General features: G+C 43.6%; 12 protein-coding genes and 1 pseudogene across 13 annotated transcripts in view; 4 read left to right on the plus strand and 9 right to left on the minus strand.

Annotated features, from left to right (window-relative positions):
• Positions 1-4,481: 4,481 nt before the first annotated feature.
• Positions 4,482-7,728, minus strand: mmachc (metabolism of cobalamin associated C). Its single transcript, XM_070961248.1, has 5 exons — positions 7,544-7,728; positions 7,108-7,305; positions 6,079-6,231; positions 5,803-5,979; positions 4,482-5,289 (listed from the first exon to the last, which is right to left on the minus strand). Exons 1-5 carry the CDS (start codon positions 7,631-7,633, stop codon positions 5,107-5,109), a joined length of 801 nt encoding a protein of 266 aa, XP_070817349.1. The 5' UTR covers positions 7,634-7,728; the 3' UTR covers positions 4,482-5,106.
• Positions 7,729-7,907: 179 nt separating this feature from the next.
• LOC139330078 (golgin subfamily A member 6-like protein 7) lies at positions 7,908-16,679 on the plus strand. The gene is made up of 12 exons (XM_070960809.1): positions 7,908-7,932; positions 8,688-8,765; positions 9,080-9,122; positions 9,320-9,465; positions 9,592-9,673; positions 11,125-11,296; positions 11,496-11,569; positions 11,703-11,779; positions 11,877-11,977; positions 12,065-12,153; positions 12,242-12,385; positions 13,640-16,679. Exons 2-12 carry the CDS (start codon positions 8,700-8,702, stop codon positions 13,801-13,803), a joined length of 1,158 nt encoding a protein of 385 aa, XP_070816910.1. The 5' UTR covers positions 7,908-7,932; positions 8,688-8,699; the 3' UTR covers positions 13,804-16,679.
• Positions 16,680-16,806: 127 nt separating this feature from the next.
• LOC139330080 (uncharacterized) lies at positions 16,807-27,462 on the minus strand. Its single transcript, XM_070960810.1, has 5 exons — positions 27,176-27,462; positions 23,391-23,612; positions 20,863-21,408; positions 19,601-19,758; positions 16,807-18,777 (listed from the first exon to the last, which is right to left on the minus strand). Exons 1-5 carry the CDS (start codon positions 27,243-27,245, stop codon positions 18,733-18,735), a joined length of 1,041 nt encoding a protein of 346 aa, XP_070816911.1. The 5' UTR covers positions 27,246-27,462; the 3' UTR covers positions 16,807-18,732.
• A 3,041-nt stretch (positions 27,463-30,503) lies between these two features.
• On the plus strand, positions 30,504-56,513 carry LOC139329806 (importin-13-like). 2 transcript variants are annotated; one of them, XM_070960320.1, is made up of 23 exons: positions 30,504-30,594; positions 31,028-31,114; positions 36,739-36,864; positions 36,946-37,302; positions 37,719-37,972; positions 41,221-41,361; positions 42,157-42,298; positions 42,869-43,035; positions 43,318-43,438; positions 43,780-43,927; positions 44,900-45,081; positions 45,368-45,394; positions 45,621-45,755; positions 47,804-47,956; positions 48,419-48,499; positions 48,610-48,747; positions 49,754-49,850; positions 51,700-51,752; positions 53,384-53,450; positions 53,620-53,678; positions 53,785-53,874; positions 54,034-54,215; positions 54,322-56,513. In XM_070960320.1, exons 2-23 carry the CDS (start codon positions 31,046-31,048, stop codon positions 54,416-54,418), a joined length of 2,886 nt encoding a protein of 961 aa, XP_070816421.1. In that variant the 5' UTR covers positions 30,504-30,594; positions 31,028-31,045; the 3' UTR covers positions 54,419-56,513. The 2 variants fall into 2 exon arrangements, with proteins under 2 accessions (XP_070816421.1, XP_070816422.1); XM_070960321.1 differs by lacking the exon at positions 30,504-30,594 and having other exon boundaries at positions 30,899-31,114.
• A 728-nt stretch (positions 56,514-57,241) lies between these two features.
• Positions 57,242-68,464, plus strand: pfas (phosphoribosylformylglycinamidine synthase). Its single transcript, XM_070961723.1, has 28 exons — positions 57,242-57,430; positions 58,517-58,639; positions 58,820-58,955; positions 60,022-60,127; positions 60,307-60,505; positions 61,583-61,688; positions 61,794-61,934; positions 62,011-62,135; positions 62,221-62,349; positions 62,444-62,581; positions 63,070-63,198; positions 63,316-63,389; positions 63,482-63,638; positions 63,724-63,785; positions 63,884-64,045; positions 64,193-64,429; positions 64,525-64,755; positions 64,842-65,022; positions 65,122-65,205; positions 65,529-65,684; positions 66,008-66,127; positions 66,199-66,344; positions 66,433-66,640; positions 66,847-66,932; positions 67,021-67,135; positions 67,220-67,369; positions 67,488-67,628; positions 67,832-68,464. Exons 2-28 carry the CDS (start codon positions 58,519-58,521, stop codon positions 68,143-68,145), a joined length of 3,954 nt encoding a protein of 1,317 aa, XP_070817824.1. The 5' UTR covers positions 57,242-57,430; positions 58,517-58,518; the 3' UTR covers positions 68,146-68,464.
• Positions 68,465-68,861: 397 nt separating this feature from the next.
• On the minus strand, positions 68,862-72,398 carry LOC139330065 (E3 ubiquitin-protein ligase RNF170). Its single transcript, XM_070960794.1, has 6 exons — positions 72,370-72,398; positions 71,609-71,708; positions 70,786-70,891; positions 69,916-69,989; positions 69,723-69,833; positions 68,862-69,435 (listed from the first exon to the last, which is right to left on the minus strand). The coding sequence occupies exons 1-6, from the start codon at positions 72,396-72,398 to the stop codon at positions 69,091-69,093; spliced, it is 765 nt and encodes a 254-aa protein (XP_070816895.1). The 3' UTR covers positions 68,862-69,090.
• A 2,209-nt stretch (positions 72,399-74,607) lies between these two features.
• Positions 74,608-88,231, plus strand: hook1 (hook microtubule-tethering protein 1). The gene is made up of 22 exons (XM_070960613.1): positions 74,608-74,814; positions 76,253-76,338; positions 77,276-77,348; positions 77,952-78,002; positions 78,917-79,049; positions 79,301-79,368; positions 79,634-79,696; positions 80,782-80,865; positions 82,200-82,363; positions 82,450-82,590; positions 83,115-83,316; positions 84,322-84,432; positions 84,529-84,616; positions 84,706-84,772; positions 84,862-85,002; positions 85,181-85,268; positions 85,548-85,579; positions 85,694-85,776; positions 85,924-86,024; positions 86,109-86,210; positions 86,310-86,378; positions 86,493-88,231. Exons 1-22 carry the CDS (start codon positions 74,770-74,772, stop codon positions 86,649-86,651), a joined length of 2,151 nt encoding a protein of 716 aa, XP_070816714.1. The 5' UTR covers positions 74,608-74,769; the 3' UTR covers positions 86,652-88,231.
• Positions 88,232-88,971: 740 nt separating this feature from the next.
• LOC139329947 (cytochrome P450 2J1-like) lies at positions 88,972-92,117 on the minus strand. Its single transcript, XM_070960614.1, has 9 exons — positions 91,924-92,117; positions 91,487-91,652; positions 91,236-91,388; positions 90,993-91,153; positions 90,646-90,819; positions 90,425-90,560; positions 90,126-90,313; positions 89,231-89,372; positions 88,972-89,147 (listed from the first exon to the last, which is right to left on the minus strand). The coding sequence occupies exons 1-9, from the start codon at positions 92,113-92,115 to the stop codon at positions 88,972-88,974; spliced, it is 1,488 nt and encodes a 495-aa protein (XP_070816715.1). The 5' UTR covers positions 92,116-92,117.
• Positions 92,118-93,810: 1,693 nt separating this feature from the next.
• LOC139329953 (cytochrome P450 2J4-like) lies at positions 93,811-97,330 on the minus strand. Its single transcript, XM_070960620.1, has 9 exons — positions 97,139-97,330; positions 96,345-96,510; positions 96,102-96,254; positions 95,855-96,015; positions 95,528-95,704; positions 95,232-95,370; positions 94,330-94,517; positions 94,077-94,218; positions 93,811-93,986 (listed from the first exon to the last, which is right to left on the minus strand). The coding sequence occupies exons 1-9, from the start codon at positions 97,328-97,330 to the stop codon at positions 93,811-93,813; spliced, it is 1,494 nt and encodes a 497-aa protein (XP_070816721.1).
• A 5,731-nt stretch (positions 97,331-103,061) lies between these two features.
• Positions 103,062-107,286, minus strand: LOC139330066 (cytochrome P450 2J1-like). Its single transcript, XM_070960796.1, has 9 exons — positions 107,261-107,286; positions 107,147-107,171; positions 106,161-106,220; positions 105,490-105,655; positions 105,249-105,401; positions 104,725-104,856; positions 103,585-103,721; positions 103,328-103,469; positions 103,062-103,237 (listed from the first exon to the last, which is right to left on the minus strand). Exons 1-9 carry the CDS (start codon positions 107,284-107,286, stop codon positions 103,062-103,064), a joined length of 1,017 nt encoding a protein of 338 aa, XP_070816897.1.
• An 8,688-nt stretch (positions 107,287-115,974) lies between these two features.
• Positions 115,975-120,152, minus strand: LOC139329952 (cytochrome P450 2J6-like). The gene is made up of 9 exons (XM_070960618.1): positions 119,961-120,152; positions 119,488-119,653; positions 119,247-119,399; positions 118,999-119,159; positions 118,681-118,857; positions 118,119-118,257; positions 116,507-116,694; positions 116,250-116,391; positions 115,975-116,159 (listed from the first exon to the last, which is right to left on the minus strand). Exons 1-9 carry the CDS (start codon positions 120,150-120,152, stop codon positions 115,984-115,986), a joined length of 1,494 nt encoding a protein of 497 aa, XP_070816719.1. The 3' UTR covers positions 115,975-115,983.
• Positions 120,153-123,331: 3,179 nt separating this feature from the next.
• LOC139330067 (uncharacterized) lies at positions 123,332-135,699 on the minus strand (annotated as a pseudogene).
• Positions 135,700-138,393: 2,694 nt separating this feature from the next.
• The window catches only part of LOC139330068 (uncharacterized), a 10,625-nt gene continuing 9,895 nt past the window's right edge, over positions 138,394-139,123 (minus strand). Inside the window, exons 16-18 of the mRNA XM_070960797.1 lie at positions 138,917-139,104; positions 138,675-138,816; positions 138,394-138,569 (exon numbers count right to left, since the gene is read on the minus strand). Of these exons, the coding sequence (XP_070816898.1) occupies positions 138,394-138,569; positions 138,675-138,816; positions 138,917-139,104 (506 nt within the window). The remainder of the gene's footprint in view (positions 138,570-138,674; positions 138,817-138,916; positions 139,105-139,123) is intronic.

The following is a 139,123-nucleotide window of genomic DNA, read 5'->3' on the forward strand; positions in this document are numbered from 1 at the left end:
AGTACAACTTTTTTTTTTTAACATGTGCACTAGTACTTAAACTTTGGTGTGTAAAGCCAGCAGAGTTCCTTTAAGTAGGAGAAATAGAAAATTACCATAAAAGCAGACTACCTGTTTAACTCTTGGAAAAAGGATTAGGTTGCAGCCATTTGTCAGCCCCAACGTCAACTTTAATGTGGGACTATGAAACTCTAATGAAATGCTGAATTCAGGAACAACTAAACCCACTCTCGCTCATTTCTCTCTTTCCTCTCAGTACGTTCAGGGGTTTTACTGCTGCAGTCTTTCTAGTTCTGGTGTGCCCAGCAGCTTATGGTGGCTAATGCTAGCTGATGGTAGCTAGCTAATTTAAGATTGCTGTATGAAGTGAGTCGTTTTTCTGACGCCACTGTTACACTTTGTTTAAACAATTATCCCACATTTGTCACCTGTTGTTTACTGTTTAGCCACTAAGCTGACTTTAACTCATTTACTTGCAGCATAATTCACGCTACGCACCCGTAGGCTATAACTGAATCATAAGATGCATCCTCCAAAACAGCCCAGCCGTGTCTACCAAGACATAAACTTCATGTCATAATGGATATGCATCTACTGTGCCTCCTGTGTCATCTTCAAACTTAAATAAACTGCAGAAAGCCGCAATAGGACTGTCCCTACTATAGATCTACGCTATGAGGCTGATGTCTTTTTTAAAGGGTTAATTGTGTCACGTTCTCAGGGGAATGAAGCTAATCTAAAAGGGTGGATTATGTAAGGGGAACCTTAGCTCGGGCTAATCCCTCTCTCCTGTCTGACTGTCACACCGTGCTTTGATGCTTGGTTCACTGTGGAGACGATGGGGAGTCAGGTGAATGTTGTTATGCTGCTGTTCCCCAGGAATAATGCTTGTGTAGGCACATAACAACATTATATTTAATTTTCACGTTTACAAGCGAGTAAGATTATATCCACATGCGAACATCCCTATGACTGGGAGGTTGCTCTCAGCGTTTTCCACTACATGAGCAACCATGACCGCCTGTCGCTGGCTAAACGTGGGAATGAGTCTTCTGTTTGAATCTGCAGCTTAACTCTTTCTGATGATGATGATGAAGAATGTTATGCAAGGGATTCAGGTGTTTAGTGTGAAAGGAGGGATCTTTAGAATAATTGACCAGTTCAGTCGCATCATGGGATAATGGGATAGTTCTCTACCTCCGACCCCCTCCCTCGTTTCAGACCCCTCTGTCTTCAGCTGACCACTCACACTCCCACCCATCTTCCTCCCCGTTGGTCTCAACAGCCAGAGCCAAGAACCGATTGGCTGCGGGGGGAATTCTGAGGCAGAAGGTTGGTTAATTATGCTAATCCAAGAAACTGATAAGGAGACGGTTTTAAAAATTTAAAACCTCTGGAAACACATGCACACTGAGGCGGTGTGGTTTAGAGAGAGACGGGCTCTGTGAGAAAATATGAGACTTATTATGTCAGAGTAAGCAGAGAGAGGAGGTTCAGGAAATAGAGAAGGAGAACAGTTATAATTAAGCCGTTTCTCATAGATCTCCATCTCTGTGTAATATCTGAGTAGTCGGTGTTTCCAGTCTCTCTTTTTCCCTCAGTTTCAATACCAAACAGTCGAGTATTAAATTATAAATTCTCTGGATGTTGGACTTTTCCTCCCCCCACTCAGCGCTCAGTTCCTCCTCTGTTGCTGGTGTGCTGCTGGCCTTTCCCCTCTCTTCTTGTTAACTGATGTCTGTGGGCGGATAACACCGCTTCACTGATCCACAACTCATGAAACACCACTCATCTTTTTTTTTTCCATTTCTCTCTCCTCTTTTTCATCTCTGCCCAATACGATCTCAGCTCGCGATAATTCTTGCTGTGCACAAACAGGCCATTACTGACTTTCTGTTTTTGGATTTTTAGAGAGCAGCACCCAGTGGACTTTTAACATCACTCCTCCTAACAGACTGATTCTAAACTCATTTTCTTTTACAATCGGCAGCCATGCGCCAGCTTTTATTGAATTTACAAGCTAGTTGCTAAACAGCTCAATGCAGTGTTTCCTAACAAAAACTCCAGCATAAATCTGAGAGTCTTAATGAATCTGTTTCATTCATTTATTTAGGGACTCCTTTGTGTGAATCAGTGTGGCTTATGTAGAGAAAACAGTTTAGATCTTGCAGTTTCTTGTCTGTAGCACTGACACTTCTGTGTCCTGCAACAAAGTGCAAAACTGCCTCTGCAGTCCTGCAAAAGCACAGAGACCACGAGAGCTCGGCAGTGCATGTCAGAGCTGCACTGTGGAGATAGTTGAGTCCTGCAGGATACTAAACCAAGGGGAAAAGCTGGAGCTGGATCAGCAGGAGCATCCCCCTCCTTGACTCCAAGCTGACTCCTCATGTCTTATTGCTTCTTTCCGGACATGCAATCCGGACATAAATGTTAACTACTCGATATCAGTGCATTGCCAGCCACAGCTGCTGAGGCATGCTATACTCACCTCAGAGGACAAAGCTTGCAGCAAACCCTGAGAACTATTAGAGGTTTGGCTTCTCATTCGTCCTCTCACTGTCAGATTTCTCCAAAGAAAATCACCCCTGCAACTTCCCAGAGGCATCAAAGGAGTGAGGAAAAGATGCAAAGGGAGAGAGCAATGAGAACTGAGCCTGTTTAGTTGTTGTCTACTTTTGTGCCAAATATATTTCCTGTGGTGAACAACCTGGAAAATGTGTCTTCAACACAGCACAGTCATCTTTTAGTTATATGATTCTGCTTCTCTTAACTCTGCTGAAAAATGCATCATAACTTTAATATAATATGAATGTAAAGGAAGGAAATTAAGAATTCATAAGGATTATTTGGATGCTATTGTTATGGATATTTAGGCATCCTAAGAAGCTTGTGGTGGGACTGAGAGTTAACTGACTTCAGGGCATACACACTGAGAGAGAGATAGAGACAAAAAGCAAGAGAGAGGTGGGATAGAACACCAGAGGAGGGGGATAGGGGCGAGATCGAGTATCTGAGGAAGTATAATTAACTCCATGGTCTGCATCTCTGCAGGCCTGCGGCATACTGCTCCGAAATGCTGATTCAGTACACAGATACAGTAGGGAGAGTAGCATGGGAGGGAGAAAGGGGTGAGGAGAGGGATGCAGTAAAAGGGAGAGAGAGAGAGAGAGAGAGAGAGAGAGAGAGAGAGAGAGAGAGAGAGAGAGAGAGAGAGAGAGAGAGAGAGAATGGGTATCACAGGAGAAAATGTTAAATGAAGCGATAGATAGCTCAGTGAGACAAAAGTCACAAAAGATGAGTAAAGGGTGAAGGCAGGAGTGAGCAAACCTGCACAAATGAAGGAAATACATGCAAGATCGGTTATATAAGACTCACTGAACAGGCGCAGTGGGGAGATGGTACACTTTATAATGTGAAGCCGGTTATCTGCAGTCAGTAGTTGACTTTATTGAGTGCTGAACACTTGCAGATGTTTCAGAGACAGCAGCAAAACCTCACTCTGCGTTATCAAGAGGAGAACGGTGACATCTAGAGGTGTTACAATAGATTGGACTTGCATTAAATTTTTGCTGCAGAGCTGCTGCTGGACACATTCATCGACTTTGTTCCTGTTTCTTTTCAGACAGAAAAAGAGCACGGCCGTAACGCCTCGCTGCTCGGTGGAGCTGCGGAGTGCAGACGTCCCCCCACTGGTTGTTCCAGGCAGCTTTTAGGTGTGAATTTACCTTTGTTTAAAAACATATATTAAAAAAGAAACACACCTGACAAACAGCACCAGGTCACAGTGTTGTGTAGGGTGCTGAATCACTAACAGGGGGGGTTAGTCACAGTTGAAGGTAGTCAGTCTGTCACCAGGGTGGGGGGGTGGCAGAGGCAGCTCACATCTATAATGCATCAGGCTGAGTGTCAGGTAAACAATGGAACCAATAAATACTGCAGATAGATGATACCTTTGATTCCTAGAATACCAAATAAACACATGGACATCATCTTAGCCTCTATACACAGATGTAGTGCCTCATTAAACAGATTTATGTCTTTAAGTTAAGATGAAATATCAAAAACACTGAAAATATGGCCTTCTGATTTATTTGTAAAAATGTTAAATATGGTTAAAACTCCTTTTTCTTATAATGAAAGTAAAGGGCTTATCACACAGCACTGAAACTTAACACTCTGTACTGTTTCTTAAGAGAGCACTGAAAATGATTAACAAATAATTCATAAGCCGGACAAATTAAACCAACAGTGCCTGCGTGGCTAAACGCCACTACAGGCAAGTGAAAACACACGTTTTTTGGATAATGGAGAACTAATCCTTTAAAGAGTTCTTATTGTTGTGGTTGTTAATTTCCTCATTTTGTTTACGTGCTCAATTTTCTAACAAGGGATTATTGACAGCTTTTAACATTTGTTAAAAACAGATTTCATTATTGTTGTTGTGGTTTCACTATTGAGCCAGAAATAAATATTCTAGAGATGTGTAAAAAAAAAAAGAGTGTTTATTCTCTTTGTGATCAAGTACCAGCATGTAAATGACAAATTCAAGGCAGGATGGTGACACAGGACATCTCAGAGCATCTTGAGGGAGTCAAATTTGCAAAATGAAAGTCACTGTTGCTACTTCAAGGTCAGTATTTTGTGTGCTGCTGCATCAAATTCAGAATAAGCAGATATTTACAAAAATCAATGAGGCTGATGCGGTAAAACATTAAATATATTGTCTTTGTAGTGTTTTCAATTGACTATAAGTCAGAAAGGGTTAGCAAATTATCACATTGTGATTTATTTATGTTTTACACAGCATCCCAACTTTTTTGGAATCAGTACTTTATATTCATTCGAGCATGTTCAGGTTTCTATGAGGTGACGCCATGTGAGGAGCATCCTCTGTGATCTGTTCACAAACTCTGAACATATGACAAAATGCATCATCTCAAGGCCATAAAGCAGAACATTTTCACGTGCAAGTTCTTCAGAAATACCCCTTTTCCCTTAAAAAAGCGTTCACCTTATATGATTAGTTCAACATCCCATATAGAGCTTTCATTAATGGTCTGTCCAGCAGTGCCGGTTTGCGCTCAGCAATGCAGCTGTTCTTCCCTTTCAGCCGTGTCCGTTCGGCTGGTTTTGTGCGTCTGAGATCAGATCAGGTGGATCGTTTTCACTCGACAGGAAGCCCCAAGTCTTAAGCAGAGCAAACCGCTGAGCAGGGGGAGTGGAAAAGTAGTCCCTCTGTTTCTGAGAGTAGGTCTGGACTGGACGGACGGCGTCTCTGTAGCTCCAGTCCTGACGACGCAAAATTTCTCTGATTAACCTCGATTTATCATACATTTAATTAAACGCTGAAAACCTATTACATGGCACTGTGTTTAACTTCAGGAAAATGTATTTAGAGAAAGAGAAAGTGCTTGAAAATCACACTGAAATTAACTGACTTTTATCAACACTGAGTCTCAATATGGAGAAAAATGTATCACAAAAAAGTCATAATTAATTCCTTGATTAACTTAAAATTAATTTATATCCAGCATCATGTAACGTCCTCATTAAAAGACTTAAACTACACAGGTTTCACTCTTCACTCTCATCTCACCACTGACAGCAGAGATGAAGTGAGCAGACTACTGAAATCTCCCCAGGAGGGGGCCCACAGGGCAACAAAACCTCTACAGATGGGGGGTCTCTCATCCAAATGCCATCTGTCTGGAGGTCTCTGACATGAAACACTTTGGTATCCCCTGGTGTCTATTTATCGTGTGTGTCACAGTTATTATGGCTTTCGGCGCTGACGTCCTGTACCTGCCAGTGAAGGTTGAAAGCCTCCAGCAGCTGTATCCTGGCCTCTCTGGAAGGCACACAGTCAGGAGGAGCAGGCTGCTCCATCTCCGAGCCCACCGTCACACCTCCAAACACCAACAGGGCTCTGATGGCAAACCAGCCCCCGAACCTCGGATGCACACACACTCCGAACATCTTCTGCAGGTAATAGAGGGAGGAGGCAAGAGTGGAAACACTGCACATTGGAATTTAAGTCAACAGAAACCATTTTGATTCCTCATAATCGAACAGTGTTACTTTCTCAGCCCAGGGATGGTCTCTGACGTCAGACTGTTGGTAGTAGAAAGCTGCTCCAGACACGTGAGCTGCAGTCTGTGCCAAGAACTTCGGCTTCCTGCTGGGCAGCAGCTCGTAGTCATACCTTACATCCACATCCTGTCCTGGAAAACACTGCAGGGCAGGGAGAGATAACGGGCAAGTTTATGTGCCACATAACCTGATCATTAAAATACTTTTCGTGTTGCAATACTACGCTTAACTGGGGTTAGGCAACCTGATGCACTGTGAGAGCTTCAGGTCATCGGACGCCCAGGGGCAAAAACACTATACTGGGCCCCTATTGTCCTCTTTTTCCTGCTGCTTTCTGTACTTTGTCTATGTATCCAATCACCTCCATTAAGTTCAGACTATAAGTGACATCCAGTACCACCTGCCCAGAATTGTAAAATTCAAAGGAATATTTAAGTACCTGCAGCATGTAAGGACAAAATAACTGCATTTTGATTTAGGGCTCATCAACAGGACAGAAGCTCTGGATGCATAACTCAAAAGAAGGCCCTTACATTTCCGCTCGTGTTGTGCTTTATTTACGCATATTTCAAAAACTGGACAAAATCTTCAAAATTAATTAATACAAAACAGAGAATTATCTCTGAAACTGGGACAAGGGGCCTCTGTGGAAGTTGGCCACTTTACCCACATGGCAATCTGGGTAAAGTTTCACATTTCACTTGGTTTACTGATATTGTTATATAAAATGACGTGTTTTATAATAGAGAATTTTATCCATAATTGCTGTCATGCCAAGATCTGATCATAAAAGTGATTGGATTGGTTATAACTTCACGGGTGAAATAATGCAGAGTCATGAGGATGATTTCAAAAGAGATAATTTCTTCATTTCATATGCAACCCATGTGTCAATCCTGTTAAATATAGTCTAGCTTCCAAATACAGGCCTTAACAATTACATTTGCACGTTAGCACTGTTTGATCCAGATAAAAGCAGCTGCCCCACTTCACCCAATACAGACACACAATGCTCACCTGGGAGACAGCAGAGGAGACACAGTGTTTGACACACTGGTCTATGGGGTCAGACAGCCCCTGGCAGCCCCTCTCCTCCATGAAGGGCAGGAAGGCTTGTTCAAACATGGAGGGAGTGCTGAGCACCACCACAGCCAGGTTGTCATCTGGGTAAGCCAGGCGAAGGGTGGGAGGCAGCAGAGAGTTATACCAACCAACCTGTGACCATGGTGGGGCAGAGAAGCACGGAGAGGCACAGAGGCCGTCATAAACGGTCCAGCAAGACAGATGACAGCTCCCGGAGAAACATATCGGATATCTGTATCCTTCCCTCCTTACTATAGTTTACTCAGTGCTGGCTAGCAGGCAAAGAAAAGGATGTACTGAATATTATGTTACTTCGAAGTCAGTCTTGCTGTTAAAACTACACATTTGAAAACAATTAGTGCCACAATACCTTTAGAGGGTAGACTTCAAATCCAAATTTTGATAAAAAGTTGTCTAACAGTTCGGTTATGCCGTCCACATTGACAGTGGAAGCCGCCATTGTTGCATGTCAACAGAAACGCTTTGGATTGTGGGATATGGTGTTCTTTGGCTAATCAATGTCAGAAACTAAACCAGGTTCTGGCGGTTTCAGCCATCATTTCCTCCAACAAAACAAATTACGACAATAAAATGTACAATATAATGTGCTTCGGAGAAATTCTACCGCAATACTTCGGTACTTTTGTGGAAAAGGGAGTAACGATGTACTACAATACCCAGAAAACCCCGGCGACGTCCTACGCAATCACGTCGCTGTTATGGGCTCCTGGATTTAAAAGTGGAGTCGCAGGATTTTCTGTGAGTAGCCCGGTTAGCCAGCTAATACAAACATTTTCTGTCATTAAACATTGTTTATTCTGTTTTCAGCGACAGGTTACCTGTCGTTTTCAAAAGAAGATGTCCCTTATTGTCCAGGAGACGGTCGGCAATTACTTTGCTAACCAGGACAGTAACGTAGCGTTATGAACGCTGAAAGAAAGAAGTCAACGTTCAGCTGCTGCTAACTGAAACTAGCTTGGGTTAACAAAACGGCAAGTTGGCTATTTAACATTTACGCCTCCTTTGCGTTATCTTGACGTGCTTTGTGTGGATTTTGCTATGTTTTTGGCAGCCGGCATCTACTGCTGAAGTGTCCTTGAGCAGGGGGGTCCTGCGTCTCTTCCAGTTTAAATCTGTACCTGCTCCTGGAGGCTGGAGGGAGACATACCTGCAGATCAGTTCCCATCAGGTTAGCAGACAGCCTGCACGTTCTGGCACCTCGGCTACATTTTCCTTTGCAGCATCTGGAAAAGCGTCAATATAACCGTGCAAATATCCAGGCCACGCTGTAATTCAACCCCCCACAAGGTGTTGGAGATCTCAGCTAGGTTGTTGCCTCACCGACCGGCCATGAAACGCGTCTAAAGTTTCTGTGACGCCATCCTACGGTGGTCTTTGCTCTAACGTCAAGGCTGCACAGCTCTGTCTTCCTGCGTGGCGTTTTGCATCAAATAGCAAACATCGGCCGATTAATGCGAATGACTGACGCATCAAGTCCATTCATTTCTTTCTAGATCAGCTCAGACATGAACTGGGACAGTCAGCTGAGCTCTATCCTGTCAGTCGCAGATGGCAGCGTTGCAAAGATGAGGGTGAGTGCACTCAAATTTCTTTTTTTCCCCCTTGTAATTTATTAGTCCTGCTGGAAATAACAGAAACTCATTATGTTAGAGAGTATGTGGCCTCAGTGCACATTGAGGGATGTTTTGTTTTACATCAGTGAGGGGAGTATTCACACTGTGGTCCCAGTTCAAACCTGTCATCTTTGGAGCTGCCTGTAGGGGGCAGTAACGCTCCACCAAACTTTTAACACGCTAATTGAGTTGTTCAGATTAAAAAATATGTACAGATGGTGAGAGTTTTGGAAATTCCCTTTGAGTTCGAAAGTGTTTTTATGTGTCCACAGGAGAGGCTGAGCTCACCGGGGAAATTCACCAAAGGAGGAGAAGGTGGGTGAACTCCCGTGGGTTTCTGGATATGACTAAAACCGGTTTGTTTGTCTCTGTGTGTGCGTATGTGTGTGTAACTTCCACCCTTTCAAACTTCACAATAAGGTGCAGATCACGATAGGAAGGACAGTGCTTTCAACTCATTTTCTTTGGTTGAAGCCCTTTTCCTCCCTCACATCCCTTCTCCCCCTCTTCAGATTTGTTTCCAGTAAGGTCAGATTTGGACCCACCTGCTCTTCCCCCTCGAGGCCCCCCTCTCCGACAGCTTCCCCCACCCCTCAGTCCTGGTGTTCAGTGGGCAGACCTAGCTGCCATCCAGTCACAACTCCAGATGCAGAGCCAGGTGTGTGATTATTTGCTTAATTGGAGCAGGTGTGCGAGATCAAATAGTCAGTGTGTTTGTGTGAGGTATTATCGTGTTGTTTGCATTGACAGATTTCCAATTTTTTCTCTCAAATATCTTTTCAAGGCGATTGAATCTCTCACCCAGAAACTCCACGATATGGAAAGGGAGAGACAGTCTCAACAATGTCACATTCAGACCCTTCAAGGTAACCAACTGCATCATGACCGTTTACCTTAAATCTAATTTCACTTAACACAGAATCATTTCCATTTCACTTTAAATCTCGGTCAGCTCCTCATATCGACCTGTGTTGAATGCTGTACCTCTGTATCTTTATACCAGCTGCTTCTTCTCCCCTTATTCAAAACACTTCAGCCAGGTGCCAAACTAAAAAGTGAGACCGTACTATTTTATGTCTCCTTTGGCTGGCCCTGTTGCTTTTAGTGTTCAATGTAATACCATTTGTATATAAAGCAGTACCCTTCCATGCACTTTTGGACTTCTCTTCCAGCGCTGCTCTACTAATTACCTAAAGACATCGTAGAGCAAGGCCGTTTGTCTGAGGAGGTTTTCTCCTGTTTGCATCAGCTCAGTCCTTTGATGACTTTAACAGACACTTAATACACTTTCACAATAGATTTATCTAAGCTCTTGTTTTAGATCTTTTGTTGCTCAGTATCATATGAAACGCATCAGATCGACTGTGTTGTGGTTAAGCTAAGCTACTACTTGTCGGTTTAGCATGTTAGTAGGATTGTGCGTTACATCTGTTAACACTCATGGACAAACAGGAGAGAAAAAACAGAAAAACAGCTAAAAAATTTTTTTTAGTTTGAATTAAATTTGATTACTGTGTATACTATCAGCTTCACTTACACCACCTTTACACCAAAATTAGCATATATGTGGATTTTTAAACACGGATAAACAAGCTAAACATAGGTGTATGACTCCTTTCCCCCTGCCAGTCGATGAGTTTGCGTCACAGTCAGCGTCACGAACACTGCGGGAAACGGAGCAGAAGAAAGTAACATGGAGGCCAGCGACAGTTTACATCCAGATCTTCACTGCGCGTCATCATCGCGCTGGAAAAGGGCCAAAAATGAGAGCCTGCGCCAGTGTCATGTTTCCATCACCGCTGCTGCAGAGTCATTTAAGCCAGGAATGAATGCTGATTACACTCTTTCCCGCTGAGGACAAAAGCCAGATGTTCGCGGGTTTTCTGTCCAGCGTGAAAGATCATCTCAGGGGAGAAGACAAGGAGCGAGACCTGTAGCAGAGTCTTTGCCACAACACAAAGCAAGAGGATTTACAGGACAATGAGCCCATCTCACGTTTGTGGAACATCAGCGCTATTCCTACCTTGATCTGCTGTGGCTGTGTTGTGCCTTATTCATACAAAGCTTGGACGAAAGTATGAGCTGAATAAATGCATGATGTATAAAAATGCTGCCTCACCACTGTCCAAAGTTCAGATCCGGCTCCCTGTACCTTCTGTCCTCTCCCCACCCTCCTACTGTCTGAAAAAGCAAAATACACTCATCAAGGGAGGGTTCATTTATAATTAATTATATTAATAAATTATTTGGATCCATCCACAAGGCTGCTAAAGGAGCCAAAAAAAATCTCCTCCTGATAGTAATTTCTCTTTTCCAGAGGAGGTTCACAGGCTAAGGGAGAGGGACAGAGAGAGGGACGAATCGAGGAGGGGACAAAGTCCAGGAGCAGAGAGGCGGATGGAGCAGTGGAAGAGAGAGGTTGGACGTGAGCTGAGCAGTCTGCGGGGACACATCACCAGAGCCACGTCGCTAGGCAACCTGGAGGAGAGGTGCACAAGGGGTGGGGCTGGGGGGCGGGACTACAGGCTGAGTTGATGATGGGTCCAGCTCGAGACTGAAAAATTGTTTATGCCTCAGTTTGCAACTAGGAAGGGGTCTGAGTGACATTTTCATTTCGGGGAAGGCGTGTGAGACACAAAGCAAACAACGGGACAATTTCAGTGCCATTTTTCTTCCCTTTTCCCACAGTTTCAGCTCAAAACTCCGCCAAGAGGAGCTGGAACACCTGCGGAAAGAGGTGGACCAGCTGAAAACACGACTAAGTGAGTCACGCGCACACAGCCCTTCATGGCCTTGCATTGATTCGGCGGGACAGCACACGTCCTGAGCCCGGCGCAAAGCAAATGCAAGCACGGTCTTGTTCACAACACTCGCTCTTTCTTTTCCTCTTGACAGGGAGACAGGAGGAGGACCTGTTCTTTCAGCAGGCTGAGGCCAGAGAGACCAGGAGACAGTACGAACACAGCTGCAAGGTGCACACATTGTATCAGACAGGTTGTGATGGCTTGTGGATGTGCGGTTTGTGTTCTCTCAGATCCTTAACCTCTCCCTTTGTGTGCTTTTGTTCAGACGCTGGAGGAGCTGACAGACAGCTACAGAACTCACAGCACCGATCTGGCAAAGACTGTGTCTCAGTATTCACACACGCAAGAAGAGGTCCGCCAGATCAGGTACGTGTGTGCGTAGGTGTGTAGGTGTGTGTGTTTTTTTTGGGGTGGGATTTTGTCTCATGTGTTGCAATTAATCTGTTACAACAGAACAATTGTGTCAGAGCTGAAGGAGGAGGTCAGGAGGCTTATTCTCAGAGAACATGAACCAACACCTTTGCTGTCAGCACACACATCAGGCAAGTCTCTCCTTTCTCCGCTCTCACGCACACACACACACACAGAGCGCGATGGAGCTATTTAACCATGTCTTTCTGTTGCGTTCAGGGGCTTCACCACTCCCACTTCCTTGCAGCCAGAGCAGAGGGGTCAGAGTTGAAGAGGCGGACTCTGACTCTGATTTTAGCCCAACCCCGAGCCTGGCTGAGGTCAGCTCGGATGATCTGTCCTGGCTGGATGACAGAGACCCAGGTGAGAGCGAACGTTTTCTCAATGAAGAATGCACCCAAGCACGGCTGCCCCGCTCAGCTATAGGTACTTAAGTACGGCGTGCTGAGTCATCAACCCTGTTTGTTCCCACCATATCATTTTCACAAGCCTTCTGTCCACCTCCGTGTACACCAACACAAACATGTTTTGACAATTGGATCACACGCTCCCACTGAGAGAGAGCGTTACACAGAGCGCCAGATGGGCACAGACTGATGGCAGTTTTAGCAAGATGGGACGTGTAGTTTCCCCTCCCGTCCCTCCCCCACACATCTGGCTCAGCCTTCGCTGTGATTCATTCCAGTAGATCTGACTCAGCGTGGGGAGCACTCATCTCTGTTTGCCATTTCAGCATACAATTAGTTAAAGGAATAGTTTGACAGTTTGGCTTGCAGAGAGTTAGATGAGAGGACCGATACCACCGTCATGCCTGCTCTGGAGTCTCTGCCAGTTGCCTTGTAACCTCACAGTAACGAACCAAGAAATGTTCCCACACAAAACTACAATATGTTGTTTTTATACTTCAGTTTTTGTGAGGACTAAACGAAAGAGATATAACTTGTGAATCAGCTTTTGATAGACAGAGCCAGGCTAGCTGTTACCCTCCGTTTCCAGTATTTGTGCTAAGCTAACTGTCCCCTGGCTGTAGCTTCATGTTGAACGCACAGACACAAGGGCAGTATTAATCGTCTAATCCTACTCGTGCTGTGATGAACATGTGCATCACAGCAGGACAAAGAGAATGAAGAAGGGTAAAAAGAGACAAGCTGAAAGAAAAAGTCAAAATTAGAATTTAATGTAATCTGGAGATGTGCAGCACCGCTGTGAGCAAGTTTGTAGACCCACTGTGTTCGTCCATGTGCAGATAAAACAGTAAAGCTCTCATTTCCTCTCAAACAGTCTCTGCGAAGCAAGTAATTTCTTGGAAAGTTTTGTACACTGTGTGTTTGTGCGTGTTTGTGTGTGCATGCACTGCTTACCCCTTAGACTTACTGTAACAGAAGGTTGATGTTCCTGGAAGAGATTACAATCTGCTCTAAATGTTTCCCAGAGTGATTTGGGCCCATGAAGCCAGGCTAATTTGACGATTGTATCCACACATGCACGCACTCATGCTGGTACACAGTTGTTATGGGAAAACATTTGAATGTCTTCCAGGCTAATCCCACAGGAGGCACTCAGTCACTCACACACACAAAGTAACTGCTCCTTCTCTGCTCTTTACCTCTTTACCAGCCCTTCATCAGAAGCCACGAGTACGTCTGAGTGTTCAGTCCAGACGGAGCGACTTCGCCGGTCCGGGATCAGATCAGGAAGACGACGATGACAACAATGATGATCTCCTCGATGACGACGTGAACCCAGATTTAGGATCCGACCTGAGTCTTGATGATCTCTGACCTTTTATTAAAGGTGACGTTCTGTAATTTTACTCGGGGGGGATCCTTCTTCAGCAACAGAAAAACACACCTGACTGTACCTGACATGTATTGCTTCATTATTAATCCAATTGATTCGACCAGTTTGGAGATGCAGCCTTGTTCTTAAAACCGAAATAGAAAGAGACACAAACAACTTTATAGCTTATTTCCTTTGTGGTCCCAAGTGAATGGGAAAGGAAATAATGGATGGAGGAAGAGAAGCACACACACACTGTATAACAAGAAGTCATGGTAATGTTGTTGCTAACAGACCTGCTCGGATATGATCTGTGTTACGTGGTTCATATTGTTGAGGAAACCATGTGACTAGTGTGGTAAATCCTCCAATGCTATTTTTGAACAGCTATTTTCTAGAATGCCAGAAGTGTTAAGGATGACACAGTGTCAGACTAACAGCTTAACCACCGCTTCTATTTCTTTCTCTAAATTGATTCTCAATCGCTTGTCTAATTGTTCTTGAAACGGCCTGATCCGATGTGACGCAGCCAACCTCCTGCTACCACGGCGTGCTGTAACACGCCTGTTGTGCTGAATGGGAAGGACGGTATAATTTGACTGGGTCGTGTAATTGTGGCCACCAGGGAGCGTCTGTTATGATGCATCCCACAAAACAGAGCGTTTATTCAAAGTAGAGCACAGAGAGCTTCACTTGATGTTAAGGAGAATGTAGACAACGTCTTCCCACCAACGTTTCCACCAGTCGTCGTTTTCTTCTTCTTCTGCTTCTCCCCCGTCTTCTTCTTCTCCTTGCAAACAAAGAAGGTAGACATTTTGATTTCTCCTTCTTCTTCTTCTTCTTCTTCTTCTTCTTCAAGCAGGGTAGCGTAGAGCAGTTCCTGTTTGACTAATTCTCAGACACCCAATTCAGCCTGTCGTCTTCTCCTCCTCCTGCTTCTTCTTCTTCTTCTTGCAAACATGAGATGTGTTTACAGATAACTTCACTATAATCTGAGATTGACAAGAAGATGGCCTCAATTATCCACGTCCTGCTGAACAGAGGAAAACTAGCTGTTTCTGTACAAATATCCCATTTTTTTGTGTCACTGTGAAACTTAAGATATTTATACTCTGGCACCCTCTCAATACTATGTCCATTCACGAGTATCATCTATTTAGTTTTGTTTGCAATCAGGGCTAATTTCCAATTAAAAAGTGCATCTTGCAGTTTCTCAAAGGTTTGTTGCAGTATTAACAAAGCGACACAGAACTATATCACCCGCATAAAGATAGGTGTTATTATACTGGATGTAATGTTGTTAATAACATTTTAAAATGGTGTTCATCAAAGCTTTGTTTCTCCTTGGACTAGTTAGTGATATCTGCTAGAGGACTTTAAGGATGGAACAAATTACGAAGATCTGTGATAGCCGCAAATGATCTTTAAAATAAACTGCAGTAACTGCCTCCACATGCACAGCCTGTGAGGATGCTGGGAACAAACCAGACTGGCAGCAGTTTAAAAAGCCCGGATTCTTTTTGTGAGAGCTCCTCATTCAGACAGCGACAGCTTTCATGACGGCGGACAGCACAGCTTTGTGCCAGCAAAGTAGCATTTTTGCAAGCAACTTTATTTCTCACTGCAGGCTTCAGTGATTGAATCTGTGGGCACAAAATTTTGAAATCAGTCACCACCCAAATCTACATAATGCTTTCATTTTTGCCACACCCACGTTGCGAGTCACTGACGATAAATTACGGGTCCGACCAGAGTTAAAGGACAGAAGCACTGCGATTGGTCTGCTGAACCCACAAGGTTTGCTTTTAGGCAGAAGATGTAAAAATAGTTCTGTTTAGGCTTGTTATGATTACAGATCTTTGGTTTTGGCTAAAGTTTTGGTGTAGTTACGGTCTGCAGGACGTTCATACAGTGTCACACCACTGATCACTGTGCTTTTGCCCATAGTATGCTTATATTGCCTTTAGTTCATATTTTTCAATTAATTTATTTAACAAACTAATTTAACTTGATGAAATTGCACTTTGTCAGGCTTTGATCTCAGTCAGAAATCCAGTAAAGAGTCACAGGACCTTTTAAGCTGTGAGCTCTTTTGATCATGTACCATATATAAGCTACACTTTTTCGATGTAGCAGTGTAATGGATATTTAATGGCTTTTCTTCCTGACATAATGCACTCTTCGATCCAAGAAGAATCTGATGAGGGATGAGGTTTTGATTCCTGGTAATGCAGCTGAAGTGGAAGAGGAATCAAAAATCCATTAACATTATCAAGGCACCAACGCCCGCCTCCCCCAGCCTCTGGCCTCTTTATATACACACAGCTCAGTTAAGACAGTCAAGAGTGCCGTTATGCGGCCTTGTCTGACATGAGTCACACAGTGCCAGGCTTGGTGTCAAGCTGTTAAATATTTCAGCATCCAGACACCCCCCATTGTGGATCCCAGACCAGAGTGCAGAGCTGATGGGGAGTTGGGTGTTCATGGAGGACTGGGTGGTGAAAGTGACCACAGACACTTTGCAGCTCATCTAACAAGTCCGATTGTCTCACTAGTCAATCACGAGCAATAGAAGACCCTTCTAGCAAACAGCAAATGGCACAGAGATGAACATAACAGTATTTAGCAGACCCTCTAACACGCTCTTCTTGTATAGCTGTTAATATTGTGGTTGAAGAGACATTTAATGAAGAAAGGGCTCATTTATTTGTTATTGTGGTCAGATAATGGCTGATGAATCGGACCCTTCTGCAGTTTTATTGCATTTGCCAAGGATTGTGCAGTGGCGCTGCAGTAAAGCCATGCACTGATTCACTCATTGTTGGTTTGTAAAGAAAATGTTTTTTGTCTCCAACAATAAAAGTCTGTGTAAAAGTTGAAAGAGCGGAGCTCGACTCTCTGTGGTGGCTTCTGTAGATCAGCGTTGTGTCCTGATGGCACTTTTGTGTGTTGGTGCTGCAACCAAACAGCAGTTTACAACAAAGACTGAATAACAGATCTGAAGTGGAGGATGGTTTCAAAATACTTTTAATCATAAAACACGGACAGTCCAGTAATCCACATCGGGGAGCAAAGCCTCATTATGCATTCAGGGTATTTACACTTTTTACACCAATATCAGACATCTCAAGTGTTGGAACTGGATGTCCGGATGGGCAATGATTGGAAAAATGAAGGTTTGAGGGACTATCTTTAGGTGAGAGGCGCCCAGACCTTTTCTCTTGGAGGGCCAAAACTGACTCTTAATGTTGGGCCACAGGCCAAAAACCAACACTTATTTTATTGTGTTGTTAAGATGCAAAAAGGTACTAGGATCCTGCATTGTCACTCTGTCTGCTGTCCTACATAATTAAAGAACATTTTTACCACACGAAAACAGCATAAACAATGATTTCTATGATATATTTTTTAATCAATTTTTATTTTTTTCCCCTGGAAACATTTGGCAGGCCAAATGGAACATAATGGCGGGCCAACTCTGGCCCACAGGCCCCTCTTTGGGCAGCACTGCTCGAAATTTAATTAATTAAATGTAATTTTTCCTTTCATTTGTCACCCATTATTTATGATACATAGATCAAAATGTGAACACAGGTATTAGCTCCTATTGATTTCTGTCGTCGTTTTCCTGCACATTTGCAGAGCAAATACACAGCGAGGCTGATACACACTATAATCAACACAATACTTGTGAACTTGCCTACTGAGAGAAAGGTGCTGTCGGGTCAGTCCATGTAACATCTTCAATATGTTTGTGAGCTCTAAAGCAGGAGCTCTGATGAAGAGTTTCATGAAGTCACTGTTGCATGATGCAATCATCAGTAGTATTTACAACACAGGACAATGCTAACGCTGTGTGGAAAGGCCATTGGCCAATTTCAGTCTGTCATTGTATGAATGAGTGCCTGATAGTGAACACGCTCAAGGCTAATCTTCAAACTCAGGCAAGTCAGAGCAGCTACCTGGCCCAGAGTGTGTGTTTTAAGTGGGAATCGCACAGAGTACTAGGAATGACTGATAAATCTGGAAGTTAGTTGGTTTGACTATAAATACAGTATACAATAAGAGCTGTACCTAAACTGTGTAAGGCACTCTCTCCTGGACTCAAGATCCCCGGAAAGAAACAAAAAACACACTGCACATATCAGCATCAGGCCAGAAGGCAGCAGGGCCTCCAACACAGAAACTGGGAAAAAAAGACTTAAATATCCCCTGTCATGCCTTCAAAAAATCCACACATGCACCTTTAACAGACACACACCTACAAGCACACACTGCTACGCCTGCACTTACGAATGCACACAAATCTCAAACGTCCTCATTTGTCCATTATTTTCCACTCCTGAAAAAGTAAAGTGCAACCTCTTTAACACTATAATCAGGCTGTTATGTTCATGTCTTCTCTCTGGCCTCTCAGTCACACTGTCTAACACTAGCTGATAACAGGGAAATTAGACCAGTGCCCCCAGGTAAGAGTCTGGCAGGACAGGCTGAATCTGCGTCCAGGTGTGAAACGTCCAAATGATGGATACAACTGATGATGTTGCCTCCCGCATCACACCTACCCTTTTCATCTCTGGGAAAATCAAAATCTATGATACATCTCCTGTACCACAAACGATGGGCTGAAAATATTAAATGTACAGGATTAAACGGGGGCATTGGCCTAATTTCTAATTACAGACACCAAAATAGCCAAAATAACCCCAGCGTGGGCGATATCTTCATTGTCCGCTGCAGCTTCAATCGTGTCCTTTCCTACATGTCAGTGATCAGGTTAAATGAAAGCAATCCAGAAATGTTCCCACACCTACCCAGAATTCTTTCTGTTTGGTACACATTGAGGAAGAGAGACCAGGTTCGACAACCGCTGCAGCGTGAGCCTGGATACAAGGACAGTTTTTGAGCCAAACATTTCATTCGCGCCTCCATCAGTAGCTGTACATGGACAAGGGTGTGTCCTCCATCATATCGTCCTACACAAAGAAATGGAGCAACATAAGAATAATTATCCACAGCTAATGTACTGTACACATTAAAAGCTAACACATATGTTTACACAACCACTTCCTCAGCCTTTATAAACGGTGTACAAGTTGTAACTGATAGTTAATTAATGATAATAAGTGTTTTGTAGCTCAGTTAAGCCATTAATAAGAATGACTGGCTGGTGGGTCATTAATAGTCAAGTTAACAGGAATATTTCAACATTTTGGGAAATACTCTTCTTACCAAGAGTGAAATTAGAAGTTTGGTACCAATCTCATGTCTCTTAAATATGGGCTACAGCCAGCAGCCGGTTAACTTAGCTTAGCATAAAGACTTGAAACAAGGGGAAACAGCTAGCTTGGCTCTGTACAAAGATAAATAAATCGGCCTACCAGCACCTAAAAACATTTGGTGACTAGGTGCCAAACCACTTTAATACCTGCAGTCTTGTCTTAAGGTTGCTATTCAAGGAGCGGTGACTCCAGGCTGGCTGTTTCCAGTGCTTCTTATGCTAAGCTAAGCTAACCAGCTGCTATCTTCATATTTGCCGTACAGACGTCAGAGTGGTATCAGTCTCCTCATCTAACGCTCACATATTTTCAATATCTACTTTTCCTCTGCACTTGCATAAATGTGAATAAGTTAGGAGGATAAACCGCAACTTAGAAGCCCAGAAGCTGCTCTGTTCTTAGTAAATGATGCAACATGAATAAAGCCATTAGCTGCAACCTGTCTTTAATATATTGTGGTTGGTAGCAGGAACTGTGCAGTGAAAGCAAAGTGCTGCCTGGATATGGAGGATGCGCTCACCATAGGTAAGTCCTGCAGCCTGCGGAACTCTGGTCGGCTGTCTCTTCGGCGTAGTTTGAGGAAGAGGAGCAGAGTGATGATGACAGCGGTGATGATGAAGGCTGACACCAAGCCAGCCAGGAGGGGGTCTAATGTGGGAGACTCGTGTACCATCGTGGCTGGAACAAAAGCACAGGGGATAGCTGAGCGGGGCACGATCCACCATACATGTGTCTTTCACTTTGACTTTACATGGTAGAATTACAGCTTATTCAAAGCTGAGACTGGAGCTAAATATAGACCCAACAGCAGCATGTTGAGCTGGGCCGTTCATCATGTAGCTCTGGACAGAAATGTCAAACACAGGACGGCGATGTTGAGCTTGTACTTGAGCTCTCTGTTGAGCAAATTAATTTATAGGGCAGAATTTTAAGACTTCCTTTTCAGAATTAGAAGAAGTTTCTATTGTATGCGCCTACAGTACGTCTTCTCTCTGAGGGCAGTTTAATCTCTAATAACATCATCATTCTAGACCTTTCTGTGTTTCCTCTGTGTTTGTATATTTCTGTGCAGGAGGAGTTTGGCTCTATGTTTTTTGGCAGTGTATTTCTGTATATGAATGTTTCTAGGGAAGACCGTTCTGTAAACCAAGCTGGGTTTTTTTTTCTGTCCTCGGGTTGAAAGTAACAACAATCACAGAGCGGCGAACGCTCCCTGTTCCTCTGGCTAATGGAAAGAGGCGAGGTGCCAAGCGTGGCCTAATAAAACCGCACAGAGCGAGAGAAGCAGAGAGAATTTTAGATTCTAACTGTGCTCAAGCAGGCTGGTCAACTGAGAAGAGTTAATCAGCTTTTCCTTTTCTTGCAATCCCGATAAAAGTCCCCTCAAGGTGGAAGAACGGAGTATAGCTGGAGAAACATATACTGTGGCTATTTAAATCATTTAGCAGACAGGCAGAGGCTGAGCGAGACAAAAAAAGAAAGAAAACAGAGCATTCTTGAGGCCTCGAGTCTCATGACTGCCTCTATCCCTTTCCCAAACAGAGCCATGATTGTGGAGTGCTTGGTGGTGACAGTGCTTGTAGAAGATGTAGACGGAGAGGGGGGGGTGCGTGGTGTGTGTTTGTGTCTGTGTGTAGACGTGAGGACTGGCTTGTGCTGGAAAACAAAGAACAGCGTGGCCTTTGTTGTTAAGCCAGTTCACTTCGGGCTCTGTCAATATCCCAGCAGTGAATCCTCCACAACAAAATGCATACACCAGCACAGAAGACATGAAGCACTTACTGTCGCCCCCTACATTGAGCTGGGAGGGGGTGTCGGCGTGGGGTTTGGCCTGGGCGGAGGGGCTACTCTGAGGGGAGGTGGTAGACTTGTGGTGGGTTCCAGTGGAGGTCTCAGGATGTCCGCCGGGCTGTGAAGTGGTTTGTGGAGATGTGAGCGCCGGTGACTCAGAACTGGGGAGCTCTTGAGGGGAGCTGGTGCTGGATGTTGAACTGGACTGGGTCACATTGGTAACAGCGATGGTTTCGGGCTCAGGTGTTGGGACAGAAGTGACTGAGTGTGTTTGGGGGTGAGTGGTCTGGTTTGATGGTGTGTCAGGAAGTGGAAATGCAGCATGATGTGTTGTGTTTGAGGGTGGTGTGATGGCCGGTGTGATGTCTGCTGAGGCAGTGCCAGCTGCGTCTGTGGGGCTGATAGCGGTGGAGTTAAGGGAGGTGTGAGAGGTGGGGTCGTGGCTCTCCGAAGGAGGAACTGGGAGCTGGGATGTGGACGGATCCGTTAAGTTCTTTTCAGGACCGGCAGCTTCTGAGGGAGAGACGATGTTGGTACCTACAGAAAGACAAAGACAGTATTATCATAAAAATACTGCAATTCAACTGTAATTCTAGTTTTCCTGCAATACTGCACTACATAATCAGCAAACTAACATGAGCCTGCTGAACAGTGTTCTGTACATGCATATACGACGTGTGTCTGACTGGATAATGTGAGGCATTAAAGGGCCCGTTCAGCCAAATTATACATATCATCACTTTCCTTTAGTGGTATGCAGATAATTATTATTATTGTTTTCTTGGTCCTGATTTTAAGATATACCTCTGAGACGTCTGCCTCCAGCCCAGTACAATGGAGGTAAACTGAATATAGAGCATTGAAAATTTTGATAAAAACAAATGTCTCAATGTAAACTGCTGACTTCGTGTCCTGTGGATTATTAGTACAAAGGCATTTTTTTCTGGAAACAGATGTTGCTGGTGATTTTTAGTCCAGCTTGGTCCTGGGGATGACAGTATTGGTCAATCTGTCCACCACTTTGGTCCAAATTGAATTAACTTTAAATTAATTTCCAGAAATGTTGCACATTCATGATCCCCAGAGGATAAATTTCTGATGATTTTGATCTACCATCAACATGAGGTTGACATTTGTGGTCCAAAGTGAAATGTCACGCTAACTATGAAACAGACTGACATGAAATCTTGTTCAAACATTCAGGATCCGCAGAGGAGAAATCCTCACAATTGATCCCTGACTTCTTCCTCTAGTGCCACGATATGGTTGGCATTTTTGGTTTATGGTGTAATGTCCCAACAGCTATTGGATGGGTTGTCATTGGTTTTGTGCCATGTGACATTCATCTGTCCCTCAGGATTAATTATAAAATCAGATGAAAATTTCTGTTTGTCCAATAGGTTAGTTTATGACCAAATACCTGCAAAGCCAATCACATTCCCATCAGCCTCACATGTGTTTTGTGTTTCATGTTAATTAGCGAATGCTAGCATGCTAACACACTAAACTGAGGTGGTGAACATGGCAGGCATTATGCCTGCTTAGCATCAGCATGTTAGCATTGTCATTGTGAGCACGCTACGTAGCATGGTGACATTAGCTAGCGTGGCTGTGGACTCTTACTGCTGTTAAAGTGGAAATGTTCAAGGCCGTTTCAAAGCACCACAAATATAAATCAATTCACCTCACTTGCATCGGGTGGAGGCAGAGCACTAAAGGCTGAATATCTGCAAAACTGGGCATGAAAAAAAAAGCTTTTTCCACAGTTAGACGGAGATACCAACCCTTAAAGTTGTGCACATGCAAACAGTGCGCCAACGTGAACATTTTGTTCCACAAAATAAACTAAGCGCCTAAAAATGTGCCTGTGAATATGTTTATGAGTTTAATGTGTGAACCAGCACCGTGTGTGTGTGTGTGTGTGTGTGTGTGTGTGTGTGTGTGTGTGTGTGTGTGTGTGAGAGAGAGAGAGAGAGAGAGAGAGAGAGAGAGAGCGAGCCTGGGGGGTTTCACTTCTACCTTTCTCACCCCCTTGTGAAAAGTCACACAGCATTTAATCACTTCTCTCCTCAACACCATCTGAATGTCTTCTGACCAAACTTCTCTCTCAGTATGTTTTACCACTGCTCCCCCAACAGATAGCACCGATTTAATTAACTCAGTCTTCTTTGTTCTCCTCTTTAACTTTTATCTTGCACCTTATCTCTGAGGTTCATTCCCTTTCTGTGCTCCAGTTTAGTTTGTTTTAAACCAGACCGAGCTCCCGGTCTCTTCCTGTGTTTGTGGCCTGACTGCCAACGCTTTAACCCTGCCACTCACTCGGTGGCCCACTTCTGGACGTGGAAAACAGAGATAAGGACTTTGTTAAATATAGCTCCTCGACTCTCAGCCACCTGCTGCTGGACTCCCTAATAAACCCTTCGGAAGTGTGACAAAACGTCTGTACTGGCAAACAGGCAGAAACAATAACCACAACAACAGATCAGCGACTGATGCAGGGTTAATAACGGCACAGTTACCGTTATCTTTCTTTGGTTCCGGTGTTGGAGAGATGGTTTTTCCGTCTGTAGCTGTGTCGTTGCCCAAACTGCTGGCGACTGCTGAACTTGAATTTGTGTCGGGGCCATTGGGTGACGGTGTGGGGACAGCCTGGTTGATGGGGTCCAGGCCAGAATCAGGTGCAGCCGGAGCCTCGCTGTCACCACTTCTTGAAGCATTAGAGGCAGCGGTGTGGTCATTATCTGATGAGGAGAGGCCAGAGTCAGAGCTAATAGTCAATCTCTGGTGACGTCTTCAGCGTCATTAGCAGTTTATTTGCTCATTATTCCAATCAAACATGGGACAATAGACAGTGTGCAGACAATATTAGGCAGCACAGGCCAGTGTTTATCTGCACAATTACTGAAGCTAAACTAATGTATACACATATATTATTTATCCAGGGAAAGTTGTGTGACTGTGCATACGTTTCCCAGCAAAGCAGTGCAGCATTTTAATAGAGTTACACTCAGTACATCCACAGTCTTCTGTCGATCAGTGAGCAGCTTCATTGGAGCGAACAGGGGTTCATTGTCTAGCTGAAATGTTCGGTGAAAAGATAATTTATTTTGCATCAGGAGCTAAATATGATGGTTCCCAGCCATTCTGGATTGGGACCCTTTAAAATGACGCATAAGGAAGCAACTAGTAACCCCTTGAGTTATGAGCAGTTCAACCAAAGAGTGATGGTCCCCCCCTTTAGAGGCCTGAAAGCCAGCACTGTCCAGAGTTTAAGAGTTTTAAGAAATGATTGAAGTTATGTTGCAAAAACATGTTTTTTACCATGGCTTCTCAGGTTTTCATGAGAACCCCTGAAGTCACATTACCGTAAAACATAATTTCAGAGTGCAAAATAAAATGGATAAAGCCTGACTCAGACTTTTACTTTGCATGGCATCAACTCTGATCTTTGAAGTAACGTCCTTTTAATGAAGACTTTCAGTCTCTCCCTCTTTCCCCCAGTCTTGATCTCTTTAGCACTACCGCACAAGTCTTCATTTCTGTTTCTACCTGCTCCCCTTTGATGAAGACCAGAGCACTAATGTAATGAAATGTCATTACCGTTCAGTAACCCACTGCCATGATGCCTTTCATTACCTCCATAATCACTCACGCAGCTCATCAGCACACACAGTGAGGGCGAGAGAGGCAGAGAGACACAGGGAGAAAGAGAGAGAGACCTGTTTGAACTCTAAATGATGCGAAAACAGACACACTCATACACAGACAGAGGTGCTTGGCTCTATAATACTGGCCTTGTTCACTCACTTTAGCTCCATTAGAGCTGCTCAGGTCAAATGCTGACTGTTTTTGTATATATGTGTGTGTGTGTGTGTGTGTGTGTGTGTGTGTGTGTGTGTGTGTGTGTGTGTGTGTGTGTGTGTGTGTGTGTGTGTGTGTGCAGAGTAGATTTATACAGAGAACCACTGTTTCCACTGTTGCACACTCCTCTCTCCAGATATTACAGGCTCTTACTAACAATCTTTCAGGCCAGAGCAGCATGTACCTGGGGAGGCAGCTCTTGCTCGCTTCTTGACCCTGCCAGTGAGAGGAACAGCCAACCGTTTCGCAGCGAGCAGATGTCTGCTGCTTCAGCACTCGGCGCTGGAAGAGGGGACCGGGGTGAAACCCATCTAACTGCTGCTGTAAAATCAAGTAAGCGCCGGTTTCACGGCACGTGCTTGTGGTGATTTTTGAGTCCACAGCGCAGATCGTTTTGAAAAGCTTTTTCCATTTACTGGAACTGAAAAGGCCGAGGACGACTCTGTGCTCTTCGCCTCTTCACCTGCATGTATGTCAGAGATTTACCGCCCACGGTTCTGTGACCTCTCATGCTGCATGTCATACCTCTATCCTCTTCTACAGATCTGTGTTTTATTTGACTGCTTAAATTCACTCCAGCTTGTTGTGTTACTTATTGTGCCATACACATACAGCCCAGCCCACACAGACTTAATAGGACACCATAAATACTGTTGCAGCGATGAAACATTTCTTAACTAACTCCACATAACATTACATGTGAAACAAAGAGCTTTGTCTTCATCTCTCACAAGAAAGGTTTTCCTTCCTCAAACCTTTTTCTTAAGAATCACCAAAGCACACAGAAATAGAGGACACTTACTAAAATGTGTAGCCTTTAAATCATAGTATAACTAGTAATAAAACATGAAATAGACTTAATCTGCAGTCTCACATAAATGGAATAAGAGAAGCACCCCAGTTTATCACATGTGTATTGTTAAATAGGTCATAACCAGGAAATTGTCATATAGTTGTTTGTATTTTACTCTCATAGTTTGTGTATTGCGACACTTTGAGATTTATGTAGGTTACCATTTAGACAACTGCAAGAAAAACCAAAAAAGGTGGTTGATTAGTGAGACAAGAGGTCAGTTAAGTTAAAAGTGAAACAAAAAAAAGGGACTTTTCACCACGTAGCATGTAAGAACACAGGGAGAGCGAGACTGGATATTTTTAAATGTTGTTTGCTCAGAAAAAGCTCAGAGGGATTTCTTTTTCTGGACAGTAATTGAAGGCTTGAGCGTATGTTGAGAATGTTAATAAACTTCAATTTCTGCCCTTTCTTAGAGTCACGAGTTGCTGTCAACAGAAACAAAACAGTGAATAAATATTTCAATACAAGTCAAATGCTCTACCTGACAAGCATCCAGGCTTTGATTTCATCTCTCTAATGTATGTTAATGCAAATATAGGCCCATGCAATCTGTGCAAAGTCTGTCTAATAAGACACGAATCTGCATTGCATATGGATAATATAATAATATTTGGTGTATAAAGTCTGGTCACAGTGAAAACTGAACCTGCAGCCACTGCACTGCTTTAAAATCGCTTCATAAAAGTCTGCATACTGTACTACAGAGGCAAGCCAATTAGCATGAGCCCAGTGAAATGACAGTGTGCTGCTGCACATAGTTAGAGGTGTCATTTATCACAATGTACTTCCCTGCTCATTTACAGCCAATAAATGTCCTCCGGTGGAGCCAAGCTGTTTTCTATTCACTTGGATTTCAGCTCGAGGAGCTGATGGGACAGTTCTGCCCAATAAAATCTTTTCAAATGTCAATAGTCTCATTTTCCTTTCATGTGAGAGGCACTGATGGAGAAAGAGGGGAGGGGAGGGGGGAGGGGGAGAGAAAGTGTTTCGAACAGGTAGGAGAAAAAGCGGAAGGTTGGGTGAGTGAAATACAGGATGTGTGAGAGGTGTGTAACTGTAATGCAAGAAGAAAGAGGAAGCAGGTGTGTGTGTGTGTGTGTGTGTGGGGGGGGTGATGTGAAAGATTAAGTGTGAGGTGTTTAAGCAAATTGCAGAGGGGGGGGGGAAGAAAATTTGATAAAAGCTGTCATTTGAAGTGAAGTTAGACCAGTAAGAAACCGACACAGTTTGACTGTGAGTGGGAGAGAGGCTGGTCCTCTGATCTCATGGAGGAAGTGAAATGCTCACACTTAGCTGCCTCTTTACGGTGCAACAAGGAGAAACAAAGCTGACATCATGCTGTAGATTCACTCTGTCAGAGTGTGTGTGTGTGTGTGTGTGTGTGTGTGTGTGTGTGTGTGTGTGTGTGTGTGTGTGTGTGTGTGTGTGTGTGGGTGGGTGGCTGAGGGGTGGTGGCACAGTAAACCATTTTGACAATTTCTTACGCCAGTGAATCCAACAGGAAACACGAACGTCCAAAGTCAAAAGATGAAATAAACCGACCAACAAACAAACAAACAACAATTAAAAAAAATAAACACTACCCACCACGATCAGCTGATGCCAAGTTCACGAGCAGCAGCGCACAAAGGGCAACCCAGAGTTTGGTCTCCATCATCTCAGTCCTCCGGCTTCTCAGTGAAGAAACAGAACAAATGTCGCTTCGTCTCGTCTTCTTGTCGCAGCAGGACTCTTCTTTCTCTCTGGTCCACCGTCCGATACTTTCACAGAGTAGTTTCAGAGATCCCAGGCGGCTGTACTGAGGCTGTGCCCGCTCCAGACGGCAGCTCCGCCAGTGTGTGTGTGCGTGTGTGTGCGTGGCTGGAGGGACTGGAGGAGGTGCGTCTCTCTCTCTCTCTCTCTCTCTCTCTCTCTCTCTCTCTCTCTCTCTCTCTCTCTCTCTCTCTCTCTCTCTCTCTCTCTCTCTCCAGAAACAGTGCCACGTGTTCCCCCCCGTTCAAAATAGTCGGTGGCTCTGACTCGGTGCCATGACTCATGAGGCCGAGTAGCCTGGGCGCCGCGCGCTCCGCCACAGCGCTGCAACACGAAGCGCAGTCACGCAAATCACAGTCGCAAAAAATGAATATTTCATGTATGTTTATTTTTAAATATTAGACGTTTTAAGTATTTTATAAGCGCCATAAAAAAGAACTTTTCCTGTTTTGTTCACTCTTTCTACTCTAACTTTCTTGTGTCTGTTGCCTGAAGAGCCTTTATTAAATCTATTAAATGGATTCACTTATTTATTCATTCTGTACTCACGAACGCCGTTATCATCTTATTCTGCTAATTAGTAATATCTTGTTATATTATACAAGGGCCGGTAATGACCTCTGAATTTGATTAAATTGTCATTAAATGGTTACAATAGTTAATTTTCGTAATTTTTGAGTGTCATTATGTTGTGTTTTGTATATAAAGAAATTAATAAGTAAATAAAACCAAATGTACATACGGGGAAACATAGGGTCTTTATCACCCTGAGGATTTTACTGCTCAACAATTAAAAAAAAAAAAAAAAAAAAAAAATACAACATTATTCTTTCAGGTGCTTGACTTGATCCGGAAGCTTAAACTGTGTCATCCTCAATTTTTTTTTTTTTTTTTTTTTTTTCTTTTTTGCATGACTGGCGCTTTCTGTTGGGCGTTTTACTGTAGTGTGATGTCGCCAGTAACCCACGTGTGGGCGCTGTGGCTCTACAGCTGATTCTCGTCTTGTGGAAAATGCCCAGATGCGGTTGGGGAGGGTCAACTACAGAGTATTACGGTAGCTGCTTTGACAGAGGATGTAGTTCCAATGAGAATGAGACCACAATGATTTCGTTTTTCTTTCTTTCTCGTTTTTTGCTGGACCTGATCTATCTTTGCCTAAGAGTCTCTTTTGGAGGTGGAAACAGAATAATCATCATCCACACAACAGCTCAATGACCTTTGCATCAGTCTTTGTGACAACAGGGTCCCTCTGCTAATCCCTTGATATATATGTTGTGTATTTTGGGGGCTTCTGCAGCAGTAGTGATTCATTTGCTGTTAATAAATATCCAATCATGTGTTTTCTGTATGTGCAGGAGAGCTCTGAAAGCCAAACACAGTCTGAAGGCTCTTGGAAATCTGTAAAACAAACGTTCATTTTCATTTGTTGCTGCACATGAGTGTGGTTTAAAATTGGCCTGGCTTTATTTGCAGACATTTCTTGCCTAAAATGCTATTAACACATTTCCCCCTCTGGTTATGAGTGTCTCATCTATCTACACTTTTGAATGTAAGAGTTCAGGAAAGCCTCCCACATACAGAATAATATTAGAGAAGTTGAGAACAGCTATGTAAAAACTTTCTGTGGGTTTGGTGGTTTCATTCAATATCCCATCGTAATATTATCACAGTCTATCTTGGTTTTCAGGGTATGCAGTTCTGTTTTCGATTCAGCGAGACCGTCGCTGTAATCAATACTATTGTGTTGCCTATGTATCATTGTTTGTATGTGCAGCCGTTTTTAAATAGTTTTTTTGGCATTGTCTTCGTCTGGTGATGTTTTTCTAGAGAGAGCTCCATGTAGAAAGAGCTGGAGTTGATACTTTTTGGCAAATACAACGTTTAGCTGCTGGTTATCATTTTTAACACTGAACTGTGGCCTTTTTATATATATATTGTGTGTATTGGGGAAGCATGAGGACACACACGTTCTGTTTTCTACGTATATTTGTGGAAAAAAAGAATACATTTTACTGAGACGTGTAATTACTGAGAAAATTATATACTCCGCGCGCCATGCCCAGCTGATCTGTCACTCATAGGTGTACCACACAGGTACAACAGTCAGTTTAAATCTCAGCATCACTGATACACACGTTGAATATAAACCGGCGTGTTTCTGCTCCTGTTCATCAACACATCCGCTCAGGTGTTTGTCAGTCTAGCAGGCTGGAGAGGATACGCCGAGTTTCACCCTCACTTTGGGTCTTGTGTGCTCGCGGGTGGCAGTTCTGCGGCGCGCGGTCTTTACGGCCGTGTGTACTGTGTGTGTTTTCCTGATGGTCCGACGTAACCGCTGTTTATGTTTTTATAGTGAAAGCACAGAGAAATACTGAACGTTTGGTCGTTTTTACATAACGCGCTCGTATAGTCAGAGTGTCAGGCGTGAGTGCATTTGGATACACATATGAGCTTGTGCAGACACAACCACATTTATTTATTTATTTATTTATTTATTTATTTATTTATTTATTTATTAGGGTTCCACCCCACCGCCAAAAGCGGGTGGCTCTTTGGTCAAATGTCTGGTCGAGAATTTCGCCCTTGATTCCGTCCATAAGGGAATTTACACTCACATGAATAGCCTATATTTGTCTCTTTTTCCATGTTTTGTAACGTGCTCGATATTTTCAGGTAAATTAAACGTACTGAGGGGTTATGTCTATGTCTATGCTTATGTCTAGCTCTATATTTTATCAGATTCATTTTCCATAGTTTTCCAAAGCGGCATGTGAAACAACATAAATGGGTTTCCGCTCATTACCGCTGGCACTAGCTGCATCCTCATAATGTGACGGTGACATTTCATTGGATAGCGGGGCAATGCTGCATTTAATGTTGCTCATAAACGAGAGTTCCAAAGAAGCAAAATTGACAGAACGAAGCTGAAACATAAGATAGCGGTTCTTTAATGACAATCAGAATAGAAACGGCGCCAAAAATGTACTAAGTCTAAGATAACACATAACTAATAATACATAACAGTATATTTTGTTGATTTCAGTTTCTGTGCATTCTCCACCCTTTAAACAATGGGAACGTTAGAAATCGCTGTTTTATTTACATTGTTTATGGGCGGCCCTTGACCATTTGCGCTGTGATTGCTATATTTCCTACAGTACCTGAATGTAGCAAAAAGCTCCCGGTGACGGAGCAGAGGCAGAAAAGCGGCAGGGAGCTGCGAGCATCGTCTCATACCGTCGCAGGACAGAAAGGTGTGAAAATACTGGTCCTCTAGACAGCCTAGAGATTGTGTACAGAGACGACATTGTTTTGACAATGCTTTCACGTTACGAAAATGATAGTATATCTGTCTCGCTTGGCTACATTTGGCACTAGAGTAGCGTCAAGTTACATGCATTGCTACGTTAGCTAGTTTGGCGTTAGCATAGTGGCGCTAGTCGTTGTTATAGTGTTTTTCTATAGTGTAGGTTAGCGTCAGCTAGCCTGCTCTTAAGTGAGCTAATGTTAGCTTGCCGGTTAGCTTCTCGTGTCATCTTTATGTCTAAATTTCTGATGTCGTCTAGCTAACTTACACATTCCGATTACTACTGTTGAAATACTTTTGAAACGCTACTGTCTGTAATGGGAAGTTTATCGGTGGCTGTCAGTTCTTGAATGTGTTGCTCCTCTTTGATCATTTGACAGCTCCGTGTCAGCGGAGATATGGAGACGCCGGGGAGGATAGTAGCCACACCGGACGCCCTGGACTTCACGGTGGAAAACGTAGAGAAGGTGAGTTTTGAGATTAGTTAGTACGTGTCAGCACCCTGTCAGCTTAAAAAGCACCGGAGGTTTGTGGGCTAAAGAGTAATGGTCATGTTTCAAATGAGACGGCCAGCTTGAGAGGCAAAGTAGAGGAGCTTTATTTTACAGTGCTGGTTTCGTCTGGAGAGATGATGTTGTTTGCATGCGGAAATTAAGCTCATGTGTAACTTCTGTCCTCACGCCTTTAAACTGGTCTTCATTGAATGTTCAGGAAGAATTATCAGACGAGAGCAAAATAACAGGTTGTAGCCCGCCAGTTCTTTGCCATTGTAAACTGCTGGTCTGGGTCTTGTTTTTCTCTGTTGGACTGGATATATCAGGGTGTGTGTGTGTGCGTGTGCGCGCGCATTTGGCAGTGTTGACTGTGGCTGCCAGGTTGCTGTGATGAATCTCCCTGCTGGGTGGCCACTAACTCGGACGCGAGGGGATGGGTGGGGAGACAATGGGGAGGATGGAGAGAGCGAGAGAGAGAGAAAGGTGCTCCTGTGGAAGAGCAGAGTCGATGTGATGAGATGGATTGGGGGATGAGGGCTGGGACAGGGTCGATGTCTGTGACAGTGCCAGTAAAGAAAGAGGAGGGGGCGAGAGGAGCTTGGCGATGCGACAGAAATGATTACAGGCAGGCAGGTTTGAGGGAGGGAAGCGCATTCCTGTGGGGGAATGGCTTGTTCTGATACTGGGCTTTCTGGTGGTGTAATAAAGGAGGAAGAGGAATGGCAAACAATGAGCAGGGTCCTGTCTCCCTGTGGATGATCTGCTTATTCATTTGTTCATGTTTCATGACTACAGGTGAAGGAAGTGGTGCTCTATTATAATTTTGGGGTGGCCTGTGCATGAAGAAAAAGATAAATATTTCCTCTCACTCTTCAAGAGAAAACACTAGTACATATTGTATGCATACAATAATTAATGTCTGGGAAGATATAATAAAGGCTTGTGGAAATGGTAGTGAAAGAAACTGATACACAACTGTATAGATTTGCATGGATGTTTTCATTAGATCAAGGTATTTTTTATTTGGTTTTCTGGTATTTAAGTGTCTTATTTACAATGGAAGTGAAATTTTGCTTGCCAAAATACCACAAGCGAGCAAAAATAGTGCATGATATTCATCAAAAAAATAATCTGAGCCATCTGTTGGATATACATTCAGCATTCTGCGGTTCAGTTGATTATGTGAAACAGGAGATGCTTGCTGTGGTTAAACGTCATTGTAGTTAATATGGTAAATAATTTTAATGTTAAGTGTTTAGTAATAATGATTATGTTATCGCAGTGTATGTTCATACACTGAACTCTGACCTTCATACCTATCTGCTTGTCCTCTCCTTAAGACACTGGGAAACAGCACAAAGCAGACACTAAAATATCATGACCAAATGTCATGATATTTTATGGTAACTCCCTTATTTTTTTATATTGGTTTGTACAGCTTAAGGTGCATTTTCAGATCCTGCTAAAGCAGTCAGCCTTCTCCGAGTGGCACAGTGCCATGAGTAATCTCATTAGCTGATGAAACACGATGAACAGCATCTGAAGTATCATTTCCCATGATGCTATGAGCACTTTTGTAATAACAGTTACATTTCAAAACTGATGAGATATTGTTCCTCTAATACTCAGCTATATTTAGAAAGTGTGTTTAGACTATTCGGGTAAGATTACTTTTTTTAATTTCCATGTTTTTATTCATTCTAGATAATTTGGCTAGTAAGACATGTTTGTGCTTAGTTATTGGAATCTGCACTATGTTGTTCATTCACTGCAATAAGAGGGAGGCGGTATGTTTCTTCAGAGTCTATGAATGTGCACTTAAAAGCATCATGTTAGTATCTGTGTCAGGACATCAGCTTAATGCCTTTAGAAAAAACGGTGCTTTTACCAGTAATTTTATCATCCTCTGTGCCAGTCACAACAGCAGGGAACCATAAATATACACTCCACCAACACACGTGTTGTAGTGTTCATCAATAGAAGGTCAGATTGCACTTCCCATAAGATGGTGAGAGTGAAACCAGTTGCTGAAAGAAATAAAAAGACTGGCAGTGCAGAATTGTCAATGCTGTACAGTGGGATGGTGGGGAGTGTGTACTTGTATACATGGTGGTGGAGATGATGGTTCCTGGCCCAGCATTTGTGTGTGTCTCATAGAAAGACCTTTGTTCAATTTTGGGTCTGTGAAACAAAGTACCACATTGTCAGTATCTTTGTGTGTACAATGAATGGGTACATATACGGCCTTACATTTCCGCTCGACTATAATTAGCCTCGCCTAGAGTCACTGTCCACTAAGCAAGTGGATTTTAGAGGAAATTCAGAGCTTTACATTTGCCGTTAAACAGAGCGCTGTTAGGATTTTGTCATTTTGCATTTCTGCCCCGAGACAAGCAAGTACTGTAACACCAGAAAGAGGCACAGCACAGCACTGGATCAACGTGGCAGTCGAGGTCCATTCAGTAGTGCGTAGCTCCCAGGCTCTTGGCTCTTGATGCACCTCTGCCTTTTGGAAAGTGCGTTCAAGTAAAGTCAGGATGATATGTATGTGACTTCTCATTAAATAGTTCTATGGCATTTAAAAGCAGGGGAGATGATTCAGCCTACCAGCTAACGTCTTACAGAACATGGCAGAGGAATTTGACACTGAGAAATGATGTGTTTGGTATTGAGCAGCTTTGTGGTGGCTGGAGAGCCTATTTTAGAAGGAACAGAGGGATCATGATGACTATTACCATTCACCTATTGACAGAAATGGGCTCAAGGTGAAACACATCTAGTAGGTTACATGATGCATAGATGTCCGAATGCAAGCGTTTTTGCTTTATTTCTTGAATTACATTTTTTTTTTTTTTATCAGTGATTGTATCATCATATCATATAGCCATTGATACAGTGCCTGCAGGTGATCAATCTTCTGTTTTATGTGGTGGAAAAGGGAATTGTTCATGCAACTGAGATTTGCATGTTAAGACATTTGGTACAAGGGTTTGTTAGCTGTTCATGTGCTGAGATTTTATCACTATTGGCAACGTGGTATTCTTGATTTCTGTCTTGGCTGTGTGCTGTCAACAACCACCCGCGCACACTCTCACACAAACTATTCTTCTTTGTTCCCTCATTAATCATCCTTCCCCTGCATGTCTTTGGTTCTCACAATCATAGCGCAGTGTCCTGATGGGTCAGCGGTGTGATGATGCCTTCTGCAACACAGCATCAACACTGCCCTCCCATCACTGTGAAAACTTGAAGTGTGACGCTCTAGTGGACAGATGGCTTGAAAACACACTGAACCTATGGCAGAGATGCAGTTACCTGCTGTGTGTGAACACAGTGTGCAAAGACATGTACCACGTGTGCTTGTGTGTAGACTTGTGCACCCATGCCTCATAAACATGTGGGGAAGGATCTGCGGTGTTTACAAAAACATAAATGCTGCCTCTTTTTAAACCCATCTGCTTCTCGTTATCTACATCTCCTGCCTTGCACTTCCTAATAATTTCAGTAATAGAAATAATCTTTTAAGGAAAATGGCTCCTGCCTCATTCACTTACTACATATTTGCAGTTGATATTTTGTACAATGTGAGTATTGTAGCGTTCTTTGTTAACACAGCTCAGGACTCGACAGTGAGCACACAAGTGTATACCAGCTATAGTAAATCTTTGGTTATGTCTGTGAGCAGATGGTGAATCTGTCTAACTGAGCCATGTTTTTTTCATCTGCATCTGTCCTCCCTTCCTCCTGTTGGAAAGTGACTGTAGAGGAGGCTAATGACCTTTGACGGTGTCTGCCAAGATGACACCTCCTCAGGTGAAGCCAGGTGGTTCAGGCAGGTTTCCACCATCTGTAGAGTCACTTGCATAAGTTGCTTCGGCTTCAAATAATACTGTTTATAGGGGTGTGCATGTTTTTTTTCTTCTTTTTTTTAAGAACCAGTTAATAATGGACAATTACCGTTAGTTAGTTAAAATAACTGCTGCAGTCTGGTGTGATTTCTAGGAGGAGATGGGCAGTGGTTCTATGTGAGAAGATTAAAGCCGGAAAATGAACAGACCATTTTGTGTCTTGTGCTTTGATAATAAACCTAGGAAGGACAGACACGCTCAGACACGGCGCTGTTTGGGATTGGATAAGGAGGGGTCTGCAATCACACGGTGGTCTTCAGTAATGATCCGCCGCTGCTTTGAACTCAGAAATCACAGCCTGGTTTACAGAAAGACTTTGGCAAGTCGCAACACAATAACACATCTATATTTCAGCAGTTCTGTGGTGCAGCTCTGTCTATTAATCTGTTAAAATTTATAGAAAAATGCCACATAACCTGTTTTGTGTAGGTGCCGTGGTTTTAGGTAGATTTTAGAGGGGTATAGAGTCCCATGAAGAAAAAGTCAAAGCCACACGCAAGCTGTGCATATCGTACCTGTACCTATAGTTGTCTCTCACACACATACTATATGTGCAAATGCCACCTGAGTCTGCGAACAATCAGCTCATTAACACCCAGCCAGCCGCGTTCAGAGTCTTGTACAGTAAGTGGAGACAGATAATTGCATTGCAGAATGGCGGAGAGGGAGAGACACCACCTGAGACTCTCTGCTTCCAGTAGGATTTGACTGTATTGATGCTTCTCTCTACAGCCGCAATTGCATCATCTTACTCTGTGACCCATAGTGGTTTCTTCTCAGAATTATTCATCCTGTCATATTTGACAGCCTAAACGTCTCTGATGAGGAAATGAGAAGAAATGTAGATTTTAGACGAAGACTGGGATGAAAATAGAGAGCTGAGGGATGGGATGGGTGGATGGACACTTGAGGCGAATGGAGAGAAAGAAATGAGAAGGAAGAAAGAGGAGAGTATGACTGCTGGTGGAAGAATTGATGTGAGCAGGCTTCAGGGGTAAAGACAAGGATCAGAAGCTCGCTGAATAGATTTTTTTTCCTGTGTTGCTTGTCAGACACTTAGTGCTGGCTGCCAGCGGTTTTAGTTCAGTGAGCATCTACATGTGTGTGTGTGTGTGTGTGTTTTGTGTGAGACGGAGAGAGAGAAAACAGGCATTTTTGCAGTGCCTAAACCTCTCTTCTGGCACTGCCGGGATTAGAGGTGTCTGTTTAATTAATGCTCCCCTTTTCCCTTCTTTTATTTCCCTCTGTCATACTCATCCTTTATCTCCTTTCTCTTTGGCTTGCTCCTTCTTGTTCTCCCTGCACTCAAGTACTCAAATTACTCAGAGCTGTACTTCAGAGAGCGCTGTTTTCAGGTCATTGCTTTCTCCGTTGTACAGGTTTTCAAGGTAAACTGCCTACTATGTGTCTGTGTGTTTGTTGTTTGCCAGTGAGAAAAGATGCTCTTTTCTCCAGGTAACCTGCTCTTTCCTCCAAACAAGAGCTCAAACGTCTGCATTTGTCCTCTCTCAGCTGCTCTGTCATCTCTGACACACACCTTGGTGAATGTGTGGAGAGCTGTAGCAAACATTTCTTAAATGGACTTTGTTTGCACAAAGTTGTTCAGCTCTTTCTTGGTTCAACCATGCATTCTTTGGACTCCTTTGACTTTTCACTCTTGTTATTCTTCTCTTTCTTCTTTATTTCCAGGCCCTCCACCAGTTGTACTATGACCCCAATATAGAAAACAAGAATCTGGCCCAGAAATGGCTGATGCAGGCTCAGGTCTCGCCTCAAGCCTGGCAATTCTGCTGGGCTCTACTGAGCCCAGATAAGGTACAGTGTATATACACACACATGCACACACACAGAAAAAGCAGTTTGTGTCATTTGCATCCATTTTATCATCTCTCACAGGTGCCGGAGATCCAGTACTTTGGTGCTAGCGCGCTTCACACCAAGATCTCTCGCTACTGGTCGGACATCCCCACTGACCAGTATGAGTCTCTGAAGACCCAGCTGTTCTCCCAGATTGCCTGCTTCTCCTCCGGCTCCAAGATGGTGCTCACCCGCCTATGTGTGGCCCTTGCCTCGCTGGCACTCAACACAATGCCCGAGGCCTGGCCTGGCGCAGTGGCAGAGATGGTGCGGGTGTTCCAGGAGGAGGGGGGAGGGGTGGATGGGCGGGCACGCTGCCTGGCATTGCTGGAGCTGCTCACTGTCCTGCCTGAGGAGTTCCAGACCAGCCGCCTGCCACAGTACCGAAAAGGGCAGGTATGTCTTTCTCCCACCTCAATATTCACAGCTTTTTGTTTGGATTCAATATTTTTGATATTTTACTGGAATATGTCTCCAGCATAGATGTGCAGACAAATTGCTGGTGGTGAATTCTTTGCCACATTCTTGGTCTTACTTTCTTATTCTTCAGTCAGGTATTTCCAGATGTACAATGTAAATCATAATTTTCCTCATATTAGTCTATTTTATGCTAGCAAAGTAACTGTACAGCTGCTTATGTCAAAGACATATAACTGATATGCTTGCGAGGTTTGGCTTTTTTGTGAAGTGAACCGATGGTGTCACTCTTACTGGCACCCGGATAGAAAAACTTAAAATGAGCCTACTTGTAAGCAGAGGAATCTACCACACATACACTAGCAGTCCAGCCCTCATTATCATCCTCCCTCCAGGTTCGGGGTGCCCTGGGCCGGGAGTGGGGGTCAGTGTGTCCCTTACTGCAGCAACTGCTGCGAAGGACGGACAGCCCGGGGGCGGTGAAAGCTCGCGTGCTGCGCTGCCTGTCATCCTGGGTGCTGCTGGATGTGCCCCTCAGCGAGAGCGAAGGTCTGGTACACGACTGCTTCAGTGCCCTGCCTGACCCAGAGCTCTTCGACACAGCGGTAGAGGCAATAGTCAACGCCATCTCACAGCCCGACTCCCAAAGGTGTGTGCAAACGTGTGCCGAAAGAAAAGGCTGAGAAAAGTAATCACTATAGTGCTGTATGACACAAAAGCTCGTCATGGTTTTGACTGGAGAAATTACGCTAGAGCAAGAATGGAGGTGGAAGAGAGGGACAGTAAGAGGGAGAGGAGAGGAAAAAAAGAAAGATGCTTGAGCCCAGGGCAGGAAAACAGACAGGGTGGGCACTGGAAGGGCATCGGAAAGGGATGGAGAGAAGGAAGGGAGGGATTGATACAGGGCAAGTTGACAGCCAGGGGGAGGAGAGCGGCATTTCTCGGTTGGCCGACGTTGCTATGGTTACAGAGCTTGGTAGAGATGTCATCATGCCCTGCTTGATTCAGACATGGCAGGCACCCATAACCCCTCCCCTAGAGAGAATGAGAAAGGGTGGGGGGTGACAGGACAATGCAAAGGGAAGAAAGGGTACTAAGGGAGGGGGAAGGTGTGAAAGTCTCCATCTCCCTCCGTTCTCCATACCTCTGCACCGCTTCTCAGACAGGAGAGGCTCAGATCTGTGAAGTTGCTGCTGAGAGGTCAGTTTAAGTGCACTCACATTATGCCAAGCAGATGGTGGGGAGACGATCAGTGGTGGCGGAGTTACAGGTAGAGCAGCCTCAGCAAGTGTTGCTGGGCTCCTGCAGGATGGAGGACGTCACTGAGGAATGAGATTCTTCCAATCTCCTTTTCTAAATTTCAGTTGTTTTCTCAATCGTCCGTTGTTTTAAATACAGTTCCCTCTTTCTCTTGTTTTGTGTCACACTGATTACTGATCCCTGCACGTTCGCCTGTTTTTGTCACTTCCTCCCAAAAGTCCTCACTCTGTCATTAGTAGCCTCTGTCTTTGTGTGAATAATGAGTTTACATTGACCAGTTACAGTATATTGTGTTTGTTTTGGGTCTGTGTCTGTGAGAGAGGAGGAAAAGATATGAATCTTTTAGAAAACCTGATTTAGTTTTTTTGCCTCCCATCCCCTCCAGGAATCATAGCCCATCCTTTTTCCATCTGTAGATTCTGCTGTCTTTGTGTAATCTATCTATTTAATCTTTTCTCCCACTCTGCCTCTGTTTCTTTGTGCTCTTCCTTTCCCCTCTCCCTTCTCTCGCCATCAGTACTAAGCCCTCCTCCCTGTCTCTTGTTCTCTCCCTCTGTTTAAACACATTACAGTCAACTCATTTGGGGGGATGCTATTGGTCCAGCTGCATCCTGTTGCCAGGCAACCCATTTCCCCTGTCTCGGAGTGTTGCAGTAATTGCAGAGGGGATCAGAGGTGGGGGGATGGAGGGGCGGTGGAGGGAGAGAATAAAGGAGGAGTCAGGAAGGAGGCAGAAAGTGTATAACAGCAGGGCAGGGAGCAAAAGAGGAGAGGACAGGCAACTACGAGTTAGAGGAGAGGAGACTGCAGCAGACAGTCTCAGAGGAGTCTCCAGAATGTCATCTCGTATGAGGAAAATGGGCAAACATATAAATCCATTCTGCCTTTTTCATCGTATCACACACACAGAGTCCTCTCTTCCTCAGCTTAGAGTGCATGACCTGCATTTGCACAGCACCTTGTTAAAAATGAATGATCTTCTGAGTGCATGAGTGCAGCCTGCCACTCACATGTGCACTCACACACACACACACACACACACACACACACACACACACAGTCACACTGTCACACACACAGTCACTCACTCACTCAGAGTAAATTGCAGTCGGTCTCAGCGCTGCTCTCACAGGGTTACTCAGGCAGCCGAACACAGAGGATGTAGGCCAGTACACTCACAGGTACAGGTTTATTAGATGGAGGGAACATTCACACACATCACGTCTCAGCAGGGTGGAGCTCTCTCCAGAGAAGGCTGAGTCAGTGTGGGCTGCTGAGTAGGGGACTTGGCTTCATAACGCAGGACCATAGATCCGGTTCCTCGGCTTATAAGGGGGCCTGAGGGAAATTAGAATCGGAAATTTCCTCCCAGGACTGTGGAAAGACATGAATTTGACCTGCAGAGCAGCATCATTTTTTTTTCTGGCCACATTTTTTGTCAGGTAGCACCGTTCTGTAAGGGACTATGTTAATGCTGAAGCAATTGGTCAATTCAATGATTATTCGATGGACAGAAAATGGATCATTTTTATTAAATTCAAATGATTTTTAAAGTATTTTATCATAAGTAAAAGCTCTACATTCGCTAGTTTTAGCTTCTCAGTCTGAGAATTTGTGGCTTTTCTGTTACACTATAAACTCACAAGCTTTGGTGTTTTGACTCTTTGTTGGTTACTTCATGTCGTCATGTTTTGTTTTTTTTGACATTTTATGGATTGAATGATTAGTTGATGAGTTAAAAAACAACCAAAAGAAGAACTGGAAATGGAAACAATAGTTAGTTGCAGCCCTTCATTAGATAGTCATGGAAACACAGTGAGTTACAGCAGCTTTTCACTTTTTTGTTGCTTTTCAAGCATTGGTGAAGTCACACAACCTTGCTGTGTCATTGATGAATATTCATCAGCCTGGACACGCGTCCTTATTGATGTTCTTGTGAAAGATGAAGCACTTCCCGCATACCACAAAACCCCGCTGGGACTGACACACACATAATATGGTTTACATTCATAGCATTCACACATGCACATAATCTCCTCAGTGACATTCAGGCGCACACGCACACACGCACACCCTTCATCTCCAAATGTCACCCCTTCACTCGCTGTCATTAAGGGTGACAGGAGGATGTTGTCTGATGTTGTCACATGACCAGATCGGAGCCTGTGTTGAGGAGTGTGTTTGACCGTGCGTACCCATGTGTCTGTGTAAGTTTTTGTGTGTGCGTCAGCACATGTGTGTGTTTGAGAGTGAGGGAATTATAGATGGCTGAGACAGCAGGAAGAAGACAGAATAATAACTGACAGCAGCGCAGCTCTGAGCAGGAGCTTTGAATAGATTTTCTGGTTCCCTGGTAGATGTGTGGGTTTTTTAGGGTGGGTGTGCTGGATCAGAGGTTGGACTGACTTGAACTGTGATTTGATTTGAAATAAACACTTGTCTTGAGAAGGAGCAATAAATACATCAACCTAGCTGTGAGCGGTGTGAGTCAGTTTCACATTCACCAGTGGAGGCTCCCTGCCTGTGCATGCGATGTTCTTCTCACTTGTGCTGCTTTTTAACTCATTTCATTTAAAAGAACTGGAATCCTGACTGTCAACTCTGGTGTTTCTCTGTCTGTGTGTCCATGGGCTGTAGATATGTGAACACTTTGCTGAAACTGGTTCCTCAAGTGCTGGCCCTCCAGGAGCAGCTCAGAGAGGCTGTTCAGAATGGAGACATGGAGACCTGCCACGGCATCTGCCGGATCGCCGTTACACTGGGAGAAAACCACTCCAGGTGTGTGTGTGTGTGTGTGTGTGTGTGTGTGTGTGTGTGTGTGTGTGTGTGTGTGTGTGTGTGTGTGTGTGTGTGTGTGTGTGTGTGTGTGTGTGTGTGTGTGTGTGTGTGTGTGTGTGTGTGTGTGTGTCTGTGTCTGTGTCTGTGTCTGTGTCTGTGTCTGTGTGTGTCTGTGTCTGTGTAAGTGTGTTGGTTTCAGGAGGCCTTTAGCAATGTAAAGATTGTGTCAAGTCATTTTTACTTATAAAGCCTAATATCACAAATTAGCCTTTATAAGGGGCTTTACAGTCTTTACAGCAATCAACACCCTTTGCCCTTAGACCTTCAGTTTGGATCAGGTAAAACTCCCCAGAAACCCTCTTTTTAGTGTTGTACATTTATCTCGGCCAAAATGACTTCCATACATGACTGAATAATTCTTCAGTCTTGGGATGGAATTAAAAACACTCTGTAATTCAGTGACATTGAAAGCAGCACTTGAAAAATGTGTTTTAGCCAATCAAACGACAAAATTCTTGGGTAAGTCTTGGCCAATTTCTAATCTAAACAGATAGCCTACAATATAAGAGGAACAGGTTTCCTAACATTTATTTGCCTAGAGACAAGTCATGCAACATTCTGTCCGATATCTCAGTGTGCAGTCTCCATATATGGCGTTCTTGTCTCTACTGATTTAATGACACAGAGAGAGAAAGTTGCTAGTTTACCTTTGAACCAACTGCAGTGGACAGCTGCCAAATTACACCTTTTCTCTCCCCCTCTGTGTCTCCCCCCTCCACCCACCTCTCTGCCTAGGACTCTGTTGGAGCAGGTGGATCACTGGCAGAGCTTCCTGGCTTTAGTCAACATGATCATGTTTTGTACAGGCATCCCTGGCCACTACCCGGTCAATGAGACCACCAGCTCGCTCACACTTACCTTCTGGTATACACTACAAGTAAGGAATGCTAAAATTGGATCTTATATTGTAAACCACAATTATACTGTTGTGTGTACTGTTGCGACAAATAAAGGGTACTGTGTATTTTCCAACTGGTATAACTGTCCTCCAGCCTCATCTACTCTAGGTCCTTAAAATCCATCAACAAAATAAGCTTTGCTCATTGTAGTCTGGCAAGGCTCGATACACTCTTGCTTCAAACAGGCATCTTTAGATAGCCTATATAAAAACATGAACTCTCGCTGCACATCCTGTTTGAATAAGTGTGCTACTCGCTGGGGTCTCGCTTTGTCGACAGTTTTCAAATAATAAAATGTGACAGCTTTTTGTCTTCTATCTTAACCAACATAATTGATTTCTTACTTTGTGCAAGTGACAATGTGTTGTTTCATATTAAATAATTTATAGTGTAGTTGTTTTCTCACTGATAAATTCTGGAAAATGTTGATTTGACTCAAGTTAATAGCCTTTGTGAACCTTAACAGATGTCCTTATTTTGTGAAGTGCATCAATAATTTTATGTTCAGACCCAAGGCTATTTTCTGTTTCTCCTCACCCCGTCCTCAGGATGAAATAATGTCATTCGAGTCGGATAAGCAGGCAGTGTATCTGCAGGTCTACAGGCCAGTGTATTTCCAGCTGGTGGATGTTCTGCTGCACAAAGCCCAGTTCCCCTCTGACCAGGAGTACGAATCCTGGTCCACAGATGAGAAAGAGCAATTCAGGATCTACAGGTAGGGGTGCATGTGTTCTGTGCCTCACCCTGTCTCTGTGTATTGCACATGCCTCTTTTCTGCTGTGCACTGCTGTGTGCAAGTGTTTCAGTGACAGTCAAAGTGTTTCAGAAATTACCCGCTGACAGGATGATTGGTCAGCATATGAGTGTGTTTTTCTCTAATAGACTCTCACTGGACTGGCAGCTGAGAGGGCAAAACCTGCCTGGCAAATAGATTAACAGTTAAGGTTTCAAGATTGCGTGCCCCTAAAATGTCTGTTTGTGCATGTCTGTCCTTCAGGGTGGATATTTCAGACACGCTCATGTACGTTTATGAGATGCTGGGAGCAGAGCTGCTGAGTAACCTGTATGATAAACTAGGGAGACTGTTGACTAATGCAGAGCAGCCCACATCATGGCAGGTGGGTGAGACATACACAGATGAGCAAAGAGAAAATTTGAACTATTTTCTGTTTCTTTGAGTGTTGCACAGAAGCCACTTCTGGAAATGTGTCATACTAGATTTAATAAACGGGTTTTTCGAGACTGGTGCTTTTCCTTTTCTCTTTTTCACATTATTATGCTTATGTTAGCTTGCAAAATAAACATCAAGAAAAAATGTAAAGCTAAAATGTCCATATTTTTACATGATATAAAGTATTTGGTGCATTATTTTTACTTTCCATTGTAATTTTTTTAAAGTCAAGTCTCAATATTTTGTCATTGCTGTAATACGCTGCCTGCCTTCCCCCTGCTCCTCCAGCACACAGAAGCCTTACTGTATGGCTTCCAGTCCATAGCAGAGACGATAGATGTGAATTACTCTGACGTCATCCCAGGCCTGATAGGACTCATCCCCAGAATCAGCATCAACAACGTCCAACTAGCAGACACAGTGATGTTCACCATAGGTGAGACAAGTTTCATGGATGAAATAAAAGCAACACACACGAGAAAGACGCTGGTGTTGTTTGCGGTGACGGCATTATATCACAATGTCACAAAAAAGAAAGGGACACATGATTCTACCTTTTTTCACTCTATCAGCAATGTAAGGAAGCATTTTAAGATGGGAAAAATGATTACAAAAATGGATGTGTTTATTACATACCGATGCAGCACGGAGATAATGTTAGGCCTGGCTACATGAGATGACACAAAATGCAATGTGAAAAAACAGTTTCCCACATTCAAGCTATTACTCAGGTTATTTAATTGGCTTCAAATTAGTCCTAACATTGACACAGTTTCTCTTGACTGTCCACTTTGCTTGTGCGTCTACAGTAGAAGCTAGTAGCCACACTAGCTGCGGAATGTGCTAACACCAAATTCAACAGGCTTACCAGCAAAATAAACAGTAAATAACATAAACGTCCCAAAACTTGCAGATCCTAAGTTTGAAGTCGGTATTGATCCATCCTTGAGCTTCATTTTTGTAGTGAATCCTGCTTCGTGTTGGCCTTCAGTTTTATCGCCTAAGAGTTTTCCATTTGTTGTTGTTGGGGGGGACATTTCCATCAAGTTAACCCACTGGGTCTTCACTTCCTCGGAGGGTGGGAGTAGATGAAGACTGACATGTTGGTTCTTGCAGCCAACAACAGAGAGTTGGCGTTGGCAAAGAAAAAAGTTGTTAGTGGATGTAACTCCAGTTCTATGAGTATGTGTGTGGCCCTCTATCTGCATGTTATTGCAGCCGTAGTACAGCACATTTTTCTTATATGCTAAAATATTGCATTTGTAAGGTATTGCAAAATCCACGTTGAGGCACCGGCATGTGACACCGGTGACAGTGGCAAAAATACAAACACGGCACATACAAACATGGCTCTAGTAGCACTTGTATTGTTTCTTATTCAGTGCCTGAGCTGTTGATCTCCCACCAGGGGCTTTGGCTGAATGGTTGGCAGACCACCCGGTGATGCTCAGCAGTGTCTTGCCCTTGGTCCTTCAGGCTTTAGGAAACCCAGACCTTTCTGTTTCTTCTGTCTCTACACTGAAGAAAATTTGTAGGGAGTGCAAATATGATCTGCCACCGTACGCGACCAACATAGTAGCTGTGTCTCAGGTACGTGTACATATATACATCTTTTTTTTAATATGCTGTTGCCTTTTCCATCCAGTTGATCACATATGTGAGCCAATAGTAATCAATTTAAACTTTTTTCTTACTTTTAGCAGCTCAGGTGCTGCAGACTTTTGTGATGTTCCGGCTTTCTGGAAATAATATTTAGCCTTTGAAATCACTTCAGTTGTATTTATTTTTGAGTTTATTCCTATTTCTAATTTGGGTATGTGTGTCTGTGCTTTCAAAAGAATTGAACCATCACTCTGACTTTCTCTTTTCTCTCCAGGAGGTGCTTATAAAGCAGATCCACAAGGTCAGTGTGTGCTCTCTCACATTCACTTTCTCTTTTTGTCTCAGCACTCAGTTCAGAAGTGACATTTAAATAAGGAATGCTGTGAAAGAATTGCGTAACCTGTAGTCTAAAGACGACATGTTTTGTGTTGTGAAAAATCTGTGTGGTCTCTTCATAAAACTCCCAGACTTGAAGCTCACTGCTTGCGTGCGCTGAAGCTAAACCTGCGATCATCTTTTCCTTGCAGACAAGTCAGTGTATGTGGCTGATGCAGGCTCTCGGCTTCCTGCTGTCCGCTCTCCCCGTGGAAGACATCTTAAGAAACCTTCACTCTCTCATCACCCCCTACATTCAGCAGCTGGAGAAGCTAGCAGATGAGACGGTGCGTACACTGACCAACATGTAGCAGTGCACACGCGCACACACACACACACACACACACACACACACACACACACACACACACACACACACACACACACACACACACACAAAGACAGAGCAGGCACAGTTGGACTCTGGCCAATAGGAACAGGCCTTGTGTCTGTGTGGTGTCACTGCAGTGGAACATTTCTCTGCGGGACCAGATTGGATTTGACCCCGCACCATGGGCTAGTGACTCACATGGAAGCAGCAAATACACACTTTGTCTCACTAATGCAAACACACACACACGCACGCACGTACGCACGCACGCACGCCACAGTCAGAGAGAAGACAAACTGAGAAAATGTAAGAGTGCCTACAGAGACACTCTTACAATAGGTCATGCTTTTACATGCGCACGCACACACACAGTCGTACAAAAAGAAATTTTTTACCCTGTTTAAATGTCAGCTCCAGGAGAGCCTGGAGTTTCAGACTGTCGCGCTGGATGAGCCGATATTATCCAAAAATACACCGCTTGATATCTACTGTATGTGGAACAAAGTCGATTTTCTCCTGATCCCTTGTTTAGCAATCAGTGAAGACTTTGGGTGGGGTCGATACAGATGTCACCTTGATGAAGCTTTTCATTCATCCGTGTGTGTGTGTGTGTGTGCGTGTGCGTGTGCGTGTGTGTGTCCGTCCATCTGTCCTTTTCTCACCCACCACACTTCAAACAGCACACGCTGTCACACACGGTCTCGTCCATCGCCTCTGACTTCCTGCCTCTCATATTGTTTTCTGTCTAGCTTTGTGATGTATCGACATTACATCAGACTAGGAAATCAGGTGCTGCATCTGGAGCCGGACAAATAGTGGCACCTAGTGGGGGGACCTTCAGGTTACATTACAAAAGGGGTGTATGACGGTGATGTCTGTCGGGGCTGATGAAGTCGCCCTGATTTGACTGCAGGTGTCATGTGCGCCCTGTTCTTACTGTTGTACAGTCAAAGCATTAACATTGTGAGGGGAGGTAGCTGTTGAAGGAGAGATGAGAGGTGTGGCTGTAAGAGTCCTCTTCGCAGTCTCTTTGCTCTGTTGTATCACCATGGAGACAGAGCACTGGTTAAACACTAGCTGTAAAATCCTTAATTAATATGGTTTTACCTGGGGGAGGGGTGTGTGCGCGTGTGTAGTGATGCGTATCGGCAAGAAAAGTGGTTTGCGATCGAGCCAATAACTTCTCTCTGTCAAATTGCTTAAATACCTTCCCATTGATTGTCTTTTATTTATAATTTTTTTGAGATTTGATATTATTTGTCTACTGCTTGTTTTATTTAGTAATAATATTGATTTACTCTGGTATTTACGGTTTGCGTTCTATATTGATAATAATGACAAATGTCCCAGATTATAAAAGTGAGCCCACCATGTCTTAGTCATCCCTTGAGTCCTGGTCAGAGCAGCTGGAAAACACCTCTGCATTGTATTTTTCCCTGCTGTCAAACTGGCCTCTGTCAGTCTTGGAGCCTGTGTTGGGTTTTGGTCCAGCTGTATTAACAGGGAGGCTACTGAGCTTGGTTCTGTTGCCTGCTCGCCCAGCTCTGGATCAGTGCTATTCTGGGGCCGCTCCTTGCCAGCGTTCCCCACTGGGTCCCCCCACCCCAGGCCTGAAAACCTCCTCCTCCCCACAGTCCAAAGCTCCTCTGCCAGTGGTGTAAACACCAGTATTCCCCTGGTACCCTGAGCTCCCAGGCAGAGTCAGTTAGCGGCATGGCTAACTGAGCTAACTATCTTCTGTAAAAGCTGCTACAGTCAGCAGCAGACTTCCATGTTACAAGAGACAAGAGACCCATGATGCAACTGTCCCACTGATTTGTTTGTCCGAGGAGTAACAGCAAGGCTCAGCTACCGAACGGAGTTTGAGGCGGGAGGGGTTTTGTGTAATGTATTGTTGATTTGTTGTTATTCAAGCCAGGTGGACAGTGGGGTAAGGGTAATGTTCTATAAGGTTCTATAGTAAAGTACAATGATCTGTTTCTTCTTTCTTTTTTCTCCTTTCAGCCTAATCCCTCCAATAAATTAGCGATCATCCACATCTTGGGGCTACTGTCCAACCTCTTCACTACGCTCGACATCAGCAAGCAGGATGACGAGTCAGCGGACAGCTCAGCACCACCTGTCAAAACAGCCCCACCTCCACCTGGACCAAACCCAGTCAGTCACCACACACACACACACACACACACACACACACACACACACACACACACCATCATTGGAGTCATCAGTGGGGCTGGGTGATTGGATGAATGCAGAGCCTATCAGCAAGATGCTGAATCTATGGATGATAGATATTAACCAATAGAAACATACATTATGTTCCATTTAAAGGCAGTTTGGTAGTTTGAAGCACAATGAGGCTCATGGTGCTCGCAGCAGTATGAGCTCCCCACCCCCACCCCCCTCCTGCCTCTGCGGCTGAATACATAGGCTAACTCTGGTTGGAGGGATGAGGGTGGCTAACGGGAGAATGTTTGCCCTGTCGCTCAACCATAGTCATTAGTCATTCTGCTGATAGGCATGCACTCATGTGTAAATACTAATCTAATACCGCTGCCTGTTAATGACTTTCTATTTTCTCTTTTCCTTTTAATGAAGTGAATTTGCATTTTTCAGGTGGTGGTGGTTTTGCAACAAGTGTTTGCTCTCATACAGACCGTACTCAGCAAGTGGCTCAACGACTCGCAGGTTGTAGAGGTGAGTCATCGACATGTGAAGCCACAAACTCTCACACCTCCGCTTTCTAAGAAATCAGTCCATGTAGTCGGATTTGATGACCGTACAGCTGACCTCATGTTGTCTCTCAGGCTGTGTGCGCCATCTTTGAGAAGTCGGTGAAGACTCTGCTCCATGACTTTGCTCCCATGGTGTCTCAGCTAAGCGAGATGCTCGGGCAGATGTACAGTACGATTCCCCAGGCCTCAGCCCTTGACCTCACACGACAGGTATACACTCATGCTTGTGCACATTCACACACGTAAACGCCCATTAGTGGTTAGATTTGTCAGAAAGTGCTGCGTACGAGCTAATCAGCTACGCATCAATGAGCCCAAGGTTAAAGAGGATACAGTATATGTTTGTGAAACTTCATCCACAGTTACAGTCACAACTAAACCCTCAAGCATCATTTGTTTGTTCACATAAACTAAAACTCGTGACATTTCATTCAGTTATGTTTTACTTACATCATAATTTTCATGAATAAAATTAACTTTGGATGTATTTGTACGCAAGTCAAATATTATTTTAGCTTATGCTAACTACAATTTACTAATCATACCATAATTAATAGAGTAACAAGCAGCAGATCTGCATTATCTAATCACACTATGATCCCTCACTGCATTATCAGCATTTAGTGATAGTGACATTGACATTGTGTTTACATTTCTATGATAGCCTAGGTTTTTAAATGTCATGTAAACAAAATGTGGTTTCTGTAATCCTGTACCTTTAAATGAATGTTAGGGATTACAAGAAATCCAGTCATATCAGTTTCTGCTAGAGAAACCTAATTTCTTGTCTGTTTTCTAAGTCCAACTGGAACTGAAAAGAGCGCTGAAATAAAGAAAGTCATAATAAAAGTCTGTTTCCACAGTTGAACAGGAGGTTATTTGTAAAATTCAGACACATTTGCGCACTAAGAAAAAAAACGTGTTCTCACAACAGAGTTTGTTTTCTCACAGCACCATCAGTGCTACAAAGAAAACTGCAGGCTGCAGTATCATACAGTATATTACTAATACACTCTAAGCATACTCGCCTTATTCAAAAATATGGCCGGAATCTGATGGTAACCAGCTGTATAACCACAAGCTTTACAGTAATTAGGTTTCTCCAGGTCGTGTGAAGACGTTCTGTGGTTTTGTAGCCTGTTTCCCTTCCAGTAACCTGATTTCTTGTGTGTAAATAAACACAGTGAGTGTCTGATGTGAAGTCCTGCTGTTTCAGATGGTGCACATCTTTGCCAGTGAGACAGACCACTTCCCACCCATCAAGGCTCTGTTTGAGCTGGTTACCTCGGTAACTCTGTCCATCTTCCAGCAAGGTAGGGGGTCCAGCAGGGGCGGGACTGTGAATACTGTCAAATGTGTCTGTTCAAATCAGTGAATGTTTCTGATCATGTTTGATTTTGCAGGGTCCAAAAATGAGAAAAAATGGTTAAAAATGTTATGTTTATTATGACGATATGCTCCCATTTCTGACTGTACGTGCCAGCATTTCTAGACAATAACACAGCTCAGCCCTGGAGGAAAATGACTAAAGGTCAGAGGTCATTGGACTCATATAGTCACAGTCGACCTTTAAACGTGCTCTCATTACTTTTTAATGCCAGTGAAACGACAGAGCAGCCTGTCTGCTTGATGTGTCAAAGTCACAAAGTCTTAAATAGTCATTTTATCAATGCAGACTTCTCTTTCCGCTGACTAACTATTATGGTTTGCTTGAAATATAAGCAATCAGTGCATTGCAGTGTTTTCGATATTCATCAGCCTTGTATATGCTTTTTTCATCATTTTAAATTCATTTATTTGACTTTACTGTTTCAGTGTTTGGGCTGCATGAAAATTACTTTGGTTTTGTAGAGTGTTAAAAGTTGATCAGACATGCGTTACCCCGGGGCCGAACTTAGGCTTTGATTTCCACTCAACATTAGATGGATATGAATGAGATGATGTACTCTCATCCACTACACTTGGGTCAGGGTACCAGCTCTGTCTGCCGCTCCCCTTCCCTTTGTGTTGTCCCCTTTTTCCTCTCCTCCTTTCCTGCTTTGACTGGTTAAGTAATGGCTGCCTCTCCTCCTGCCTCTAAACTCTTTCTTTTCTGAGCAGGTGCCTTTCAGTAGACAGTATCAGTACAGGATACAGTCACAGCACAGAGACCACTAGCTTATTCAGTTGGCTGACATATAACATAGGAGGGCGGGCCAGCTCAATACGGCCACAGCCACTGCTGTGCTTGGATTAGAGTCAGGCTCTCCATCGCAGCCCTCTGAATAAGCCCTGTATTCTCTCCAGGCGTTGTGTGTGGATGAGGGCTGGAGGGGGGTATTGAGCAGGAAACTTGTTTGGAGTCTGGGAACAGCTAAAGCTGGGCGCTTACTACAGACGCTTGTTCTGTTTCATTACAAGTTTGCTGTTGGAGTCCCTCCAACATCAATCTTAAGCCATCGGAGAAATGTTTGAAAGTCAGGAATCTCGATGCGGATTCTTCAGTCCAGAAGCTGCTACAGGAAACGTGTGTTTAATCTGTCATACTTTCAAAAAGTCCTGTAGTCTGTGTCCAGCATAAGGGAGGTAATGATATCAGGACCTATCCTGATCTTTGCGTGTGATTCATACTGATGGCTATGGGTTCACCTTTGAAGCAAAGGGGATCTTACGGACCGGCTCTGAATGGACCCCTCAGAGAAACCCCCTCCCCTGAGGCACTTAGTTGAGGAAGTGATGTTTGATCACGTCCATGCCAGCAGTGCCTCCCGTGAGGGAGGTAAAAGGGGGGGTTCATTCAGGTTTGGTGTCCCTTTCCCTCCAAACTGTAACAGTAACAGAGGTGCCTCCTGGGTTCCCACTCCAAACCCACTTTTGTTTCTTTAGGTTTGTTCCTTTTCTCTCGTTACTTCTTTCTTTTTTCTCTCCAAACAGACCCATGTCTTTGTCTTCTGCCTGTGTTTTGTTTTTGGTTGGTCTGTTCTTCCAAGACTCTGCCAAAGCTTCATATGCCCCCCCCTCCCCCTTCTCCCCTTCGTTCTTTACTCACGTGTGAATTATTTCAATGAGATATTTTTGAGTTCTCTTTTATTTCCACATGACTGTTGAATCTATTCAGTTGCTGTTTGTATATTATTCTTATTCTCTTATGATTTCTTAAGTTTCATCTTTATTATATTTTAGGACCCAGGGATCATCCTGATATTGTTGATTCATTTATGCAACTCCAAGCTCAGGTGTGTTTTTGGTTTCTTATTTCATTCACTTTGGGTTTCTCTCTCCTCTCTCTCTCTCTCTCTCTCTCTCTCTCTCTCTCTCTCTTCTCTCTCTTATCCTGATTTCTTGATTTCTCCCTGTCCTCTTCTCCCTCTCTACCTCTTTCTGTTCTTTGTTACTGGGCCCTAAGGTGTCCCATCACATAGGCGAGGCAGAGGAATGAACCATGAGAGGAATGTTTGACACAGAGACGTCCGTCTCTCCTCAAACGCTTTTGATTCTAACAGTCACCTCGCCACACAAACAACAGACCTCATGTAGGGTTTTCATTGTACCTGATATCCTCATTACAGTATGCAGAGCCTCCCTATCTTGTATGTTCATTATTCTTACTTCTAGTACTTATGCTATATTCAGTTAAGAGGTCACTCTGCTGTAGTAGAGAGTTATGGACTCAGTGTCACATTCTTCTTATATAATTTATATATATCTTATATTACAACAACGCTCTGTAAACATGCTTTCACCTTGTATTCTTGTAGTCCTCTTAGGAGCTAAGAAAGACAAAAATGCGTTTTTTACTACATGGCGGTGCATTTTTGTCTTCAAAAGAACCTAAGATGTCAGGAAATTCTGATGACTCAGAGGAACATGTAATCCTTCTATGAATAATCATATTGATTTATTACACTGCTCAACAGGCTGCTTAGGTGGAAAATAAGTGCTCGTGTGCGGACGTATTCTGCGTGAAATCCACCATTTTAAGAGCTTACATTTTTACAAAATCTTTTCCCTTTTTTTCCCGTAAAGTCAACATCAGGGCACGTTCACTCTTTGGAAAAACATCAGCACACCCAGCGCCTTAGATGAAATATTTCAGCTGATGCGGCGCTCTTGGGAAGATGATGTAACGGCGTCAGTATCAGCGCTGTGGTCCCAGGTGACTGCTTAGTCTCTGAGCTCAGTCCTCCTCTGAAGTCATTCCAGCCCGGAGCCAATCAAAGCCCAAATGAATTAATATTCAGCTAATATTAATCAGTTCAGACAAATTGGCTGATGGCTCCTCTGTTTAATATTTTTGTCTTCCGTCTTCATTCTTCTTCCTTTGTTTTCTATCTTTGGATAGATCTGACCTTCATCTCTCTCCCTCTCCCTCTCTCCCTCTCTCCTCTCCTCCATCCTGAATGAGTTCATTATTACGAGATGAGTTGTATTTCTCTTTATCTGCACATGTTAATTACTTACACACTTCTGTTGCATATTCAATCCAGTCAACCAAAAACAAGTAATGTTTCAAATATAGTTGATTTCGAGAAACGAAACCATCATTGCCTTTAGTTTGACTTAAGTTTCCAATGATTTGAAGTTTGAGTTTTTGCAATTTGTTTGTTATACCTGCTGAGTTCTGCATTGGAGGATCTCTGTATGAGTTTGGATAGTTTTTCCTAAACCGATGGAGAGAGTACTATAGCCTGGTAGGCAGATCTGTTCTGAGTCCTGTGTTGCAGTCAGATCCGGCTACCAGGCTGAGCGGGTATTGTTGATAGCAGTACTTATGAAGGAGCTTATGCAGTGGAATGTGGTGAAGCAGTACCGATTGGGTCGCGCCGACAGAAACATACTCTGTTTAATGTCTTTATCTGCCTCTTAGGCCCTCAAACGGAAGCCCGATTTGTTCTTGTCTGAGAGTCTTGACGTGAAAGCAGTGTTCCACTGTGGTAAGTTTGCACGTTGTTTACATAAACACGCACCCCTACACACTGTTCTGGGTGTTTTGCTGCAGTTCCTGTGAAATATCTGCCTGTCAGTACAAAGTACAAACTGTAAATGTTTGACACCATCCTCCAGTAGTTTATTTATGTTTCTCACTCCCTCTCCCACTTCCAGGAGTTCTGTCGCTCAAATTTCCTGAGGCTCCGACAGTCAAGTCAACGTGCTTGTTCTTTGTGAGCGCACGCACACACACGACTTGAAAGCCTGCACGAATACGCATGTTTAGAAATGAGTCATTTGGCTTTGAATGTGCTGATTGTCTCTGTGTTTCTGCCGCAGACTGAACTGTTGCCCCACTGCTCAGATGTGCCTCCGCTGGCCAGAGTGGTGCAGGAGGACGGAAAGCTGTTGATCCAGGCCGTGCTGGAGGTGAGAAGCAGCGCATTGCACATTCACACATCGCGCCGCTGAAAGGTTTCATCATTTCACTCGCGCCGCACTCGGCTGTGTTATGGCACATCAAACATTCCTTCATCTCGTGCTGTCATTAAGAGTCTGCTGTCAAATTTCTGCCCCGCTCTTCTCCAGGGCATCGGAGGCGGGGCATCTCGAAGCCTGATGGACCAGTTTGCAGAGGTGCTTTTCAGTCTGAACAAGCACTGCTTTTCTCTGCTCGCCGTGTGGTTGAAGGAGGCGCTGCAGCCTCCCGGGTTCCCGTCGTCGCGAGTCACAACCGAACAGAAAGACAACTTCTCACATCAGATACTCAGGTAACACTGCCGGACATTTGTTTACACGCTCCTTGACTAATAAGCCCATGCATTCGGTCAGCCACATGATTTGTTTGTCCTCTTCACTGCCTCCTCTGTCCTGCAGAGAACGAGTGAACAAGAGGAGGGTGAAGGACATAGTGAAGGAGTTCACACTACTGTGCAGAGGGCTCCATGGCACAGAGTACGCCGCTGAATACTGAAACTCTACCCCTGAACTCTCATCTAAACGTGACCTCTGCCCTCAGCGCAAAACAGGATGCCACAACAATACAGTTCTCACAAACCCCATCAGTGAAGATATCATGAAGTGATTGTAATGAAAACCCGCCCTGCCGCAGGACAAGACATGGAACCTTTCCAGCACAGACCTGCCATCGGATTAATAGACAAACATTAACTCCCCGGTGGCATTAGGGAGGCCGTCCTCTCTGCCCTGATTTCTTTTTCTGTTTCAAGATTGATTGTTTCTCTCTCCTCCTATTTAAGGTCTTTTCTTTGGAAGAGCTTCGAGCAGCACTCCCAGCATGCTGCCTCACGCCTCCTTCTCTCTCTGTCTTGTTCTGCCTTTCTAGATCTTCCCGTGGTTCCTAGGCTGTTTCCTGGTGATTAGCATCCATATGAAATGGTAGTGGTATCGTACGTAGCTACTTGACATTATTTTTCAAAATAAATCTAATTAATTATATAAATGTATATGTATACACATATAGACAGATGGTGGTTGTCAGTCCTGCCGCTGCTAATGGGAAGAGAGATGGACAAAGGTCAGGAGGGGATTCTGCAGGAAGAATTTCATGAATACGATTATATTTACTCCCACTCATGCCCCTGACATCTCTGCATTTGCCAAATTACCATGAAATGTTTTGTGAATTTGTCCTTTTTTTCTTATATATGCCTTTTTGGGGGGTATGACTGGAGAAAGAAAGCTGAAAACCACATAACTGGACTAAAACCAGTCTACGCTCTTGCCCAGCCCTCTGTGTATAGGGCTGTACCTCATGTACATACAGTCCCACCCAGTCATACTGCAGTCTCCGCGGGTTGTAGGGAGTGTTTTTTATGCATTGGTCCCTTTGGTAAAGCAGGACTGCCTAGAGTGAAGGCCAGAGTAGAAACCGAAATTATAGTAGCTGACAGTGAGTAAGAGGCACACGATGGAAACTGAGAGCGTGGAGGGATTAATAATCCTGACGATGGACTGCGTAGTCACTGTAATCGTGCAAAAATATTAATCAAGTTGTGCATATTAACAGTTATTGCTGAACACTTCTGTGTCTTTGAGTGTGTGCGTGTGTTCATACCTGTGTGTATGAGAGGCTGCGTGTATCTTTTTCCACTTGTTCAGTGCACTTATATTGGACCTACAGTACACATCCATAACCTCTTCCTATCTTTTGAACAAAGAGCCCGTTCATTTCTTCACACTCATTCAGACTACTCTCTTCTTAAATACTGACCAGGCATGTCCATTATTTCACCTCTGCTGCTCACCTGCAATCACGCCCATCTATTTAACCTCCTTATCATCTGGAATGACCAGCCAGTGCTAATCATTGACCAGACTCATCTATCTATCATTGACACCAACGACTGCTCCTAACAACATGTTGTGAACGAGCCCCCCAAAATCCTTTGCATCTATCTGGTCACTGCCTTGGAGAGGACCAAGAAGGATTAGGGAGTAAGAAAACATAAGATCTCTGAGAGAGTTATTCAGCGTTTGCAGTGAGAGTTAACACAGACGTTCTGTGCTCATCCATTATGCCAGAGACATTATTGGTGCAGTGATGTGACGGCTGTAAAATACACTGTCTAGTGAATCACCAGGACCAGTTGACATCTAATAACGCTCAGCATTGAAATGTACTCCGTGGTCTCTGATAAACTTTATCTCAGTCTAATCCTTCTGTCTTATCCGAGGTGCCTGCAGATATGTAGCATGTATGTGTTTTCCGGGGGTGGGGGGGTGGGGTGGTGTTGCGGGTTTCAGGGGACAAACGTTCAGTGTGTGAGACGCTGCAGAAAGACGTGATTTAGACTGAGATCCGGGGCAGGAATCAGGTCTGTGAGTGGGCTGCCCTGCCTGCGGGTCTGATTTAAACGGTGAATGATTGGACGTTCAAACGCTGATCCTGGGTCTGTGTTGTGGTCTCATTCTGAGGTGGGGAAACAAAACAATGTTCGTCACGGTTTATAGAAAGAGTAGTAGGTGGATGAGGGGAGGGAAGTATGAAATGTACATTGTTTTTTTTGTACCTTGGCTTTAATTTATTAAATATATCTAAGACTGCAGCTCCTGACTCTTCTGTGTGTGGGAGTAGTTTTGCTGTTTTTTTTCCCAGCACTTACATCAAAGACATAGCCTGCGGATATTTTTCCAACATCTCTGAAACAATTAAAACAAGTGCCAGTGTAGATAAAGTTCAAGTAGAAATATATAAGTTAAAGCTTTTATTGGCTTTTATTTTTTTCCATTTAGCCAGCCAGTTTATGGAGGAAAATCTGAAGTCAGTCCTTATATAGTAAATGTTAAATCTCCCCTTAGTATCATCAGGTCTGTAACCAGGTCTTTTTAAAATCCCTGTTAGCTGTTATGTTATATTTTCAGCACATTTTATGAAATGGATCAAATATCCAGTTGTTCTTTCCAGGGAACTTTCAAGGAGATTATGTAAAATAAAGCTGCGCCATTTTATTTCTCTTCATGAAGGTCACTGCTGTTTGAAAGCCCTCTCCATGCTGCCGGAAATATACTTCTGATGGACAAACACAGTATTCTCTATATACTGTATCTTGACTCCAAAAACAACCTGTAAATACTCACCAGGTGTGACATTTAACTGGAGACTGTGGGCTGAAATAACTCAAACAGTGCCAGAATATCGTTAAGAGTATCAAAGAGGAAATTTTCATTTGGTTCTCATAAGAAAAGTACAAATTTCACAATACAGCGGAGATTACAGTCATAAGGTTTTGTCCTGGAGCCACTTCAATGGAAAAAAGGAACAACAAATGCGCATGCGCACACCGTGGAGCGTCTCCCACGTGAGTGTAGCACTCCATCCATCCTGTCCTGACAGTCTGCAGACCACTCCAGCCACACCACCTTCATCCACTCAGAGGTGCCAGAAGTTTCTCCAGGACTCCGGGGTGAGAGGCGTCTCGACATTTCATCCCTAACAAACACTCAACCACCAACGCTGCTACACGTAAGTTAAGCTAACGTTGCTAACTAGCTTTCTGCTAACTCTGGCGCCGTTTAGCCATTTAGCTTCCGAACAAGTAGCTGGAAGAAACAAACATGAAACATCCGCAACTTCCTGTCAACAAACAGGAAAGCACGGGCATGATTCCACTGTTGTTTCCCCTGGTTAAAGACACAGTAAGAGGTTGTGTCCTCCATGTTGTTACTGCAAACAGAGTGTTTGATACAACCAGGCGCATCTCAGACTGTGTGTGTGTGTGTGTGTGTGTGTGTGTGTGTGTGTGTGTGTGTGTGTGTGTGTGTGTTGAATGGGTCTTCCTGTGGTTAAGGACTAACAGAAAGCTCCTGACCGTGCAGTGTGTGACCTGCAACATGCACACAATCAATGAGCTAATTGCCAGGAAGCTTTGTGTGTGTGTGTGTGTGTGTGTGTGTGTGTGTGTGTGTGTGTGTGTGTGTGTGTGTGTGTGTGTGTGTGGTGGTGGTGGGGAATACATTTCTCTTAATGAATGAGTCATAACATCAGGAATGTGTGAAGTGTCAACTTTCTGAAGTCTCTCGTGAAAATGTAAAATAAGTATGCACACTTCATCATGACGGTTCACTATTATGTTGAATGATAGAGGCTGTGACAACACTTTGCACTTCTGTCTTGATATGGAGTATTTTTCATCTTTAGAGTGAAAAGTATGTAAAGTGAGTTTAGTTTGATTTACTGTGAGATGACTGCAGCAAAACATTGCCTCTGCATGTTTTAATTTTGCGGTCTGAACACTGAAATCATGGACGTTGTGGCTCGTACTCGGCTGCATCTTGACACGGTGTCACGAGTGGCCTGCTATGTGATTATTGGTTAGTCTCGATCTGAATTGATCTGGAGACAAAGGCCAGCCTCGGCGAGTAGACGTCCTTCCTTATCATTAATCATCAGTAATGATCTCTGACCTCTGATCCATTACTTCACAATGTGCACCTAGTGTGACGGGGTCGATCGATAGACGGTGCAAGCAATACATCATCTTTGACGTTCTGGGATTGACTTTATGAATGGAGGTCTTTAAACTAAATTTATTTCTCCGTCTTCCTTCAGTCATGGCTGTAGTGAGGTTCTACTGTAATGAAGTCGTGACTGGGCGAGCCTTGCAGAGGGCAGCCAAGCTCTACCCCCAGCTGTCAATCACCACGGAGCTGTGCTACAATGTGGAGCTGACAGGTGAGGTGCAGCAGCTCGTCAGTCGCTGGCGATGACACTAATAAGTGAGGATGTCGAGGTTGCAAAGCTCCTGTGAAGAATGTGAGACACGTTAATTCACCTTGTGCAGCCTGAAGTTCCTGCGTCTTCATTTATCATTTTTGCTGTGACATCATATTTTCTTCCTGCTCTCTGCTGCAGGATGCGGGAGTCTCGATGCGGAGCAGAAGGAGGTTCTCCTCTGGCTGTTTCGCCCTCCCATGCAGGCAGAGCCGCTGTCTGAGAAACCAAACCTCACAGAGGGCAGCGGGGAGAAGCTGGTGGAGATCGGGCCGAGGTACCGCTGATAAATCTAATGAATGACGCGTATCACATGCTGTGGCTCTTTGACCTACAGTGAGCTTCATGTTCCTCATTAGCTTTAGTGCATTTTAAAACTGATGAAGTGAGCGCCACACAAAGAGCCTCATGCAGTAAACGCAGATTTCAGTATGCAAAGTGTGAAAGTACATGAAAAATCCCAATGAAAAGTCCACCAATGAGCTTTTTCTGGAGTTTTCAAAAGCATCTTAGTCTCTTTTTTTTTTTTTAATTTTAATATTTGTTGAGTTTTTGTCTGCGTTAACCTTTTTACAAGCAGAACGGTACAAAACAGAAAAGAAAAACAAACCCAACTAATTAAACAAAAGTAAAACAGTAGTCTGGGGTTCAGTCTCAATAGTATTTTGATGAAATATCTACCATCAATTACAGAATCATTTGTGTTTCCAGAGTACATAACCATTATTAGTCAATAGTTTTGTCATGGAAGACAGCTCAGGGGTCATTCTGTGACTCAAGTATAGAACTTTAAATATGTTTCGTGGAAATTAGAAATTGGGTTTTTTGTTTTTTTAATGACCGTAAACACTGAAACATGAGTTTCAGGTTGTGGGAAGTGATCCAGCTGTGGCTGGCAGAGGTGCAGTAAATGCATTTATGGAGGAAATCTGCAAATTTCCTCACAGCTGCTGTATCAACAAGACAAAAAAGCCTCAGTAGCGACCCCTAGAGGCTACACTAGTCATTAGCTTTATCCGTTTTGGGTCTAAAATGTAGCCAATAATGAATAGTTTGCTACAGTAAAGTAAATGAAGAGATGAGAATGATTTTCCCTGTGAGGCGAACAGATGTTCACTGAGTCCACTGGAGGATGATAAGGAAATCTTAAATGATCATTTTAGCTTGTTAGACAGAACAAGGGCCAACATGATTTCAATCAGGCAAAAAATAACCATATGGTATCATCTAAGATTATAATGACTTGAACAAATTACTTTTTTTGAATCAGTGACAACTCAACATCCAAATCCATCAAAAGTCAATGTCTTCAAACTGCTTTCATTCGCCTCGTTGCTCCTCAGGTTGAATTTCTCCACCGCCTGGTCCACCAACACCGTGTCCATCTGCCAGAGCGCCGGCCTCACTAACGTCACGCGGGTCGAGCTGTCTCGCAGGTTTCTAATCAAGGTTTGCACACACACACACACACACACACACACACACACACACACACACACACACACACACACACACACACACACACACACACACACACACACACACACACATTCCCCCCAGCATTGATGCAAGATTAGTTTTCACGTCTTGTTCAGGCTCCTGATGAGGTCTGTTTGTCTGCCCTGCAGCCAAAGAATGGAGTGAGCGTGAAGGAGCTCGATGGAGACATAAAGAAGCTGATTGAGTGTCTTTATGACAGCATGACAGAATGCATCTATCAACATCCCATCAGCTCCTTCAGTGTGGACGTCAAACCGCAGCCGGTGTTTGAGGTGGACATCCTGGGGAAGGGTCGCGCGGCCTTGGAGAGGGCAAACGACGATCTGGGTGAGGCTCTCTCGACAGTTTCTAAAAATCTCCTGGCAGCTCTCCATCTCGTTGCTCTCGTTACTCAGTCTCTTAATGAACTGTAACCTCCCTCTCTTTTCTCCTCCTTTGTGCCTCCTTTCAGTCCTGCAGCTCTCTGTGAGTACACTGTGTCTGCTGCTGGAGGTAATAATGTCACATGGCGTTATTACTTGTCTGGTTAAAGTCACAGGACAGCGGCGATGCTGCTGATTATCTCACATGTGCATGCGTGTGCTTAGTGTGCATCTAATCTCTTGTGAAAGCAAAAGAGAGAAGTGCTGCTCTGTTCAATGGAAACCCAGACAATTTGAAATGCAGGTTTTATGATGTTTTTTCTCACAACAGAGGCAGCAAGTAAAAAAGCTGAATTTACTACAACATAAGATTATGAAAAGCAGGAAATCTTCAGTGGAACTGACAACTTTTTGGCAGTCAGCCGACTAATCGATTAACCAACTAATGCACCGACACCACAATCATCTTGTCTTTGTATGAAGAGCTTTTAAACCAGCACTGCCTACTGCAACAGGACGTGGTGTGCGTGCTTATGTTCATGCTCCGATCATTCACTTCTGCTCAGCCTCATTAATATTCACAAGCTGCTGGAACAGATGAGAATAATTTCAGGGCACACTCTGCAGGCTCTCCCATGCTCAACCGGTGAGCTGAGGCTGGTGTTAAAAACGGCCTCTCTGGAATTTCTTGACACTTCAGCCGCTTAATTGCCTGAAAGGATTGATTTCATTTTCAATGTATTTGCTTCCCCAGCTGAGTTAAACATGGTGGTGACAACACCTTAGAAATCCAGTTGAAAAGATGGAATTTAATTGTACATAAACCAAAGATGTGTTGTGTTGAAGCAGGCAGAGGATGCTTAAATACAGAGCTTGCTGTTTGTGTGTGTGTTTGTGTTGATTGATTCATTTTGCATCCCGTCCAGCGTTAAACGCTCGTTAGCTCCTTTGTGGTTTGATTTGAACATGAAACATCTCCCCATCTTTGGTGGCGCTTCCTCGTTGGTTGCAGATCTCATAATGTGCGTCGTTCTCGATACAGGTCTGGCCTTTGACTCCTGGGATCTGGACTACTACACGTCAATGTTCCAGAGGATTAAGAGGAACCCCACCAGTGTGGAGTGTTTTGACCTGGCCCAGTCCAACAGGTGGGGTTTGTCTGCAGAGGGCTTGTTGGCAGGACTGCTTTGTGTTGTTTTGTTTGGCTCTGCATGCTTTTCTTTCTCTAATGTTTTCTCTGTGTTGCGTCCCAGCGAGCACAGTCGTCACTGGTTCTTCCGGGGGCGGATGGAGATCGACGGGCAGGAGCAGAAGGAGACTCTCTTCAGTCTTATAATGGACACCCAGCGGGACAGCAACCAGAACAACGTCATCAAGTTCTGCGACAACAGCAGGTAGGAGGGGAAACAGCGCTGTGTTGGTGCGTGTGTTCCTGTTCGCACTGACTCAGAAATGTGTGTGTGTGTCCAGTGGTATTAAAGGGATGGAGCTAGAGTGTGTTTATCCAAAAGATCCTTCCCAGGCCAGCCCGTATGAGACCCGGCACTCGCTGAGACATGTCATCTTCACCGCGGAGACGCACAACTTCCCGACAGGTCAGGACGCACAAAACATCGTCTGTGCTTGCACCTGACATGTCATTTTTTTCCCCTCATGTGTTAAGTCCCATCCATCCTCCAGGTGTAGCTCCATTCAGCGGGGCCACCACAGGGACTGGAGGTCGTATCAGAGATGTCCAGAGTGCTGGACAGGGCGGCCACGTCATCGCTGGTACCGCAGGGTACTGCTTCGGCAACCTGCACATACCAGGTGTGCAAAAACTAAGAGCTTCGCTCTCTTCACTTGAAATGTGAAAGTAGATCTTAAATCAGTAATGTGTCCGCTCTCGCGTCTGTTGCTTCAGGTTATGACCTCCCCTGGGAGTCTTCGGGGGAGGGCTGGGAGTATCCGTCCAGCTTTGCTCCTCCGCTGCAGGTGGCAATCGAGGCCAGCGACGGAGCCTCAGACTACGGCAACAAATTTGGAGAACCTGTCCTGTCAGGTAGGAAACCCTGGATTTACATGAACAGTTCAGCCTTTATTCATTCATCTGCAGATTATTTTCCCAGTTAATTGTTTAGTCTATAGCATTTACAGTCTCCCCAAGTCCACAGTGATGTCCTCAATCTGCTCGTTTTCTCCAACAAACAGTCCAAAACACGAAGACATTCCATTGACAGAAAAGCAACAAATCCTCACATTTGAGAAGCGGTTTTGTCTGCTATCGGACTAATTGTTGCAGCTCTGATTGCTACCAATAAATTTTGTTCAATATTGATTAATCAGTTCTTTATTTTTTGTATTATATAGCAGTTATGTCGTGTACAAACTTACGTCAAATTGCACAACCAGAACCTGTGTGTCATGTTCTGGTCGGCTCTTCAGTCTGATCGTGATCAGTTTTCATTTGTTCGTATTGATTTTCTGTCAGTCTGCAGATTGATCGATATTGAGCTGTTTCTTAAAAATAGTTTTCACTCCCTCCCGCAGGTTTTGCTCGTTCTTTCGGCATGCGGCTGCCTAATGGAGAGCGGCGAGAGTGGATTAAGCCCATCATGTTCAGCGGTGGTCTCGGTTCCATTGAAGATAGACATGTGAAGAAAGAAGAGGCAGAGGCTGGTAATGATTCAACTCAGTGTGTGTGTAATGTGTTTAATCAATGCAGAGGCTATATTTACACACAGCGATCGATGACTCACAGCGTCCCTCTGCTCCTCTGCTGTACTTGTCGATCAGGAATGGAAGTGGTGAAGATCGGAGGGCCGGTGTACAGAATCGGCGTGGGAGGCGGAGCGGCCTCCTCTGTGGAAGTGCGTTCGCCACAGCAAATCGCACAGAGACCAGCAGTGACCTCTCCCGCTGCAGAAGTTTCACTGTATTTTAAATACTTTCTGGCTCGCAGGTCCAGGGGGACAACTCCAGCGACAGGGATCTGGGTGCAGTGCAGAGGGGGGACGCTGAGATGGAGCAGAAGATGAATCGTGCTCTCAGGGCATGTTTGGAAAGACAAGGCGGCAACCCGATCTGCAGTATACATGATCAGGGGGCGGGAGGAAATGGTACCAAACAGAGGCTTTTTTTTTGTTCAGGGCTTATTAAGATGAGACAGAAGTTTAACATATTGAATCACATCATCATCTTCAGGTAATGTGCTTAAGGAGCTCAGTGAGCCGGCCGGAGCTGTAATCTACTGCAGCAGATTCAAGGTAATCTGCACATGAACACAGCAGCATGAACACACACGTTCTGCTGGGTCTCATTCTCTATCGCTCGTGTTGTTTTCCCCTCCTTCTCTGTTTTATAGAAAGGTGACCCCACCCTGAGTGTGCTGGAGCTGTGGGGGGCAGAGTATCAGGAGAGCAATGCCCTGCTGCTCCGTCCAGCAGACAGGTGCTTCCTGGAGAGGGTGTGTCAGAGGGAGAAGTGCCCTGTCGACTTTGTGGGAAACATCACCGGAGATGGAAAGGCACGTTTCAGCCTGGATCGAGTGGATAAACGCACATTCACTGTCCTAATCAATCCGTTTCAGGGAGCGGCGGCGGCTAATCAGCCTCAAGTATCACACCCCGAAATAGACTCCAAATCAGCGCCATTGTGTTTATTTTTCCCACAGATCGTGCTGGTGGATGACGAGGGAGGCAGCGGTGATCGAGCAGACGGGGGGCGCCGTCCCGTCGACCTGCAGCTGGAGTGGGTCTTGGGGAAGATGCCGCAGAAGGAGTTTAAGATGGAGCGTCTGACCCCGACCCATCAACCTCTGGCTCTTCCTGCCGGGCTGAAAGTCAAAGATGCACTGGAGAGAGTTTTACGTTTGCCCGCCGTGGCGTCCAAACGCTACCTGACCAACAAGGTGTGTGTGTAACATCCCTGTCGTGCGCTTTCTTCAGAGGTACATTTGTGCTCACACTTCCTGACTCCCTGTCTTCACTCCCTCCCCTCTCTCAGGTGGACCGGTCTGTGACTGGGTTGGTTGCCCAGCAACAATGCGTCGGCCCTCTTCACACCCCATTGGCCGACGTGGCTGTTGTCGCTCTGTCGCCGTTCAGCCATGAGGGGGCAGCCACCGCCATCGGGGAGCAGCCAATCAAAGGCCTGGTCTGCCCTGCAGCCGGGGCTCGCATGGCTGTTGGAGAGGCTCTGACCAATCTGGTGTTTGCCAGAGTCACAGCTCTGAAGGTGAGCAGGCGATGAATAGGAGCATCACATGTTTTCATCACATAAATGTCCAGAATTTTGGTGAATCTCCTAGTTGTGTGTTTCAGGATGTGAAGTGTAGTGGGAACTGGATGTGGGCTGCCAAGCTGCCTGGTGAGGGGGCCTGTCTGTGGGAGGCCTGCAAAGCCATGTGTGAGGTCATGGGTCAGCTGGGAGTGGCCATCGATGGGGGCAAGGACTCTCTGAGTATGGCTGCTAGAGTTGGGAAAGAGACGGTCAAAGCTCCAGGTACTGTCAGGGTGTGTGTGCGTGTGTGTGCGTGCGTGTGTAAGTAGGTGTATTTGTGTCTTAGTTAAACTTGGCTTTAAATCGCTGCCCCTCCTTCAGGTGCTCTGGTTATTTCGGCATACGTGGTTTGTCCTGACATCACAGCCACCGTGACGCCCGACCTTGAGGATCCAGATGGCAAAGGTATTTCACACTCAGACACACACATGCCTACACACGCATACACACATTTCTCATCATCATTAATCATATCATATCAATCATACGTCTGATTGTGTTTTATTCATTAGCAGATTGGTTTGATTCTCAGCTTGTCGTGGCAGAAATGGGACTTTTGAATAGAAATATCCTCATCTCACCCAGACTCAGCACCACTTTCTCTCTCCAAGACAAACACACACACACACACACACACACACACACACACACACACACACACACACACACACACACTCTCCCTCCTCAGCAGCAGACTTCCTGCCTGACCCTTTGTCCTCTGTTTGCAGGCGTGTTGTTGTGGGTTCCTCTCAGTCCAGGCCGTCATCGCCTGGGAGCCTCTGCCCTGGCTCAGTGCTACAGCCAGCTGGGAGACTGCTCTCCTGACCTGGACCAGCCAGAACTGTTGACCTCCTGCTTCAACACCACACAGACACTCATACACGGTCAGCTTGCACTCGCAGGCAAAGAGCTACAGAAAAGAAAAAAAGTTTGCTCTGATTCAGTCCTTGAGTGAACTTTTCTTGAGCTTTACTTTCATACTGAATTTATTCTTAAATTCTGAGTCCACAGCTTTGTGCTGTGGTATAGAGCCCCCTAGTGGTTTTATAGAACGCTGTCAGTTAAACAGCAGCAGCGCCTCATGGCTCTTATCTTTTCTGTTACTTTACCTCCTGAGTAATGATAAATTAATTTGAAATTAAGTTGTTAAAGCTAAGAAACTGGATGGATGAGACGTTGGCATTAGTAGCTTTTTCTCTCCTTTCAGATCGTCTGCTGAGTGCGGGACATGACATCAGCGATGGAGGCCTCATTTCCTGCTTGCTGGAGATGGCGTTTGCAGGAAACCGCGGGATTGATGTTGACTTGTCGTCACAAGGAACTGGAGGTGCGTGTAATGGTTTGGTTTCCCTCTAATTCACACGTACAGGACATAAACTGTATTTTTTGTCCGCACAGTCATGGAGCTGCTGTTCAGCGAGGAGCTGGGTTTGGTTCTGGAGGTTTCAGAGCTCGACGCAGACACTGTTTGTCAGAGATACAGCGACGCAGGCGTGCAGTGCCATCGTGTCGGCAGGACCTGCGCCTTTGGACCAGAGGCCACGGTGAGACATCAGCCTCAGCATGCATCACAAGAGCTTTCGTCTCATCTGTGACGACCGTTGTTTTCTTTTTGCCTCACTTGTCCTTCAGGTCAGCGTTCGTGTGGATGGACAGGAAGTACTGAAAGAACCACTGCCTAACCTCAGAGCATTATGGGAGGACACCAGTTTCCAGCTGGAGCGCCTCCAGGCCAATGAGATCTGTGTCAAACAGGAAGAGGAAGGACTAGCCAAGAGGACGCAGCCCTACTTCAAACTGACCTTTGACCCCTCTGAAACACCCACCATCAGCCAGCTGGGTAAGACCAAACAGGTTTGGTACCATTTACACAGATGCGGATTATTCCAAGGCTGCAACTGATCACCGTTTTCACGATCACGTGATTCTTCGATTACTACATTAGTGACTTGGTCTGTAAAATGTCAGAAATAATAACATCTGTGCTTCACAATGTGCAGAAATGAGCAGTTTGAATCGTGATGCACGTTCTTCTTTCACCTGCAGGGCAGCCTCGTGTAGCTGTGGTCAGGGAAGAGGGCAGTAACGGAGACCGAGAGATGTCTGTCTCTCTCTACATGGCCGGCTTTGAGGTAACGATTCAGAGCTTCATTAACTGGATGTACGTTGACTGAAGATGCGTAGCTGCTGTGCGTGACTCCTGTGTGCGTTTGCGTGCAGGTGTGGGATGTCACCATGCAGGACCTGTGCTCTGGCTCGCTCACTCTGGAGTCTTTCAAAGCAGTCGTGTTTGTCGGCGGATTCAGCTACGCGGACGTCCTGGGATCAGCGAAAGGTAAATAAACACTCATACATGCATTCATAGGCTGCTTTGATACCAAAAAGTTCTCTGTGTAACACCATTCATCCTTTGTAATAGGTTGGGCTGCTGCTGTTGCATATAACCCCAAAGCCAAGGCTGAGTTCGATCGCTTTCGGTGTCGGGACGACACACTGAGTCTGGGTGTGTGTAACGGCTGCCAGCTGCTCGCCCTGCTGGGCTGGGTGGGAGAGGGTGAGGATGGAGCAGGTGAGAGGAAAAGGGACAGAAAGACACGATAGGAAAAACATTCCTGTCGTGCTGAACTGAAAGGTTCTAGCCTTCACATTTTAGCAGCAGCTAACGAGTTTAAAATGCTTTCCCCCAGACACTGAAGTGGTGCTGACCCATAATAAGTCCGGCAGGTTTGAGTCTCGGTTCGTCAGCGTCGGGATCCAGGAGTCCCCGTCCGTCTGGCTCAGAGGCATGGAGGGCTCGGCTCTGGGAGTCTGGGTCGCGCATGGAGAAGGTACAGTAGAAGCTCTAACAGACGCCTGAGTGGCTGCTCAGGATGGGAGTCCAGTATTGCATCATGAACGAGCGCCTAAAGTTTGCTCAGCGTGAAACTTCTGAACTTGTGCAACAGCGACTCAATCTGCTGACTGGTCAGCGTGTTCCGTAATCAGCAGCTGTGTTTAATATTGATTTTCCCGCAACTCCCTTCCTTCGCAGGTCTGATGCAATTCCGTAGCTCCGAGGCGCAGGACCAAATTATTTCTGGTGGGCTTGCCCCCATCCGTTACCTTGATGACCAGGGACACCCCACTGAAGAGTACCCTCTGAACCCTAATGGCTCCCCGCGGGGCATAGCGGGGCTCTGCTCCAGGGACGGGAGGCACCTGGCCATGATGCCCCACCCGGAGCGCTGCACCCTGGGCTGGCAGTGGCCCTGGGCCCCGAGGGACTTTAGAGCTTCTCTCACACCTTCACCCTGGCTGCGCATGTTCAAGAACGCAGCTGCCTGGTGCAGCAACGCGCAGCGATAATTCTCTGTTCGTGTTCGTGGTGCTGTGTCTCAGCTGAAACTGTGAGGCCTGTTTACATGACTGTTGTGTAATTCACCTTTTTACTCCCTGTGGTACAAACTTGGTTGTTTTGCATTGTTACTGATGGCTGCTGTTATGCTTTATGAATATGGGACTCTTGTGGATTCTTGTTGACTTTATACTCGTTCTGTAAGTTGCTCTCCGCCAACTCAAACTGAATATTTTTAAAACTGTTGTGTACCCGTCAGGTCTGCTGAGATGATCAGTTTTGCTGAAACTTTAGAAATGGAATTCGCTAATAAATAAATGACTAAATGAGTCCCGCGTAGTGTGCCGTATTATAAAGAAATGCCACATAACAATAAATATTCTTTATTTTACACTTAAAAACTCAGATTCATAGAATATCAAGTATTTACATAAATGTCAATGTTACAGTACTGACATGGCAGCTTTTCTCAAGCTTACTGAAACAAAGTACTGCTGCCCGCTTAGAGGAGTAAAAATGACACTGGGGTCGATTTTATGAGGGCAAAAATGCTAAAAAAAAAAAAAAAACATGCATCCTAATTATAAAGGATGGAATCAATTTATATTGGCATACAGTAATTTCCTTCAAGTCAACAGACACTGAGGATTTTGCCTGTTTAATATAGATTAAAGAGCTTCCAATCAAATGCTGCAGGCCTCAGGAATGTAAGGAAAAAGGTTTTGTAACCACAGCTGAATCGGGACATTGCATTTCAGATATTACGCTGCATGGGCTCCGTAAACACGTGACAAACAGACCTGGAGTCTGAGTCCGCAGTCCGAGAGGCTCAGATGCCGTCTAACATCTCCGCTGCTGCATCCTGTGCCATTTGTAAATATTCTTGCATCCACTAATCCAACTAGTGACAGCAAGAAGAACGAAATCCAATGAAAGTCCATGTCTAACAGCTTCGTCTACAGCGAACTCCCCATCACTCCTTGAGAGTTTGTTGCATTTGCAGAACGTCCTCTGCTCTCTGGCGCCATTTGCTGGTTGATGTTGATAACGCAGATGAGGAGCAGGATGACCACCACCAGGTCATCCAGGACCCCCAGCAGTCCGCAGAGGGACGGGTCTGTTTCCAGGGGAGCTGCTGAGGAGGAGACAGGCTCCAGAGGAGGGGAGGAGATGGACACCACGGTCCCCACGCAGCACAGGGCCACCCTGAAGAAAAACAGCCACACGAGTCCTCCCATGGTGCCCAGGCCTCGGGCCACTAACTGCAGGAGAAGGGGGGCGTCACACAGGTAGTCTGTCACCTGGACGGGTCAGAGAGGAATTTTATTTCAAAGGAAAGGAAATGTGCAGCCGAGGTAGAGCAAAAGGTGTGCCAACGCAAGGTGTGCTAACCAGACACCTCCACTGTCTGACACCGGTGGTATGAGATAACAAATGCTTGAGGTTGCATAAGTGGTGTTCCTGTTACCAAACCCATTATCACAGACCAGTTTCCCATCATCTGATCTGATGTTACATTCAAGGCTGCAAGGGAAATTTGCAGTTGCAAATTTGCAATTTGATATCTGGAGGTTAGACAAGTACTGACCCTTCGCGGGGCTCCGGAATAACGTTTGTTGTAGTTGGTGATTTCCCCCAGCACCTCCTTTGACTGACGGTCTGATCGACTCTCGTTAAATAGATTGCACAGCACGCTGACCTGGAAAATCACAAACGTCGTTATTTTGTGTTCACACTCATTCTGAGCTGTTCTGACGTTGATTTCATCTGATCATGCGCACCTTCTGTCTGCAGAGAGGGCAGCTGATGGCATCCAACCATGACCCGTGTCTCCAGTACGCGATCAGACATGGACCTGCAGAATCAAAACGCAGTGACTCAACACGATTTCAGTTTTTTAACACAATGCTTCTCTGACGCAGGCATGACAAGCATGCGATGAAGCATTCACTGTCACTGTTAATGATAACAGACTCAGACAGGTTCGAGGTGAAAAGGCTCTGGGTTTAAAGGCAGCGGTGAGACTCAGGTAAGTGGGGCAAGTACTGTACAATCTGTGACAGATAAGATGAGGGTTAAACAGGTGTGCGTCTGTGACCTAAACATGCAGTATGTTGGAGACATGACTGTCTAGTTACAGGAAAGAGGCTTCTTCCCTTGTGAACACTCTTTTATTGTAGAATGGAATAATGCAATGGCCTTCTCTTCCGGCTGTAATACCTCAGAGGACAAGCTAAAATGTTTTACTCAACCAATACAAACATCATCAGGTGTCCTGCTGTGAATTTGAACTTTCTGATTTGCATTTGATGTTCACATCAGCTCGTCTGTGAACGACTGACAGTTTGGTTTTGGTGTTATATAACCATGCACCCTTGAGAAGAATAATGTGAGTAAAGCTGTCAGATGAGAGGCAGAGTTGGAAAAGCAAAAGTTAATTATTGAACGCTTGAGACGTGCGGCTGCGGTGCGCTGATGCCACACTGATCAGCAAGCGTATGATGGAGCGGGTCAGAGTGAATGAAAAAAAAAAATCAATCAGTCTTGTGGATGATGAAGTGAACAAACGCTCAAAAGCTCAAAACTCATCCACCAAGCTGATGCTTTAGGTCTGAAAATGGCCATTATGTGTGTTTGGGTGAACCTCGTACCACAGAACAAATGGCCACAGTTGGTCTGGACTGGGAAGCTGGCCGTCTGCAGGCAGACGGGACAGAGGCAGTCTCTGCTCGTGGATGGACACGACTGTGTAGATTCCTGGACAGACGAGAGGAAAACAGACAGTTAAGAGGTGTGAAACAGGAAAAATAGATTTAAAAACAGAAGAAAGAAGGAAGAAGAGAGCCAAATTCAGTGTTCCCATTGTGCTGGTGCTATATAAAATCTAAAAAGTCTTAAAGTGCGGAATGACCCCTCATAAAATACTGATACACAAAACATGCCCGGTGACAAGTTACACTTGTAAACAGTGAGATTATGGTCATTTGTTTGGCAGCAGACCGTGAGCCTAATAAAAGCAACAACAATAATAATCACACAGGAGTGCCTCACAATAAAAACATTGTTCACGGCCCGTGTGCTTGTTCTGCTCTTACTGTACGTGTCCAACAGGAAATAATGATAACAATGATAAACTTTATTTATATAGCACTTTTCTTAACAATATTTCTTATCGAAGTGCTAAACAAGAGATCAACCAGATGAAGGCCAAGAATGTGAGCACAGAGGAAGTGACTGAGATCAAAAAAACAGGAATAAGAACAGTATAAATAAAAGATTTCCAAAAGCTTTAATGAAAGGAAAAGTTTTAAGGCGAGATTTAACTTTGTGTGTCTGAGTTTGGAGCTCTGATAGCAAAAAAAAACAAACAAAAAACCTCAAAGTATATGAAATATCAGCAGTTCGGGACTGAAGAAAACAGGAAACATCAGCTTCATATCTGTGCTGACTGCTGGTGAGGGTCCAGACTCTCACCTTATGGTGGCTTGTATATGATGATGCTGATGTCTCGGGGGTGCACGCCGCAGATCTGGACGACCCGAGGTTACTGTGACCCAGTAACTCCTGGTCCGCTCTGCAACGTGACACAACATGGCCACAATGATAAACACGCCTTAAATACTGCAATAATCTGCTAGTGAGGAGATACCGCCACAACACTAACGATTTGTGAGATAAGGTTAATTGTACTCTGCTCTTTTCTATTTGTGGACGACAGATGCTGATGCTCTGCAGTTTGACAGCGAAGTGACATGTTCCATCCACAAGGACTTCAGGAAAGTCATTTCACTTTAAAGATTGTCCGGCATTCATTTGTTAGATGAATCTTTGGGATGGAAAGTTAAAACTATCACTTTAAGAAATAATGCAGTCAAATAAAACTGGGCTCTTATCATCAGATTGCATTTGCAGTGATTACAGTAATCATCTCATGAAACTAATGCAACAGATCATTAACACTTGAGGGAAATATGTCACACATGCATATATTTCACATGAACTCGATCTAGTATAGAGCACATTTAACTTCATATGTTGTGGAAATCATAAACACAGTGATCAAAAATGAAAGTGATGGAAAATGCCACATTACACTGTCAAAAGGTCGGTGGCTTACTTTCAGATCAGGTGGCGCGAACCTGAGTGTCGTGACATGAAAATACAGTCTCCCGACAAAATTTCCCCCCTAAACACACAAACCTCAATACTGCCAAAAGTAATGAAATGAGACTCACCTGGACTGAGAGCTGTGGTACGGGTGCATAGTTGAGCTAGAAACAGCGGCTGACAGGTAGTCACTGTCTCCTGGAAGGAAGTGAAGTGCTGCCTGACAGCATCACTGTTCAAAATACATTACAGCTGCCTGTTAATGATCAACAACACCCTCCAATATCAGCTGGTGTCTGAGTCTTCCTGCTGTAATGCAACCCGATCAATGAACTAGTGGTTTGTACACAGCGGCTCGACTCCAGAAGAACATATCAAGAAACATTACAATAGACTGCCATAAACTTTTAGAGCAAATGTGTTTCAATCATTACATCTAAAAAGCAACCCCAACCCGCCCCTTGAGTCTGGCTAAAAGCAAACTATTTGGGTCACATGACTTTCCACCAAAATCAAAGGCTGAACAGATCTATCCCACGCTGTGTTAAAGTAGGCCAGATCTGATCTCGCCAATCATTTACCCAAAGTTTACCCTAGCGACAGCCCTGCTTCTTTTACCATAAACTATTGGTTGTGAAATGCATGTGGATGTCACTGACATTAACACTCAGAGTTGTGAAGAGGCACCTGAAGATAACCAAATAACCAAAAGGAGGTCCGTATTCAGCAGATTCTCAAACAACCTTCTCAGACTCCATCATTCTTTGAGGGTTCATATAAAGTTAAAAATGTTCGACAAATGTCTCCAAACGCAGCAATAGAGCAGTAAAAGTGAATTCATTTGCTTCGATTAAAAAAAACCCACTCTTATCCAGAATCTAATGTGGTAATCTTCACATACTTCACTGTGGCAGCCATTGCATAAACATCCTCGCAAATATTTACACAGGTCCTTCACCTTAGATAGCAGTTGAAGAGAGGGAGTCAGGAGGGGTTCAGGTCATCTAAAAATAGCAGCTATCCCATCATTAGGTGAGGGTCAGGGTCTCATGGCGGCAGAGATCAGGAGATGAAACACACTGTCAGTTAAACAAAGGACAGAGGACGCTCCTGAAGGCAACACGGGTAAAGTCCACACACACTGATTTTACTATGCTCAGTGATCCCCTACTGTTAGAGTGATGCAAGAACACCTTGGGTTAAATTCAACCACATTTAAATAACATATGTAATGAGGCCACATGTGTACATCTCATGTATGTTTGGAATTTTCCATGTTGTGGTGCAGAAAGCAGGCGACACATGTGACATTTGTTATCTTTGATAGACATGAGGTACTGGCAGCAGACTTTAGCTCCTGAACACTCATGTGAGTTCTATATATGGATAATGCGAGCAAGTTTATGGTATTTCTGAGAAATGATTTACCATCAGAAAATGGCTGGCATGCTGACAAGCTTTTAGTGGCTGCGTGAGCACGGGTCGCAGATAAGTAGTTCAGGCTAAAGGGGATCAACAATTTGCATTCAGTTTCCAACTGCAGTCAAAACTGGCTGTGCAGGATCATGTCTCTGTTGGCTGTAGGGTGAGGTTATGTACACTATGTCAAATGAACATGAAACAAACTGGAGTTAAGATTTCATGTTGGTTGAGCGAGATGAAGCTAAACACAGAATGAAAATGTTTTTCTGAATTAGTCTATTAGATGTTTGCTCTAAAGGCATTTATTTTGGGGCTTTTGTTATTCTTGCAGGTTTTTGTTCAACTCAGTCACTTTCTCCTCACATTTATTTAGATGGTTTTGGTTATAACTTTTTAAAACTACACATACAATTAGATTAGAATACAGTTTATATCTTTAGCACAGTTTTATCTGAAGCAGCCGCATCTGTAAAGATATTATAAGCCATTGTGTTGTAAAAGAGTAACTTTATTATAACTTTGTCAACTGAAATGTGGGATGGCAGCATCACTGGGGAGAGACAAGTTTTACTGAGCTACAGTACTGACAACAGATTGAGTACCATAACATATCAAAATAGTCTTTCTTTCATCAAGTAATACAGATTTAACTGTGTTTAATTCCCTTGTGTTTGATTTTCTCAACGAGATTTATCAATCAATAATGAGGGAAGGGAAGCTGATCATCAGACATGTTCTGATTTTGTCCAAATAGTGAGAGCGCCTGTAATCGAAAATCACGCTCTCCGATTGGCTACAGTTCAGATTAACCGCCGTCACTCTTCACAGATCTCAGCGCTGATTGGATCTGATCTGTATCCCCGCCCTCACTTTACCCCAACCCAAGCCTGCAAGCAAGTAAACGTTAAAGAACTAAGAAATTGCGCCATTCACGTACATGTTACGCTGTTTTTACGCCGGAACCGACGCCGTGGCTTTTCGCTCTACGAACTTGTCGTTAGAGATTTACCTCTTGGCAGCAGGTGAGGTCAAATGCAGAGGAAAGGAGCGGAAGAGCTTCGCTGACAGGTGGAAAAAATATTTAGCTTTAAGCTAAAAGGGAACAAATGGACGAGAATAACACGGCACTGACGGAGAGCCTCATAATATGGGTGAGTTTCTTGTGCTTCGTGCTTTGTGAATGTGTCGCCGGATACAAGGAAACCGAGGAGGCGTTTTCGCTTACCTGGGTGAAGGTGGTGGAGGTGTTAGCGACACTTTTCACCAGCTGAGGGAAAATGAGACGAGGTCGTCAGTTACAGTAACAGCAGCTGTTCTACGTCGTTATTACGGAGATTAGCTTCAGACGTAGCTGCTAGTCATTTAACGGGCAGGGGCTCTGCGGGGACACGGTCAGTCCACCGGGGACGACACGTAGCTCAGTTCGGTGAGGACCAAGGAGCTAATGAATATAAAGTTAACAATTGGAGCTGCAAAGACAACCAGCTCCTTCACTGTAGTTTACCCTTGCCGTGTTCCGCGTGATAATCCCATTAACCGGCAGATATTTGCGGAATGTGGCTCGTTGGATCGATTGTTCACATTATGTAACTGATTAAACGGAGCTAACGGCAGCGAAGCACCGCCGCTCACCTGAGGCGCAGCTAGCTACCGGAGCCGCACCTGCTCTTCTTCGTGGGTTTTGTCTCATGAGTACCATGTCCAGCAAGTACCACTGAGGAAGAGGTTAGACGGAATTATTTCACCGGGATTTCGTGAGGAAAAGTACCAATAACACAGTATAAAAATGCTCCATTACGTGTCCTGCATTTAAAATCTCACTTAACCAAAGGCACATAAGTATGAGCATCGAAATATACCTATGATATACTTTTTCAAAAGGGGTGATTTGAGAAAAAAAATACTGCCCTGTAACTGGTGATGCATTCATGTGTACCAGTTGATAAAGGTGAGACTAATTTCAGCTGCTTTACATACTGCAGGGTGATGCATGTATGACATCTATCAGCAGTCTGAATCTGCAAAGTAACTAGTGATTAATACCCAATTCAAGTACAAGTGCCTCAAAATTGTAAGAACAGTAGTGGAGGAAATATTCTTAGTTACCGCTGGAAGTCAGACTCATGACTTTAAAAGTTGTCCACGCTCCAATTTTAACAATAGATATCAGTGTCTTTAAATGGTGGTTGTCTCGTTTTGGGCTTTCAGTGATTGATTGATGTTTTTCACCATTTTTTGACATTTTATGCATCAAAATAGGCAGATTCATCGACAATTAAAATAATCGGTAGTTGCTGCACGGAGAAACCTTTGTCTTTGCCTGGCTGTGGTGTCTTTGCCACCTCTATCTGCAGTACAACCTGTCATCCCACTCTCCATCAGCGCATCCCTTCCCTCTCTCCTTTATTAAGTCTTCCCTCGTAGCTGTTCAGATGCAGGTGCAACATCTCACCACGTCTGCAGTGTTGTGGAGAAACTCTTTAGTAATCGCTCGGTTGATGCAGTGTTTGTCTGCACGTCACCACCTCCCTAACATGTGTTTATTTCCTTCACTCTCCTCATGATGATGCTGTGTTTTCTGCCTCTCAGCTGCAGACCTTCAACACACCTGCACCCTGCAGCACGGTGGGAGAGCTGACCACTGGAGCAGCAATATCACAGGCACTGCATCAAATGTGAGAGAACATCAGTGAATGTAAATAAAGATGGACGCCGTGTCTGCACTTCCTCCCACTAGGATTTATGTCCTATTCTGCAGCCAGACACCGGGGGCGCGATGAGATGTTCTGGAGGAGCTGTCACGTTGTCCATCTTTATATACAGCGCAGTCACTGGAGAACACACACACAGAAACACACTGGAATACAACATATAGGCAACATCTCATGCCTGGTACTTCATTTACATAATAGAGGCACATTTGTTGGGATAATTTGTTATTTTATAAGTTTATCTAAAACAATCTGTACTGTGCACCATGTAAATATTTGCTAAAATGCAAAAATAAAGAATTTTGTTTGTCACTCAGTCACAGTTAATCTCTAATACTTTTTTCTTGAATTGACTTTAAAATCCTTAAACATAAAACCTATTGGACTGAGTGATAATCACATTTCTTGGCCCATTTTATTTCTATGTCAAACCATTTCTTTCAGACAGCAGAGTGTTTTTAAATTCACCAGTGGGTACGAGTGTTGATTCATACACGAGGTCTCTTGTAGAGAAAAGAGAAACCGCTTTCTTCTCCGAACCTTGAGAGTTCAAAATGCAGCAGAGCTACGGTAGAAGGGCACATTGTGTTATGAGCGAGTGGAGATTCGAACTCTTTCTATGGGAAAAACTCTTCAGTTTACTGTCACTGTTACTCTGCACCTACTCGCACAACCCACAGCTGAATGAAAGAGCACTACTGTTTTTTGGGCCTTTTTAAAACATCTTTCTGCAGACTGTAGGAAATAGTTGTCTTTAGTAAAAGGTGGCTGAGGGAAAGTTAACTGCAGCATTTCATATTATCCAGAAGATTTTGACCTTGAATTTTCCAGTTAACTGAGAAGTCATGTGTAGATGAGCAGTTGTTCCTCTGTGTGTGTCTGTTTATGTTGTGTGCTGCAGAGACCCGGCCTGGTTCAGTGACGGATGGCTCAGTCGTATCAAAACCGATGTTGAGGATAACTTGAGGCTGAAGGTACAGAGCAGTGCTGTCCTCCCCGTCTCTTTTCTGTCCTCTCTGACTTCTCTCTTTGTATTTTGCTGAACCCCTGTGTGTGCTAAATCCTGTGTTTGCTTCAACCTGGCCAAACTGTCCCTAACACTGACCTGCTGCCTGCCCCAGGGGTGCTGCTCCTGGCTTAGCCTGCACCCTGACCCCGCGCCCTGACTCCTCTGGTGAAATGTGTACATGTATGTCCAAATGTGTTCAGCCATATGTGACGTAAGAGCACGCCATTCTGTCTCCCTCTGTTTGGCTGTGACTGTCTCCCTGTTGCTGTTTCTTTCCTCCCCAGTCGACCTTTTTCACAAAGGCATTTTGACATGTCACAGTAGGACAAGCAGAGGTGTAAATAATCTAAAATGAACTTCAGTTTACTTTTTCTACCATGACAAGTCCAAATGGCTGCTGTGAAAAAGGCTTACTGTCACTTTTGTACATATGAAACATCTTCATTTTGTCACCGCATGAACATAAATGGTGTTTGCAGGGAAACTCTGTTGTTCAGCAGTTGTCTTCGTTCCCATTATGGCTGTAAACTAAGCTCATAGCTCTTCACAACCTTGTGTGTGTTCTCAGTTGAACAACCTGAAGAAGATCCTTCAGATGATGGTGGATTATTATAATGAGGTAGGTTGCGTCCGTGTACACACTGTTCTCCCTGTGTTTGCACAGTTGTGACTGAGAGAGGGAATCACTGTATGTGAGGGTTGGACTCTGTGTGTTCATTGGATTCTTGTGGGGGTTGTAGTATGCACTGTTTATGTAGTGCAGAGTCCCAGGAGTGTGGGGTGTGGCTGAGATCAAAACAAGCATCCAGCAGCTCGCGCCTGGTGCACACATGCCATGAAGAACTGAAGCTCGGCAGAGTTTTATATCAGTTTTGCTAAATCAACACATGCTGGAAACATTTTAATTATGAATCCTCTTAGTTGTAGCAAAACTCTACTACTGCAGATGTTTACAGGGTTGTAAAAATAGTGCAGTTTGACCCACTGATTAAAATACAGGCACAAAACCGGCAGTTTTTGTCCCTTTTCTGAAGAAAACAAAACAAAAAAACAACAATAATCCTACTAAGCTGTTTACTTGGCCAATGACAATGAATATTCCACTGATATCCCTGTTTCCATGCAGCCGTGCACACTCTGACCAACAAACACAGCCTCCCCCTTCCATTCGTTCCTTTCATTTTTGACAGTTTGAAGGTTTGTGTTGTGATATTTACATATATCCAAAAACATGTTGATATCCACATCTTTCATAATGTTTAAAAGCAGGTCTGTTTCTCCTTCCGATCAGAAATGTGGTCTTTTCTTTTGTGCGTGCGTCTCAACAGCAGCCTTGCAAGCTGTTGCCGCACAGAACTGACCGTAAACAGGAAAGAGGCCTTGTGTTGCAAACTGCTGTAAAAAAACCCAACTGAGACACACTATATCATATAGAATATGTATCATATTCAGAAAATTGTCGTATTGGGAGTGATAGTGGCATATTAGTGTGCATGTGAACGTACTGACTGTAATCTGTCTCTGCACCATCAGGTCTTAGCTCAGGAAATCTCAGACTTCCCCTTACCAGATCTGGCCCTGGTGGCAGAGCATTCAGACCCCGTGCAGCTGGGGAGGCTGCTGCAGCTCGTGTTGGGCTGCGCTGTCAGATGTGAGCGTAAACAAGGTATGTGGCTGCGAAGTATCACTTTACATGTGCTGCACAGATAGAAAGGGAATTGTTACATCAGAATCCAGATCGGTGAAGACAAACAGTGTTTAATTATTGCCCTGCCAAGCTGCTGACAAAGGCAGAGCTCATCAATGGGAAATCAATGACCGCAGTGTTACATTTGGAAGTGGGGCACAGATGCTGAAAGATGAGAAACAACACGGTTAATGTTTGTCATCGATGAATCTCTCTCATTCTGCCGCCAGAATACATTCAGATCATCATGACCCTGGAGGAGTCTGTGCAACACGTTGTGATGACAGCCATCCAGGAGGTCAGTCCATCCTAACACCAAGCCTGTCCCTCACACAGAGTAGAGGTAGTGAAAATGTCCAGAAAAGCTTGGAGGAGAAGTTGTATGTTTTTCAGTAAGTGTAACTTGTCTCAAAGCGGCAGTAGTTGTTGGAGGTGGACAGAGGGTGTGTGTGTGTGTGTGTGTGTGTGTGTGTGTGTGTGTGTGTGTGTGGGAAAAGATGTTGAGGCTTTGCAGTTATTATGATGATGTGACGCATAAATCCAGTGACGTTTTTCCTCCCCAGCTCATGAGTAAAGAGACCATGGCCCCATTTGGAGCAGAGCTGTCAGGGGACACAGAACAGCAGGTCAGTGTTATTACCACAGAGGCTCACTGGGAGAGCTTCTGTTGGTGGGAAGCTGCTCTTTCTCTCTTTCTCTTTCTCTTTCTCTCTTTCTCTCTCTCTCTTTCTCTTTCTCTTTCTGCTCAAATTCTCTGCACTGAGTGAATTTGGCCCAATTTTATGATCAATATGTGTTATATAAGAAAAATGACACACAGTTTGTTGGGATTAAAATTTAAATCGCTCCAAAAGGAACAAATCCATCAAGTGTGCATAGCACTCCACATTACTGTAATATCTATTTTCATTTGCAATTAGTGTCTAAATATGTTTTTGTTTTATATTTCTACTCCACTGCAAGTCAGAGGGAAATACAGTTCAGAGAATTAATTGGAAACTAAGCGTTAAAGTAAGTTTTCATGCTAAAATTCTAAACATTTCATGGTTTCAGCTTCACAAATGTGAAGATTTGCTGCCTTTCCTTTGAAGTATTTATATATAATTCATAAAATTACCTGATTTATTTTAGATCATTTTGATGTTTGTCGTCTGTTGGTTGGACAGAACAGGCAGTGTGAAGTTGTTGCTTTGGGCTCTGAGAACTTGTGACAGCATTTCTCACTTCTTTCTGAGTTTTTACAAACCAAACAATGAATTAGTTGATAAAATAATCCGCAGATTAATCCACGATGAAAATGAATAATAAGCTGCAGTCTCATGGCTCACCCTCAGCCAGCTACAACAGCAAAATCCTGCTTTTACTTTCATGCATGAGTAACGATCTACTGAATCCAATGATAGAATACATAATATTATAACAGTAACACGAGGCATTCTTCTGCATTAAGTACATTTTCCTGTTTATTCTTACATACTTTACTAAAGTAATATCTTCAGTGCATGACTTTTACTTGTATTGAGTATTTTTACAGTGTGATATCAGTACTTTTACTTGGATCTGAATACCTCCTCCAGCACTGAGAGCTGAAATCCTGATTGTTACTGCACAGTGCAGCCCTCTGTGCATCAGTTGATTAGTCCTGTGTTACAGTGTATAACTTATATGAATGTACATGTTAGTTAATTCTGCTTTTGCTTCATGTGTCCAGCTAAAAAAAGCCCTCGAGGACCTCACTGAACTTCTAGCAGAGAAGGAAGCATTGGCCCAACGCTGCCAAGAGCTGGACATGCAGGTGAGCACAGAGCTTATACACACACACACACACACACACACACACACACACACACACGCTTGAGTATTTTATTTTATTTTTTTTCAGATATGTTTCAACAGGATTCATTTACAGCTGTCTCGCCTCAGTGGCTTCTGCCAATATTCAGATCTCCATGTCTACACACACTCATACACACATGCATGCCTGTGGTACAGTATAAACAGGAGTTGTGTAATTTGCTGTAATGCTTGCGTCCATTGTCTGGAGCTGCTGTGGCAGAAAGACTGTGGGTTCACAGTCTGGGCTCTGCTGGTCCCACTGTGGCAGCCAGCTCATGCTCTGCCACTGCTAGAAGGCCTCGCTCAGCACTGTGCAGGCAGGCAGACGTTAGCACAGGCACTGATCTCCTGTTCAACTGGACTCTCGACAGATTTGATTTGTTCTGTCTCCAGTGTTGCTCGTCTCTCGCCGCAGCGAGGTAAGTCCAACATGGCCGAGCGTTCGGCACAACTAAACCCATCTAAACCAGCTGCTCAAATGTTTACTCTAACTCCGCTAACAGATGGCTCAGTCGGGATCCAGTTTGAGACGAGTCACGCAGAGGACGTGTTTGAGTACTGTGTGGGATTATTCCTTTAATTCACCCAGGAGCATCTGTCTGTCACAATAACCACGTTGTCGCCTTCTTTTGGTCTACGTAAGAGTTGCAGTAAAGTTTATTGGAAAAGACAACGGAGTGAAAAATAGGGCTGGAAATAATTCACAATAATTTTTTCATTCTTGTGATAATAATCACATCTTATCATTTTACAAAATTCTGACGTCTAATTCTATGATTCCAAGCAGACCGTTAGTTACTGAAGTTTCCTTGCGTTTCAGTGCATGTATGTGGAAGATTTGGCATTGACTGGGCTGACCATGTTGTGTTATATATGAGATAAAGATTGTTGTTTTAATATGATATTGATTTCAACCATGGAGGGTGTTGTATTGTATGCAGGACAAGTTAGACACATTAGTCACGGACTAATAGTCCAGTACGCATGAGGGAAGTGATGGTAAGAAGTGAAACTAACTAAGCGTGTATTAACATGTTTGCTTAAAGTGCACTTTGTCTGTGCACTGCTTCCAGCATGGATTAACTGCACTGTTTGCTTTAACAGCGGGGCGAGGAAGAGAGCTCTCTGTAATGGAAGGGGTGTGTCTTTGCTTTGCATGACATAATTTGCTAAAGACCGATTTAACATCACAGATTCTTCCTGCTGACGACTGTATTTTTTGTTGTTCGTACATTAATTCACCTTTGTAGAAAACTTGCGAGAGTGGGTCTAAACCTTATTGTACCCGGACAGGTGACTGTTCTTCAAGAGGAACGGAACAGCTTATTGGCTGAGAATGACGTCCTAACAGACCGAGCCAATCAGCTGGACTCGTTCGACGACCCAAGCACGCCCTCAGGGAGAAAACACAGCCAGCTGCAGCAACAGGTGGAGGCGCTGCAGGAGGAGAACTTCAGGTGCGTCGCTTTCTGCTTAAAGGCGCTGCAGCAGCCTCACCGCGGTTGTAACCATCTGAACGATTAAACGTGTTTGCCTCTTTTAGGCTGGAGGCCGCAAAGGATGACTACCGGATCCACTGTGAAGAGCTGGAGAAGCAGCTGATTGAGGTTCAGCACCGTAATGACGAGCTCACCAGCCTGGCAGAAGAATCTCGAGCTCTTAAGGATGAACTGGATGTTTTGAGGTTTGTGTGGATGAGCGCACTGCAGCAGGGTGATCGGCACAAAAACAACTGTGAAAACAGGCTTTCTCCAAGGAGCAGCATACGAACATCTTTTGTTGCCTCCTGATGAGAGGCCAGCTGGGTGGAGAGGGAAGGTCGGCTCATGATTAGCCCCTCTTGTCTTGTTGAGGGTGTGCTAATCAGTAAAATTGTTTTGTTTGGTTGGAACAAAAATCTGCATGCAGCTAGCGCTTTGCTGCCTTGGGTTGACTTCTTGATTGAGTACAAAAAAAAAAAGAAGCAGGAAAGCAACATCAACACACGATATAATGTGCCAATAAAAGGTACAATACCTCAAAACTGTAAATGATTCAGTTGGAACAGCTATACATTACATACTTATTGGGGAAGAAGCTAAAATTCACCTGTGCTAGTGAAGATGAGGAATTAGAGGCTAAATAGAGGAAATTCTTCTTCCTGATGCAGCTTGGTGTCACAGCTATTTATCGATGTTTCTGTATTTATTTTGTATTCATGTGTTGTAGGAACTGCTCTGATCGGGTGGTGATGCTGGAGGCCTCAGTGGAAACGTACAAACGTAAACTGGAGAATCTCGGCGATCTGAAGCGGCAGATGAAGCTGCTGGAGGAGAATAACATGACCTACATGCACAACACCGTTAGCCTGGAGGAGGAACTGCGCAAGGCCAACGCCGCCCGCGCACAGCTGGAGACGTACAAGAGACAGGTGAGTGATACGCAAAGCATGGCTGAAAATGAAAGCGAAACTCCAACCTAAAACTCTCATCTTTTAACTCATGCAGTAAAGATTTGATTTCTTTAACACTTTCCCCCACCATTGACAAGATTTTCCATCACTTATGGCAAAACGCTTCCCCGCGATTGAGGAGATATTCCAGCAATCCATGTTTTTTTTGACATATGGTAGGGGGTGCTGCAGGATAGAGTTTGTGCTCATAATTATGTTAGCGCCAAAGACAATGGAAAGTATTTGAAAAACAAAATGCTAGCTGCAACAGACAAAGTGGAAGTTATATGCTACAATAAATAGTATAAATCAGTACCCGTGAAATTATATAAACAAATACTGAATGAATGAAATGAATGAATGAAAAGCTTACCTGGTGCTAACATACTGACAAAGTGACAAACTGTGCAAAAATGCTGCAAAAAGATCATTAATACACTGAGATGATGGTCAGGGCCAGATTTGGGAACAAGCAGGACTTTTCTATTACATATTTATTGGGCCATAATGAGAGAAGGCCTAAATTATGGATGCATAGGTTTTATGTCTGCAGCGGAAACCAACCTTAAAAAGCTGGATGCTGATCAAGCTCAGACTCTGAATTTGTAGTGGTGCATTTAAAACATCACCAGAATCTGCAATGCATGGTGAAATGGGGGAAATGCTTTGAAGAATTAGGAGGGTCAAGCTTATGTGGACATAGTCGACCACACCCTGCGAAGGCAGTTTGGGTTATTAAAATGACAGCCAATGGACGTGCAAGTACCATTAAGTAAAGCAGAGGTAAAAACTATCATAAAGGACTATATGAGCAAAGCGTGGCAGGAATCCACAAAGAGATTTGCAGCTGCACAAACTCTCTAACCTGGCAGGGAAAGTGTTAAAGCTGATAAGCAGAAACTCAGATTGTGGTGATTATATTTGATGCCATCTCTTTAAAAAAATCATGCATTTAGTGCCGCATCTTGTCTAATGTGCGTTCAGGTCCAGGAGCTGCACAGGAAGTTGTCTGAGGAGACGAGGCGAGCGGACAACCTGGCCTTTGAGATGAAGAAGCTGGAGGAAAAGCAGGAGACTGTGATGAAGGAGAAAGAGGTGCGGCGGCTTTTGAAGTGTTTTTTTTTTTCACTCTAGCTGCGGCAAACACTTCACTGACGTTTGGACTGTTTGAAATCTCTTCCCTTCTGCCAGAGGATCATCATGGAGAGAGAGTCTCTGAAGGAGATCAACGAGGAGCTGCGATGCACTCAGGCTCAACAGCACCAGCTCTCTCAAGCAGGTACCTCACTGGAAAGTCATATTTGACTGTAATGACGCTGCTGATCCACTTTGTTATTCTAAAGTGCGCATTTGCTTTGTGTCATGTAGGGATGCTTCCTTCTGGCAGCCCCAGCCACGACAACCTGGCAGCTGAATTAATGCCCATTGAGTACAGGTAATAGATGCTGCTGCTGACAGCGTGGACTTGACTTTCTGCTGCAGTGTGTGTGCGTGAACGCTGCCTTTGTTCGTGTGATTGTTCAGAGAAAAGTTCATCCGGCTGCAGCATGAGAACAAGATGCTGAGAGTGCAGCAGGAGGAGTGTGAGAGGGAGAGGATCGCTGCACTGCAGACGCAGCTGGAGGAAGCACACAAGACGCGCAGTGAGCTGGACACCGACAACAGGTGAACAGAGCTCAGCTCGCTCTGGAAGTCAGCAGCAGACGGCTGTGATGGAGGTTCTTTTTCTCCACAGTCAGCGGCTGCTCTGCTGTCGATGCGTTTTAGCTACGTTATGTGCTGATGGTTTGAGTAGAACTCCTTTTTTAACGTATACTGGTTTTTAACTGTGATCAATCTGCAGACTGAGTCGAGAGAGGATCAGTGAGCTGCAGCAGCAGGTTGAGGATCTCCAGAAGGCTCTGCAGAGTCAGGCGGCCAAACCCGATGATGTAAGATATTTATTAATCCACCGCCAGGGAAATTTGAGTGTATCAGTATACACACCCAAATTGCCAGTGCTTGTGGCACACTCACACTCACACTGGCACCAATGCAGAGGAAATGTCTTGCACAGTTTATCTTATCAAGCTTTGTGTTGGCTGAGTTTGTTTACGTTTTCAGTCAAAATGTTAAACTGATTCAGAGCCATTTAAAATGTGTTTGATTTGCAGATGTAATCTTTATATTGTATTCGTAGAGGCTTTACATTTTCATCTTTGTTTTTCTAGTCAAACCTGAAGCGGAAACTGGATGCACACATGTAAGTGTGAATCAGTTTAGTTAGTGTGAGTCAGTTCTTGGATAAACGTGGAGAGGTGTAAGTCTCCTTGTTCTCCAGTAGAGGGAGGTAAAGAAACATCACTTGTGTCCTCAGGGTCCAGCTGAACGAGGCTCAGGATGAAATCATGAAGAAGAAAGAGCTGCTGGAGGACCTTCAGCCTGACAACACTCAAACTTGTAAGTCTCACATCTCCAATCCGATTTTGCCAAAATGACACCACAAGTGCAACCTCAGGAGTGGGAAATGTAGCTTTGTAACACATCAGAACACGACAACGCAGTATGGCTGAAGTGAAGCCTCATGGTTTCTTCCTTGTCTCTCAGCCTTGAAGCTGGATGAGCTGATGGCCGCTCTGAAGAAGAAAGATGATGACATGAGGGCCATGGAGGAGAGGTACAAAATGTACCTGGAGAAAGCTCGTAATGTGAGTGATCAGAGTATATTTATCCTTTTATCTTTGCATTTTGATCTGCCCATTTACAACTGCCCTATCCTTTCCTGCTCGTAGGTGATCCGAGCGTTGGATCCTAAGCTAAATCCAGCCACCGCTGAGATCCAGGCTCTGAGGAACCAGTTAGCAGATCGGGACAAGCAGATGCTCAACCTGGAGGTTAATCTGAATTTGACTCATTCAGCATTTTTGGCTAGAGTCTTCTTTTAAAGGGCTGTTTTTTAAACTTAACTCATTTGGCCGATTTTGCCTCTGTAGCGTCAATGTGAGCAGGCCAGACTGAGAGAGTATGAGGAGAAGCTGATCGTCACAGCGTGGTACAACAAGGTATAATGAAACCCTGGCAAGTTATCTGATTTACATCCTACCTTTACCTTTACCTACCTTTATTCATTACTGACACCCGGCGTGTACTGAGAATGTGTCTGTCTTCGCCCTCAGAGCCTGAACTTTCAGAAACTGGCGATTGAATCGCGTCTCGGTGGCTGCACCTCCTCCGTGGTGTCCCCCGCCCAGTCCTTCTTGTCCCAACAGCGGCAGGTCTCGAACGCACCACGCCGGGCGCTTTCCATCAGCGTGCCTGCCACTACCTCCAAGTAGACCTTGTCAGAGAGCCAAATGTCTCACCTTTGTCCAGTTAAGGGAAAAATCCCCCACTCCCTCCCAACAACGAGCACTCAAGTGACCTTAAACACATTTGATCTCAGCGCTTCGGGGAGGGGTCATGGCTGAGCTGAGTGAGATCGATGAGCACTCGCTTATCAGACTCAACCCAGTGGGTCACCTGCCTGAGCTTATAGCACACTGTCACACAACACGCATGCTCCAGGCTGACCTCTGCATAGAACACGAGCCCACAGCCTGTGTTCACCTCGCTAGCTAGAGTAGCGCACACTGTCCCAAACATAGACTTAGAGCATATCTCCTATCTGCCCCGTTTGCTTTACAAACTGCACACTCAGCTGAACACTCGCTATAATCAATTCAGCCCTCACTCTCTCTTACCCTGTCATGCTGTGTGCCCAGAAATGAATGATTTTATTCAGAATCATAGCCCATCACATCATATATGTGAATGTGATTTTAAAGAGGCTCACTCAAATGGTAAAGCCTTCAGATGATTGTTGACGTGTGGAAATGTGCACCATCACACTATGCAGTTTGAGGGGTACTGATGTTGTCATTGAGCAGACTGATGGAAAGACAAACGTGCTTTAGAAAATGAGTGCTACATTTGGTGCTGGCCACCAACTGCTTTTAAGCATCGAACGTCAGTCACTTACAATTTTTTTTTACTAAACTGGATCATCATGAAAAGCTGTGAAAATCCTATGAATCACATTAAGTCAAATCAACCTCTGAGGTGCTGCAACAACAAATCCTACACAAGAAATCCAGGACGAGTGCATTAATCATGTACTTTCTATACTCCTACAGTGTGATTGGACTTCCTCACTGGCAGCATGCTCTAAATGAAAACTGGCAGGCCTTTCTATTCACTGATTATCTTGAAGCTTATTTAGTAGTAAGTAATTAAGTCTATAATCTATGAAGTTGTACAGCTCTAATGTAAACATGATTTTAACACCAGCTTCTGATCCAAACGTCAGAACCAGGTTAAGCTTTCTTACAGTATCTGCAAATTGTAACTTGAGAATTTTAATTGCTGTAGTCGATATTGTATTTAATCACAGACTTGTTTTCGGGCGGTTTATTGACGGTGGAAGCTCAGAGTGAAGAGCGCTGTAGAGGAGCAGGTGTTTTCTTTGATATTGTGGGTTATTGGCTGTCTGGCCTGAGGGAGTCCTAAGTTAAAGTGCACTAGTTTCACGACATGAAATGGCTTTTGATTGCCTTGTCACTCTATATGTTTGCAATAACACTAAAGAGGCATTTTATCATGTGTTTGTGATCCATTAGATGTGTGTCAAAGCGCTTTTATTTTCCTTTGCAGTGGATGATTCTTGTAGACCGCTGATTTAAAAGCTGTGTCATTTCTATGAAAACAAGAAGTACGATCAAACGTAGCACAGCACAGAAACTCCATGTGTAGTGTTTTATGTTTGTGTATACATGAAGAAAAGTGAGGAGGGTGTGATGAATTTTCAGGAATTTAAGGAGTTAAACATTTTCAATCTTTTGGTTTTCTTGTGAACAAATAAATTCTTTTTCTAAAAGTGTGTTTTACATTCAGTAGCATCAATCTCAGTCTGGGTCCAGGGATGAAAAACACCCAGAACAAAAAAACAAAATAGAGCTTAAAATGATGAAATGTATAATTTCAACACTGTCCACAAGTCATGTGACGCACACAGGTGTTTATTTACAGGTGAGTCCATGTCATCAGCTCCTTCACGTGCGCATGTGTAAAGCAGCTAACAAATCAACCCCATCAGGATAGATCAAACTACACCTGCTGTAGGTGTGCAGTCCACAGCCTGAGGGACAGTGAGTGAACTGAACACACATTCATTAAAGAGGATGTTTATGTAGTTCACACTTTGTACGTCTGCACGTCCCTTTCTCATCTACGCGATATCAGGAACCTTGAGGGAGTTTCCTCAAATTTCAAAATGTTCATAATGTTCTACAAAAACACTTTTCCGACCATAATTCAACACCATAACTCAGGAACAGATGGGGAGATTGTGACCTTATTTCACGTTTGTTCGGATACTGAATTGGTGACACTAATCGTGGGAGCTTACCTTGAAACTGTGCTGATTGTGTGGATCTGCCGGTCACAGAACAGTGTCCGTGTTGGAAAAACGATAACTCACCACAGTCATACATGAGATTATGTGTTGTGGTAGAGTCTCCACTGGACTGCTTAAAAGTTTAAATGGCATTGATAAGAAAACTGACCACAGTTTGGTTTTACTGTAGCACACAGTCCAGAGTAGAGATCAGATTGCAGGGCTCAGCGGGCTTTGGCGTAGATCTTAAAGGGGTACGGTGTGCGCGTGGCTCCAGTGATCCCTTCTGTACTCAGCTCAACCCCATCCAGAGTGGAAAAATGAAATTTCTGAAACAAACTGACGAAAAACAGGAACAGCTCCATTCGGGCCAGGCCTTCACCCAGACATGCCCGCTTTCCTGGAGAAACAAGCAGAAATGAATGAGACTGAAGGCAAGCTCAAAATTCAGTCATTATCAGACCCATCAAATGTGAAAGTTACCTGCAGAGAAAGGTAAAAATGCATCCCTCCTCACAAACTTCCCTTCAGCATCCAGGAAGTGTTCAGGGTTAAAGGTGTCAGGCGTTTCCCATTCATTCTTGTCAAACAGCACGGAGGTCAGGTTGGGCATCACAGAGGTTCCCTGCACAAAGAGACGGCAGTCAATTTAGGACTTTTTATACAAAAAGACAAGAGGTTCAGCGATGGTGCAGCCACAGTTTGTTTACTATCAACATGTCAGTTTTCTCAGAGTTAAGAGTTGAGGTTTTGGCTTATGTGGATAAGCTCAATAAGAAATTTAGATCCCCCGGTGTCAAGGATTTCATGTTTTGCAGAAAGGGCTTCCAGACTGTACGTAAGGTTTTTCAGGAGCTTTCTGTGGAGCATTTTCTCCAGCTTGATTCGGTTCAGGACCTTTTGATCCAATCTTTGAATGTAGGAGGTGAGAAATGATTCCATTTCATAACAACAAGGGGCTTAACCAGCAAGCCAGTGAGGGCCAAGGCTTTTGCAATGAACCAGACGGATTATCGTCCCAGGAAATGCCAGAAGTCGCTGTACGTGGATTAGGAGTAATTGTTATTCCATAAGCAGTCTGAAGTGTGTAAATATATTTCAGTGGGATTAAGCCAAAAGCAATAACGAACCCTGGCCTCTGCGCACACTAAATACCTTTTGTAAACAGCGTCATCAAGTTTTGAAAATGGGGAATGCAAGATAAGTCGTGCAAAAACACAAAGAAATGAGGCTGTGAACGTTAACTGACTTTTCCCACACTGACATATTTCAGACACACAAACTACATAAAACTACACATCAGCTTTCTAATAAACACATAAGTGACACAACTGGCGGTTTTGATTCCCAAGCTGCTGCAGGCTGTAAGTAGATGCACCTTTGGTATGAAGAATTGGCCCAGTGTCGTGTCCTTGGCGGCCATTCTGAGTCCATTGAGAGGAACAATGTTTCCCATCCTCTGGATCTCATGGATGACGGCGTCAGTGTAGGACAGGTTGGGTCTGTCAGCCATGGTGGGCTGGCGGTTCTGTCCGATCACTCGGTCTATCTCTGCCTGCACTTTGTCTGGGAGGTGAAAAAAAAGATTTATCTGTCAAAGTGACCATTTGATCTGAAACATGTTCTTTCTCTGCCATCATCTATTTCCTGCTCTGGGAGTCTTATCTGAACACCCACCCTGGATGTGAGGGCTCTTGATGAGGTAGATGAGACCCCACTGCAGGGTCTTTGAGGTGGTTTCACTACCAGCCAGGAACAGATCCAGACAACACAGAACCAGGTTTTCATCGTCGAAACCCAGTTGACTGTTGCGCTGTCAGGCAGAGCGGAGAGAGAGGTCAGTATGTTTTTCTAAGCTTTTGGTTCTCATATATAGTGACTGATTGTGAACACCATACTCTCTCCTCTATCAGGAAGGTGTCGATGTAATCCCGTGGGTTGCTGGGGTCCAGGTCCAACTTGTGCCTCTCAATCTCTCTCCTGATGGATGCCTCCAAACATTTGCAGTTGCTGAAGATGCCATTGTGAGGCCCCGGCAGGCGTTTCATCAGTGCTGGGAAGGCATCATAGAGCTGTTTGGAGAGGGAAAGGGGCTCACATTGTTAACACTTTCAAATGGCAGAATGACAAATCTGCATTGTTTCCAAAGTCAGTTGCACTTTCATACTAGCTTTTTTGAATGTGTATCCAGAAATTTAAATGGATAAAGCCATGTGAGGTTGTTTGTTGTGTCAGAGCATCTTACTAGAGCCCATATGGAGCCTTCCAGATAGGCCATCTCAGTCAGGTTGTTCAGCATGCTCTGGAGGTTGTGGTCGCTGTAGTCAAACCGTCTCCCAAACACTATCTGGCAGATGATGTTGGCTACAGCGCTGTTTAAGAGGGGCGCAGGGTCAAATGGCTCACCTGAACAGAAGAAATATCTTCAGTCGCAGTACACTGTGTATTTTTGCTTCTCATCCTGTTATATTTTGTTGTTTTTGCCAACCTTTCTCCTTCTCCATCGCCTCCTGCAGGTGACGACTCTCCTCACAGATGCTCTGCTCCATGGAGCTTTTGGCAAGACCAAAAGTACGCAATGTGGACATGGCAAAACGTCGCTGTCTCCTCCACACGTCCCCATTACTGAAAAACAGACCCGCTGACGCAGAGAGAAACCACATGATGTTACTCATGGAGGGATCAGGAGGCGCGATTACTTCTTTAACACTGATGAGCTGGTATGTGTGCGTGACTCACCGGAGTTCCCTGAATAAATCCGGGTCACCATTGGGCTGTAAGGCCGGTCCACAAAGTTGTCAGCTTGTGTCACTATGGCTTCCTTCACCATCTTCCACCCAGACACAAACACTGTTTTGTGTCTTCCCAGGCGAATGCAGAACACATTCCCATAAACATCAGCAAGCTGTGGATGCAGGAATAGAGAATAAGTGGCCTGTTGTTTAACATGTGACTCTGATAAGATGCACTGACACTGACCAATCAGCAGGTTTTCAGCATTGTTTTCTACCATAAACATTTTAATATTCTGTTGGAGCACATTCTAACTGAATTTTTTAGGACCTGTCTCTAGGCACACTAAAACAGGAGATTCACTACTGAATATGTAGATTTTTCGTAGAATTTTAAGAATCGCAAAAACACGACTGCATAATATGAAAATTCTGTCATCTTACCTTGGTTAGGTAAATGTGAGGCTGCTTAGATTCAATGCTGAAGATGTTTCCTAAAAGAGGGAGAGCTGGTGGTCCTGGTGGAAAGTTAGGTGGATCCTTTTTGTTCAGAAAAAACGCGACAAGGAGGACGGCAAAGATGAAAATCAGCAAACCCTTCACATCAAGCCACAGAAACAAATCACACAGCCACATTGTGAAGCAGAGGAGAAGAGCAAGGGACTGCGAAGGATCATCAATTTCTAGTTAGAGATGGGCTGGTACTCTGCTGACTCACAGCTTATGTAGACACAATGATCAATGTGTGAGAGTGGGGACAGCCCTCCAATAACAAAACACAGGCTAAGAAATTGCTAATAACTGTTCCAATCTTTCACACCATAACAAAAGGACATTTTAAAGGGCAGTGAACAAAAGTAGCGCAGCCATGCACATCAGAGGTTAATTTTAGACTAAACTTTTCTCTGATATGTCAGCCTCTGTCAGTCAAACAGTACATAAAGTAGTTAATTTCCCACTAATTGCGGCATGTAAATTCTGCCCGCCTCTTATTATTTCTCACCTTAATGCAGCAAGTAGATCACCAAAAATATGCAGATTTGTGCAAAAGTGTGATGACACTGTAGAGATTTCTGTCTGGGATAACTGAGTAGAAGCAAAATTATACCGATGATGGTACACAAACTGCTCCTGTAACAGTACATAGACTTACGTCAACATAGCATTATACCATACTACAGGCTAGCTAGCTAGCTAACTTGACTAAATTGGACATAGTGTAATATGTGGTTAGATAACTTTCTAATTAAGAACTGCTAATTAACAGTTTGCCGGTGTAGGCTATCATGATGTGTTTGTTGTAACATTAAAGTTTCATCTGTCTGATCATAGGTTACTGTTATATTACCTTGAGCTTTAAGCAGAAGTGAGCAGCATATCTATAGAGGAGGGTAGTTTCATTTCTTTCTCATACTCCTTGCATAGTTCCATTTCCCAAGTTGGGAAGTTGTTCTTCCTACTTCTCTGTGTTAATGAGCTTTTAAAGGTCCAGTTTGTAGGATTTGTTGGCATCTAGCGATGAGGTTGCAGTTAGCATCCACCTGAGCACCCCAAAGCATGAAAGATGCTTTTTGGAGCCAGTGTTTTTATTGTTTTTATGTGTAACGTTATGTATGTTATGCTGTACAGCATGCATTGGTGCCTACTGTCATTCTTGTCAGTACCACTAAATGCCTCTGAAGTAAGATGTTTTTTACTACTAAAATTTAGTCAGCTAATTAGTCACAGTTAAATTGATGCAATAGTAATTAAAATAAAAACAAACAACGAATTATATACAAATTATTTGTTGCTCCCAGTTGTTTGTAGATAAGTCACCAGCCATGAATGTATGTCATGTTGTGTTTTTAACAATGACTTAATCAAGGTTTGTGACACAAATCAATTAATAATTCATTACTTATTAACAAATGTGTTGAAATCGTTTGTTAATGATTTCATTTCATTAACTAATGGCTTATACATGACATAACTGATCATCATTAATATAGAGAACATTTAACCAGTACAGGTTGTAATCTTAAAGAATGTATGTTCATGAAATCTTGCATGTTGTCATTAACAAATACAAGGACAAAGGGAACATCTTTTAAGCAGTGTCTGTGAAGATTCTCAGGTCATCCAGGTCATGATCCAAGGAGGGATGTATCAAAGGGCAACTGGACTTGGTCGGAGAAAAAAATGTTTTGAAACATAGAGGCAGAGACAATAACCAGGTCAGTTGTACAAGAAATGAAAAGCTGACACTGAGGTTTTCTCTCCCAAAGTGTTTTGTTAGTCTCATCTGTTTCATAGTTGGATGTAAAGTGGTTGAGTGAGATGCGGCATAATTCAGCGAGCCTTGGCGTAAACCTTGTAGGGGTGTGGTACACGTGTAATTCCAGTAATTCCTTCTGTACTCAGCTCAACTCCATCAGGAACTGAGAAAGAGAACTTCTGTAGTAAACCGACAAGAAACAGGAACAGCTCCATCTTGGCGAGGCCTTCTCCGAGACACACACGTTTCCCTAAAGAGTCCACAGGAAGGTTTAAGAGCTCAGGATGACACTTATATTCTGGTTGAGGTTGTGCTAAAGATTGAGGTGAATGTGGTTTACCTGCAGAGAAAGGCAGGAAAGCTTCTCTCTTCACAAACTTTCCCTCAGCATCGAGGAAGTGTCCCGGGTTGAAGCTGTCTGGAGTCTCCCATTCAGTCTTGTCGAACAGCACAGTGGTCAGGTTGGGCATCAAGGATGTACCCTTAAAAAAAAAAAACCCATAGGTTAGCGCCATGCATTGCTGAAACAACACAACATTACTCCAAAACTTTCAGGAGATAATTAAGACTTAAAATGACTGTACTAAATGCACCTTGGGTATGGAGTAACCACCCAGTGTTGTGTCCTTGGTGGCCATTCTGAGTGCACTGAGAGGAACGATGTTTCCGACCCTCTGGATCTCGTGGATGACGGCATCAGTGTAGGGCAGGTTGGCTCTGTCAGCCATGGAGGGCAGGCGGTTCTGTCCAATGACTCTGTCTATCTCTGCATGGACTTTATCTAGAAATACAAGAAAATCGAAGGAATGGGCTTGTGAGTATTGCTTTAAGACAGACTTGAGAAACTGTGAAGCTCTCTGTTCATTTCCTCCAAAGGTTGCTTACAAATTAGGATGATTGAAGGCAACATGTTGCCTTGAACTTTTTCCTGTGCGGGTAGTAAATGAACATTGCGACAAAGAAAACATTTATCTGAATGGTTTAACTGCTCTGTTACCTCAAAGGTTTATCCACGAACTTGTAGATGTGGGGATCAAGTCAGGATATATAATGCCATTAAATGCCAATAAATATTTTTTGTAATTTTTTAAAAGAGAAAATGAGGTATACGAACAATCCCTACCATTAGCTATGGTAGTGGCATGACAATGTTGGTTGGTCTGTCAGACTGAAATATCTCAACAACTATTGGATGGCTTGATAGGTAGAGTCCCACAGAGCTGCTAGCATGGCTGTATACTCATTTGGTGTTCTTTCCATGTTGTGTCAATTGACTGTATAAAAAGCAGTGGATGTAGGCACCATGATTTCAATCATTGTTTTTTGGAGTGCCATTTTTAAGCCTCGCTATGTCTCTATCTGATCTAGTTTGGCCACCAGTTCAGTCACCCCTGCTGGCCCTCAGAAAAAATGCAAGTTCATATTGCATCCACTTATTCTACTGTCTATGGTTGTTTTTCAGGTAGCTCATTTTTGCGCCTAGTGTGTCACCTACCCTTCACATCAGGGTGTTTGATGAGGAAAACCAAAGCCCACAGCAAGGTGGTGGATGTTGTCTCAGTTCCAGCCAGGAACAGATCCAGAGAGCACAGGGCCAGATTGGTCTCAGTGAAGCCCAGGTCGGTCTCTTTGTGCTATTCAGAAATGCAGACAAGATACAGTTGATTGACAGCGGGGCCTACACAGTGCAGTGTATACAATATTATTTTGTTGTTTTTTTTTGCCTAGTCCTGCCACTCTGTGCTGTCATTGGCTAGTAATCATGTAAGTGCAATGCAGTTGTTCAAATACTTTTTCCATTTCAATGATGAAAGTGTCAATGTAGTCCCGGGGATTGTTGTAGTCCAGGTCCTTCTTGTGACTCTTCACCTCCTCTGTGATGAAGTCTTGGAGTGTGTTGAAGTGGCTGAACAGTTTGTTGTGAGGACCTGGCAAGTGTTTCATCACTCCAGGCAATGACTCATACAGCTATTTGGAATAAAGAAGTAGATGAGAGAAACTTTCACTCACATCATCTTTGGTGACAAGTTATGAGCACGACCATTGGCCTCTCAGACAGTTACAGATTGGCTCCCACCAGAATGCTGTCTCTGAAGCCACTAGATATGGCTGACTTACCAGACCCCATATAGAGCCCTCCAGATAAAGAACTTCAGACAGATACTTCAGCATCATCTGGAATTTGTGGTCATTGTATTCAAATCGTTTCCCCATCACCAGCCGGCAAATGATGTTGGACACAGCGTTGTTGAAGAGGCCTGCTGGACTGAATGGTTCACCTGGAGGAAATGAGTCCACTGTTTAGTCAATTTGCTGAAGAGCTGAGGCGACCAACCAACTGTATTTTATTCTCATTGTGTGCCACCTTTTTCCTTCTCTATCTCCTCCTGCAGGTGTCGGATCTCCTCACAGATGCTCTGCTCAAGGCTGTTTTTGCCCAGGCCAAAACTACGTAAGGTAGACAAAGCAAAGCGCCGCTGTGTCTTCCATATTTCACCATTGCTCATGAACAGACCATCTAGACACAAATATCCAGAGGAAAGAGGGTTAGTGTTTCAGGGGAAGTTATTTCTCTGCAGCATGAGAGAAAAGACAGAAATGTGTATACCTGCGGTTCCTGAGAAAAGTCTGTCATTTATTGGACTGTATGGTCGATCCACAAAGTTCTCGGCTTGTGCCACAATGGCTTCCTTCACCATCTTGTATCCAGACACAAACACCATCTTGTCCCGGCCGAGGCGGACGCTGAACACATTTCCATAGATGTCAGCCAGCTGCAGACAATACATGAAGGAACAGTGATGAACCACAACACATTTCTGCATCATATGGACTTTTGGATGGCGAACAAATGTGCGACCTGTTGTGCCACGTGCATAGAGATCAGAATATGCATTTATATTTACAATTTCACCACCAGATGTCAGTATCTGCTATTAGTTTCTATATATTCAAATTCAGTCATTAATTCAGTCAAATACAGATGCACATTTGCAAACTTTAAGCTGCAGTACATTCTCAAGGTGAATTAATAAAAAGTATTGAATGGCTTCCATTTCATTTTAGTTCATTGCCAAATTAAATATGTTATTGTTCACATATGCCACTATTCTGATAGGAATTGCACAATACTGTGATGAATCTTGAACTGTATGTTCAATTAAATTAATCAGATCAATCAAATTTAAATGTATTAGAATGCCACAATAAAATTTACACTTTAAAATGAAAATATGCACAGCAAAAGTTAATGGTGAAACAAAACTAGAAATCACTTTTAAAGTGCTTTAACAATACAAAAAGATACTGATATAAGCCTTTAAAAATGATATCGCTTTTAATCTTTGATCCTGAAAGGTTACAGGCACTGTAAGGTGATACCTTCTTTGTATCAATCTTTACCTTGGTAAAATAAATGTGTGGATGTTTCTTGTCCACACTGAAGATATTCCCAACAAAGGGAAGAGGGAACGGTCCTGGAGGAAAATCTGGAGGGTTCTTGTATTTGAGGTAGTCTGCAGTTAGGATAAAAATAAGAATAAACAGGAATATGGCCTTGAGGTCAAAACTCAGTAAAAAATTATAAAGCCACATTGTTGAAGAGAGTTGAACCAGCAGCAGGAGGAAGGTCTGAGCTTCTCGAGACTTTTGTCCTCCTCACTTATAATACCTGTTGTTTCATAAACTCTTTATTTACAAAGGGCCTTGTGATAGTTGTTCTTACATAACACACCTCCTTTCATAGTGTAAACAGAAATAAACCAACAATACAAAGTGCAGTGGGAATAAAAGGCATCTAAGTGATCCACTGTGCTGTTAATGCACCTGAGTCACTTCAAAAAGATTTTCATGGGTGATGGTAGTTGTTGAACAATGAAGAAAACATCTCCCATCATTCAGTGTTACATCGCAACCTCATCTTATGTTATTGTTTCCATTGAGAGACCTGCAGCGACAGAAATTGCAGTCTGTGCGTTTAAGTTTGTGAAGCTCACCGTTGACTCCCTCTATGTTGTCGCCATTTCAGCAAAACCCTAACTTCTCTAAACTGTCGCTAAAAAATTATGGTTTGAGTGAACAGCATTGGAGGATAAAGCGATGATTGCCACCTCAATTAAAGGCAAAATCAGAGAATTTCATGGTTTCTCGTCTGATTTTGTTACTTTGTCTTTGGCTTCCTTGTTAATAATCTGTGAAAATGACGGAGACATGGCTTCAGATGAAGATACAAGGTTATGTGCACACAGCAGAATAATTTTTTTATTCAGTACTTACAAAATCAAGGGCGCTTTATTTCCAGTTTCTCCAGTGAGGATTTCCAAAGGTAACTACCCAACTTGTCCTAGATACAAAAGCAAAGAAGGAACATTTATGCATCTTACATGGGCATGTGAAAAATAAAGAAGCTTTTAGATAGCGTCATACCTTCACTCAGACAATGACAGACGCAGAGATTAATATGTGTATTTGAAACTGAGGATTTGATTTGTGTGTCAGGCTTTGATTTTATGACATGAGGCAAGACATATGTAATTACTCTGGAGCCTTTGCGTGAGAGATTGTGTTGTGATATATGAATGCATAATAGATCATGCGCTCATGTTGCTCAAGACTAATGATCAAAACATGATTAGCTTTTTACATTATGTAACATTTGATGGCTCAGCAGTTTATGAATGTCACAAATTATTGACCAACTCAATAAATTATCTGAGATCCCACAGAGGAAAGCTTTTCAGACCAATGATAGATAAATACCGTAGATACCGAATCTGTACAAGTGTGTTTAAATGTCTTCACACAGAATAAGAAAGTAACACTTCCACAGTAAACTTTGAATAAGTGTAAAATAACTATAACATTAGTAAAAAGCTGTTATTTGTGACCTTAAAATCCAGGTAATCTCACACAGGTGTACTAATGATATATGTGTAAGGCAGGTTTCCCATCAGGTGCATCAAAGCTACCAAGAAATACAGCACAGACAAGCATCGTGTTAATAGCTGTGCCCTGGAAAACAAGTCATAAAATGTTGGCATCAGTTGTGTAGAAGTAATTTATGAATTTTATAGCTTGTTATGCTTCCCTGGGTGACTCTGGCTGTACTCCTTTACCTTAGGTATGAAGTATTCTCCCAGTGTGGTGTCTTTACTGGCCATTTTAGGTAATCCCAGAGGAACAATATTTGCCATCTTTTGAGATTCACGGATGACAGCGTCCATGTAAGGCAGGTTGGGTCTGTCGGTTAGGTTGGATTGACGAGACTGTCCGATCACTCTGTCTATCTCTGCCTGGACTTTCTCTGAGATAGGAAGTCCAGAATCGCAGCTACAAATGGCAGCTCATTGGATGTCAAACACTTGAAATAAGACCAAACCGTCTATAACCTTCATAGGAATACTCCTTTGCTTAATGTGATTGATGAAATACCAACCCTGTATCTCTGGGTAGTGCAACATGTAAACGAGGGCCCAGCGTAAAGTGGTGGCAGTTGTTTCTGTACCAGCCTCAATCAGGTCCAGGGTGCAAACTAGCAGGGTTTCAGTATTGAAGCCAGCCTGGGATCCTAATTTTTCTGGCAGTGCATCAGCAGAAAATGCTTTTATTTTATAACACTGCACACAGAGCCATGCTTTTATCTAATTTTTATTTCAGTCATAGATGGATGTTTGTTTTTTTTCTAGAGTTCTACTTCATTTTTGATAGTGATAGCTGGAGAGTGACAGGAAAGACAGTTTACATAGACTTACATTCATTTCTTGGAGACTTACCATAACCTTAACCTAAACCTGATGGTTTATACAGTATTATGACTTACATATTGACCTTATAACAAAGGCGAGTCCCCACAATGTAAATAATACACCTATGTGCACACGTGCGACACACACACACACACACACACACACACACACACACACACACACACACACACACACACACACACACACACACACACACACACACACACACACACACACACCTACCTTACTGTATTTTTTGCACTTTTATTTTGAAAACTGCGCAGGTTAACCAGAAGTCTTATCTTGATATCAGTCAGACTGTCAGTGATTTATTTTTACACTATTGCAGATACTCATTACTTTCCCCGAATAGAAGATAACATTGTAGGCTGTAACACTTTCTGCATTTTGAAGTGAATGAATGACTCTGATGATAGAGGAATCCCACAGAAAGAAAAGGCAACATTTCACAGCTGTTATAAAATCATTCAGACAGATGACAAATCTAGTACATCATTCATTCAAATAGAAAACAATGGCAGCAATTGACATCAATAAAAAACAAATTCAACCACACTGTTTGGTCTACACAGTATCAATAATATATTTTTATAGAAGTATCCCTTGTGTTATTTAACCAACTTCAATGGACCCATTAAACAAACCTGAAACTGACACTTTGTCCTCATTTAGACTTTAGCCAACAACACAAAACAAGCTCAGCATTCATTTACAAAACAATAATAAAAAAATAATAATAAAAAAAAACATGGTACACACACTGGGCACACTCATAAGATTAGTCAGTTTTCACTGTTCTTTTATTTTGTGGACCAAACAATAAATTGATGAATGATGAATCTAATCTGCAGATTGATGGTGAAAACTGAATTGCAGCACTAACTGTTTAGGACAGAAATTTACATGTGTTGGCCTCTGTTGAATCACATTTAGACCATTTGATCTCGCTCGAGAGGCAGCTCCTGAACTCCAGAAGCAGAGCGTTTTGCCTGCCTGATTTTGTGAACTTGCTCAGATTTTGAGGATTTGGTCATATTTCCTTGATATTTGTGCTTCTACTGTGGGTAAGTAGGCTTTGAAATTAAATGGTTACTCTTTTTTTGTCTGTCTTGACTGTTCACTCTGACGCCTCATTCATCAAAGATAGACTTGTGACAGATTTTACTTAGAGTGCCAGCAAAGTTTAGTTCAGAAGGGATTGCTTACCCTCTTCTTCTTCTTCTTCCTCTTCTTCTTCTTCTTCTTGTTCTTCAGCTATTTTTGCCATGTGTTCATGTTACCATGTGTAAATCTTGATCATTAAAATGTAAAATTAAAATTAAGTTTGTGTGCAGAAAATTTGACAATCGTGGTGAAAATTGCAGCAATCTATGTGTTAAATAGATGTAATAGTAAATGAATTACCAACAAACTATTAAATATATACAAAAATGGTTACATCCAGTTGTTTGTAAATAAGTCACCAGCCATGAATCTATGTGATGTTGTGTTTTTACCAATGACTTAAACAAGGTTTGTGACACAAATTAGTATATCATTTATTAGTCATTGACAAATGTATTAAAATGCTTTGCTAATTATTTTAGTTCATTAAGTAATGGCTTATACAGTACATGACATAATAAAATTGAGTTAATGCATTTGTAAGCTTGAAGATTGCGTATTTATGAAATCTTCATACATGTTGTCATTACAACATCACAAGGACAAAGGGAACATCTCATAAACAGTGTCTGTGAAGATACTTAAGTCATGCAGGCAGGGACGGACTGACCATCTGGCATACCGGGCATTTGCCCGGTGGGCCGACGTGCTATTTGGGTCACTTTTTTTAAAATTTTATTTTAAATATTGGGCTGCAAGGTGGCGCAGCAGGTGCGTGTGCCTCACAGCAATGAGGTTGCCGGTTCGATTCCCAGATCGGGCCTTTCTGTGTGAAGTTTGCATGTTCTTCCTGTGCATGCGTGGGTTCTCTCCGGGTACTCCAGCTTCCTCCCACAGACCAAAAACATGCTCATTAGGTTAATTGGTGACTGTAAAATTGCCCCTAGTGTGTGTGTGAATGGTTTGTGCCCTGTGATCGGCTGGCGACCGGTCCAGGGTGTACCCCGCCTCTCGCCCACTGACGGCTGGGATAGGCTCCAGCACCCCCCGCAACCCCGAAAGGTATAAGTATAGAAAAGAAAGGTATCGAAAATGGAAGGATGGTCTGACTGGCCAATACAGACAGTTGATCAGCGGCCCCATTGACACTGGGCTGGCCCGATTGACACTTGGCTGGCCCAATCACATCGTTAAACACCGCATTCACTTTGGCCCTGCGGCGTAACCGCAGTTCTGCGGCCAATAGGTTATTTTCTTCACTGACCTGTGACTGGGCTCATCTGGCCCAATCATATCATGAAACACTACCCCTCTTTTACATCAGTAACTTAATGTGTTCGGATCTGCAAGAATGAAGAGAAAACAAAAAGGAGGTGCAGAGAAACTGTGAGAGAAAATGAAGCTGGCTCTTCAAGCCAACGCTGCCAAATGTGCAAAAAATTCTGCTATGTTTGCCACGGCAGGGCCTTCATCAGCTCACATGGCCGATGAGTGGTGGTGGCGACATTGCACAGCGACACGCAGACTGCTAGTAATGAGGAAAGTAACCCAACCCCTTGGTAAGTCTGACAATGATAACACGTCACTAACATATTTTTGGCTAATGTTCTATGGCCAGGTTAGTTTGTATTCTAGTTAGTTTGTAATACCTGTATATGCAAGTTTTTTTTAAGACATTGTGTATCTCTTGCCCTCATTCATGTGTCATCATCCCTCTTAAGTTTTCAGTTTCTAAGCTGCTATTTTTATCTTGAAGATTGACCAATGATTCTCTCTCTTTTTATCTCTCAAACATACATACACAGAGTTCAAAGTTCATTCAGGAGTTCACCTACATTTATCCTTTTGGACTGGGTCACTTCACAATTTATTGAGTACTACTCTTGGAAGAGTTAGCATCTGATCCATCATTTCTCATCTCTATTCTTTCTTTTTTCTTCCTCCCTGAAACACATAGGTACACCCAATAGGATGAATTCTGCTTAAAGATCCATTACTGCGATGGAGTGGTGGAGTATACTTTTTTGTAGCGTTAATAAATTAGACTTTTTGGAAGTATTTAATGTGTCCACTCTCACTGATTCCCGTTAACTCATTGTATGGCTTAAGGTACGTGGTTTTAAAGAGTTGCACAGTTGGTATACACATTCAGGAAAATGAAAAGACAGAAAAGGAGCACGTTATCAAATGTGGTGGGCCAGTCTGGTCCAAAATGCCAGGGCCGATTTCTTGTCCCAGTCCGCCCCTGCATGCAGGTCATGTTTATTCATGGAGGTCTGTATCGAAGGGCAACTGGACTTGGGTTTCAAAATGTAGAGGTGGAGACAATAAACAGGTCTACATGAGGCAATCATAACAGTGAAAGGCTGACAGTCTTCTCTCCTCCTGATGTAATTTTAGTATCATCTGTTTCTTATCAGTTGGATGTAAAGTGGTTGAGTGAGATGCTGCATAATTCAGCGAGCCTTGGCATAAACCTTGTAGGGGTGTGGTACACGTGTAGATCCAGTAATTCCTTCTGTACTCAGCTCAACTCCATCAGGAATGGAGAAAGAGAACTTCTGTAGTAAACCGACAAGAAACAGGAACAGCTCCATCTTGGCGAGGCCTTCTCCGAGACACACACGTTTCCCTGAAGAGTCCACAGGAAGGTTTAAGAGCTCAGGATGACACTTATATTCTGGTTGAGGTTGTGCTAAAGATTGAGGTGAATGTGGTTTACCTGCAGAGAAAGGCAGGAAAGCTTCTCTCTTCACAAACTTTCCCTCAGCATTGAGGAAATGTCCCGGGTTGAAGCTGTCTGGAGTCTCCCATTCAGTCTTGTCGAACAGCACAGAGGTCAGGTTGGGCATTATGGACGTACCCTAAAGAACAAGACCCTTACGTTAATACCATGCATTGCTGAAACAACACTTTCATTCCTCCAAAACCTTTAAGACATAATTCTGTTGAGACTTAAATTGATTGTACTAAATGCACCTTGGGTATGAAGTAACCACCCAGTGTTGTGTCCTTGGCGGCCATTCTGGGTGCACTGAGAGGAACAATGTTTCCGACTCTCTGGATCTCATGGATGACGGCATCAGTGTAGGGCAGGTTGGCTCTGTCAGCCATGGAGGGCAGGCGATTCTGTCCAATGACTCTGTCTATCTCTGCATGGACTTTATCTAGAAATACAAGAAAATTGAAGGAATGAGCTTGTGAAGTTTTCCGTTCATTTCCTCCAAAGGTTGCATACAAATAAAGATGGTTGAAGGCAACAGGTTGCTGCCTTGAACTTTTTCATGTGGCGTAGTAGCTGAACATTGCTACAAAGAAAACATTTATCTCAATGGTTTAACTGCTCTGTTACCTCAATGGTTTATCCATGAACTTGTAGATGTGGGGATCAAATCAGGACATATTGCCTTTAAATGCCAGTAAATCCTTTTTGGAAGCCTTTCAAAGAGAAAGGTCCAGAATGAAATATCTCAACAGCTATTGGATGGATTGACAGGTAGAGTCCCGCAGAGCTGCTAGCATGGCTGTATACTCATTTGATGTTCTTTCCGTGTTGTTTCCATTGACTGTATAACAAAGAGTGGACGTAACCACCATGATGTCACCCATCAGTTTGCGACTGCCATTTCTAAACCTAGAGGTTGGCATTGTGGCAGTCTTGGCGTTTTGGAGGCAGAAGTGACCATATTTGGATGAAGGGTGGAGCTGCGATGGGTATGCATCGCTGTGCCTGTATCCTGATTTGATGACAGAGAACATGAGGACAAGTTGTGGTAGTGATTTGCAACCATGCCCTAAAGCACACCCTGCTTTATAATGTATTTAGTTCTACATGGGCCCCCAGTTATTGAATTAAACATCATGCTGTATTGAAAAAGGCTTGAAACGAATGAGACCATAAACTCATGAGGAAACTGTTTACTGAGGTAATAATTCAAAATAATCAAAATCAAATTTTCTCATAAGCATGCATACAATCTCACTTTGTTTTGAGCCAGTGAGGTTGCCCCCTGCTGGCCCTTAGAAAGAATGCAAGTTCAAGGCACTTCCACGTTCAGGCTTGGTTCACATTCATGGCTATGGCTGTTTTTCAGGTAGGTAGGCTAGTGTGTGACCTACCCTGGATATCGGGGTGTTTGATGAGGAAAACCAAAGCCCACAGCAAAGTGGTGGATGTTGTCTCAGTTCCAGCCAGGAACAGATCCAGAGAGCACAGGGCCAGATTGGTCTCAGTGAAGCCCAGGTCAGTCTCTTTGTGCTATTCAGAAATGCAGAGAAGACACAGTCGATTAACAGGAGGGCCTACACAGAGCAGTGTGTACAATATTGTTGGCTAGTACTTATTGTCCTAAACCTAACCAACTTGTTTTGGTGCCTAAACTATTGCCTCTATTCGAGCATCAAAGAGTATATTTTAAGCCAAATCCTGATCTTTTCCTAAACCTAAACAACTTGTTTTGGTGCCTAAACTTAACCAAACTGTGACTGAAAACTGAAAATAATAAGTCACTGTTTGGTTTGTCTTCGGTATGAGAGTCCTGTGTTTGATCCATTCATCCACCACAACCTCCTCCCTACTTGAGCTTTGTCACTCTTTGTACTGCGAGCTAAATTTATTTAGCTTTATTCTCATTGTGTGCCACCTTTTTCCTTCTCTATCTCCTCCCGCAGGTGTCGGATCTCCTCACAGATACTCTGCTCGAGGCTGCTTTTGCCCAGGCCAAAACTACGTAAGGTAGACAAAGCAAAGCGCCGCTGTGTCTTCCATACTTCACTATTGCTCATGAACAGACCATCTAGACACAAATATCCAGAGGAAAGAGGGTTAGTGGTTCAGGGGAAGTTATTTCTCTGCAGCATGAGAGAAAAGACAGATTTGTACACCTTTGGTTCCTGAGTAAAATCTGTCCATCATTGGACTGTATGGTCGATCCACAAAGTTCTCGGCTTGTGCCACAATGGCTTCCTTCACCATCTTGTATCCAGACACAAACACCAGCTTGTCACCGCCAAGGCGGACGTTGAACACATTTCCATAGATGTCAGCCAGCTGCAGACAATATATGAAGGATGAACCACAACACATTACTGCATCATTTGGACTTTTGTCTTAAATTCAGTTGAATGTAAATGCACATTTCCGAAAGTGTGCAAACTTAAAGCTACAGTACATTTTCAAGGTGAATGAATGAAACATATTCACATATGCCACTATCCTGATGGGAAATGCACAATACTGTGATGAATCTCAAACTGCATGTTCAATTCTATTCAATTGATTTAAACGTATTAGAATGTCTCATTTAAAATTCAAAATTCAACTTCAAAATGAAAATATGAAAATTGCATAAATTAATGGAAAAACAAAACTAGAAATCACTTTTAAAGAGCTTTAACAAAACTAAAACATATCAATATAAGCCTTTAGTAATGATATCATTTTTCATCTTTGATCCTATATATATTGATCCATGATTACAGGCACTATACGGTGAAACCTTCTGTGTTTTAATCTTTACCTTGGTAAAATAAATGTGTGGATGTTTGTTGTCCACACTAAAGACATTCCCAACAAAGGGAAGAGGGAACGGTCCTGGAGGAAAATATGGAGGGTTCTTGTATTTGAGGAAGTCTGCAATTAGGATAAAAATAAGAATAAACAGGAATATGGCCTTGAGGTCAAAACTCAGTAAAAAATCATAAAGCCACATTGTTGAAGAGAGTTGAACCAGCAGCAGGAGGAAGGTTCGAGCTTCTCGAGACTTTTGTCCTCCTCACTTAAAATATCTGTTGTTTTATAATGTCTGAAAGTACAAAGGGCCTTGTGATAGTTGTTCTTACATAACCACTGACAGACACACCTCTTTTTCCCATGACAAGCAAGATCTCATATGATCAAAACTAACGTGATGATAGTAGTAGTACATGATTAACAAAATGGTCTCTCAATAAAACATTAAAAATCAATTGAACATAACAATATTATAGCAACTGCTCATGAGTAGGGCCATCTCAACTGAACAATATAACACACACTGCATGAAAGACCTCCGCTGTCTTCCAGTGACTTCAGACTTTGGATTTTGGAAATAGAATTAAACCAACAATACAAAGTGCAGTGGGAATGAAAGGCATCTAAATGCTCAGAGATTTAGCATTAAGGTAACTGGGCAGATAAAGCTCTACTCTACTGTCATCACTTATGTTAGACACAAGAACACTGACAAACACACAATTTTCAATACCTTCGCAAACACTGTGTGATTGTCTTAAAGGTACAATAACATTTCTACATTGAAATGTCTCAAAACAACTCGGCCTATATTATATATTTTTTTGCGTTGTGTACTGAGATAATCCTAAATGTTTACAACAATGTTTAAACTCAGAGAAACTGCAATTCTGTGAGAATTAACGGTGCGTTTCATTTGGTTGCCTGTCAGTGGCTTCACATCCCCTTTACGCCCTGTAGTTTGGATAACTTCAAGGCAAATATGGGAAACCAGATGACACGACAGAGTTAAGAAGAAAGCCAGCGAACGTGATTAAACATAATGTGAATAAAACTTTAACATGTTATCATCTGTGAAAATTTCGGCCTGAGTCGCTTCAAAAAGAGTCAAAAGAGTCTGTGCAGTCAGTGTGTGAAGCTCACTGCCAGTCCCTCCATGTTCCCGCCATTTCAGCAAATGCCTGACTTCTCCAAACTATCGCTAATCAGCACCCCCCTGTGTAACTGGCTGCTTGACTTCCTCAATGAAAGACCTCAGTCGGTGCGTGTCGGACAGAACACCTCCTGTGTCATCACACTCAACACAGGCTCCCCTCGGGGCTGTGTCCTGAGCCCTCTGCTGTTCAACCTGACACATGACCGCGTCCCCAAGGCTGCCACCAACCACTTTGTGAAGTTCGCAGATGACACAACAGTAGTGGGCCTCATCAGGGATGACAACGACCTGGCCTACAGAGAGGAGGTGGAGCAGCTGGTGAGCTGGTGCAAAGTCAACAACCTGATCCTAAACTTGGATAAAACCAAAGAGATCATTGTTGACTTCAGGAAGAACCAGCTCAGTAACGCTCCACTTCTCCTCAACAACACGGCTATGGAGGTCAGCAGCACCAAGTTCCTGGGGGTGCACATCACAGACGACCTCACCTGGTCTGTGAACACCACGTCACTGGTGAAAAGGGCACAGCAATGCCTGCACTTTCTGCGCAGGATGAGGAGAGCCCACCTGCCCCCGCCCATCCTCACTACATTCTATAGAAGCACCATAGAGAGCATCTTGACTAGCTGTATCTCAGTGTGGTGTGGAGGCTGCAGTGCTGCTGACGGGAAGAACATGAGAACGGAGAGAATCATTGGGACTTCTCTCCCCTCCATTCAGGACATTGCACCTAAACGCTGCATATCCCGTGCTGTTAACATTATCAGGGACTCTTCATATCCCCACCATGGTCTGTTCTCCCTGCCGGCCTCTGGAAAGAGGTTCTGCATCATTCAGTGCAGGACCACCAGGTTCTGCAACAACCTTTCCCCCCAGGCCATCAGGCTGCTGAACTCTAAAGGAGTATCTTTTGCGCCACTGTTGTCACCTCAGGTCATTCTTCTCATATGCACTTTAAAATTACTAAACTGTATATTTGTGGTGCTTGTTTTTCACCGTTTTTCACTTACCGCATATCCCTGCTGGCATTTTTTAACTTAACCTATATTCTACTGTGTATTGTACACACTGTTTATTTTTCGTACTGTTTATTTATACATTGTATATATACAAAATTATTCTGATGTTTATTTTAACATTCTTTACAATAATTGTAAATATTTTCACCACATACTCTTCATATATACATATACATATACTGTACATACATACACACGTTTCAGTCTTGCAAGAACACACACACACACACACACACACACACACACACACACACACACACACACACACACACACACACACACACACACACACACACACACACTGTGCTCAGCCTGCTGCAATAGAGATTTCAGTTCAGTGTACACCTGCTGTTTACTGAATGACAATAAAGTTTGTCTTTGTCTATGTCTATCTATAATCTGTGAAAATGATGTAGACATGGCTTCAGATGAAGATACAAGGTTATGTGCATACAACAGAATGCATTTTTTCATTTAGTACTAACAAAATCAAGGAGGCTAATTTTAAATGTATTTATCTTTCTCAAGGGCTGACATATAATATTTCCAAAGATAAGTACCCAACCTGATGCAAGTAGGTTGTAGATAGCGTCAACATTGACTCAGTCAGTGATAGATATAGAGGTTAATATACTTGTATTTAAGACTGAGGCTTTGGTTTGTGCGTTGTACTTTGATTTTATGACGTGAAGCAAATCATGTATAATTACTCCGGAGCCTTTGCGTGAGAGATTGTGTTGTAATATACAAAACACATAATATATCATGGTCTCATGTTGCTCAAGACTAATGATCAAAACATAATTAGCTCTTTATATTATGTAACACTTGATGGCTCAACAGTTTCTGAATATCTCAAGTTATTGACCAAGTCAATAAATTATCTGAGATCCCATAGAGGAAAGCTTTTCAGACCAGTGATAGATAAATACATTAGATACTGCAGTATAATTTTTTCTAACAAATATGTGATGATGATATGTGTTAACTGAAGAAATAGTAACAAATACGTGATGATGATGATATGTGTTGCCCTGCGATCGGCTGGCGACCGGTCCAGGGTGTACCCCACCTCCCGCCCGTTGACAGCTGAGATAGGCTCCAGCTCCCCCGCAAGGGATAAGCGGCATAAAAAATGGATGGATGGATGGATGATATGTGTTAACTGAAGAAATGGAGTATAATGTTATAATCAATGGTAGCTGAAAATGGCTGATTTATTGAGTCTGATATTGTAGTAGAAATGATTTGTTAGGTTGTGATACTGTGATGATAGATAGTTTGCTCAGAGTGACACCTGGTAACAGCCGATGTGCTGTGGCAGAGGTAGAACGATCATGATATCCTAGAGCATCCCTATCAGGGCTTTCTGGGACTTTCCATGGCCTTACAGATGTCTTTGCATCTGTCTTGGCAGCTACTTCTTTGCGTGCCTTTATATAATCTTACTGTCTGAACAAAGCCTTGATCATGTATTTTCTTATAACCCATAATTGTGTGTTTTAGTATGATTACTGATGGATTGAATGTTCTTATAATCACTCTATGATTCAATATATGACTCAATACAAGTTCATTACTCTATAATATGCGTTTATGGTAATAAACTGTGATTTGTTAATGTTTTTAAAAAACAGAGCCCGTAACGACCGAAAGCTAATGGTGTAATTTAGGAAGAATAGAAAGAAAATCTCCTCCTTGAACCGACACCTTATCGTGGTGGAAGAGTTTGAGCACCCGAATGATCCTAGAGGCTATGTTGTCCAGGGCTTAATGCCCCTGGTAGGGTCTCCCAAGGCAAACAGGTTCTAGGTGACGGGTCAGACTAAGAGCGGTTCAAAAGCCACTTATGAAGCAAGACAAATCAAGGAAGCGTACGTCGCCCGGATTGGCATCACCGGGGCCCCACCCTGGAGCCAGGCCTGGGGTTGGGGCTCGCAGGCGAGCGCCTGGTAGCCGGGTCTTTGCCCACGGGACCCGGCCGGGCACAGCCCGAAGGAGCGATGTGGGCCTGCCTTCCCGTAGGCCCACCACCCGCAAGAAGGATGCAGAAGGGGCCGGTGCTATGTGATATGGATGGCGGTCGTGGGCGGGGGTCCCAACGACCCAAACCCTGGACAACGACTCTGGCTATGGGGACATGGAATGTCACCTCGCTGGGGGGGAAAGAGCCTGAGCTAGTGCGGGAGGTTGAGTGGTACCGGCTAGAGATAGTCGGGCTCACCTCCACGCACAGTCTGCGCTCTGGAACCTAACTCCTTGAGAAAGGCTGGACTCTCTTCTACTCTGGAGTTGCCCGTGGTGAGAGGTGGCGAGCTGGTGTGGGCTTGCTTATAGCCCCCCAGCTCAGCCGCCATGTGTTGGAGTTCTCCCCACTGAGCGAGACGGTCGTTTCCCTGCGCCTTCAGGTCAGGGATAGGTCTCTCACTGTTGTTTCGGCCTATGGGCCGAACAGCAGTGTAGAGTACCCGGCCTTCTTGGAGTCCCTGGGAGGGGTACTGGAAAGTGCTCCAACCGGGGACTCCATTGTTCTGCTGGGGGACTTCACTGCTCACGTGGGTAGCGACAATGATACCTGGAGGGGTGTGATTGGGAGGAACAGCCTCCCCGATCTGAACCCGAGTGGTGTTCTGTTATTGGATTTCTGTGCTAGTCACAGTTTGTCCATAAGGAACACCATGTTCAGGCATAGGGGTGTCATCAGTGCACGTGGCACCAGGACACCCTAAGCCGGAGGTCCATGATCGACTTTGTAGTTGTATCATCTGACCTTCAGCGGTATGTCTTGGACACTCAGGTAAAGAGAAGGGCTGAGCTGTCAACTGATCACCACCTGGTGGTGAGTTGGATTCGCTGGCAGGGGAGGAAGCGGGACGGACTTGGCAGACCCAAACGTACTGTGAGGGTCTGTTGGGAATGTCTGGCAGAACCCACTGTCAGGGAGGTTTTCAACACCCACCTCTAGGAGAGCTTCGACCAGATTCCGAGGGAGGTTGGAGACATTGAGTCCGAACAGACCATGTTCTCCACTTCCATTGTTGATGCAGCTGTCCGTAGCTGTGGCCGTAAAGTTGGTGGTGCCTGTCGTGGCGGCAACCCCCGAGTTCGGGGAGGCCATGGAGGAGGACTACTGGTCGGTCTTGAGGAAATTCTGGCAAACCGTTCGGCGCCTCAGGAAGAGGAAGCAGCTTTCTGTCAACACTGTTTACAGTGGAGGTGGGGAGCTGTTGACCTCGACTGGGGATATTGTCGGGTGGTGGAAGGAATACTTCGAGGATCTCCTCAATCCAACTGTCATGTCTTCTGTAGAGGAAGCAGAGACTGGGGACTTGGAGGTCGATTCATCCATCACCGGGACTGAAGTCACTGAGGTAGTTTGCAAGCTCCTCAGTGGCAGAGCACCGGGGGTGGATGAGATCCGCCCTGAGTGCCTCAAGTCTCTGGATGTTGTAGGACTGTCTTGGTTGACATGCCTCTGCAACATCACGTGGCAGTCGGGGACGGTGCCTCTGGACTGGCAGACTGGGGTGGTGGTCCCTCTTTTTAAAAAGGGTGTGTTCCAACTCTCAGGGGATCACACTCCTCAGCCTCCCTGGGAAAGTCTATTCCAGGGTACTGGAGAGGAGAATCCGGCCGATAGTTGAACCTCGGATTCAGGAGGAACAATGTGGTTTTCGTCCTGGCCGTGGAACACTGGACCAGCTCTAAACCCTCCACAGGGTGCTTGAGGGTTCATGGGAGTTTGCTCAACCAGTCCACATGTGCTTTGTGGACTTGGAGAAGGCATTCGACCGTGTCCCTCGCATCATTCTGTGGGAGGTGCTCTGGGAGTATGGGGTTGGAGGCCCTCTGTTGAGGGCTATATAGTCCCTGTACAACCGGAGCAGGAGCTTGGTCTGCAGTAAGTCGGACCTGTTCCGAATGCATGTTGGACTCCGGCAGGGCTGCCCTCTGTTACCGTTTCTGTTCATCATTTTTATGGACAGAATTTTTAGGCACAGCCAGGGGCTGGAGGGGGTTCGGTTCAGGAGCCGGCAGATTTCGTCTCTGCTTTTCGCAGATGATGTTGTCTTGTTGGCTCCCTCGAGCCAGGACCTTCAGCATGCACTGGGGCGGTTCACAGCCAAGTGTGAAGCAGCTGGGATGAGAGTCAGCACCTCCAAGTCCGAGGCCATGGTTCTCGACCGGAAAAAGGTGGCTTGCTCCCTTCAGGTTGGGGGAGAGTTCCTGCCTCAAGTGGAGGAGTTTAAGTATCTTGGGATCCTGTTCATGAGTGAGGGAAGGATGGAGCGTGAGATTGACAGCCGGATCGGTGCAGCGGCCACAGTAATGCGGTCGCTGTACCGGTCTATCGTGGTGAAGAAGGAGCTGAGCCGAAAGGCGAAGCTCTCGATTTACCGGTCAATCTACGTTCCTACCCACACCTATGTTCATGGACTTTGGGTCATGACCAAAAGAACGAGGTCCCGAATACAAACGGCTGAAATGACTTTCCTCCGCAGGGTGGCAGGGCGCTCCCTTAGCGATAGGGTGAGGAGCTCTGTCACGCGGGAGGAGCTCAGAGTAGAGTCGCTGCTCCTCCACATCGAGAGGAGTCAGCTGAGGTGGCTCGGGCATCTTTATCGGATGCCCCCTGGACGCTTCCTTAGGGAGGTGTTCCAGGCATGTCCCACCGGGAGGAGGCCCCGTGGAAGACCCAGGACATGATGGATGGATGGATGGATGGATGGATGGATGGATGGATGGATGGATGGATGGATGGATGGAAAGAAAATAAAAAGAGTGCATCCTTGGAATGCACTTTTAATGTATCAATACAGACCTGGGAAAGATAGGGAAATTCAGAGCAGAACAGCTGCCAGAAGATAATGTAATTTTAGAAAAAAGAGAAGATGCCCCCAGGGCCGTGGTGAACACTGAGCTGAACTGCATAAAAGACAGAGCGCAGACCATTGTAAGTTGGAGTTCATCAGAATTGCATGCTGTGCGTTTCTGAGCGTGTTCCGCTGTGTTGCTGGCAGTAAAGTACTTTGCTCCTTGGACCTCTGACTCCTGCAGATCTTTATTTGGACACCTTCAAGAAGATTTTTTCTGAAACAATTGGATAGCTGAATTTGAGCGTTTTGGGCCTTTGTGGTTTGTGCATTTGGCCTTCACATTTCACGACAATACCAAATCTGTACAAGCGTAAGTGTGTTTAAATGTCTTCACACAGAGTGAGAAAGTAACACTGCCACAATAAGTTTTGCAGAAGTGTAAATTAACTATAATATTAGTAAAAAGCTGTCATATGTGACCTTAAAATCTGGGTAATCTCACACAGGTGTATTAATGATATATGTGTAAGGCAGGTTTCCCATCAGGTGCAACAAAGCTACCAAGAAATACAGCACAGACTCAAGCATCGTGTTAATAGCTGTGCCCTGGAAAACAAGTCATAAAATGTTGGCATCAGTTATGTAGAAGTAATTCATAAATTTTATAGCTTGTTATGCTTCCCTGGGTGACTTTGGCTGGACTCCTGTACCTTAGGTATGAAGAAGAATTCTCCCAGTGTGGTGTCTTTACTGGCCATTTTAGGTAATCCCAGAGGAACAATATTTGCCATCCTTTGAGACTCATGGATGACAGCGTCCGTGTAAGGCAGGTTGGGTCTGTCGGTTGGGTTGGGCTGACGAGACTGTCACTCTGTCTATCTCTTCCTGAACTTTCTCTGATTGAGGAAGCAGAGTCGTAGTCGAAGCAAGGGCCCAATGTAAAGTGGTGGCAGTTGTTTCTGTACCAGCTTCAATCAGGTCCATGGTGCAAACTAGCAGGGTTTCAATATTGAAGCCAGCCTGGGGATCCTCCTTTTTCTGGCAGTGCATCAGCAGAAAATGCTTTTATTTTATAACTGTAAACAGAGCCATGCTTTCGTAGCCTAATTTTTATTTTGGTCAGAGATGGATTTTTTTTTTTTTTTTTTTCTACATTTCTACTTCATTTTTGATAGCAACAGCTGGAGAGTGACAGGAAAGGCAGTTTACATAGACTTACATTCATTTCTTGGAGACTTACCATAACCTTAACCTAAAGCTGATGGTTTATATTATGAGGACTGACGTATTGACCCCATAACAAAGGTGAATATCAGTCAGACTGTCAGTGATTTATTTTTACACAATTGCAGATACTCATTACTTTTCCCAAACAGAAGATAACATTGTAGGCTATAACACTTTCTGCATTTTGAAATGAATGAATGACTCTGGTGATAGAGGAATCCCACAGAAAGAAAAGGCAACATTTCACAGCTGTTATAAAATCATTCAGACAGATGACAAATCTAGAAAAATCATTCACTCAAATAGAAAACAATGGCAGAAATTGACATCAATAAAAAAGCTACTGTAATTCAACCACACTGTTTGGTCTACACAATATATCAATAATATATTTTTATATAAGTACCCCTTGTGTTATTTAACCAACTTGAACGGACCCATTAAACAAACCTGAAACTGACACTTTGTCCTCATTTAGGCTTTAGCCAATAACACAAAACAAGCTCAGCATTCATTTACAAAACAATAAAAAAAACAAAAACAAAACAAAACAAAAAACCATGGTATATACACACTGGGCACACTCATAAGATCAGTCAGTTTTCACTATTATGTTATTTTGTGGACCAAGCAATAAATTGATGAATGATGAATCTTATCTGCAGTTTGATGGTGAAAACTGAATTGCAGCACTAACTGTTTAGGACAGAAATTTACATGTGTTGGCCCTGCAATCGGCTGGCGACCGGTTCAGGGTGTACCCCGCCTCTCGCCCATTGTAGCTGGGATAGGCTCCAGCCCCCCGCAACCCCGAAAGGGATAGGCGGTACAGATAATGGATGGATGGATTTACATGTGTTGGCCTCTGCTGAATCACATTCAGACCCTTTGATCTCTTCTGGAGAGGCAGTTCCTATATACAACAAAACAATTACTTGAATTCTTTCGTCAGCAGTAAAGTCACAAAATTAGTAGCCTATACCAGAAGTGTAGATTAACACGTTTTACAGAGTGGCCTCTGAACACAACGTACGCATCGCTTAATAAGCCGTCATTTCATCATTGCGCTTGTCAACAAAAAGTTGATGCGGATTGTTGCGCTGTCCAAAAGAAAATGAGATTTTTATTTATTTATTTATTTTTTAAATATGGAAGTTGAAGACAAGAAAGTGTGTTTACGTAAGTTTGTGGGGATGAGCTCAGAGTGATGATAAAGGCTAAACGAGCATCATTGCAGCTAAAACATGCTAAACTGAGCTACAAGGACATATGTGCTGAATAAAGTTAACATGCTCAGGAAGAGTTTGTTTGCCCAACAAGCAGCTTTAACAAGACCACATTTTGACAGAGACAGTGTTATGCAGGGAAGTTTTGTGGTGAGCAACTGAAAAAAACTGAAACCGTGCACTTCTCCGTGACATCGCGTCTGTAAGTCGATTTTAGATAGATAGATAGATAGATAGATAGATAGATAGATAGATAGATAGATAGATAGATAGATAGATAGATAGATAGATAGATAGATAGGACTTTATTGATCTCACACTGGGGAAATTTAGTCATCACAGCAAGCAGGTTAGAAAAAGCAAAGTCTTATTTGTTTCATATCAGTTGGATGTAAAGTTGTTGAGTAAGATGCTGCATAGTTCAGCGAGCCTTGGCATAAACCTTGTAGGGGTGTGGTACACGTATAGTTCCAGTAACTCCTTCTGTACTCAGCTCAACTCCATCAGGAACGGAGAAAGAGAACTTCTGTAGTAAACCGACAAGAAACAGGAACAGCTCCATCTTGGCGAGGCCTTCTCCGAGACACACACGTTTCCCTAAAGAGTCCACAGGAAGGTTTAAGATCTCAGGATGACACTTATATTCTGGTTGAGGTTGTGCTAAAGATTGAGGTGAATGTGGTTTACCTGCAGAGAAAGGCAGGAGAGCTTCTCTCTTCACAAACTTTCCCTCAGCATTGAGGAAATGTCCTGGGTTGAAGCTGTCTGGAGTCTCCCATTCAGTCTTGTCGAACAGCACAGAGGTCAAGTTGGGCATTATGGATGTACCCTAAAAAACAAGACCCTTATGTTAACACCATGCATTGCTGAAACAACACTTTCATTCCTCCAAAACTTTCAAGACATAATTCTGTTCTGACTTAAAATGACTGTACTAAATGCACCTTGGGTATGAAGTAACCACCCAGTCTTGTGTCCTTGGCGGCCATTCTGAATCCATTGAGAGGAATGATATTTCCGACCCTCTGGATCTCGTGGATGACGGCATCAGTGTAGGGCAGGTTGGCTCTGTCAGCCATGGAGGGCAGGCGGTTCTGTCCAATGACTCTGTCTATCTCTGCATGGACTTTATCTAGAAATACAAAAAAATTGAAGAAATGGGCTTGTGAGTATTGCTTTAAGACAGACTTGGAAAACTGTGAAGTTTTCCTTTCATTTCCTCCAAAGGTTGCTAACAAATAAGGATGATTGGAGGCAACAGGTTGCTGCCTTGAACTTTTTCATGTGGCGTAGTAGCTGAACATTGCTACAACTGCTCTGTTACAGTACCTCAAAGGTTTGTCCACTAACTTGTAGATGTGGGGATCAAATCAGGACATATTGCCTTTAAATGCCAGTAAATCCTTTTTGGAAGCCTTTCAAAGAGAAAATGTGGCATACGAACAGTTCTTATCATTAGCCATGCTAGTGGCATGACAATGCCACTGGCAACCAGTTGGTCTGTCAGTCCACCACTTTGGTCCAGACTGAAATATCTCAACAGCTATTGGATGGATTGACAGGTAGAGTCCCGCAGAGCTGCTAGCATGGCTGTATACTCATTTGATGTTCTTTCCGTGTTGTTTCCATTGACTGTATAACAAAGAGTGGACATAACCAACATGATGTCACCCATTGGTTTGCGACTGCCATTTTTGAAAGAGGTTGGCATTGTGGAAATCTTGGCTTTTTGGAGCCAGATGTGCCCATGTTTGGATGAGAGGGTGGAGCTGCCATGGGTACGCATCGCTGTACCTGTATCCCGATTTGATAACAAGAGAATTTGAAGACAAGTTGTGGTAGTGATTTGCAACCATGCCCTAAAGCACACCCTGCTTTATAGTGTATTTAGTTCTACATGGGCCCACGGTTATTGAATTAAACATCATGCTGTATTGAAAATGGCTTGAAACAAGCAAATGAGATCATAAACTCATGAGGCGACTGTTTACTGGTTATAAATCAAAATAGTCATTGACTTTGTTTTGAACCAGTGAGGTTGCCCCCGGCTGCACGGTGGGGCAGCAGGTAGTGCGGGTGCCTCACAGCAAGAAGGTTGCCGGTTCGATCCCCGGGTCAGGCGGGGCCTTTCTGTGTGAAGTTTGCATGTTCTTCCCGTGCATGCGTGGGTTCTCTCCGGGTACTCCGGCTTCCTCCCACAGACCAAAAACATGCTCATTAGGTTAATTGATGACTCTAAATTGTCCGTAGGTGTGAGTGTGAGTGTGAATGTTTGTCTGTCTTTGCATGTGGCCCTGCAATCGGCTGGCAACCGGTTCAGGGTGTACCCCGCCTCTCGCCCATTGTAGCTGGGATAGGCTCCAGCCCCCCGCAACCCCGAAAGGGATAGGCGGTATAGATAATGGATGGATGGATGGAGGTTGCCCCCCCGCTGGCCCTTAGAAAGAATGCAAGTTCAAGGCACTTTCTCATTCAGGCCCAGAAGTTCTGTCCACTAATTCTACTAGCTATGGTTGTTTTTCAGGTAGCTCATTGTAGGCCTAGTGTGTGACCTACCCTGGATATCGGGGTGTTTGATGAGGAAAACCAAAGCCCACAGCAAAGTGGTGGCTGTTGTCTCAGTTCCAGCCAGGAATAGATCCAGAGAACACAGGGCCAGATTGGTCTCAGTAAAGCCCAGGTTGGTCTCTTTGTGCTATTTAGAAATGCAGAGAAGATACAGTTGATTGACAGCAGGGCCTACACAGTGTAGTGTGTACAATATTGTTGGCTAGTACTTACTGCCTCTATTCGAGCATCAAAGAGTATACTTTAAGCCAAATCCTGATCTTTTCCTAAACCTAAACAACTTGTTTTAGTGCCTAAACACAATCAAACTGTGGCCGAAAACTGAAAATAATAAGTCACTGTTTGGTTTGTCTTCGGTATGAGTCCTGTGTTTGATCCATACATCCACTACAACCTCCTCCCTACTTGAGCTTTGTCACTCTTTGTACTGTGAGCCAAAGGCTTTCTGACCAACGAGCACTAGCCAATCAAAACACAGTGGGGCAGGACTTGGTGGAACAGAGTTGGGAGAAAAAAAAATCACGTGTGCGCAATGCTGTTGTTCACATACCTTCTCCATTTCAATGATGAAAGTATCAATGTAGTCCCGGGGATTGTTGTAGTCCAGGTCCTTCTTGTGACTCTTCACCTCCTCTGTGATGAAGTCTTGGAGTGCGTTGAAGTGGCTGAACATTTTGTTGTGAGGACCTGGCAAGTGTTTCATCACTCCAGGGAATGACTCATACAGCTATTTGGAAGAAATCAGTAGATGAGAGAAACTTTCACTCACATCATCAAGTTATGAGCACGACCATTGGCCTCTCGGATGGTTATGGATTGGCTCCCACCAGAATGCTGTCTCTGAAACCACTAGATATGGCTGACTTACCAGACCCCATATAGAGCCCTCAAGATAAAGAATTTCGGACAGATACTTCAGCATCATCTGGAATTTGTGGTCATTGTATTCAAATCGTTTCCCCATCACCAGCCGGCAAATGATGTTGGACACAGCGTTGTTGAAGAGGCCTGCTGGACTGAATGGTTCACCTGGAGGAAATGAGTCCACTGTTTAGACAATTGCTGAATAGCTGAGGCGACCAACCATAATTGTATTTTATTCTCATTGTGTGCCACCTTTTTCCTTCTCTATCTCCTCCTGCAGGTGTCGGATCTCCTCACAGATACTCTGCTCGAGGCTGTTTTTGCCCAGGCCAAAACTACGTAAGGTAGACAAAGCAAAGCGTCGCTGTGTCTTCCACATTTCACCATTGCTCATGAACAGACCATCTAGACACAAGCATCCAGAGGACAGAGGGTTAATGGTTCAGGGGAAGTTATTTCTCTGCAGCATGAGAGAAAAGACAGATTTGTGCACCTGTGGTTCCTGAGTAAAATCTGTCCATCAATGGATTGTACGGTCGATCCACAAAGTTCTCGGCTTGTGCCACAATGGCTTCCTTCACCATCTTGTATCCAGACACAAACACCAACTTGTCACCGCCGAGGCGGACGCTGAACACATTTCCATAGATGTCAGCCAGCTGCAGACAATACATGAAGGAACAGTGATGAACCACAACAACAAAAGTGTGCAAACTTAAAGCTACGGTACATTTTTAAGTTGAATGAATTGAAATTATTAGAATGTCTCAATAAAATTCACACTTCAAAATGAAAATGTGCACAGCAACAATTGATGGATAAACAAAACTAGAAAACTCTTTTAAAGAGCTTTCACAAAACTAAAAGATACTGATGTAAACCTTAAGTAATGATCTAAATTTTCATCTTTAATCCTTCGTGATTACAGGCACTGTAAGGTGAAACCTTCTGTGTATTAATCTTTACCTTGGTAAAATAAATGTGTGGATGTTTTTTGTCCACACTGAGGATGTTCCCAACAAAAGGAAGAGCCAACGGTCCTGGAGGAAAATCTGGAGGGTTTTTGTGTTTGAGGAAGTCTGTAATTAGGATAAAAATAAGAATAAACAGGAATATGGCCTTGAGGTCAAAACTCAGTAAAAAATTATAAAGCCACATTGTTGAAGAGAGTTGAACCAGCAGCAGGAGGAAGGTCTGAGCTTTTGTCCTCCTCACTTGAATACCAGTTGTTTTATAATGTCTGTATGCACAAAGGACCTTGTGATAGTTGTTCTTACATAACCACCTATAGACACACCTCCTTTTTCCCATGACAAGCAAGATCTCATATGATAAAACCTAACGTGATGATGTAGTACATGATTAACAAAATGGTCTTTCAACAAAACATTAAAAATCCATTTTACTTGAATATAACAATATTATGGCAGCCGTTCATGAGCACGGCCATCTCAACTGAACAATATAACACACACTGCATGAAAGACCTCCGCTGTCTTCCAGTGACCTCAGACTTTGGATTTTGTAAATAGAATTAAACCAACAATACAAAGTGCAGTGGGAATGAAAGGCATCTAAATGCTCAGAGATTTAGCATAAAGGTAACTGGGCAGATAAAGCTCTATTCTACTGTCATCACTTATGTTAAACAAAAGAACACCGACAAACACACAATTTTCAGTACTTTCGCAAGCACTGTGTGATTGTGTTAAAGGTATAATAACATTTCTACATAATGACTCAACGTATATTATATATATATTATAAATACTCATTACTTTTCCCGAATAGAAGATAACATTGTAGGGTGTAACACTTTCTGTATTATGAAATGAATGAATGATAGAGGAATCGCACAGAAAGAAAAGGCAACATTTCAGAGCTGTTATGAAACCATTCAGACAGATGACGAATCCAGTGTAATCATTCACTCAAAATACAAAACAATGGCAGAAATGGACGTCAATAAAAAACAAAATCAACCACACTGTTTGGCCTACTTGGGATGGGAATTGAGAACCGGTTCTTTTTGAGAAGCGGCTCCCAGTAGCTCAATTCCTTGGAATCGTTTGCCTGCCTGGTTAACAATTCTGCTTATCGACTCCACCTGTCTTGCACATGCGTGATAACGTTGCACATGCTGCATTGTTTTGATTTAGAACGTAGCCGATATGGTGTCGAGGCAGAAATGCTCCAAAGTATGGCTATATTTCACGCGAAAAGATGACACCAGGGCCACTTGCAACACGTGCAAAGTTTTCATTTCTTCAAAGGGGGAAATACCTCCAACATGCTAAAACATTTGTCCACACAGCATGCAATTCATTTGCAGGAATGTCACGTGGTTGATACGCTACTTAGCGACGTGGCAGAGCATCTAGCGGCAGGGTGTCGTTTGTTATTAGTGCCGAAGGTAATGTTGAACTCTTACAAGCCGTGTCTGTTGTGTTAAGGTTAGTGCCATTTCACTGTGTAAACTGCTTTTGCCATATGAACCATCTCCATGTCCTTCCATCAAATTTAGATGACGATGACTGGCAGAGTCAGGCTGCCTCAGAGGCTGCAGTGGGCACCGGCAGGTCTCGCGTACCACTATCCACTCCTTTCACTGAGGCAGGGAAGAGTAAAATGACCGAGACCAGGATAAAGGAATGTCACAGAGCGGTCACTAGATTTGTGGTGAAATGTTTGCACCCTTTTGCCACTGTAGATGCCCCTGAATTTCGGTAGGTTAATTCATTGCATTTTATCTGGCATATCTGTTAAAATGAAAATCAGAAATTTTAATTCTGTCAGAGTTGCATGTTGTTATTTTAACTCGTGTAGTTCTACTTCATTCGTTCCCTACTCTGAGAAGTAGCTCACCTACTTTTTAGGTTTGTTCTGAGGTTACGTCACACATCATTTGTGCATACTGTATATGTTATATTTTCTGTGCAGAGATAAAAATATAAAAGACAGTTAATGCAAACAAATCCATTTGTACTCTTTTATTTCCTCACCTAATGAGAATCGATAAGGAATCGGATTGATAAGCAAAATCGATAATGGATTCGGAATCGTTAAATCCTTATCAATTCCCATCCCTACCTGTACCTGAAGTGTAGATTAAAACGTTTTTCCGAGTGGTCTCTGAACGCAATGCACGTGTTGCTGGATAACACGTTATTTCATCATGGCAACTGTTAACAAAGTTTAAGTAAATGTGGATTGTTGCGCTGTTCAAGAGAAAAGATCTTTTTATATACAGCTAAAAGATGCTAAACTGAGCTACAAGGACATATGTGCTTGGATAAAGTTAACATGCTTAGGAAGAGTTTGTTTGCCCAACAAGCAGCTTTAACAAGACTGCATTTTGACAGAGACAGTGTTATGCAGGGACGTTTTGTGGTTAGCGAGCTAAAAGCTAAAAAAACTGAAACCTCACATGGTTGTTACCCCGCGATTCCACCGCGCACTTCTCTGTGACAACGTGTCTGCAAGTCAATTTTGTTCTGTCCTCCATGCAGCTGCAAACCCGGCTGATTGGGTCATGTTTCCTTGATATTTGTGCTTCCACTGTGGGTAAGTAGGCTTCGAAGTTAAATGGTTTCTCTTTTTTTGTGTGTTTTAATTGTGCACACTGATGCCTCATCCATCAAAAATAGAGTTGTGGCAGATTTTACTTAAAGTGCTAGCAAAATTTAGTTCAGAAGGGATTGCTTACCCTCTTTTTTAGCTATTTTTACTATGTGTTCATGTTAACATTTGCAAATCTTGATCATGAAATGTTAATGTAAAATGCTCAGAAAATTCGACAATCGTGGAGACAATTGCAGCAATCTATGTGTTAAATAGATGTAAGAGTAAATGAATTACTAACAAACTATTAATTATAAACAAAAATGGTTGCTTCCAGTTGTTTTTAAATAAGTCACCAGCCATGAATCTATGTTATGTTGTGTTTTTACCAATAACTTAAAAAAGGTTTGTGACACAAATTAGTATATCATTTATTAGTCATTAACAAATGTATTAAAATGCTTTGTAAATTTTTTAAGTTCATTAAGTAATGGTTTATACATGACCTAACAAAATTCAGTCAATACAGTTTGTAAGCTTGAAGATTGTGTATTTATGAAATCTTCATACATGTTGTCATTACAACATCACAAGGGCAAAAGGAACATCTCATAAACAGTGTCTGTGAAGATACTTAAGTCATGCAGGTCATGTTTATTCAAGGAGGTTCGTATTCAAGGGTAACTGGACTTGGGTTTTGAAATGTAGAGGCAGAGACAATAAACAGGTCTTCGCTACATGAGGATGTAAAGTGGTTGAGTGAGACGCTTCATAATTCAGCGAGCCTTGGCGTAAACCTTGTAGGGGTGTGGTACATGAAAACCTCCAGTAATTCCTTCTGTACTCAGCTCAACTCCATCAGGAACGGAGAAAGAGAACTTCTGTAGTAAACTGACAAGAAACAGGAACAGCTCCATCTTGGCGAGGCCTTCTCCGAGACACACACGTTTCCCTAAAGAGTCCACAGGAAGGTTTAAGAGCTCAGGATGACACTTATATTCTGGTTGAGGTTGTGCTAAAGATTGAGGTGAATGTGATTTACCTGCAGAGAAAGGCAGGAAAGCTTCTCTCTTCACAAACTTTCCCTCAGCATTGAGGAAGTGTCCCGGGTTGAAGCTGTCTGGAGTCTCCCATTCAGTCTTGTCGAACAGCACAGAGGTCAAGTTGGGCAATATGGACGTACCCTAAAAATCAAGACCCTTATGTCAACACCATGCATTGCTGAAATAACACAGCCATTCCTCCAAAACATTCAAGACATAATTCTGTTCTGACTTAAAATGACTGTACTAAATGCACCTTGGGTATGGAGTAACCACCCAGTGTTGTGTCCTTGGCGGCCATTCTGAGTGCACTGAGAGGAACGATGTTTCCGACCCTCTGGATCTCGTGGATGACGGCATCAGTGTAGGGCAGGTTGGCTCTGTCAGCCATGGAGGGCAGGCGGTTCTGTCCAATGACTCTGTCTATCTCTGCATGGACTTTATCTAGAAATATAAGAAAATTGAAGGAATGGGCTTGTGAGTATTGCTTTAAGACAGACTTGAAAAACTGTGAAACTCTCCATTCATTTCCTCCAAAGGTTGCTAACAAATAAGGATGATTGGAGGTAAAACAGATTGCTGACTTACTAACTTTTTCATGTGGCGTAGTAGCTGAACATTGCTACAAAGAAAACATTTATCTCAATGGCTTAACTGCTCTGTTACCTCAAAGGTTTATCCACTAACTTGTAGATGTGGGGATCAAATCATGACATATTGCATTGAAATGCCAGTAAATCTTTTTTGAAGCCTTTCAAAGAGAAAATGAGGCATACGAACAATCCCTATCATTAGCCATGCTAGTGGCATGGCAATGCCACTGGCAATCAGTTGGTTTGGTCCACTTTGGTCCAGACTGAAATATCTCAATAGCTATTGAATGGATTGTCAGGTACAGTCCCACAGAGCTGCTAGCATGGCTGTATACTCATTTGATGCTCTTTCAGTGTTGTTTTCATTGACTGTATAACAAAGAGTGGGCGTAACCACCATGATGTCACCCATCGGTTTGTGGCTGCCATTTCTAAAACTAGAGGTTGGCATCGTGGCAATCAGGAGCCAGATGTGACCATGTTTGGATGAGAGGGTGGAGCTGCAATGGGTACGCATCACTGTGCCTGTTTCCTGATTTGATATGACAGAGAACATGAGGACAAGTTGTGGTAGTGCAACCATGCCTTAAAGCACACCCTGCTTTATAGTGTATTTAGTTCTACATGGACCCACAGTTATTGAAGTAAACATCATGCTGTATTGAAAAAGACTTGAAACAAGCAAATGAGACCATAAACTCATGAGGAAATAAATCAAAACAGCCAAAATCACATTTACCCATAAACATGCATACAATCTGTTTTGCAACCAGTGAGGTTGCCCCCTGCTGGCCCTTAGAAAGAATGCAAGTTCAAGGCATTTCCACGTTAAGACCTAGAAGTTCCATCCATCCATTATCTATACTATCCCTTTCGGGGTTGCGGGGGCTGGAGCGTATCCCAGCTACAATGGGCGAGAGGCGGGGTACACCCTGAACTGGTCGCCAGCCGATTGCCAGCCACATGCAAGGACAAACAAACATTCACACTCACACTCACACCTATGGACAATTTAGAGTCATCAATTAACCTAATGAGCATGTTTTTGGTCTGTGGGAGGAAGCCGGAGTACCCGTAGAGAACCCACACATGCACGGGAAGAACATGCAAACTTCACACAGAAAGGCCCCGCCTGACCCGGGGATCGAACCGGCAACCTTCTTGCTGTGAGGCACGCGCACTACCTGCTGCGCCACCGTGCAGCCGACCCAGAAGTTCTGTCCACTAATTCTACTGGCTATGGTTGTTTTTCAGGTAGCTCATTGTAGGCCTAGTGTGTCACCTACCCTGGATATCGGGGTGTTTGATGAGGAAAACCAAAGCCCACAGCAAGGTGGTGGATGTTTCTCAGTTCCAGCCAGGAACAGATCCAGAGAGCACAGGGCCAGATTGGTCTCAGTGAAGCCCAGGTCAGTCTCTTTGTGCTATGCAGAAATGCAGAGAAGACACAGTCGATTAACAGGAGGGCCTACACAGAGCAGTGTGTACAATATTGTTGGCTAGTACTTACTGCCTCTATTCGAGCATCAAAGAGTATATTTTAAGCCAAATCCTGATCTTTTCCTAAACCTAAACAACTTGTTTTGGTGCCTAAACTTAACCAAACTGTGACTGAAAACTGAAAATAATAAGTCACTGTTTGGTTTGTCTTCGGTATGAGAGTCCTGTGTTTGATCCATTCATCCACCACAACCTCCTCCCTACTTGAGCTTTGTCACTCTTTGTACTGCGAGCTAAAGGCTTTCTGACCAACGAGCACTAGCCAATCAAAACACAGCAGGGTGGGACTAACAGAGTTGGGGAAGAAAATCACGTGTGCATAATGCAGTTGTTCACATACCTTCTCCATTTCAATGATGAAAGTGTCAATGTAGTCCCGGGGATTGTTGTAGTCCAGGTCCTTCTTGTGACTCTTCACCTCCTCTGTGATGTAGTCTTGGAGTGTGTTGAACTGGCTGAACATTTTGTTGTGAGGACCTGGCAAGTGTTTCATCACTCCAGGGAATGACTCATACAGCTATTTGGAAGAAATCAGTAGATGAGAGAAACTTTCACTCACATCATCTTTGGTGACAAGTTATGAGCACGACCATTGGCCTCTCGGATGGTTATGGATTGTCTCCTGCAGGTGCACCAGAATGCTGTCTCTGAAGTCACTAGATATGGCTGACTTACCATAGCCCATATAGAGCCCTCCAGATAAAGAACTTCGGACAGATACTTCAGCATCATCTGGAATTTGTGGTCATTGTATTCAAATCGTTTCCCCATCACCAGCCGGCAAATGATGTTGGACACAGCATTGTTGAAGAGGCCTGCTGGACTGAATGGTTCACCTGGAGGAAAGGAGTCCACTGTTTAGTCAATTGCTGAAGAGCTGAGGCGACCAACTATAATTGTATTTTATTCTCGTTGTATGCCACCTTTTTCCTTCTCTATCTCCTCCTGCAGGTGTCGGATCTCCTCACAGATGCTCTGCTCGAGGCTGTTTTTGCCCAGGCCAAAACTACGTAAGGTAGACAAAGCAAAGCGTCGCTGTGTCTTCCATATTTCACCATTGCTCATGAACAGACCATCTAGACACAAGCATGCAGAGGAAAGAGGGTTAATGGTTCAGGGGAAGTTATTTCTCTGAAGCATAAGAGAAAAGACAGATTTGTGAACCTGTGGTTCCTGAGTAAAATCTGTCCATCATTGGACTGTATGGTCGATCCACAAAGTTCTCGGCTTGTGCCACAATGGCTTCCTTCACCATCTTGTATCCAGACACAAACACCATCTTGTCCCGGCCGAGGCGGATGCTGAACACATTTCCATAGATGTCAGCTAGCTGCAGACAATACATGATGGAAGTGTGATGAACCACAACACATTTCTGCATCATGTAGACTTTTGTCTTAAATTCAGACAAATGCAAATTCACATTTCCAAAAGTGTGCAAACTTAAAGCTACAGTACATTTTCAAGGTGAATGAGTGGAAATTATTGAAATGGCTTCCATTTTTTTTAGTTCATTGCCAACTGAAACATGTTGTTATTGTTCACATATTCCACTATCCTGATAGGAAATGCACAATACTGTGATGAATCTCAAACTGTATGTTCAATTGTATTGATCAGATTCATCAAATTTAAACGTATTAGAATGTCTCACTAAAATTCACACTTCAGAATGAAAATATGCACAGCAAAAAACGATGGAAAAAAAATACTAGAAATCACTTTTAAGTGACTTTAACAACATTAAAACATATCAATAAAAGCCTTTAGCAATGATATCACTTTTAATCTTTGATTGATTACAGGCAGTGTAAGGTGAAAACCTTCTGTGTATTTATCTTTACCTTGGTAAAATAAATGTGTGGATGTTTGTTGTCCACACTGAAGATATTCCCAACAAAGGGAAGAGGGAACGGTCCTGGAGGGAAATCTGGAGGGTTCTTGTATTTGAGGAAGTCTGCAATTAGGATAAAAATAAAAATAAACAGGAATATGGCCTTGAGGTCAAAACTCAGTAAAAAATCATAAAGCCACATTGTTGAAGAGACTTGAACCAGCAGCAGGAGGAAGGTTCGAGCTTCTCAAGACTTTTGTCCTCCTCACTTAAAATATCTGTTGTTTTATAATGTCTGTATGTACAAAGGGCCTTGTGATAGTTGTTCTTACATAACCACCGACAGACACACCTCTTTTTCCCATGACAAGCAAGATCTCATACGATCAAAACTAACGTGATGACAAAGTACATAATTAACATAATGGTCTGTCAACAAAACATTAAAAATCAATTGAACATAATATTATAGCAGCCGCTCATGAGCAGGGCCATCTCAACTGAACAATATAACACACACTGCATGAAAGACCTCCGCTGTCTTCCAGTGACTTCAGACTTTGGATTTTGTAAATAGAATTAAACCAACAATACAAAGTGCAGTGGGAATGAAAGGCATCTAAATGCTCAGAGATTTAGCATCAAGGTAACTGGGCAGAGAAAGCTCTCCTCTTCTGTCATCACTTATGTTAAACAAAAGAACACCAACAAACACACAATTTTCAATACCTTCGCAAACACTGTGTGATATATATAGCCTATATTATATATTTTCTTGAGTTGTGTATTTAGATAATCCTAAATGTTTACAACAATGTTTAAACTCAGAGAAACTGCAATTCTGTGAGAGTTAACGGTGCGTTTCTTTGGTTGCCTGTCAGTGGCTTCACATCCCCTTTACGCCCTGTAGTTTGGATAACTTCAAGGCAAATATGGGAAACACTAGATGACACAACAGAGTTAAGAAGAAAGCCAGCAAACGTGATTAAACATAATGTGAATAAAACTTTAACATGATATCATCTTTGAACATTTCGGCCTGAGTTGCTTCAAAAAGAGTCAAAAGAGTCTGTGCAGTCAGTGTGTGAAGCTCACTGCCAGTCCCTCCATGTTCCCGCCATTTCAGCAAATGCCTGACTTCTCCAAACTATCGCTAATCAGCATCCCCCTGTGTAACTGGCTGCTTGACTTCCTCACTGAAAGACCTCAGTCGGTGCGTGTCGGACAGAACACCTCCCGTGTCATCACACTCAGCACAGGCTCCCCTCAGGGCTGTGTCCTGAGCCCTCTGCTGTTCAACCTGATGACACATGACCGCGTCCCCAAGGCTGCCACCAACCACTTTGTGAAGTTCGCAGATGACACAACAGTAGTGGGCCTCATCAGGGATGACAACGACCTGGCCTACAGAGAGGAGGTGGAGCAGCTGGTGAGCTGGTGCAAAGTCAACAACCTGATCCTGAACTTGGATAAAACCAAAGAGATCATTGTTGACTTCAGGAAGAACCAGCTCAGTAACGCTCCACTTCTCCTCAACAACACGGCTGTGGAGGTCAGCAGCACCAAGTTCCTGGGGGTGCACATCACAGACGACCTCACCTGGTCTGTGAACACCACGTCACTGGTGAAAAGGGCACAGCAATGCCTGCACTTTCTGTGCAGGGTGGAGAGCCCACCTGCCCCCACCCATCCTCACTACATTCTATAGAAGCACCATAGGGAGCATCTTGACTAGCTGCATCTCTGTGTGGTGTGGAGGCTGCAGTGCTGCTGACGGGAAGAACATGCGGAGAAAATCATTGGGACTTCTCTCCCCTCCATTTAGGACATTGCACCTAAACGCTGCATGTCCCGTGCTGTTAACATTATCAGGGACTCTTCATATCCCCACCATGGTCTGTTCTCCCTGCTGGCCTCTTGAAAGAGGTTCTGCATCATTCGTAATTTATAATCAATTTATGATCAATGGTAGCTGAAAATGGTTGATTTATTGAGTCTGATATTGTAGTAGAAATGATTTGTTAGGTTGTGATACTGTGATGATAGATAGTTTGCTCAGAGTGACACCTGGTAACAGCTGATGCGCTGTGGCACAGGTAGAACGATCATGAAATCCTAGAGCATCACTATCAGGGCTTCCTGGGACTATCAATGGCCTTGCAGGTGTCAGACAGTAAGGTTAAATAAGGTTATATAAGTTCACCAAAGAAGCAGCTGTCTGGCAGCTGCTTCGCAAAGTATTAGGAACCAGAGATGCAGACCCGAAGACAGGATTTGTGTAAAACCAAACACAGTTTATTAAACAAATGGGAAACAGAAAACGCACTCAATGAGTGGATAAGAAACAAACAAAAGACGCACTCAAACAGAGTGGATGAACGAAAGGAGCTCCGATGAAGCAGGTTTGACAAACGAGGCACGCGTGGAAGCGGCAGGGAGGCACTGAAACAAAGAAAAACACAGCACACGGTAAGTGGCTGGAACTAAATAATGAACAATTAACAATTTCTCTGAGATCGAGGGAAAACAGGAGACGTAGTACTTACAGAACAGAAGACCAGACACCGACATGGGAGGATGAAGGAATACTCCGGCAAGGAAGAGAAGACTGCTCACTCCTTAAATACACAGGCTCATCTGGGAGAATGAACACAGGTGAGTCGAAGGAGGTGGAGCTGGCAGCAGGTAAGGGGCTGCCCAGCCACGCCAGCAGGGGTGAACAGACAAACACACACACAGGGAAAAGGGCAAAGAGACACAAAAGGAGAGACAGGAAGGCAGGATCCTAACAAGAACAGCTGCCAGAAGATAATATAATGGTGTAAAAAGAGTAACTTTAGAAAAAAGAGAAGATGCCCCCAGGGGCGTGGTGAACACTGAGCTGAACTGCATAAAAGACAGAGCGCAGACCATTGTAAGTTGGAGTTCATCAGAATTGCATGCTGTGCGTTTCTGAGCGTGTTCCCCTTTGTTGCTGGCAATAAAGTACTTTGCTCCTCGGACCTCTGACTCCTGCAGATCTTTATTTGGACACCTTCAAGAAGATTTTTTCTGAAACAATTGGACAGCTGAATTTGAGCATTTTGGGCCTTTGCGGTTTGTGCATTTGGCCTTCACATTCCACGACAATACCAAATCTGTACAGGTGTAAGTGTGTTTAAATGTCTTCACACAGAGTGAGAAAGTAACACTTCCACAATAAATTTTGCGTAAATGTAAATTAACTATAATATTAGTAAAAAGCTGTTATTTGTGACCTTAAAATCTGGGTAATCTCACACAGGTGTATTAATGATATATGTGTAAGGCAGGTTTCCCATCAGGTGCAGCAAAGCTACCAAGAAATACAGCACAGACTCAAGCATCGTGTTAATAGCTGTACCCTGGAAAACAAGTCATAAAATATTGGCATCAGTTATGTAGAAGTAATTTATGAATTTTATAGCTTGTTGTGCTTCCCTGGGTGACTCTGGCTGTACTCCTTTACCTTAGATATGAAGTATTCTCCCAGTGTGGTGTCTTTACTGGCCATTTTAGACAGTCCCAGAGGAACAATATTTGCCATCCTTTGAGACTCATGGATGACAGCATCTGTGTGAGGCAGGTTGGGTCTGTCGGTTAGGTTGGGCTGCCGAGACTGTCCATCACTCTGTCTATCTCTGCCTGAACTTTCTGTGATTGAGGAAGCAGAGTCGCAGTCGAAGCGAGGGCTTCTGTACCAGCTTCAATCTGGTCCAGGGTGCAAACTAGCAGGCTTTCAGTATTGAAGCCAAACAAAACTTGTTGCTTCCAGTTGTTTGTAGATAGGTCACCAGCCATGAATCTATGTTATGTTGTGTTTTTACCAATAACTTAAACAAGGTGTTTGACACAAATCAGTATATCATTTATTAGTCATAAACAAATGCATTAAAATGCTTTGTAATTTGTTTTAGTTCATTAAGTAATGGTTTATACATGACCTAACAAGATTGAGTCAGTACAGTTTGAAGATTGTGTATTTATGAAATCTTCATACATGTTGTCATTACAACATCACAAGGGCAGAGGGAACATCTCATAAACAGTGTCTGTGAAGATACTTAAGTCATGCAGGTCATGTTTATTCAAGGAGGTTTGTATTGAAGGGCAACTGGACTTGGGTTTCGAAACATAGAGGCAGAGATAATAAACAGGTCTTAGCTACATGAGGAAATCATATAATGGTGAAAGGCTGACAGTCAAAGACAGTTTTCTCTCCTCCTGAAGTATTTTAAGTCTCATCTGTTTCATATCAGTTGGATGTAAAGTGGTTGAGTGAGACGCTTCATAATTCAGCGAGCCTTGGCGTAAACCTTGTAGGGGTGTGGTACACGTGTACCTCCAGTAATTCCTTCTGTACTCAGCTCAACTCCATCAGGAACGGAGAAAGAGAACTTCTGTAATAAACCAACAAGAAACAGGAACAGCTCCATCTTGGCGAGGCCTTCTCTGAGACACACACGTTTCCCTAAAGAGTCCACAGGAAGGTTTAAGAGCTCAGGATGACACTTATATTCTGGTTGAGGTTGTGCTAAAGATTGAGGTGAATGTGATTTACCTGCAGAGAAAGGCAGGAGAGCTTCTCTCTTCACAAACTTTCCCTCAGCATCGAGGAAGTGTCCCGGGTTGAAGCTGTCTGGAGTCTCCCATTCAGTCTTGTCGAACAGCACAGAGGTCAAGTTGGGCATTATGGACGTACCCTAAAAATTAAGACCTTTACGTTAACACCATGCATTGCTGAAACAACACTTTCATTCCTCCAAAACCTTTAAGACATAATTCTGTTGAGACTTAAATTGATTGTACTAAATGCACCTTGGGTATGAAGTAACCACCCAGTGTTGTGTCCTTGGCGGCCATTCTGAGTGCATTGAGAGGAACGATGTTTCCGACCCTCTGGATCTCGTGGATGACGGCATCAGTGTAGGGCAGGTTGGCTCTGTCAGCCATGGAGGGCAGGCGGTTCTGTCCAATGACTCTGTCTATCTCTGCATGGACTTTATCTAGAAATACAAGAAAATTGAAGGAATGGGCTTGTGAGTATTGCTTTAAGACAGACTTGAAAAACTGTGAAGCTCTCCATTAATTTCCTCCAAAGGTTTCTTAAGGAAATAAGGATGATTGAAGGCAACAGGTTGTTGACTTGAACGTTTTCTTGTGCGCATAGTAACTGAACATTGATACAAAGAAAACATTTATCTGAATGGCTTAACTGCTCTGTTACCTCAAAGGTTTATCCACTAACTTGTAGATGTGGGGATCAAATCATGATATATTGCATTTAAATGCCAGTAAATCCTTTTTGAAAGTCTTTCAAAGAGAAAATGAGGCATACGAACAATCCCTATCATTAGCCATGCTAGTGGCATGGCAATGCACTAGTTGGTCTGTCAGTCCACCACTTTGGTCCAGAATGAAATATCTCAATAGCTATTGGATGGATTGACAGGTAGAGTCCCGCAGAGCTGCTAGCATGGCTGTATACTCATTTGATGTTCTTTCCGTGTTGTTTTCATTGACTGTATAACAAAGAGTGGACGTAACCAACATGATGTCACCCATCAGTTTGTGACTGCCATTTCTAATCCTAGAGGCTGGCATTGTGGCAATCAGGAGCCAGATGTGACCATGTTTGGATGAGAGGGTGGAGCTGCAATGGGTACGCATCACTGTGCCTGTATCCTGATTTGATGCCAGAGAATGTGAGGACAAGTTGTGGTCATGATTTGCAACCATGCCCTAAAGCACACCCTGCTTTATAGTGTATTTAGTTCTACATGGACCCACAGTTATTGAATTAAACATCATGCTGAATTGAAAAAGACTTGAAACAAGCGAATGAGACCATAAACTCATGAGGAAACTGTTTACCAAGGTAATACATCAAAATAGTCAAAATCAGATTTTCTCATAAAATGCATACAATCTGTTTTGCAACCAGAGAGGTCACCCCCCTGCTGGCCCTTAGAAAGAATGCAAGTTCAAGGCACTTCCACGTTCAGGCTTGGTTCACATTCATGGCTATGGTTGTTTTTCAGGTAGCTCATTAAACGGCCTAGTGTGTGACCTACCCTGGATATTGGGGTGTTTGATAAGGAAAACCAAAGCCCACAGCAAAGTGGTGGATGTTGTCTCAGTTCCAGCCAGGAATAGATCCAGAGAGCACAGGGCCAGATTGGTCTCAGTGAAGCCCAGGTTGGTCTCTTTGTGCTATTCAGAAATGCAGACAAGATACAGTTGATTGAGAGCAGGGCCTACACAGTGCAGTACAATATTGTTGACTAGTGCTTATTGTCCTAAACCTAACCAACTTGTTTTGGTGCCTAAACCTAACCAAACTGTGACTGAAAACTGAAAATAATAAGTCACTGTTTGGTTTGTTTTCGGTATGATAGTCCTGTGTTTCATCCATTCATCTCCTCCCTACTTGAGCTTTGACACTCTTTGTACTGTGAGCTAAAGGCTTTCTGACCAACGAGCACTAGCCAATCAAAACACAGTGGGGCAGGACTTGGTGGAACAGAGTTGGGGGGGAAAAAAATCACGTGTGCACAATGCAGTTGTTCACATACCTTCTCCATTTCAATGATGAAAGTGTCAATGTAGTCCCGGGGATTGTTGTAGTCCAGGTCCTTCTTGTGACTCTTCACCTCCTCTGTGATGTAGTCTTGGAGTGTGTTGAACTGGCTGAACATTTTGTTGTGAGGACCTGGCAAGTGTTTCATCACTCCAGGGAATGACTCATACAGCTATTTGGAAGAAATCAGTAGATGAGCGAAACTTTCACTCACATCATTTTTGGTGACAAGCTATGAACTTTGCCATTTGCTTCTCGGACAGTTATGGATTGTCTCCTGCAGGTGCACCAGAATGCTGTCTCTGAAGTCACTGGATATGGCTGACTTACCATACGCCATATGGAGCCCCGCACAAAAACAATTTCGGACAGATACTTCAGCATCATCTGGAATTTGTGGTCATTGTATTCAAATCGTTTCCCCATCACCAGCCGGCAAATGATGTTGGACACAGCATTGTTGAAGAGGCCTGCTGGACTGAATGGTTCACCTGGAGGAAAAGAGTCCGCTGTTTAGTCAGTTGCTGAAGAGCTGAGGCGACCAACTCCAACTGTATTTTATTCTCATTGTGTGCCACCTTTTTCCTTCTCTATCTCCTCCTGCAGGTGTCGGATCTCCTCACAGATGCTCTGCTCGAGGCTGTTTTTGCCCAGGCCAAAACTACGTAAGGTAGACAAAGCAAAGCGTCGCTGTGTCTTCCATATTTCACCATTGCTCATGAACAGACCATCTAGACACAAGCATGCAGAGGACAGAGGGTTAATGGTTCAGGGGAAATTATTTCTCTGCAGCATTAGAGAAAAGACAGATTTGTACACCTGTTGTTCCTGAGTAATGTCTGTCCATCATTGGACTGTATGGTCGATCCACAAAGTTCTCGGCTTGTTCCACAATGGCTTCCTTTACCATCTTGTATCCAGACACAAGCACCAGCTTGCCACGGCCAAGGCGGACGCTGAACACATTTCCATAGATGTCAGCTAGCTGCAGACAATACATGATGGAAGTGTGATGAACCACAACACATTTCTGCATCATGTAGACTTTTGTCTTAAATTCAGACGAATGCAAATTCACATTTCCAAAAGTGTGCAAACTTAAAGCTACAGTACATTTTCAAGGTGAATGAGTGGAAATTATTGAAATGGCTTCCATTTTTTTTAGTTCATTGCCAACTGAAACATGTTGTTATTGTTCACATATTCCACTATCCTGATAGGAAATGCACAATCAAAAAAAAAAAACTAGAAATCACTTGTAAGTGACTTTAACAACACTAAAACATATCAATAAAAGCCTTTAGCAATGATATCACTTTTAATCTTTGATACTTAATGATTACAGGCAGTGTAAGGTGAAAACCTTCTGTGTATTTATCTTTACCTTGGTAAAATAAATGTGTGGATGTTTCTTGTCCACACTGAAGATATTCCCAACAAAGGGAAGAGAGAACGGTCCTGGAGGGAAATCTGGAGGGTTCTTGTGTTTGAGGAAGTCTGCAATTAGGATAAAAATAAGAATAAACAGGAATATGGCCTTGAGGTCAAAACTCAGTAAAAAATTATAAAGCCACATTGTTGAAGAGACTTGAACCAGCAGCAGGAGGAAGGTCTGAGCTTCTCGAGACTTTTGTCCTCCTCACTTAAAATATCTGTTGTTTTATAATGTCTGTATGTACAAAGGGTCTTGTGATAGTTGTTCTTACGTAACCACCGACAGACACACCTCTTTTTCCCATGACAAACAAGATTTCATATGATCAAAACTAACGTGATGACAAAGTACATAATTAACATAATGGTCTGTCAACAAAACATTAAAAATCAATTGAACATGATATTATAGGAGCCGCTCATGAGCAGGGCCATCTCAACTGAACAATATAACACACACTGCATGAAAGACCTCCGCTGTCTTCCAGTGACCTCAGACTTTGGATTTTGTAAATAGAATTAAACCAACAATACAAAGTGCAGTGGGAATGAAAGGCATCTAAATGCTCAGAGATTTAGCATTAAGGTAACTGGGCAGAGAAAGCTCTACTCTACTGTCATCACTTATGTTAAACAAAAGAACAGCGACAAACACACAATTTTCAATACCTTGGCAAACACTGTGTGATTGTGTTGAAAGGTACAATAACATTGAAATGTCTCAAAACAACTCGGCCTATATTATATATTTTCTTGAGTTGTGTACTTAGATAATCCTAAATGTTTACAACAATGTTCAAACTCAGAGAAACTGCAGTGAGTTAACGGTGCGTTTCATTTGGTTGCCTGTCAGTGGCTTCACATCCCCTTTACGCCCTGTGGTTTGGATAACTTCCAGGCAAATATGGAAAACACCAGATGACATGACAGAGTTTAGAAGAAAGCCAGCGAACGTGATTAAACATAATGTGAATAAAACTTTAAAATGTTACCATCTGTGAAAATTTCAGCCTGAGTCGCTTCAAAAAGAGTCAAAAGAGTCCGTACGTTAAAGTGTGTGAAGCTCACCACCAGTCCCTCCATGTTCTCGCCATTTCAGCAAATGCCTGACTTCTCCAAACTATCGCTAATCAATTCATGCAAACTGACAACTCAGGGATATGACGAAAATCTTTCATTGATTTCAAAATATATTTTGATATCTGATAATTGTCAAAATATCAGTCAGCCACTTGGGCTTGCACCATGGGCTTGCAAGTTACGCAGGCAGAAGAAATTCAATGTCCATCCCAAAGTTCATGGATTTTCATGATTTATTTTTCCAGTAGCAAGCAAACAAAGACCAAAGGGCCTCTCCAGCTCTGGTAAAAAACCATAGGCCCACCCAGGTGCATTCTGGTCCTACACCTACTAATCTAAAGGAAACAAATCAAAAATATTACTTAAAATTAGCAAACAAGAACTAAAGATTAACAAACAAATAGCTCCCACAGCATTTAAAAAAAATAATTGCTAATAAAGAAAAGAAATTATGGTTTGAGTGAACAGCACTGGAGGATAAAGCGTTGACTGCCACCTCAATTAAGGGCAAAATCAGAGAATTTCATGATTTCTCATCTAATCATGTTACTTTGTCTTTTGACTCGTTGATAATCTGTGAAAATGATGTAGACATGGATTCGGATGAAGATACAAGGTTATGTGCATACAACAGAATACATTTTTTATTTAGTACTCACAAAATCACGGAGGCTGATTTTAAATGTATTTATCAATGTTATCTTTCTCCAGTGCTGAAGTATAATAGTTCTAAAGTACCCAACCTGATGCAAGTAGTTTTTAGATAGTGCCAACATTCACTCAGTCAATGATAGATATAGAGGTTAATATACTTGTATTTAAGACTGAGACTTTGATTTGTGTGTAGAACATTGATTTTATGACGTGAAGCAAATCACGTGTAATTACTCTGGAACCTTTGCATGAGAGATTGTGTTGTAATATACGAATGCATAATATATCATGGTCTCATGTTGCTCAGGTGGCACAGTGGAAACACTGTCGCCTCACAGCTCAAAGGTCCCGGGTCGATTCCCGCTGTGGGCGCTGGTGGCGTGTCCTCCACCATGCCTTCAGTGCCTGCTGCTCGAGGAAAAGGGTCTTTCTGTGTGGAGTTTGCATGTTCTCCCCGTGTTCACCTGGGGTAAAAAAAACACTAAAAACATGCAAGAAGATCACCACCTGACCAATGGTGACAGAAGAAACTGGGTGGCAGTCCTCCACTCCGGGTCTGCCGTGGAGGAAGGCGACCAGGATGGGTTAAAGGCAAATGACAAATTTCACCAATTTGCATGGCATGTGAGAGCATGTATGTAGTTTGTGTGACAAATAAAGGGGATTGTCCCTCTGATTCTTTTTCTTCTTCTCAAGACCAATGATCAAAACATGATTTGCTCTTTATATTTTGTAACACTTGATGGCTCAGCAGTTTCTGAATATCTCAAATTATTGACCAAGTCGATAAATTATCTGAGATCCCATCGGGGAAAGCTTTTCAGGTCAATGACGGATAGATACCAAATCTGTACAAATGTGTTTAAATGTCTTCACTTTCAGTGAACCCATCATGTACTAATGATATATGTTTGAGGCAGGTACCCACATCAGGTGCAGCAAAGCTACAAGAAATATTAATCAATTTTGATTACACATATCCACATGTGAGTTTTACAGTACACTAGCAAAATAACTTTGTGGGAAGACCGTGGGAACACAGCAGATTAATGATTTGTGCTGATGCTTTGTCTTTAGCTGTCTTAAGAAAAGGTGGAGAAAATCAGCGAGGCACAGCTATCATCCTGAATGCCTGGGGGGAATGGGTGAAGCCCAGCACGCCCTCCAAACTGGGCATTTCTCCAGGAACAGGAGAGAAGGTGAAGCGCTGGAGGAAGCATGTAAAGAAAAGGAACAGCTCGATTCTGGCCAGGTGCTCCCCTAAACACACACGTTTACCTGCAGGGAAACAGCAGCTTTAGGTCAACAGATTCCAAACTTGCTCGGTGCTTTCATGAATTCCTCAAAGCTAAATCAGTGAATGTGGAGCTGTAAAAAAAATACCAGCTGAAAACGGTAAGAAGGCGTGTCTTCTGCGAAACTGGCCCTCTGAGTCCAAGAAATGCTCAGGATTGAAGGTATCTGGAGTCGCCCACTCATTCTTATCAAACAACACAGATCCAAGCATCGTGTTAATAGCTGTGCCCTGGAAAGCAAGTCAGAAAACATTGGCATCAGTTATGCAGAATTTCCAAATTTTATAGCTTGTTATCCTTCCTTTGGTGAGTCTGGTCGTACTCCTTTACCTTAGGTATGAAGTATCCTCCCAGTGTGGTGTCTTTACTGGCCATTTTAGGGAATCCAAGAGGAACAATATTTGCCATCCTTTGAGACTCATGGATGACAGCGTCCGTGTAAGGCAGGTTGGGTCTGTCGGTTGGGTTGGGCTGACGAGACTGTCCAATCACTCTGTCTATCTCTGCCTGGACTTTCTCTGAATGAGGAAGCAGAGT

The sequence above is a fragment of the Chaetodon trifascialis genome, chromosome 4, assembly GCF_039877785.1.
Source record: "Chaetodon trifascialis isolate fChaTrf1 chromosome 4, fChaTrf1.hap1, whole genome shotgun sequence".
In the NCBI taxonomy this organism is placed as follows: Eukaryota; Metazoa; Chordata; class Actinopteri; order Chaetodontiformes; family Chaetodontidae; genus Chaetodon; species Chaetodon trifascialis.

Excerpts from the sequence above, each read along its gene's own strand:
- LOC139330080 (XM_070960810.1), bottom strand. The coding sequence starts at position 27,245 with ATGATGGAGACCAAACTCTGGGTTGCCCTTTGTGCGCTGCTGCTCGTG. Across the intron at positions 23,613-27,175 it reads CTTGGCATCAGCTGATCGTG|ATAATGACCACACCGCTGCC; the intron begins GTGGGTAGTGTT and ends TCTCCTCATCAG. Across the intron at positions 19,759-20,862 it reads GCTCAATGTAGGGGGCGACA|CCACGATGGTACACGAGTCT; the intron begins GTAAGTGCTTCA and ends CTTTTGTTCCAG.
- mmachc (XM_070961248.1), bottom strand. The coding sequence starts at position 7,633 with ATGGCGGCTTCCACTGTCAATGTGGACGGCATAACCGAACTGTTAGAC. Across the intron at positions 7,306-7,543 it reads TTGAAGTCTACCCTCTAAAG|GTTGGTTGGTATAACTCTCT; the intron begins GTATTGTGGCAC and ends CCATGGTCACAG. Across the intron at positions 5,980-6,078 it reads ACCATCCCTGGGCTGAGAAA|AAGATGTTCGGAGTGTGTGT; the intron begins GTAACACTGTTC and ends TATTACCTGCAG.
- LOC139330065 (XM_070960794.1), bottom strand. The coding sequence starts at position 72,398 with ATGCACCCGTACCACAGCTCTCAGTCCAG. Across the intron at positions 69,834-69,915 it reads GCCCTCTCTGCAGACAGAAG|GTCAGCGTGCTGTGCAATCT; the intron begins GTGCGCATGATC and ends GTGATTTTCCAG. Across the intron at positions 69,436-69,722 it reads ATTCCGGAGCCCCGCGAAGG|GTGACAGACTACCTGTGTGA; the intron begins GTCAGTACTTGT and ends TGACCCGTCCAG.
- LOC139329952 (XM_070960618.1), bottom strand. The coding sequence starts at position 120,152 with ATGTGGCTTTATAATTTTTTACTGAGTTTTGACCTCAAGGCCATATTC. Across the intron at positions 118,858-118,998 it reads AGGGCTCTATATGGGGTCTG|CTGTATGAGTCATTCCCTGG; the intron begins GTAAGTCAGCCA and ends TCTTCCAAATAG. Across the intron at positions 116,392-116,506 it reads GTGGTTACTTCATACCCAAG|GGTACATCCATAATGCCCAA; the intron begins GTGCATTTAGTA and ends CTTGTTTTTTAG.
- LOC139329806 (XM_070960320.1), top strand. The coding sequence starts at position 31,046 with ATGGAGACGCCGGGGAGGATAGTAGCCACACCGGACGCCCTGGACTTC. Across the intron at positions 41,362-42,156 it reads CTGGGAGAAAACCACTCCAG|GACTCTGTTGGAGCAGGTGG; the intron begins GTGTGTGTGTGT and ends CTCTCTGCCTAG. Across the intron at positions 53,875-54,033 it reads TGATCCAGGCCGTGCTGGAG|GGCATCGGAGGCGGGGCATC; the intron begins GTGAGAAGCAGC and ends GCTCTTCTCCAG.
- LOC139329953 (XM_070960620.1), bottom strand. The coding sequence starts at position 97,330 with ATGTGGCTTTATAATTTTTTACTGAGTTTTGACCTCAAGGCCATATTC. Across the intron at positions 96,255-96,344 it reads ACTTTTCTCAGGAACCGCAG|ATGGTCTGTTCATGAGCAAT; the intron begins GTATACACATTT and ends ATTTGTGTCTAG. Across the intron at positions 93,987-94,076 it reads TTTCCTGCCTTTCTCTGCAG|GGAAACGTGTGTGTCTCGGA; the intron begins GTAAACCACATT and ends TGGACTCTTTAG.
- hook1 (XM_070960613.1), top strand. The coding sequence starts at position 74,770 with ATGGACGAGAATAACACGGCACTGACGGAGAGCCTCATAATATGG. Across the intron at positions 85,777-85,923 it reads GCCTGACAACACTCAAACTT|CCTTGAAGCTGGATGAGCTG; the intron begins GTAAGTCTCACA and ends CTTGTCTCTCAG. Across the intron at positions 86,211-86,309 it reads AGCAGATGCTCAACCTGGAG|CGTCAATGTGAGCAGGCCAG; the intron begins GTTAATCTGAAT and ends TTGCCTCTGTAG.
- pfas (XM_070961723.1), top strand. The coding sequence starts at position 58,519 with ATGGCTGTAGTGAGGTTCTACTGTAATGAAGTCGTGACTGGGCGAGCC. Across the intron at positions 60,506-61,582 it reads GAGGGCAAACGACGATCTGG|GTCTGGCCTTTGACTCCTGG; the intron begins GTGAGGCTCTCT and ends TTCTCGATACAG. Across the intron at positions 61,689-61,793 it reads GACCTGGCCCAGTCCAACAG|CGAGCACAGTCGTCACTGGT; the intron begins GTGGGGTTTGTC and ends GTTGCGTCCCAG.
- LOC139329947 (XM_070960614.1), bottom strand. The coding sequence starts at position 92,115 with ATGTGGCTGTGTGATTTGTTTCTGTGGCTTGATGTGAAGGGTTTGCTG. Across the intron at positions 90,314-90,424 it reads CAAGAGCCCTCACATCCAGG|ACAAAGTGCAGGCAGAGATA; the intron begins GTGGGTGTTCAG and ends TTCACCTCCCAG. Across the intron at positions 89,373-90,125 it reads GCCAATTCTTCATACCAAAG|GGAACCTCTGTGATGCCCAA; the intron begins GTGCATCTACTT and ends CTCTTTGTGCAG.
- LOC139330066 (XM_070960796.1), bottom strand. The coding sequence starts at position 107,286 with ATGGCGGGAACATGGAGGGACTGGCA. Across the intron at positions 106,221-107,146 it reads TTCACATTATGTTTAATCAC|AACCCTCCATATTTTCCTCC; the intron begins GTTCGCTGGCTT and ends CTCAAATACAAG. Across the intron at positions 103,722-104,724 it reads CAAACACCCCGATATCCAGG|CCATGGCTGACAGAGCCAAC; the intron begins GTAGGTCACACA and ends ATCGCCTGCCCT.
- LOC139330078 (XM_070960809.1), top strand. The coding sequence starts at position 8,700 with ATGAACTGGGACAGTCAGCTGAGCTCTATCCTGTCAGTCGCAGATGGC. Across the intron at positions 9,466-9,591 it reads AACTCCAGATGCAGAGCCAG|GCGATTGAATCTCTCACCCA; the intron begins GTGTGTGATTAT and ends TATCTTTTCAAG. Across the intron at positions 11,297-11,495 it reads CTAGGCAACCTGGAGGAGAG|TTTCAGCTCAAAACTCCGCC; the intron begins GTGCACAAGGGG and ends CTTTTCCCACAG.